We start from the raw sequence: 144,179 nt of genomic DNA, 5'->3' as shown, positions 1-144,179 counted from the left end.
AGGCACCATAGGTAACTCTACCTCTCCCATACATAATGTACTCTTTGTTGATGGCTTGTCCCATAATCTTATTAGCATTAGTCAATTATGTGATAATGGTTTTGAAGTTGTCTTCAATCCCGATAAATGCATTGTTAAAAATAAGATAGATGGAGAAGTAAAATTCATAGGTTCTAGAGACAATAACATTTACACAATTGGACTAGATGATCTTAGACTCCAAAATGTGACTTGTCTTAATGCCATTAGTGAGGATTCTTGGCTATGGCATAGGAGGTTGGGTCATGCCGGAATGGATCTCATTTCGACCCTCTCCTCAAAAGAAATTGTTAGAGGATTGCCTAAGCTCAAATACACCAAAGATCACATTTGTAGAACTTGTCAATTAGGAAAACAATTAAAGAGCTCATTTGCACCTAAAAATATGATCTCAACTTCCTACCCCTTGGAGCTACTTCATATGGATCTTTTTGGACCAATGAAGACTAGTAGCCTAGGTGGAAAGAGGTACGTGTTTGTAGTTGTGGATGACTACTCACGATTTACTTGGGTCATATTTCTAGCACACAAAGATGAAACTTATGAAAACTTCCTTATATTGTTCAATCAAATACAAAATGAAAGAGGTATTGCTATCTCTTACATTAGAAGTGATCATGGAACGGAATTTGAAAATGTACATTTTGACACTTATTGTAATGAACATGGCATAAAACATAATTTTTCTGCACCTAGAACACCTCAACAAAATGGAGTAGTAGAAAGAAAGAATCGAACTCTCCAAGAAATGGCTAGAACAATGTTACATGAAAATGATTTCCCTAGATATTTTTGGGCGGAAGCGGTTAGCACCGCTTGCTATATCATAAACAGGGTATATTTAAGGCCAATTTCTAAGAAAACACCATATGAGCTTTGGAAAAACTTGAAACCAAATATAAGCTATTTTAGAGTGTTTGAATGTAAATGCTTCATTTTAAACATCAAAGATAATCTACACAAATTTGATAGGAAGTCCAATGATGGAATATTCTTAGGGTATTCTTCTCATAGCAAGGCATATAGAGTATTTAATAGGAGAACCCTAGTGGTAGAAGAATCCATGCATGTGACATTTGATGAAAGAGAGCCAACACCTCAAGAAATGCCACATGATGAGGATGAACCTAATGAACATCTCTTACCTAAGTTAAGCGCCCCTCCTCATGCATCTACAAGTCATACACTACCTAGTGAGGAAGTAGAAAATGAAAATGACAACTCATTACCTAGGGATAGGAGAACATTGGTAGATCATCCTGAATCCCAAATTTTAGGTGATGCCACATCGCCAGTGAGAACTAGATCATACTATCGTAGTGTGAGCAACAACTTGGCGTTCCTATCCGAATTAGAACCAAAATCCATCAAGGAAGCTGAAAAGGATGAATATTGGTTGATGGCCATGCAAGAAGAGTTAAGTCAATTCGAAAGGAACAAGGTGTGGAGGCTAGTGCCTAGACCTAGTGATCATCCAGTCATTGGCACGAGATGGGTGTATAGAAATAAATTGGATGAAAATGGAATTATCACTAGAAATAAAGCTAGGTTGGTAGCCCAAGGGTACAATCAGGAGGAGGGAATAGACTATGATGAGACATTTGCTCCTGTTGCCCGTATGGAGGCTATTAGGATACTCTTGGCATATGCATCTCATAAAGGATTTAAATTATATCAAATGGATGTCAAAAGTGCCTTCCTAAATGGCTATATCCAAGAGGAAGTGTATGTTGAGCAACCTCCAGGTTTTGAAGACTTCAAACATCCAAATCATGTCTTCAGACTTGATAAAGCCTTGTATGGGTTAAAGCAAGCTCCTAGAGCTTGGTATGAGAGGCTTTGCACTTTCTTGGTTGAAAAATGATTTGAGATGGGAAAGGTGGATAAAACATTATTTATCAAAAGAGAAAATCAAGATATCCTTCTTGTCCAGATATATGTAGATGATACCATATGTGGCTCAACCAATCAAAAATTATGTGATGAATTTGCAACTTTAATGAAAAATGAATTTGAAATGAGCATGATGGGCGAGTTAACCTATTTCTTAGGACTCCAAATTAAACAAAACAAAAATGAAATATTTTTAAATCAAGAAAAATATACAAATGAGTTATTAAAGAAGTATGGCATGGATAGCAGTAAGACATCAAGAATTCCCGTGAGTACTACTGCTAAGCTAGAAAATGATGAATTTGGCAAATCTGTGGATCAGAAATTGTATAGGGGTATGATAGGTAGTTTGCTCTATTTGACAGCCAGCAGACCAGACATTATGTTTACTTTCTGTCTCTGTGCTCGATTTCAATCGGATCCTAAAGAGTCTCACCTATTAGCAGTTAAGAAGATCTTCAAGTACTTAAGAGGAACCCAAAGTCTAGGACTGTGGTATGAAAGATCATCTTCCTTCACTCTCATCGGATATTCAGATGCAGACTTTGCTGGATGTAGAGTAGATAGGAAAAGCACTAGTGGGACTTGCCAATTCTTGGGTAAATCACTTGTTTCATGGTTTAGCAAGAAGGAAAATTCAGTAGCTCTGTCCACAACAGAAGCAGAATATGTGGCAGCTGGAACTTGCTGTGCTCCAGTCCTATGGATGAAAAGCACATTGATGGACTATGCAATCAAAATGGAAAATATTCTCATCCAATGTGACAATACTAGTGCTATAAGCTTAACAAAGAACCCCATACAACACTCAAGAACAAAACACATTGAGATTAGGCACCACTTCATCAGAGATCACTCACAAAAAGGGGATATTTGCTTAAAATATAGCAACACTGAAGATCAATTAGCGGATATCTTTACAAAATCCCTTAGTGATGATAGAATTTGTTATATCCGAAGTGCCTTAAACATTTGGAGTGCGGATCAAGTCAAAGAAATTGCCAAATAAATACTTTGTGCCTTTCACCAGCTTATCTATATAGTATTTATACATATCATCGTTGTTTGGTAGTATCTGCATGAATGAGATGTCAAATATTAAACTTAAAAATCACTCAATTGATACTCTTAGCCTTCTTAGTTTTCTAAGTTGGAGAGGTATCTTCACTTTAATTAAAAATACCTAACAATTTGACATTTGTCAACATCTTGATCATGAACACGTATATGTGCATTACTTGGCTATATATTTCTATACCATAAGCATTGATTTAGGGGGAGTTATCTACTCCTAATTTTTTTTTACACCCTTTCTGTCGATGACAAAAGGGGGAGAAGGTTTGAAATTGATTATATATTCAATTGACTATATGCACCACATGCTTATAACTTGTATCATTTATCTGTGTGCATATATTGAGGGGGAGTTCCAGTATTCACTTGCCTACTATGTCACTCCACACACACACCTCATAATCAATTTTGTTTGTCATCATCAAAAAGGGGGAGATTGTAAGCCCAAGGGTCTACTCTCCAATCTTGTTTTGATGATTCTAAACATAATTGATTGTGTTTTTGAATACTAATCAATTTGCTTTGAAGTGTTGTGTATAAGATAGGATTGATCATTGAAGAAACCAACACACAACATGGTCATGCTTGAAGATGTACCCAACAAGAGTCAAAGGAGCTAAGTGGAGCTCACATCATCACTCAAGCAAGCATACAAAGATGGAAGATCAATTGAAGACCAAAGCTAAAGAGGAATTGAAGGTTGCATAGGTATCATTGTACATCCCTTCTCTTTAGATTTTCAAGTCAAGGCAAAACATTTTCAAAGTGTTTTTCAAAATTGTTTTCACACAACACTTAAAGAACTTCAACGGTTTAGTGAATGATTATGTGGTGGACCAACATATTGGGACCCTCATAAACATTCCATAATTATCATAGGAGTTAAGTTCCAAAAGCCAAAAATCAAACAAGAAATAAAATCTCAAAATATACAGATTTTTAGGCTTCTCGGAACTCCGAGATTTTTCTCGGAGCTCCGAGCTCGGAACTCCGAGAGTTCTCTCGGAACTCCGAGAAATGGTCCAGTAGCTTCTGGCGATTTTCTCGGAACTCCGAGAAATGGTCCAGTAGAATATTTTGTTCTTCTGGCCATTTTCTCGGAACTCCGAGAACCTCGCGACAAGTAAGAATATAGCCGTTGGGATTTGAATTAATTTGTGAAACTTGATATTTCCACCCCCAAACGGTCATATTCTCTTGAGAGATTATAAATACAACATCTAGAGGATTTTTTCCTCTCTCTTGATCATTTTGAAAACATACTTGAGCATCAAAGAAAACTTGCAATCTATTTGTGCTTGATATTTTGTTTTCTTCAAAAACTTGCCTTGCACTTGCAAATTTCTTGAGTTGGGATACTTAGAGCTTTCACTTGCAACTACCATCATTGAAGAGCAATCAAAGATCTACAAAGAGCATCAAGCTTTCAAGAAGAAGCCAAGCTATTCAATCTTCACTTCTTGTATGGGTGGCTAGGGCATTCTTTTTTTAATTCCCTAGAGAGCAACCGCTTAGAACTCGGCGGAGAAGGAGAGTCTTTGTAAAGGTGTAAGGGCATCCTCATTTAATATCCCTTGGAAGTGTAACCGCCTCGGAGCCGGGCATCGTGGAGGTCTCCAATAGTGGAAATCCTTAAGGACGATCTTAAGAAGAGTGGAGTAGGGCTTTGCCCGAACCACTATACATCGGTGTGTTCTTTCTTGTCTTGCACTTTCATTATTGTTTTTGGTTTGGCATTTCATTTTGCTTTCAATTATTTTTGCACTAACCAAATATTTAATTAAGTGAAGAAAAATTCCAATTAGGGTTCATAGGTAATTTTTCAAAAGGGGTAATTTAGTGTTAAAATCAATTCACCCCCCCCCCTCTTGAGTATTTCACCTCTTCTTTACATCAGAAGCTCAAATTCATGAAAGGTAACAAAGTTATCACCATTCGAGGAGATGAAGTCTTAGAAGTAGGCGCTATCTTATCAGATCCTAATGGGAAGTTAGTAGGAGGCAGTGTCTACTTCAATGGTTTCCATCTTGATGTTACCACAATTAGCTTGGAACAAGCCAAGAAGGAATTAGTTCCACTTCCGTACGATATAAACCCTGCTGTATGTACAATACTCAAGATCAACGGTTACATCCCAGGAATGGGATTAGGTCAATATCAGCAAGGAGTAGTTCTGTTCGATGATCTACATTTTCCTTCCAATGTTGGTCCAACTGGACTGGGCTATCGCTACACGTACTAGGAAGAACAAGAGATGTATCGAAGTACAACCCGAAGAAGGTTGTACAAAGAAGTTGGAGAGGTTATGCCAATGCCAGAAATCAAGCTGACCCTCAATGGTCACTTCTGCAGGGAAGGAGAAGACTTCCCCTACTACGGTTTTCCAGAATGGTCCACACATCCTGTCACTGGAGAAAGGGTTCCTGGGTTCCAAATCTTCTTTGCTACGGGTTGGCCAGGTGAAGAAGATGACACTTGGTGGAGAAAGCAGTACAGACGTGCAGAGACTTTGAAATTTGATTGGGCAGACTACGTTGATCCGGTGCTAATGCGATCAATGTTCCAAGAAGCTTCTTTGGCTGTTTGTATGATCAGGGAATCCATTCAAATGTTCTCCCCTCAAAGTATGATTACAAATGCTGGCAATTCAGAACTCTTTAATTGGTCTAACACCTTCGTCCCACTCGTCACTATAATTATCCCTTCGGATACGGACTTCTCGTCCTCTGAATTAGAATCATTTTTTGATTCTGATTCATCGATTGAAAAAGTGTCAAATGTAACTGAGCCTGAAGAAGGAGCGTCAGTCAGTTCTTCCTCTAATGTATCTTTCGAATCAATCAAAAAACTTTCTTTGTACTCGCCTCTGTCTCTCGATTATTTTGAAACTAATATTTTAAATAACATCGAACAACCCTCCTCAAATGAGGATGCAGACGAAACTTCCCTTGAGATTAAAATTTTAATCAAACGAGGGGAGCAGCATCGAGCAAAACCTCTAGAAGATGAGTTTGAAACTATTAACATAGGCACTGAATCCTTGCTTCAGGAGATAAAGATTGGCAAAACCTTATCCCCTGAAGAGGGTGCAGAGTTAATCAAATTGTTAAAAGAATTCAAAGAAGTGAGGAAATTCGTCAGCACCATATCTCTCTCTACCTAGAAGCTAAGCCGAAGAAGCAGAAACTCAGAAGAATGAAACAAGAATGGTTCCTCAAAACCAAAGATGAAGTGATCAATCAATTGAAAGCAGGCTTTCTATAAGTTGTCGCATATCCCGAGTGGTTGGCGAACACCGTTCCAGTGCCTAAGAAGGATGGAAGAGTACGATGTTATATTGATTTCAAAGATCTGAACAAAGCCAGTCCAAAGGATGACTTCCCTTTGCCTCACATCGACATTTTGGTCGATAACACGGCAGGTCATGCCTTACTCTCCTTCATAGATGGTTTTTCTGGATATAATCAGATAAAGATGACTCTAGAAGATAAGACCAAGACAGCGTTCACTACACAGTGGGGAACCTACTGCTACAGGGTGACGCCATTCTGTCTCAAGAACACCGGTGCAAATTATCAAAGGGCTGCAACTACCCTCTTACATGACTTGGTCCACAAGGAAGTAGAGGTATACGTTGATGACATGATTTTCAAAGCCAAAACTTGAGCAGATCATGTTCAAGTCTTAAGAAGATTCTTCGAAAAAATTGCGAAATATAAGCTCCGGCTTAATCCAAACAAATGCATTTTTAGAGTTATCTTCCAAAAATTGCTAGGCTATCTGGTCAGCCACAGAGGAATCGAGGTAGACCCTGCCAAAGTCAAAGCAATCCAGGAGATGCCGTCTCCAAAAACAGAAAAAGAAATCAGAGGATTCTTGGAAAAAGTTCAGTTCTTTAATCGTTTCATAACACAGCTTACCAGTACATGCGAGCCAATTTTCAATCTTCTAAAGAAAAATCCTTCCAAATAATGGAACCCCGATATGTCAGCAAGCTTTTGAGAAAATCAAAGAGTGTTTGTCATCACCGCCAGTATTAACACCATCAGTCGCCGGATGACCCTTCCCTTTGTTTCTTTAAACCACGGAGACATCTCTCGGATGTATATTGGCAAAAGAAAATCTAGAAACAAGAAGAGAAATGCCAGTTTATTATCTCAACAAGAAGATGTTGGAATATGAATTGAATTACACTCAACTGGAAAATACCTATCTAGCACTAGTGTGGGCCACTCAAAGGCTCGAGAACTATTTGTTATCGTAGAAAATCTTTCTCATATCTCGGATGGATCCAATGAAGTGTCTGTTAGAAAAACCAGCCCTGGTCGACAGGACTGCTCGTTGGTTGCTGCTGTCATCAGAATTTGACAACAGATATGTCACCCAGAAGTCTGTCAAAGGCAGAATCATCGTAGAATAGTTAGCTGATGTACCTACTCAAGATACAGAGCAAAGCCGTGAATTTGCAGATGAAGCGATCATGACGATTAGAGATGCACCCAGTGACACTACATGGACTATGTACTTTGATGGAGCGTCAAACTCAAGGGGCAGAGGAGTTGGCATTGTTCTTGTCTCTCCTTGGGATGAGCACATACCAATTTCCATCAAATTAAAATTCGACTACACCAACAATATGGCTGAGTACGAAGCTTGCATAGCCGGTCTGGAGGCAGCCCTGTCATTAGAGGTACATGAAATACAAGTGTGGCAACCCAAGAGGGGGGTGAATTGGTCAATTAAAATTTTGGCTTAATTAGATGTGGTATTAAAATCAATTTATGACTTTAGGCAATTTATATCTAACCCTTGTTAATCAAGCAACATAATAGAAATGGGGTTAAGATATTACCAATCACCAAAGAGAGAAGAGGAGGAGAGAAGCACACCACAATGGACACCAAGAATTATAGTGGTTCGGTCTATCAACAAGACCTATTCCACTCTTCCAAGTTTTGCTCCTTAAGTACTCCACTAATGGTGAGATTTTATGCCTAATCTCCAAGATTTACAACTCCTTCTTCAACTCCAAGGGAACAAACCCTTTTCGCTCCAGATTCTCCTTTGTTATCAGGCCGAATCGAAGACCCTCTTACAAGCAAGCTTCTCCTTCAAGGCCGAAGCGAAAACCCTCTTTACAAAGTGATTCACCTTTCTTACCGGGCCGAGTCGGAGACCCTCTTACAAATATGGGACCCAATCCCGCGAGAGGGTAATGAGCACGCGAGGCGCTACACTATCTCTAGGTCTCTCGTACCCACGCGAATGACGTGTGCTTTTTATTATTGATTTTAATTACCCAACCAAGCAGGCAGCAACCAAGCCATAGGGTGCAAACAAACGTGCAATCCAGTACCCATAAGGGCAGGGGTAAGCCGCCGAGCCTAGCAAGGTGTGATTTAATTCATCTTTTCCGTGAACTTGGGATCACTAAGGCAATCCAAATTCCACGCAAAAGAGAGTAACAGAGTCGCCACCTAGATGAGGGATCTAGGACCCATAATTGACCAGAAATCTAGACTCGTTACCTGGTTACGAGAATTGAAGGTATGGGGAGTTACCACCACATGCACCATTGTTGCCCGATAATCGGTCTCCAATTCCAAAAGTTAACTCTTTTGAATTTTTTTTAAATGGCTCATTTAACTCTATATTAATGTGCGAACTACATGACATGCATCCTAAGATCTAATTTCAATGTAATTCCTAAATGTGTATCTTGATTTTCTTAATTTGTTTGAATTCAATCTAAATGAAAGTTTTCCTAAAATTCTAATTTCATGGAAAGTCATAAGTGATTTAATTACTTTTAATTTAAGGATTAATATACAAAACCCCACCACTTATGTGTGGAGCCGACTCGAGCTTGGTATGCTACTCAAGTATAAAAGTTGCCTACATATCACAGCCTCACTGGAATCAGAGTCGATCGTAGTTTGGTGCACCTAAACTAAGCTACTTATGCCTAGCTCATCTAGGACACCGATCTAGACTGGATTGACTGTTTTAACAATTTAAGATAAATTATTTAGTTCAAGTTGAACATTTTATTACTTCATCTAAGATGCTATATGGTTCTATCTGAGTGCATGACGTCCCTTAGACTAATGCAAGTTAACCTACATCCTAGGTAACTAGGTTTGTTCTAGGGAGAAATTGGGTAACTAGTGTAACTAGATCTATGGCACGGTTGCTATCCATAGCAATTAGTTGTGATAAGGTTAAAATCCCTGACTCTATGACACCCTAAAACCTAGGATACAACGCGAGGTAAGTGTTCCTAATTGGTTCTAAAAGTCCTTACGAAGAGATACCATTATCCAACGGTTCCAAAAGCATTGATCAAATGATCTTAATTTATTAAGTAAATAATTTTCAATTTTTCGAAGATTTTCGATTCCTAACATCTAAGGAATACCAAAGGCTCTATGGTTGGCAAATTTCAGCCTTGAGTTGCATCCATGGAAGGGCATCGTGCTCTCAATCCTTGTATAATTTAACACATAAATTATAGTATATTATTGCCTGGCATGATCCTCAGGATTTCCGTGGACAGTGGACCTCGGAGCCAAGAACATAGTATAATTTACATGCTCAAATTATGCAGGAACGATCACAATTAGTATACGATTATGAGTGCGATCTCGGCAGTTAAATCGTCACAGCATAGTCAATTTACAAAGGAAATCTATAATCTCTAAGGTTTCTGTTTCAAACAATTTTAAGGTTAAATATATGATGAAAATTTAGGATTTTTTGGAAGTTTTCACTGACTTTTGTGTTGATTTTCTATTAAGTTGTGATTTATTAACATTAAGACCAGATTGCTAGGATTACACAGTAACCCTAAGCAATCAAACTCCAAATTCATTGCAACTTTTTCAGTACCGCGATATCAATGATTTTAGACTACTGGAAGAGTTTCATGAATTTGGAATAAGTTTTGCTATCAATTTCTGAATTTCTAAAATTTAGGTCAGATTACAAATTAACAAATCAACTAATAGCATACGGATCTCAAATCAAGTAAACCTATTACAGAATAGATAGAATCATGGTATTAGACTAGTGTTAAAATTTCAAAGGTGTTTATCAAGATTTGATGCCAATTAAAATTCACGCAAAATTCAGATAAAATCAATGAATCAATTAAAAAGTTGATTAAATGGTATCCTAAAATCATGTACAAATTCCAGTAGATATAAAATAGGTTATATAATGTACTGTCAAAATTTCAAGACCTAATAATTAATGATCCTCCATAAAGTTGATTTTTGAATAAAAAGGGAATTTTGTTTCCTAGGAAATAAAACCCGTTTTTTAAAAGCAAATTGTGAAATCATATTAAACCTTTGTAAAATCTTTTTAAAAAATTTCACTAACCTTCTAATGGCCTAAACTACTGGTTTGTAGGAAAAAGATTCAAAATTTCATTATTTTAATATAAAAAAGAATTACGAGACGTAAAACGAAGAAGCGATTAGAAAAGAAATATAAAAAAACCTTTTTTCGAAAACAAAATTTCATGAGAAATTCAATTTATTATTGAACATTAATTCTGGAGAGTTTCATCAATTTTTAAAACCTTTTGATATTTATTAAAAATGGCCAAAATTTAAAATAATTTAAAACCAGATTAAACAAATTCAAAAAATTCCAAAAATTTTTGGGTGGTCTGGAAATCAAAACATTGGTTTGGAAACAAGATTTCACAAATTTTGGACATGGGTTGATATACTTTTGGATTCGTTCATCAAGAAATAACCTCATTCAGGGTTATTTTTGAAAAATAGAATGAAAATTAAAACGGCCAAACCGCGATTGAAAATTAAGTTTCCAGTAGTATTTTATTTTATAGAAATTCCAAAAAATATCATTTTTTAAAGAAACCCACGTTTTCAAACACTTGCTTTGATAATCCGATTTAAATCCATATTTAATAAAAACGAAAGAAAATCATTATTAAATGGAGAAAAATTAATTTTTTGGTGAAATTTTGGATTTTGAAAACTTATAATCTATATTATAATATACTGGTATTTCAAGAAAAAATTCATTGATTTGATCTATCAAAAGCAAAACCCTAGCATGTTTTTCTACTTTTGATATTACAAAGATAAAGATCATACCGTTGATCGCGCTCCTTGTCTCTAGGGTGCGTAGATCCGAGGTATACGCTTTGTCGCACCCTTTTATATGATGAAGAAGACCCAAAGAACACCCCAAAGATCCTTGATGTGTGATTTGTTGAAGAAGAAAAGAGAATTCAAGAATCCCTTTTGTGAAGAACCCTTGAGAGAGATGAACACACTTCAAGAGAGAAGAGGTTTCTTTCTCTTCTTTTTTTTCTTTTTTTTTCTTGGGAGGAGAGAGAAAAAGGACGAATTTGGATTTTTTTGAATCCTTCCTATGATTATTTGCTTTGATTTTTATACAAAAAAGCTAGGGTTAAGAAAGAAATAGTAGTTTCCAATGTGAGAGCTCCCATTTTTGGCTTGTTTCCAATTTTTCCCTCTTTCTTTCTTTCTTTCTTGTTTCCAAATTGGATTTGATTCCAATCTTAATTTCTTGTCAATCAAGATATGCTATTCTCATTCCACATTGCTTCTTTAGAAGAAAACCTTTTTAAGCAATCATTCATCTTTTCCTTCTTTTCTTCTTTTCTTTTTTTATTCTTTTTATTTTTCTTTTAACAAATATGATGTCACCATTGTGACATCATCAAGGTTGGGTGCTCAACTCATGTGGGTCAGCCATGTGGGGCGCCCACCATGGTGGTCGACCCATACGGGTGAACCCACATGAGCTCCATCTTTGCGGGCTTTAGCCCAAGGGGCCATTTCATATGGGTTTCAGGTTTTTTCCGTAAAAAATTTAATAAAATCTTTCTAAATTCAATATTCTATATATGGACCCAACCCATTTGACATTTATGGTGCATCCCTCACACATAATCGGACCATCTTTTCTGGAAAATAACTTTTCAGACCAAAATGCCCCTATTTGACTGTTAGACATCCAAATGCGACCAAAATACCCTCAAATTGGTTCACCCATAAAGGGAAAAATTAAAAATGGAAAGTCTTTATGGTCAAACTTCAAAAATAGAAACTTTTAAAATTGAGTCATTTCGGTGAGCAATATTAAACAGGATTATTTGGTATCCCCTGAAAATACCCAAAATGCCCTCAACACTTAGAATTTCCAAATTAAGTGAAACCCCTGAGAAATTCTAAATTTACCAGGTTTTCCAAAATTCAGGAAATCATTCATAATCTCTCAGACATATTTCGGGGATCAAAAGAATTACACAGGAAAATACCAAATTACCCCGAGGTGCTAGAATTTGGCGAGACTAGGGAAAACCCTGAGAAATTTCAAAAATAGCAGATTTTCAAAAATTTATGAACGGACTCAAGATTTCTCAGACACAACTTAGGGACCAAATATGATATGTTGGAAATGTCTAAAATACCCCTGAAGTGCGAGACTAAGAGAAAATCTTGAGAGATCTAAATTTAGCAGGTTTTCCAAATCTTGCGAAATTACTCCAAATCCATCAACCGTACCCTCAAGATGATTTTGGATATATGAGAAATGATTGAAATATCCATAAGATGATTAAAATGTGGAAGCCCCATGAGTTTCTAAAAATAACAGCTTTTTCAAAATTTGTAAAATCACTCAAGATTTCTCAAATATAACTTGGGGGTCAAACGAGACACATCGGGAATGACCAAAATACCCCTGTACTGTAAAAATGGGCAAAAATGAGGGAAATCCTGAAAATTCTATAAATAGCAGTTTTTTTCACTTGATTGTAATATTGATTTTACATCTTCTAGATACCATTGGAACACCCTAGAAACCTTTAGGATCGCGAATTAACTTCAAAATTCCTTCAACGAGGTGAAATCTACCCTAAAATGCACAGATGCCTAATCCTAGGTGGAATACGAACTCGAAACTTGACAAACTACCAAATCTTTTGCTTTTCAAAATATAGGAAAATGGGGGTGTCTACAACAAATGAAGAATAAAAATATAAGAAAAACTCTCAAGCCTCTTAACAGGTGGATTACAAAGATGATAGCTCTCACAATCTCTCCAAAAGATAGCAAAAATAAAGCCTATGGAGATCCTCTTGTTGAATGTAGATTCACAAATCAAAGCATAGAAGAGGAAAACTAAAAACCTTTATATTTGAAAGTGTTAGGCTCAAATAAATGTGAAATGATTTGCCAAAAGGTTGTTTACAAAGGTTTCGATAGTATATATATAGCCCATTTGAAAATATGACCGTTTGAGGGTATTTTGGTAAAAAACTGGATTGAAAAAGTCAACCTGCACAAGCCCCAATGGCTAGTTTTTCAGGCCGCGGCGGTCGACTGGGGTAGGGCGATCACCCGGGGGAGGGCTGCTGGAATTCTAAAAAACGGCATTTTTAGTGCCCCGGTCGACCGGGGTGCCGCAGTCGACCGCGGATGCCGCGATCTTATAAAATTCATATCTCACTCGTTTCTCGTCGGATTTTAAAGTTCTTGCACTCTACGGATACGAAAAAAATGCGAGCTAACTGTTAAAAATATTTTCAAAAATATTTGAAAATATTTTGGACCAATAAAAGTGGAGATAAGCTGCTGTCCACTATTTAAGTGCTAATTTTGATGTCATTCACTTTTCAACTTAACTTAGCACTTAAGATTTAAATCCTTGGGCTATGACCTTTTGTTTTAAGAATGTTTAGGACCTTTGAAAATAAATTTTCATGAAATATAATTTGGTCTCAATGGTGGTTTTGAAAAAGATATGAAAAACACTTTGAAATACAAAACCACGTGAACAAGATCTCCAATACAATCTAGAAATGTAAAACTATTTAGCACCTTGATCGTATTGGCTTCAAAGGTCTGCCTTGGGCTCTTGGGCTTGGAAGTGAATACTTGAATTGCTTTGGTCCATGTGACTCTCTCTCTCTCTCTCTTGAATGGATCTTCACTTTGAATGCATGAGTAGGTCACCAATGCTTGTTCATCTTCAAGCTCCTCTTGGCATATGCTAGGCTTGCTTGTGGGATCGTCAACTTGAGCTCTATGCTTAGACATCTTCCAAGGATGATGCCTCTAATATGTGCAAGCTCACTTAGTTCATTTGTGCATGTTGATCCTCAAGCCATGTGTTGTGTTGTATTGTGTAATGGCGATATGATATGTAAAGTTCATGTCTAAGGCACAACACTACAAAGCAACACATTAGTCCATAAAGACTAATCAATTTAGGTTTGCTAGCATCGAAACAACAAGGAAAAGGTGATTAGTTGAACCCATGGGAACCCTTGGGCTAACAATCTCCCCCTTTTTTATGATGCCAAACCAAATTGATTGGGAGGTAGGAGATATCAAAAGAATTGACAAGTAAGTCTCAAATGATGATATAGACAATAAAATATTACTCCCCGTCACTATATGCACAAGTGTAATATTACAATATAAATCAAGCAATGCATATCGGATATGGGCTACCCAATCAATTTCAAAATTCTTCCTCTTTTGGCAGCAGTAAAAAGGGAGGTTTTACCAGTGAAATCTCAAAATATAATGCCAAGCAATGCAATAATCACTCCCCCTACCTACTTATCATGTTTATAAGATGCTCAAAGTGAAAAATTCATGAAAGGAGTGAAGTAACATAAAAAACTAGGTAATCCGCTATTTTTTTTTGTCAAGGCAAAAGATATACAGTTTATGCACAACTTAAGGGTGTTTATCACTATAGGCACTTCTAACACAACCCTGTAAAGAATATGAACATAAAAGATTTGACAGTTAAGCACTCCTAATGCTTATCATAGAGTTTTAGCAAGTACAGGGCATGATAAGCAACAAATTTTTTTTTTATTCTAATGATTTGAATGTAAAGCACAACTATAGGGGCAATAGACCTTATGAGCACATCATAATGATCTATATAAACATGAGTATATAACCATTTAGTTCTCCCCCTATGTATTTGTCATTGGCCTTAGATAAAACCGGGGTTCTCCGTGAACTTTGAGATTGCATCAATTTTAGGGATACTTACACCCCTATTCTTTCTTTTTCCCCTAGGGGGACTTGTTTAGTCCCATTAATATATCATCATCCATTAATTTTTCTCTCTTATTTTCGTTTAAGATTGACTTAGTCTCATTAGTCACACCCCTATAGTTTCCCCTTGTTACTATTAGAGACTAATTTAGTCTTTCTAGATAATTCCTTACCTATTCATTGCAAGGGCGATGATAAGGTCACTTGAAGCCCACCCCTGTGTCTTTTCATTTTCTTTTAGGGGACTTACTTAGTTTCATTATCACTACATTCTATACCTCTCATCTTTCCAAGATTAACTAAGTCTCACTGATGATATTCCCTATCATTGCAGGGGCAAGGATAAGGTTACTTGGAGCCCATCCTATTCTTTCTCCCCTATCTTTTCTGAGACTTAGTCTTCCTGTTATGATCTCTTCTATTCTTTGCCTATCCTTAAGATCATTATCAAGGGCAATGATGAAGATACTCAGAGCCTACCATTGTCTCCTCTTTCTTTAGAGACTAGCTCAGACTTATAAGAATTTTGTTATATTCACTTCTTGGGATCATTCTTAGTATCATTTTGGGACTCTCTTATTTGTTCATTTTGTGATTTCCGTTAAATTTTGGGATTCTATCATTCTGTATCGACATTCTACCAGGCTATGGTGAGTATGAATTGTCTCTTGTATGTCCCATTTAGCTAAAAGGGTGAAAACACATAAAAAATACAAAAACACTTAAAAAATGCTAAAAATCACAGACTTAAAAAATACTAAAAATATATTTCAAAAATGTTATTTCCGAACTATGTTGGCTTGATCCCTTTCCACAGGATACGTAGGCAGCTTGGGTCCACCCAAGTCAAGTCAAACTTTTCAAAATTAATAAAACGGTTTTAAAAAACCAAAGAAAAAACAGTTTTCAACCAACAATAAAAAAGTAAAGCCTTTCCTCCCCTGGTCGACAGCACGATGAGATCGACTTGATTTTATTGGACCTAGGCGATAGGTAATGATGATTGCCCTCTCTAGCCTATCATGCCTTTACGCCTTTCCTTTTGCTCCCTATTTCTCCATTGATTTTTTGACTCATTGATTGATTACTTCATTACTATTGCCTGCTTATTTATCTCTAGCATTTGATAGATATCACTCTTTTACAGAGTTATATTTAGATCACATGCTTACTCTTACTTCCTTGCTAGCACATGACGCTTGCTATTACTTTCATAACATTATCTCTTGATATCTACTCATTATCTGTTTACTTAGGTCACATGCCTATTCATGCTTAGCTGTAGCATTATGTGTTTTCTCTACATTATCTCTTGATATCTGTTCAATTATCTGCTTAGCTATAGCATGTGGATGTTTATTGCATTTCTTAGATGATATCTACTAAGCAGTAGTAGAGACAGGTATTAGGGTCACGGAACGTTGGAGTTGCACTAGTCTTTCCCGCCTCCCCATGAGAGATGTGAGGTTTATTGATTCATATTTGTATCAGATGGTCTGTATATTTCAGAGGGGGAGACGGCGGACTCTAGTGTTCCCTCCTAGGTTGGATGAAACTTATATCAACCCTCCTTAGGTTGTGGCTGGTTTTTCTTTCTTTTGTGGATGTGATTGCTCATCCCCGAGCTATGTATGCCGTAGATAGGTTGTCTACTCGGGGATGCTGGTTCCCATTTCATATTTTTGCCCAAAATTCTCTAAAATTAACAAAAAATGCATTAGAGACCGAGTTTCTTGGGCGAGTGGGGTGCCTAACACCTTCCCCATTCGTAAGCAGGCACGGACCTTTTCTTCTGGGACTTGCTTTATTCATACACAGAGTTCATTTATGGGTTCTAGGCCTTCATCCTAGATGGCTACTCTAGTCTTTATTTCCCATCTGACCTTTGGATTTTTGTCGGGACATTATTTAGGTATGACTTGGTTTCGGGTCCTTTGATCCCAAATCAAGTGGTATCGTACGCCATTACTCATACTGTGATGGCAGCATCGAAAGCCACATGGAGCTCTCCATAATGTGGAGATCAAGGAGCGGGGTCTCATTCTCGCATCCGCCTTGAGGGTCCCACAGACTGGAGACTCTGCTAGGGACTAGTTGATTTGCCTAACTCTGAAAAATGCAAATTTATTAACTTTAAAGAAATTTGGCAAAATTTTCTAAAATGGGAACCTTATAGGTTAGAATTACAAGGGCACCAATAGGTGCGTAAAACTAAATGCACACACAGGTTAGAATTACATGGGCACCAATAGGTGTGCAAAACTAAATGCACACACAAAAGTCACTTGCATCCACTGCATATTATTATCTGTTTTATTTCTGTTATGGATATTGTATGAGATTTATTTATCCGCCTTTTCGAGGTACATCCATCCAAGATAGACTATTCGGATGACGCGCCAGTCGTGACACCGCTTGTGATGTGTACTCAACTCTTAACAGCCTTCGGGCTAATGGGACATAGTTCGTACATCACCTAGATACTCGTGGTGTACACTTGAGCTATGGACCAGCTAAGGGACCTATGGCCTTACCCGACCTTTACATTATTTCAATATGTATGCGTATAGGACAAACATGTGTACCTCACACATATGAGCCTAAGTTAGAGCCTTGACCCATTTGTAGATAGGGTAGTTCACCATGTGTGTCTACAAAATGTAGTCTTAGTACATGAACAAAGTCATGAGTCGAGAACTTCTTCACTCCTCTAGATTAGAAACTAGGGATGGTGCCCCTGGTTAGGATATACATATATATTGATTATTAGATTTACAGCTTAATTCCTAGTTAAGATTATCCTTAGTTAGGGTTCTCTATCTAATTCAATTAATTTATCCATTATCCGATCTTGATCCAATCATTGGTTTCTAATCATCACCATCATGGCCATGATCTATCTTCTGATCAATTGATCATGAATCTGATCCATATCCTCTACTGGTGATTTACCTCTCTTGGATCATACTAAGATCACTGATGGAAGAGTTAATCTTTCCTGTAGATCTTTAGGAGTGCATGATTTATTGCTAAGATTATCCTCATAGTTCCATATTTAGGGTCGACCTATTTCTCACCATCTTTCCCTTATTTGAATAACAGGAGAATAATCATGTCGAATGGACAGTTGAAGAGTTGGATTGATCTGGTTCCCAGGTCTGATAGGCATTGTCCTTTGGACCCCGTCAAGAAGATCTTCGATATGTTTCACTATCTAGATTACTCAGGGATCGAATGGAATCTGCTCCACGCAGCCGCTCAGTGTTGGGACCCTAACCTTCATGTCTTCCGTTTTTGTCTCCATGAGGTTTGTCCAGTCTTTGAGGAGTGGTGTGCTCTGCTTGAATTACCTCATTCAGGACCTTTGATTCAGCCTATGTTTAGGGGCACCCGGGGTTCTGTATTCAACAAGTTGATGGCAAACCCTTTTGTTGAGACCTATCATCCTTTTAAGGATGAAGAGGTATATGTCACCAAGATGATCCAGGCATTTGCCAAGTCCAACAAAATTACTGATCCACACTTTGTGACCTCTTGACATAACTCCCTCATGCTATGTGCCATTGCTCATTTCCTTGTGTTTCAGCAAACCAATACAGCATCCCGAGTCCTTATTGATTTAGTGGACCAAGTCAACCATGGGGGAAACCTTGTTCCTACCATGTTAACTGAGACCTTTGACAGATTGGACCGTAAAGAGAATAAATTGTTTACCGTGTGCTCAAAGTTGTTGTATGTGTGGCTTTGTGAAAAACTCAAAATCCTCAAGCCTCCTACTAACAATTCCATTACTTTGCGTAGGCTTTCCCAATGGAAACATCTAGTCGACCCTAAAAGTGTTTCAGAATGGTATGACTGGTTGCAGTCTCGTGACTGTGACCAAATCAATTGGAGGTACTCGCTTTTTACCTATGCTACCCTTAACACTCTCAAATACCAATATGTTTGTTTCCTGGGTTTAGAAAAAACGTCCTTCTATATAACTGTCCTTCTATATAACTGATCGAGTCATTCGGCAATTCAGAGGTCTTTAGATTCAGCCTAATGTCACACCACTCCACCCCTCTGAAGCCTTTAATCCCACCATTGTCCAGGACATAGCGGCTGCGTGGAATAAAAGGTCCATTATGAAACTGAGTCATATCTCTATGCGTACCATTGGAGAAGCATCACCAGATTATTACCCATGGTTGGTTGACAACTTGGACGAGTGGAAATCCAAGAAGGCTAGGGTGGAGGAAGAGGATGTATGAGAGTCTCATTCTTGTAGACACATGTTGATATTCACATATGAAATTCCAAGGGTGGTCCCGAGTACGGCAACTATGAGGAGTGAAAATTAATTAGGTTTCTAACAAGTTTTAATCTTTTGAAAACTCAAACCTAAATTGGAAATTAAGAGATCAAAATGAAATTCAAGCACACAAGTTAAATCTAGAGGTGCAATGCAAAATAAAGAGCTAGAGTTCAAGAGAGAGTGCACCCGAGATTTAAAGTGGTTCTGTCCTCAAAACGCGAGGCCTACTCCACTCCACCAACAAAGACCCGTTGATGGCTTCACTAAGTGATCTTCTTAACTTCGGCGAAGATCGGTGCCGATTACAAATTCTGATTACCTTTAACCTTGGTGGCAATCTTCACCACGGAGAGTGGGCTACGCTTCTCCGAACACTCGCCAGATACAACGTTCTTGATAAGAAAGAAAGAACAAAAAATCCCTCACAAGGGTTTACAAGAATTGCAGAAGATGTACAAATTGAGCCTATAGATCCGAATCCTAATCTTTAGAGGATGAGAGGCATAATCAAGTTTGGTTCACTCTTTGGATGTTCAAATGAAGTTTTAGAGTGTTAGGATTGATCATTTGAATGTTTGGAATGCCCATATATATAGGAAAAACCAAATATGACCGTTCAATGGCATTGTGGTAATTCCAGCAAAATTCCAAACGGCTCTTTTTCCGACCGTTGTAGTGTTCTCGGAGTTCCGAGAAAAAATCTCGGAGTTCCGGGAATACTAACAGAACTTGAAAAAATGTCTACTGGACCATTTCTCGGAGTTCCGAGAATAATTCTCAGAGTTCCGAGAAAAACTCTCGGAGTTCCGAGAAGCCTATGTTGAGCAGATTTTCATTTCTGTTTTTAGGCTTCCAACTTAACACCAAGTTGGGATTGCTATGAGGGTTCCAAGGTGTTGGAACTCCACAAATACAATCACTTATATATTTAGGGTGTTTGTTTACTTGCTTAATTATGCCTTTCAAAATCCTAAACTAGGATTGGATCTTAATACAATCTAATATAACTTGATCTTCAATGGATTATTCAAGTCTTCATTTGTCTTGAACTTCGAGGTCTTTGGCCTTCATGATGTGGTTTAATGAGAGCTTCTTGGCCTCAATCCAAGCAATGTTGTCTTAGCACTAATGTGATCTACAACTTAGATAATCAAACACATTAGTGATCATAAATCACTTGTGTATTGGAATCATCAAAATAAGATGGGAATGCCAAGGTGAAAACCATTGGGCTTACAATCTCCCCTTTTTTTATGATGACAAGCACAAGAGATTTTCCAATAAAAAGCACATATATTTTTCCTAATACTAAATTCTCTCCCCCTTTGGCATCAATCAAAAAGATTAGGGTAAAAGAGAAACAAAGGGAAGAAATATTCAATTTAATGCTCCCCCTTTTTCAAGGAAAAAGACAAACCTAGAACTCCCCCTATTTAGAATTTTTATTCAACATAAGAGGGGATATTTTAATTATCCATAGAAAGATATTCAATTTTAGAGCATGCCCCTAATCTAAGCACATATGATGAAAATCATATGGGGGCTTTGGGAACCAAAGATTTCTTGGTTCCACCATAATCCCTAATCTTAGATGCACATTGGAATTGGTAATGACCATTTATTCCACAATAATGGCATCTAACATGAGGGTTAGATACGCTAGTCCTATCATATGCATGTTTAGGTCTTTGACTAGTCTTCTTTAAGATTATGTCAATAATTTTGTCACCATTTAAGAATCCATGGAGACATAATCTTAACCTTTCATTTTCATTATGAAGATGGGTTATTTGATTTAGAAAATCATTAAATTCATCTTCATAAGATTTGGAAGAGCTTGCCACATCTTGGAGTTTTGCAATTTGGCAAGATTTCTCATCCAAACAACCCTTAAGGGTTTCAATCTCAAGTTTAAAATTTTCAAGTTGTATTTGAGATCTGGAAGAAAATTCATTTTTCAAAAAATTAAGTTCATTTTCAAATTTTGAAATGGATTTCTTTTGAACTTTATTTTTAGAAATTTGAGAGTGCAAGGTTGAGCACAATTCATCATATGATATTTTTTCACTATCACTACTAGATGAATAACATGAAGGGTTAGAGTTTACCTCGTCTTCATGGGTGAGTGCCATGAAGCAAAAATCGTCTTTCTTTTCTTCCCCTTCGCTTGAACTCTTTCCTGAGGTGCTAGTAGCATCCCATCCGGCGGCAAGAGCTTTATGTTTCTTCCATTCCTTCTTTCCCTTGTATTTTGAGGAAGATGACTTGAGAAGTGGACAATCCGGTCTTTTGTGTTCGGCCTTCTTGCAATTATAGCACCTTATTCCTCCTTCTACTTCACTTTCGTCTTTCTTCTTCATTTTATCCTTTTTATGTTTCTTTCTCCATAAGCTTTTAAATTTCCTTAAAGCTTCTTCTTCATCGCTATCCGCCTCGCTAGAGGATGATGAGTTTGCTTTGAAGGCTTTTAGAGCTAGAGATCGACTCTCTTTCTCTTTCTCTTTCGGCTTCTTCTCCTCTTATCGGCTAGTGAGGAGCATCTCATGGGTGATAGAGATCCTATAAGCTCCTCCATGGTTAGCTTCTTGAGATTCTTTGATTCTTGTATGGCGGTTACCTTTGGATCCCAATATGGAGGAAGAAACCTAAGCAACTTACTCACAAGCTCATCAGTAGGATAAGATTTACCAAGATTAGCTAGTTCATTAGAAATTTTAGAAAAACGTGTGTACATTTCGGAAATGATTTCGTTTTGATCCATTCTAAACATTTCATATTTGCTCTTTAACAAGTTTATTTTGGAATCCTTAACTTGAGATGTTCCCTCATGGATAACGGCAAGTGTATCCCAAATAACCTTGGCGGAATCAAAAAGAGCAACTCGATTAAACTCCTCCGTAGATAAGGCGCAAAACAAAGAATTTATAGCTTTGTAATTTAAATTTGCATGCCTTTTTTCTACGACATTCAATTCTTCAAATGGTTTGGAAGGCAACATGTATCCATTTTCAACAATGTGCCAAAGTTCCACATCTATCGAAAGGAGATAGATGCGCATCCTTGTCTTCCAATGTCCATAGTTGGACCCATTAAAGAAGGGAGGTCTAGTTGTGGAATGGCCCTCCGGAAGTCCGATTCCATTTCTATCCGCCATTTCACAATTAGAAAGTTGCCAAAGATCTTATGATCTTTCCCTTGTTTGAAATTTTTAAAGAAAAATTTACCAAAGATTTATATAAAAAAAAGAAAATCTTTTAAGAGCCTTCGCTCTGATACCAAGTGAAATTCCAAGGGTGGTCCCGAGTACGGCAACTATGAGGAGTGAAAATTAATTAGGTTTCTAACAAGTTTAATCTTTTGAAAACTCAAACCTAAATTCGAAATTAAGAGATCAAAATGAAATTCAAGCACACAAGTTAAATCTAGAGGTGCAATACAAAATAAAGAGCTAGAGTTCAAGAGAGAGTGCACCCGAGATTTAAAGTGGTTCGGTCCTCAAAACGCGAGGCCTACTCCACTCCACTAACAAAGACCCGTTGATGGCTTCACTAAGTGATCTTCTTAACTTCGGCGAAGATCGGTGCCGATTACAAATTCCGATTACCTTTAACCTTGGTGGCAATCTTCACCACAGAGAGTGGGCTACGCTTCTCCGAACACTCGCTCGATACAACGTTCTTGATAAGAAAGAAAGAACAAAAAATCCCTCACAAGGGTTTACAAGAATTACAGAAGATGTACAAATTGAGCCTATAGATCCGAATCCTAATCTTTAGAGGATGAGAGGCATAATCAAGTTTGGTTCACTCTTTAGATGTTCAAATGAAGTTTTAGAGTGTTATGATTGATCATTTGAATGTTTGGAATGCCCATATATATAGGAAAAACCAAATATGACCGTTCAATGGCATTGTGGTAATTCCAGCAAAATTCCAACCGGCTCTTTTTCCGACTGTTGTAGTGTTCTCGGAGTTCCAAGAATATTTCTCGGAGTTCCAAGAATTCTCGGAGTTCCGAGAAAAAATTTCGGAGTTCCGGGAATACTAACAGAACTTGAAAAAATGTCTACTGGACCATTTCTCGGAGTTCCGAGAATAATTCTCGGAGTTCCGAGAATTCTCGGAGTTTCGAGAAAAACTCTCGGAGTTCCGAGAAGCCTATGTTGAGCAGATTTTCATTTCTGTTTTTAGGCTTCCAACTTAACACCAAGTTGGGATTGCTATGAGGGTTCCAAGGTGTTGGAACTCCACAAATACAATCACTTATATATTTAGGGTGTTTGTTTATTTGCTTAATTATGCCTTTCAAAATCCTAAACTAGGATTGGATCTTAATACAATCTAATATAACTTGATCTTCAATGGATTCTTCACGTCTTCATTTGTCTTGGACTTCGATGTCTTTGGCCTTCATGATGTGGTTTAATGAGAGCTTCTTGGCCTCAATCCAAGCAATGTTGTCTTAGCACCAATGTGATCTACAACTTAGACAATCAAACACATTAGTGATCATAAATCACTTGTGTATTGGAATCATCAAAATAAGATGGGAATGCCAAGGTGAAAACCATTGGGCTTACAACATATACGTTGATGTTCAGATATGTTCATATGAGAATAACGATTTACTTTCTTCTGTTCAGTTGTCATCTGTGCACATCTCTTTCGACCCAGTTATCAATAAAATGTGCTCATGATTGGTCTTGTTTCTATTTGTACAAATTATCTTATCCCATTATTATTGATTTAATCTACTGTTCTGACTTCCATCTCAGGAGTTTAAGCTGAGCAAGCAATCATCGCTCCCAAGAGAGTCACCTTACCCAAGTCTGCTTGGTCTAGACAATCTGCTACGTCTAGACTTAGTCGCCGTTCTGATTCACCTACTTCACCTACTTCACCTATACTACCTTCACCTACTTCACCTAATCCTGAACAAATGGCAGAGTATGCTGACATGCTGGTAGAGATGAGAGAGATGATAAGGAATCTCTCAGAGAGGTGTCGAGCATGAGAGAGGAAATAACCTACCTGAAAGCCCAGGTTAATGAAAAGTCATCAACCTCGAGAGAGCCTGCTCCCCAACGCCCTCCCACTGTGTCTCCTGGCATAGATCATCCTATTGTACTGCCAGTGGAGGTGATCACGCTGACGAGTAGTATGCCGTGGAAAACTATCTTCCTAATCTGTCCAGACCCAATAAGGAGAAAGAACTTTCTGATAAACTGGAGAAGCTGGCCTTAGATGTGGAAAACATGAAGTTCTAGGGTCCAAGAAAACTTGATATGACTGAGTTCACCATGTTTCCTGCGGTCACTTTGCCTCCAAAGTTCAAGATTCTGATTTTTGACAAGTATGATGGGATTGGATGTCCTAGGAGCCACCTAAAGTGGTATATTTCCCTGTTATAGCAGCATGGGCTCACTCCTGAGAAAATTGCTAGACTATTCTCTATGTCCTTAACCAGCGTAGCAAATAAATGGTTTCTACAATTGAAACTAGAAGAGGTTAGAACCCTGGAGGAAATTGCCACAAAGTTTAGTGAGCAATTCAGGGACCCCAGGAAACATTTACTTCCTTCATATGGAGATGGGGGAGGAAGTCAACCCAAATGACCCACCATCTGCCCGAAGAAGATCAAATCAAAATAGTGGTCAAGAGCTTATCTCCCCAATACTTTCACTTTATGGAGGCCCAATACTATACAGATTTTAACCATCTGATTAAGACGGGAGCTAACACAGAAGATGCACTGGCCAAGGGCTTACGTGCAAGACCTTCTTCTGATACAAGGGATGGAAAGAAACCGATGATAGCACCAAAAGAAGTTCACAACGTTAATTCTGTTGCTCCTGAGAGAAAGACAGTTCTAGAAGTAGGGCGTCAAGTGAAAAAGACCCCAAGATACTTCAAACCTCTTCCATACCCTCTCTCTATTGTCCTAAAGAAGTTGTTGAGGGAAAATAAGATCAATTGCTAGATCCCGAGCCTCCACCTAATCCTCTTCCTAAATACTGGAGAGAAGATCAATTCTGTGAATATCACCATTGCACCAGACACATAACTGACAAGTGTCTGGCATTAAAACACAAAATCCAAGATATGACAGAAGAGGGGGAGCTTGTCATCAAGAAACCAAACATCACCTGTAACCCTCTGGCAATTCATGCAGTGCCTCCTCCACCAACAACAAATGCCGTCTTTGTTGAGGAGCCTAATCTTGATTATTCTTACCTCATATGTGCTGTAATCTCAGATAAGCCATATGTTTTGAAATTTGACTAAGAGATTGAAGAGGTAGAGAGGAAGAAACCTTTTGTACTGTCTGGAGGGGACGGTGAACTTGCTGAGTCATCTACTCGATCCTACGTACTCTAGTGCGATGACGAAGAGAAAAAGAATAAGACTCCCTATGTCCTAAGATTTGATGAAGATGATCTTGTATTTCTGGATGACCAATGTGATCAAGTCCAGGCGGACACGGGAATGAGACCCCGCTCCTCGATCTCCACAAAAACGTACACAAAATATATTGGCTTCTGCTTTGGCATATGACCCTTGCATCTTTGCATACTTTCCTTATCCTTATAAGGAATCCATCAGTTGCTCTCGTTCAGATAAATAGGATCGGCTTCTGCTTTGGCATATGACCATCCTACCCTTTAAACTAGCCAACTGGTAGGTGGCTATGGAAGGCCACGAGATTGAACTTTTTCAATTCATATCACGTTAATCAACTTAATATTATTTAAGAGGGTATTTTATATGTGAGAATTATCCTATGCATGTAAAATAACCATCCCGTGGAAAAAATACATAAGGAAATAAACATGCAATCAACCATCACATGAAACCATGCATCCAGGCCATGGAAAAATAAATCAAACACATCCATGAACTTAATTTTGGCATATTGGATCATAGGAATTCTTCCACTAACCTTATTGGAATAAGGTAATCCCTACAACACCATATTACCAAAAATAAGTGTGAAATTTGGGCAACTATGTGCTTTCGCATAAGGAAAAATCTTGCTGACCTCAAGGAGGATTTTTCAAAGGATTAGGTATTTTTATGCCTCGTCAAATGAAGCATCTAAGATTTGGAATTATGATCTTGCACTCGTGAGTCCTCCATTGGATAAACAGGAATGATATTCGCCACCATCCATCAGTGTTCCTGAAACATTACCATGCTGCAGCTTCGTCGACCTCCAAGAGAGTAATCCCATGCTCACAAATATGTGAGATGAATATCAAAATCAAAATAACATAGTGTCCTACACTAGCCTATGCCATCTATATATCCAGAATTAACTCCATGGGAAACCAGTTGTCCGCCCAACTGCCCAGAGGGAGTATACAATAACATAATTAATCAAAATTATTACATTGCAGACTTCCGTTGCTTCTTTTTTTTGAAATGGCTACTACATTGCAGACTTCCGTTGCTAGACACCAACAACATAAAAATAACATAAAAATAACAAAAAAATAAATATAAATCATCCACAAATAATTTTCCATGCATCTTATGCATAACAAGAGCTCTACAGTCCTCTTTGCCCAATTTTCACCAATTGCGATTCAATCGCACAAAATTAAATCATACAAATTTCTAAGCAGGCCTCAAAACTACTGATATCCATAAAAACATAATAAAAACACTTTTTTAATATGTTAAAAATCAGTAGAAAAAAAATTCGTTCGAAAACGAAATCGTTTGATTAAGAAAATGGCAAAACAGTCCTGTACCGGGGACAAAACCAGATAGCATGAACATCTGGTTAATCTAAGTGGGAGACAATTAATCGAACGACCTAATAAGGTTCTGATCATGTTATATTCATCCAAAACCAATGTTTGATAGGTATGTACCTGGGCTACAAACTTTTCAAACAAGTTTGGGATCCAACGGAAAAACATCCGTTCATTCTTGAATTGAAAATCAGAAAAATCAGCAAAACATGCACAACTTGTAAAAATCATAACTCTCACTTCACTTGTCGGATTTCGACGATTCTTGATGTGTTGGACTTGTATTTGAGTCTACTATCCAACCATGTAAAGAAATAAAGTCAAAATTTTCAGCAAGCAAATCGATTCTGTTGATCTTTGCACAATAGTCCCTATGTCTATTAAATCACACAACACGCTAGGAACTTTGGATAGCCGGGATAAACGTCCGGACTCAGGGGATATACAACACGATCTATCTTTGGTTCGTTATCCCGCTAATATATATTCCCTAGTTAACTCTTATACTACTTGTTGGAAGGGTTTTCACCGCAGGAGAAATCACTACGCGCAGCGGAACTAGAAATACGTAGAATAAAGTTTTCTTCAATTTCGTCCATTAACCCAGGATCCTAGAGAACTAGATGATCATATGGTATTCAAATAAACATTCAAAGATCTGTACTTTACCTTTAGAATTCGAAGTTGTGAATTCTTCTGCTTGATCTACTCCTCGAATATCCGCGCACGTTCTCAATGCCGCGAATCCACAAGTTGAATCGATGGATTTCGGGTCTTTTGCACAATTGGAGAAGAAATAACTTTTATTCTAGCAAGCAACTGGTACAAATAAGTCCTTTAGGTTGAGAGAAATAATTTCTTTATTGAACCTTTGCCTAATTTTATCAAATAGAACTAGTTCCCTAGAGAGAGTGTAGAGAGAGAAACAAGTGAGAGACTAAAAGAGAGAGAGTGCAAGTGGAAATTCAAAATTCATCTTATGCCAAAACTACCCCCAAGGGGTTAACAAATTAATTTGAATTCCCCAAAGGGGAATCCAAAAGGAATTGGGAGTGAAGGTGGTCGGCCAAGTATGGGGGACTACCCCATGGCCGAATTACACAGGATAATTCACCCCCTATGCATATTGTCACCTGCAAACAGGATAAATCACTCCCCTTCCGCATTACTCTCACTTATTAACGTAATTAATGTATTAAATCCCATCCAATGGGAATGAAAAGGCTCCAATGGATTTCTAAAATCCTTTCAAACATATCCAATGTTTCTTCTCCATCAGATCAAATTCGTAAGTGCTTATAGATAAAATGCGGGACGCTCATTCATAAGAATGTACTCGGGTCATTCGAGTTATAAGTCTCGGGTCATTCGAGTTATAAGTGGGATCATTGTAGGGATCCGACGGTCGATCCTGCAAAACTCAATGGTGGGCTCCATTGCGATCTTGCTCCATAGTTATAACTACAATAACATTTAGTCAGTGACCTCCATCTAGACGTAATCCTAAAGATGACCGTCAAATCATCTTACCCCTAACCACATCTAGTATGTGCAAGTCCCTTCTCTGATCTACATCTACCGAGTTGAGTCCTACGGGGGGTGGACACCTCATACCCCCTGGGCCCACTCATGGTATACTATTCTAGTCAAGTGATGTAAGCCTCGCAAATGCATTGACAAAACTATTAAAACTTCTTAATGCTTCAAAACCTTTTTCATAAATCTTTTATCAAATCCACCTGGCCAGGTATTTTAATAGGCGTACCGCTATGACTGAAATCGTACATGTCTTCACTAATGTTTAGGGCAAAGAATTCTGTGTTGGATATCCCTATTGATCTCGAGGGTTTGTCCTAGGATTCAGTACTATCTGAATGTGGCTCTAAACAAGAACCACTGTAAGATAGACCAAAACCCTAGAACGGGCCCACATACCAATATGACCCCTAGGTCAAAGGACATGTAAAGGGTCCTGTCTGGTAGAACAACCTTATAATCTCCTATCCAAAGGTTGTTCCAATGTGATCATGTTCAGTGCGTGATCCAATCGTCGCACCCACTCTTCTTGCTTAGGGTCTACTACCCAGATGACCGAGATAAGTCATCTCACGAAACGTGCATGTAGGCAAGGATGGTGCTTGTTTTATACAGGAAGAGATGTCCAATCTCAGCCCCAACTAGGAACTATTAAGGTCTTCAAAGAACCAGAATGCCATATCTCCTTGCTCCCTTGGATCTGTGAATCCTTGAGCATTGCATTCCTACTTTGCTACCTAAGGACGAATATGTGTCACTAGGTAAGCACATCACACATATTCATATATTTAATACCCATAATATGTCATGAAATGAAACTTTATTGACACTTTAATTGATAAGAAATATAAAATGCACTGACTTTTAGGGCACTAACTCTAACATGATTTTCATGGCTCCACTTGCAGTTGAGTACCTCAACCCATGGAGTCCAACCGGCCAAGAAACACTGGATTCTTCTATATCTTTGGGACATACACCACACCCCCAAAGTTCAAACCACTCGTCAAAGATCTTGATCATCACCATCCCAATTCCTGTGAGTCACAAGAAGACCCCTCTCCCAAGGACACTACAATTTCCCTTATCTCCTGAATTGTATCAAAATCTACTTTCATAGAGCATACATGAACAATGCACCCTGAATCTAAAATCTACTCAACACAAGGAGAAGTGTAATAACCTATGGAGACTGTGAGAACGTCTCCAATAATTTTACTGTGCTCATCCATTATGGCCACCATCGTATTTGTAGAGCCATTGTCCGACTGGTCAGCCCGCTTAGGACAATCCCGCTTGACGTAGCCATATTCCTCATAACTATAACATTGCAGGCCCTTTCCTTTGACTCTTAATCTTGACATATCTTTTCCTAATATCCTATCAAACCACCTTCCTTTTTTATCCCCCCCCCCACAAACAATCAGCTCATGCTCTTGACCAACATCTTGATTAGGCCTCATTCCGGTCTCATTTGATAAGAGTACCGTTGTGACTTCTTCCATCTTCACGGTATCCCTACCAAATAACAACAGTCACCCGATTATTGTGTGAATTAGGAAGTGAAGTAAGAAGTAAAAGGGCCATCTCTTTATCCTTCATCTTTTCTTTAACCTTGTGGAGGTGATCCACAAGCTCATTGAACACAGTAATATGTTCAAGAAGATCTTCGCCTTCTTGGATCTTCAGTTTGTACAATTGTCGCTTCAGATGCAATCAGTCGACTAAACTTATGGCAGGTAAATCTTTTCCATCTTCTCCCACAATTTAGGCACTTCTTCAATAATGTTAAATGACGTTATCTGTCACGCATAGCTGAATTCTATTGACTGCCTTCGACTCAATGTCTTCTTACTAAGCATCTACCATCTTCTTAGGCTTCCCATCATTTCCCTTCAAGGACGTAGCTAGGCACCATTGAACAAGGATGTCCTTCACCCTCATCTATCATAGAATGAAACTGCACTTTTTGTTGAACCTGCCGATATTGAACTAGCTAAGACTCAATTTTATCGCCATTTCAGACACTGCACTTCTCATTGTAGGACTCTACTGCAAATGAGAATCTCTCGAATAATCTTTCTGCCATTCGACGATCACTGTAGACGAAGATTAATGGTGTCTTAAGTATATAAGGAGTGAAATGCCCATTTTATAGAGATTAAGGCAAAACTAGCGGTTAGAGAATCCAAAATTAGCCGTTTGATTGTCCAGCGACTATCTTAGTAGGTCTTTGGGTTGCCAACCAACTTGCCGTTGGATCATTTAAGAAAGCACCAAAACACAGTATGGTAGGCTTCGGTAGCTGAAACAATGTTATTATTTTTCTTCTCAAAGTCATTGGTAGGTTTCGGCAGCCTGAAGCAAATGTTACTATTTTGCTTTTCAAATTCTTTCGGCAGGCTTCTGTTGGCTGAACCTCCCCAATTTCCATTCTTCAATTAAAGCTTGCTTTATCGCTAATGCTAATTGGACTTCATTAAAGCCTCCATAATGCCGCTTAAAAGATCTCCTAAGAATTGGGTTATACAATCTAATTTGTCTTAAGATGCACTTAATTTTCAACTTTAACTTCTCAACTTCAAGTCCTTTGCATACTTGGATCATCCAAGGCTTCTTGTGCTCTTGGATAATACTTCATGAAAGCTCCACCATCTTGATCCAAGCTTCCTTGATTTGATCAATTTGAACATAAAATCTACAACTCATGCAAACAAGATGGAAATTAGCTAAGATTAAACCATTGGAGTTACATCATGTCGTATCATCTTCCAAAATCGTAAGCGCATGCACTGCCATGCCGACATCTCCAGCGATATATGTGATCCATCTCACCAGCACATTGCGACAAGGAAACCAAAACACCAGTCTATAAATGGGGAACCCCCTACTCAAAGGATCCACCATACGCCAAAGAGAGACCTTTGGCATTCCCACTTGAGGAGTATACATCAAGAATCCACCCCTTTGGTAGGATATGTTGGAAGGATTGTAACCCTAGGGCGAAATCATTACACGCAGCGGAACTACAAATCGCGTAGAACGAAAAATTTCTCATCAATTTCGTCCTTAAACCCAGGATCCTAGGGTTTGGATGATCTGATGGTGATTTAAATAAAACAAAAAATTAGAATTATTACCTTTGTGGCTATTCACAATAATAGCCTATGCTTGATCCACTCTTCAAACGGCCACGATCGATCTCATCGCCGCCGACCCACAAGTTGAACCAATGGATTCCTTCAAGTTGAGCGAAGGGAAATTGAATAACTTTTATGCAATTATGTATGCTGATCATATCAGCACCTTTGGATGAGAAATATGAATTTTCTTGATCGAGCTTTAATGGTTTTTCCAAAAACTACAATTAGAAGTGGAGAAACTAGAAGAGCAAGAAGAGAGAGAAGAGAGGAGAAATTTTGGACGTTCTCCCAAAGAAGGGAGAACTTTTTTCCAAGCCAAAAATCTGTAGAAAACCTTCCTATATGTGTTTATGTAGTTTTTGCTCTCCTCCTTTAAAGTTTTCAATTTATTCTCCTTAAAACTAGCTAAGTCAGAAAACTATCTTTTTCACTAAGTAGAAACAAGATTTAATTGGAAATCTTTAATACTAATTTAGACGTGTTTTCCACAAGTGAAAACACCTTTTTCCCCTTTGAAAAAAGTTCCGAATTGGCTCAAATCAAATTCAAAAAAAAAAAAAAAAAAAACTCCTTAAATTTCTCCTACCTTCTCTCTTTTTCCACTTTCCTGCTACAACTCTACTGGCCATTTTTCAACTTCATGTGTTGGACTATTAGATGGCCGAATCAAGAAAAGTCGTAAAGTACAAAGTTGTAGCCCTTTCAAAATTATTCGAAACGAGTACTTGCACACTCATTTTGGCCAAGAGGTTAGAACGTTATGACTGTTTAAGTATAACGAGTCTATAAGCAAAATACACACTTACTACTTAATTTTTCTAATTAAATAAATGTATTTCCTCCCATCTAATGGGATAAAAGCTCCATCCATAATATTCTAGGGGTGTCAACGGATCCACTTCGGATCGGATCCACCTATATCTTAGTCACGATCCATTCAAATCCCTTATCGGTCGGATCGGATTCGGAGTGTTCTTCGGATCCTACTTCTTGTGTCCCGGTCACGATCCATTTCAAATCGGACCGTCCATCGGAGTGTCCTAGTAGGTCCTACTTACAAAACAACAAAAAGTCTCAGCCTTCTTCATTTGAAACAAACTCCAAAACTTCCTCAATTTAGAAAAGAATTAGTCACTATATCTAATAATAACCCATGATTTCGGTGAAGAATATGATTTATTGTTGAAAAGAACTCCATTATTTGAGGGTGCGCGACGATAAAACTTTTGAGTAACTAATCCTTGTTGAAGGTGAGTCACAAGTTTACAGGAAGAAACACCGACAGAGGATATGAATAGAAAAAGATGCCTGCAAAAGGGGGGAAGTGGAAAGTTGTAAGCTAAGTAATATTTAGTTCAATTTTATGAAAATACCCCTCCTTTAAGTATTAATATAAGATATATTTTGAGGGTATTTTAGTAAAAGGATTTCGGATTGTGACTATCCATCGGATTTTTTTGCCATGTCTTGATAACGATCCGAAATTTTTCGGATCTTATGATCCATAATATGTCCATGGATCCTTCTCATTTGCCTAGATCTTGTTTATTGAGGTTCGGATTCGGACTGTCCATCAGACCGTCTGGGTCCATTGACACCCCTACAATATTCTATAGGGAAAACTACAAGAAACCCCCTAGCTCAAAACATATCTACAAGAATCCCCTCAGAATTTTCATAATTACCGATGGTATAATTTTGTGCCTTAAATAGCTTTTAATTTTCTCTTTTTCCTATTTTACTCTTCATTAAATTAGCCTTAGAAATCACTAAAATCTCTCCGTCAACATTAAATCCTTTGAAAATCTCACTCTCTCTAAAAAAAAGCAACATCTATCACTAATGAGATTTTTATATGGTGTAAGCCGGTATAGTCCATTATTTTTTCAAAAAATATTTTACGGGAGACCTTAGTATGATCCAAACCGTCCATTTGATGGGCACACCGTAGGATGATCCAAAGCGTCCATTTGATGGGCACACCGTAAGATGATCCAAACTGCCCATTTGATGGGCACACCGTAGGATGATTCAAATTGTTGATTTGATGGGCCATACCGTAAATTGATTGTGGCCAAAAACTCATTTTCATAGGATCATCCGAACCCTCCGATCTATATAGGTTTACATAATATGAAGATCCTATTGTGTGCCCATCAAATGGACGGTTTGGACATTACTAAGGTGTGGCACGCAGAGTACTTTTTGAAAAATAATGGACCATACCTGATGACACCATATAAAATCTCATACTATAGAGATGTTGCCTTTATAATAGATATACTTTTACACGAATTAACGTTGCCTTTATTGTTGAAGTGAGTGATTTTAGGGATTTCTAAGTTATCTACAACTAATACGGGTAAAATGGGCAAACGAAATAAATAAAAGCTGTTACTGTACTGTCGGTAATTATGACAATTTTGGAGGGATTATAGTTGATAAGTTTTAATCTAGGGGGCTTTTAACAGTTTTCCTTATTCTATAATTTCCAAAATACCACTAAATTAACAATTACCTGTTTGTACAGTACATCCCAACCCATTGGGGCTGTTCTCCGAGATGATAGCAAGCCTATCCAAGGATTAAACAAAATACAGATTGCTATCCCCATGGAGCATAGACTAATGGAGTCCTCCTAGCACATGTCATGATCCTTATCCATTACATGATCTTAGTTTTACTAAATCAATGGCATGTGTTTTATATAAACCACAGTAATTAAAACAAGAATTCGACCAAACGTATTGCTTAAGTACATCCAGTGAAGAAAAAAAGAAGACCATGGCCCATGGGCGACACAACGTGTGAGAGATAGAGAGGATTTGTCCTATTTGGCATTGTTTAATCTCCCTCAAAAGAGAGAAGGAATAAAGGTGACGTGGGAAAAGAAAGAGAGTCGTCCTCCCAAACATGTGTCTCTATTAAACAAAAGAATTCTTCTCCTGGGCCAAAAAAAAATCGAATCTTTCCACGCCCACCAATACCTTCGCTTTCGCTCTCCTATAAATTTGCTATCTTAAAACACAATGGGGTCTTGAACTGCTTGCCACACTCTAAGCGATTAAACAAAGGTACGTCAATTTATTTATTTGTACATAGTTTGTAGTTAATTGATGTTTTTGGAGTTTTAGATTTGTGCTTTGTGGGTGAAATCCCTGTGTGAGTGTTTTAGCTGGAGTGGAAGAAAGGGAAATCGGAGCCTTTAGTTAAGAGAATAAGGGCACGATTGCGTCCGAAACAACAGCAGATGCCGTTGAATATCGTACATAATGCCAATGGTTTGCCCAGGATTATATTGACGGAGCCCGGTGGTTCCTCGGCCGAGGTGAGTGGGGCCCTCGTTTCTCATTTAGATTTTCACTTCATGGGTTGTTTTTTATTTATTTTGTGTTTGATGGGAAAGACCGAATTTAGATTTTCAGTGTTTCACTTCATGGATTGTTTTTTTAATTTTGTGTTTGATGGGAAAAACTGAATTTAGATTTTCAGTGTTTCACTTCATGGGTTGTTTTTTATGTTGTTTTTGTTGGGAAAGTCTGATTTAGATTTTCAGTGCTTCATTTCATGGGTTGGTTTTTTAATGTTGTGTTTGTTGGGAAAGTCTGATTTAGATTTTCAGTGCTTCACTTTATGGGTTGTTTTTTAATGTTGTGTTTGATGGGAAATTTGGTATCTTGACGCAATTGAGTTATTTGTTCTATATTTATTTTTGGTGGGGGTGAAGGTTGTAAGAAAACTAATTAGGGAAGGAGAACTGCTATAGATTATCGTTAGGGTTGTAACTCGGGTCGGCGGATCGGGTTTTCCATAACTCTATCCTATGGATGGGGTCGAGTCTTTGTTGGAAAGCCCGAGATTCATAAACTCGACACTACCCAAGATTGTTTCTGGGGTTGGTCGGACCAGGTTGGGTTTTTAACGTTTAGCTTACTATAGTGATTAATTTCAAATATTGTAGTAAACAACAAATCTACACCAAAAATCTCTAAATTTAAGTTGTCAAGTGCATAACATTAAGAAGGAAACTACTTTTTCACATCACAAACCCAATCACCTTAATGAAAACAAGTATATCAATATATTTGAAAATAATTTGCCGAGTTATTTAACAAAATCATAGCACACCTACAAGAGTCGGGTCGTGTTTCAGATTTATTTTTCTTTAAACCCGACTTGACCCGAGATTGGGTCGGGTTTTTCAACCTGAAACCCCACCCATCCAAAGACACATGATATCTAAACCCGACCCATGTTATTTTCGAGTCAAGGTCGATGTGGGTTGGGTAAAGCCCAACCCAAGTTGCAACCTTAATTATCATGAGAAACATCACAATTATCAAGCTGCTCTATCCATAAAAACATTAGTTATCAAGCCACCTTGATAAAAAAAAAGGAAAAAAATGAAATTGAGGGAATGATCATAAAATTTAAGGACTTAAGGTACGTAAGCATGTACAACAATCAGGATTAGCCGTTGGATCCTAATTTATTTAAACTTTCTTGTGCAGTTTGTAGTTACCTCTCAGAACTTTTATGAGGCCACTCTTGTTTTCTGTTTATTGTTTGATTGTGACCCATAATGTTTTCTACGACCCTTCTCCTTGTGCTAGAGTTCTCTCGTTTTGTTCAGGCAATATGTGGATCTACTTGGTAACATCAATGCAATGCCATGCTTTAGTCGAAGTAGCCTTGCTACTCTTCTCATGTTTCTTCAAATGAGATGAGTTTCATGTAGATCTTAGTGTGTGGCTTTGAATGGATGCATCAAGAATTCAAGATAATAAATGAGACGTAATTCTTAAGGGAACTAATATTGTGAGAGACTAAGATTGATTTTGTTTTGGTAGGTAAGCTGGTATCAAGGTTTTAAATCTCGGTTTCGATCATCAGCAAAACCGAAACGTTTCGGTTTCGGTACGAAATTTCGGATGAAATCTTGTAAAAATTTCAGCAAAATTTCCGAAACGTTTCACCGAAATTTCGGATGAAATTTTGTACTTGACCGAAACGTTTCACCGAAATTTCTGAAATTTCACCGAAACGAAACGTTTTGGCCGAAATTTCTGAAACGTTTCGGCGAAGTTTGGTACTTTTCCGACTCAATGCGAATTTCGTTTCGGCCGAAATTTAAAACCATGGCTGGTATTGAGCCCATGACCTCAAGGTTGAGATACAAAGCCTCAACCATTGAGCTATAGGCCTAACCCAACTAAGTTTGATATTGTTATACATAACTGAATATTCTGTTTTGATTATTTTGAACCCATTATATATGGCTTTTGTGAAAACCCCAATGGAACAGCATGCATTATGGGGTCTTGATTTTTTATTCTTAGGTATGTCGAAAATTGTTAATGTATATGGGCCCTCATTATATTATGTTGGATTTTAAGTTGATCTTTCTTCAGTATGGGCGTAGTTTTTGGATATTTGTTAAAGTGTTAATTCACTTAATTACAATGGATCATATGTACTTAAATTTGTTGTATCATTGTTGCCTTTTTTTTGGCATGGGGTGAGGGAAATGTGCATGTGGGGATCCAATCTACTTATTATAGTTCTTGTTATTGTTGCTTTCCTTTTCTTGGCATGGGGTGGGGTGGGGAATAAATTCATGTGGATTAAAGACTCAATCTAAGCCGCGCATGTTAAATATGATATTTAAGTCAATTTTAAATATTTTTAAGTTGATTTTGCAAAACAGTGATGATGTAGAATCTTACATTTCAACAGATTACATTTTCTTACTAACACAAACTGAAAATTTCTGCAACATATATCTATTAAAAATCAAGAATTTTCTCCTTCTAAACAATTTCCGGCAATTAAACTAAATAATCAGTTTATATTGAGTAAACAACTGTAAAGTAACATAGCAGTCCATTTCAAAAATAAAAATATAAAATAACAAAGAAGTCAAGAAACTTCGTAGATTATGACTAAAATAGCATCACACTACTCCATTTGTGGCTGTATACTACTGAATGCTTTAGAGTCACTATCAAAGTGAAAAGAAGTACCTTTTCAGTAAAATCAAAAGCTACAACAAATACAGTAAAAAGAAGCTCTGGCATTTAGTACTTCCCTCAAAACACTAACCTAAACTCAAACTGATCTTAGGCCTAAATGACCTATCCGACATAGTAGGAAAGTGTCAACACCCTCTTCACTTTCTAATTCTGTAACCCCCCAAATCACTCCTCCACCCCTTTCTTTTGTTTTTTTTCTCTTTTTTCTTTCCCGTTCAGGTTTTGTTTTTTACTGTATATTCTTACATCAAAAGGGGGGCCCACTGCACAACTTATACCACGTGATCAAACCATTAAGAATCGGCATATCGAAGATTGGATGGTTCAGATTGATGATCGAGCTGAGGAAATTGCCAAAAGCTATAATCAAAAGATGGGTCATTCTAAGGCTCTCAGGTGATCCAAATGCATTCAAGATTGATGGCTCAATTCGATAGAATTGAATTGAGTAGCAGAGAGAAGATCAAAGCACATGGGTGTCATCATCTTCGACATCACCTGATGACATCATTTGATCACATCATGGTGATCTTTCCAATTTTCAAAAATCATCCTGTGGAAAGTTACCAAATTTTGTTTAACATGGTTTAGAAAGACTTTCCATAAACATCTACCTAGTAAAACTCATTTCCATAATTTCAATTTTCTTTTACTGTTCATACTCTAGATTGGGCTCATCCCTATAGTCTTGCAAACCTCTTTCTACCTTACCAGATGAAAATTGCCTTCAAAGTCATTCCATAAAAAGTTTCTCTACAAATTCTCCAGTCTTTTAGTAACTGGAACGAAGGGTGGAGGATGATCCATAAAATGTGATTGCTTAGGTAACCATAGTGATTCGAGACTGTGGTGGCTAACGAACGTGATATTTGATTTATGTAGAGGGCAATCACCTTCATTGAAGCATGTTTCAAAGAGTATTTATCTTATTGGGTATTTTCTTTTTAAGGATGGTATCAATAAGACACATTGTGTACTGGGCACGGGATCCCTCTTTATATTATTTCTGTGAGTGTTTTTTTTTCTTTTCTGGTAGATTCCTTTCACCTTCTTCATGAAATTTTTTTAAAGGATTCATTTAGCCGACCCCAACTAGTTTGGGATGAAGGCTATGTTGAGTTGAGTTGAGTTGAGTTGAGACTTTTGTCCTGCTGGGGTATTACCTTGTCCTACTCTCTTTTCTGTACCAGTACTTCTATTCAAGCTTTCTCGTTTTTAGTGCTCAAAAATAAAATAAAAAAGAAAAGGGAAATGCCTGTTTTTTTGGAAGTTTAATTCCTCGATTTGATTGTACTGTTACTGGTATTTAGAAAGCCGTATTTTTTACTCATGTCCAAGAATCATAGATAAGGTTTAAGAATGGTCTGGATGATTCTTAGGTCTGGAACTAGTAACCAGAGTAGGCTGTCATGTATATATTGTATCACACCTTTTATCGATTCTTTTAGAAATCAATTTTATCAAGTTCACATGTTCTCTCCAGTTAAAAGAGTTCATCTCTTGTGGGGATCGTTTCATTGCTTACAAGCTTGTTGAGAGTTTCTGCACCAAAAGCTCATTGGAATACCATAAATTGACTCCTAGAATGAGCCTTTCCACCTAAGTCACCTATCTCTAATCTCGTTTCATTTATCTCATTCCAAACCCGCAATATGATGGTGCAAACGATGATTCATTGTAGAGTCTCTAATGCGAAATGGTCCATTCGCGCTTTACCAACTACGGTGCAAATATACCACTCAACCTTTGTAGGAGATCTAATTGATATGAAGATTTTTAGTGATTGAACAAGTAACTTATCTAGCATTGATGAGGGGCTTCAGGTAGAAAAATGGACTTAATTTGCCCTTCAACAACAATCCCCTACTTTCTAACTAGCATATAATGGCTCAAATATTGTAACACATTGCTTAGGGGTGCAAATTGTGCCGGATCAGGTTGGGTTGAGCCCAACCCGAAGGAGGATTACTTCAACCCTAACTCGACCCGACCAGAAACCCAACCTGAGGATGGTCCCGAACCCAACCCAAACCCAAACTGACCTGAGCCCCAACCTGCATAGCTTCAGTAGGACACAACCTGAAATCACTCCGATTTTCTTCCGGAAAAAATCCATAAAAAAGAGGAAAAAGAAGAAGAAAAACTCAGCTATATTTTGCAAGGGTGCACCTTTGAAAGTTCCGGATTTACATCATATCACTATAGGAACTTGGAGTAACTCTCGAATACCTTCGCAAACCAACTTGATTTGGGTTTTGAAGCTTGCAATAAGATGGGTATACTCCTCAACCTGCACATTGGCTTGTATGTACATTTCAGAACCCAGATTGACCAATGAATGGATGCATTTCACCCCATTTTTCTCCAAGATTTCATTGTTAAGAATAAAGGGGATATTCAGAGCTGCACCAATTACAGGGGAATTAAGCTAATGAGGCATACCATGAAGCTTTGGGAGAGGGTAATTGAGCATAGATTAAGAAAAGAGACTAAGGTGTCAGAGAATCAGTTTGGCTTTATGCCCGAATGATCGACTATGGAAGCTATCTTCTTGATTAGGCAGTTGATGAAGAGATTTAGAGGAAATAAAAAGGACTTTCATATGGTTTTCATTGATTTGGAGAAAGCGTATGATAGGGTTCCCATGATTGTTATGTGATGGGTCCTTGAAAGAAAAAAAGTGCCTACTAAATATGTTGATGTGATTAAGAATATGTACGATGGAGCAGTAACTAGTGTCAAAACCACGGATGGCACGTCCAGTGAGTTGCCAATTACAATAGGACTACACCAAGGATCAGCTCTAAGCCCTTATCTTTTTACGCTGGTTATGCATGGGCTTACGGAGGGTATCCAGGATCATGGTTTCAAATTTCGGTTTGGGTAACCATTTCGGACCCCACCAAAAACCGAAATTTCGGTCCGGAATTTGGTAATTTGGTTCGAAATTCGGGACCGAATTTTCGAATTTCGGACCGAAATTCCGAAATGTCGGCCGAAATTTTGTAACACTTTTCTTTTTAAATAGATAATGGCATTTAATCAAAATTTCAGACCGAAATTACCGAAATTTCGAACCGAAATTTGGTAAATGGCGAAAAATGAAATTTCGATAAATTTTGGTTTCGGTCCCCACCGAAATCCGAAATTCCGAAATTTCGGATTTCGGTCGAAATTTAAAACCATGTCCAGGATAAGGTGCCGTGGTGTATGTTATTTGTAGACGACATAATATTAATCGACGAAACCAAAACAGGAGTAAATGCTAAGTTAGAGTTATGGAGAGCAACTTTGGAATCCATGGGTTTTAGACTAAGCAGGACTAAGACAGAGTATATGGAGTGCAACTTTAGTAATGTACGGAGGCGGGATAAGGATGTAGTAAATATGACTAGACAGGGGGTACCTAAGAGGGATATCTTTCACTATCTAGGTTCAATTCTACGTAAGAAAGGAGAGATTGAAGAGGATGTTAACCATAGAATAAGAGCAGGTTGGTTGTTGAAGTGGAAGCTTGCCTTCTATGACTCTTTCTCAACTCAATCAGAAGGAGAATGTCCCAACTAAGTTGAAGGGAAAGTTTTATAAGACAGATGTGAGGCCAGCCATGATGTACAACTCAGAATGTTGGGCCACAAAGAAGCAGCATGTGCATAAGACAAGTGTAGCGGAGATGCGAATGCTTAGATGGATGTGCGGCCACACAAGGTTAGATAGAATTAAAAATGAAGACATTCGTAAAAAGGTGGGGGTGGTACCAATGGAGGAGAAGATGAGAGAGCACCGCTTAAGATGGTTTGGGACAAAGGCTTTGTTGAGTTAAGTTGAGTTGAAAGACATTGTGCCTTTCGTCAATGGCTCGGAGAAGATCTAACTGCAAGCTATGATCAACGAATTCCTCAAAGTTCTGCACCTCTTCGTGTCTAAGGCTGTCCATCTCAGCCTATAAGATCTTGCTCCTTTAGGGTTTCTTAGAGAGGAGCGCCCTCCTGCCGATTCGCCTTAGAGGGTAAAAGAAGGGAGTAGGTTGGGAGAGAGGGTTTCTTAGAAAGATTTTATATAGGAGTGAATCAGGAGAGAGGAAGAGATTTAGGAGACATTTTATACTTGGAAGGAATAAGTTGGGAGAGAGACAAATTTAGGGTTTCCCTTTTCTTTTAAAAGTTTTAACTAAGTTTTAAAATGCGATATAAAACAGAGTTTGGGTTTTATTATGGGCCGGGTTGAGCGAGACCGCAACCCCAACCCAACCTGAAAATACTTCAGGTTCAATTCTCCCTACCCGAACCCAACCCAATTTGTGAAGTTCAAACCCAACTCGTGAAATTTTCATATTGAACCCGACAGGTTCAGGTTTAGCCTGGCCCCACGCCTAACATTGCTACATTTGCCATCACACATCCCCCTAAGTCCAACCTGATAGCCTGCCTCTACCTATATTTGATACCTCTTTGATTCATCCATTATAACATTTTTGTTGCACTTCTAAATACCTCCCAACCTATCCCAACCCAAGCTCACACTCCTATACTTTCCCAAGATTATTTTTCTCCAAAGAACAATCTCATCTTTAAAAACCCCTTAACATTTCCCTTAAAGAACCATGTTTTCTCTTTACGGATTATCAATTACTAATCCTCCATTATTTTCCAAGGGAGACACCATATAGGAGTTTGTATAGGTGGCAGAACTCCTTATACTAAAACAATCTCCAAAGACCAGGCTTCTACGATTTTTTCGAGGTTGGAGGCTGCAGAGATAGCTGGAGGTATGGATGGCATGGAGGGTGACACGACAACTAGGGAACACCTGCAAGGGCATTGAAAAATAGTTATTATCAAGGGACTTAATTGTACTAGCAACATATAATTGAGGGTGATAATTCAATATGGAAACAAACTTTGTTTAATAACTCAATTCCATGTAATCCTTAGATATGCTTATCATGTATTCTGCTTTTATGCTACGAATTGCATTGATGGCTATCTCTAACGTATTTCAGGATTTGAACTTAATGTTCTCAGCCTAAATGCAACTTATCGCATTGTAAGACTTCCTTATTTTCTTTTTCATTTAATCATTAATTAATTTTCTTTGGATACCTTTTTGTTATTGAAATTCTTTGTTTATTAAGATACTAGCTAAATGTTTCCAATTTTTTGATGGTACATTACCCTTTAGCAGCTTTGTTATCCAAAAGCTTAGGATCATTAAGACTTTCCTTGGATGTCTTGAAGCTATGTGGGGGTGTAGAGGGTGAACTTCACCAAATCCATAGTCATCACCATGAGGTTGAACGATATAGTGATGAAGGTGTTTGTTAAAACTTTGGGATGTTAGAAAGGCCACTTTCCAAATTCCTACCTTGGCCTGTAGATCCGATGCTTGAGAGGATAGAAAGGAAACTTTCCCCTCTGGAAAAAAAAAAACTGCTTTCTCTAGATGGCACAATCACCTTGGATGGAGCAATTGAAAAGAAACTTTCAGCGGAACTACACAGAAGACAACAGGAAATACCACCTAGTAAACTAGAACGACATGCACAAGCCCGCTAAAAGGGAGGTTTAGGAGTTCAGAAGGTGAGATCAATGAACAAAACCTTGTTGGAAAGAAAGGGTGTACCTCTAGAGAAACGGGATGGATGCCAAATACGGATCTAACTTTGGAGGTTGGGATCCCATAGATATAGGAATAAAGGGATAACGTTATGGATATATGTTCTAAAATTTGAGCCAGTTATCTCAAATGGGATTGTATTCAGAGTGGGAGTGGGGATAAGATTAGATTATGGCTAGATATTGGTGCAACAATAAAATGCAAAAGGATGACTTCCCCATACTCTATAGTGCGCCTTCCCACAGAAATAGTAGTGTGACAAACTATCTCCATAGAATTGACGATTTTGTGGATTGGAACAAGGTTTTTTTTATCTAATGTCAAGGAACCAACACTCTAGCAGTGCTGATTGAGACCATTTAAAGCCAAGGCTAGACCATTTTTAGTGCAACCATGACCTCCTTGCCATTTGAATGCTTGGCATGGCAATTTCGAATATCATTGAATTGTCATGTTCGTAATTTTTTGATTTTGAAGCTTTCTTCAACCTTAATAATTGACAATTTTCAAGATTATGATCTTTTGATATTTCTTAAAATATGTATTTATATAGTATTCTGTAACTCAAATTCTTTCTTGTTTGCTATTTCGGTAGATCTGACATTGATTATACTTTTTCTGTTTTCCTATCTATGTGATATGCATAAATCGATTGATGGCGGTTGTCTCCTATTCTTGGCATTATCTGTTTGTCATTCCTTTAGAATGTGTTAAGTATCATTATTTGTAGAAGTTTTTCATCTCTAGACAATTTTTGTCTTTTTGTTTGTTCTTATTGAAATGTTTATTGAATCCTCATTTTTGTATCATCTGATTGTTGTCTTAAAATTTCCAGGTGCTCCTATATGGTGGGCAAGTTGTGTCGTGGAAAAATAATCGTCGAGAGGAACTTCTGTTTATGAGTAGTAAGGTAAAAATTTCAACAAATTTCATTATGTTTAACTTCTGCGTGATGTGACATCTATTGGAATTGAGTTCATTAAATTTCTTTGGTACTCATATAAGTTATGGAACTACAATTTTAAGGTGGATGTGTATGAGTATGCTAGAATTTTTCTCTGTAGAGCTTATGTTTGTTTACAACCAATAACTTATCTACAAGCATAGTTTTAAATTCCCACCGAAATCGAAATGAAATGACCGAAATGTTTTCGTTTCTTTCCCCATTGAAACTGTTGAAGAGTGTGGAAGGGTATTTAGGTCATTACGTGTATGTTGAGGGACATTATAGTCTTTGTACCATGTAACCCTATTTGGGCTACTATATATACATCATATTACATGGGAGCTCCTTAGTGGAGACTCTCCCTCTTCTCCCTCACTCGTCTTCTTCCTCTTTTCTCTTATCCAAAATAACATGGTATCAGAGCAAGGTGTGATCCACTGATAACAACAACTCAAGTAAGCCTTTGTCCCAAACTAGTTGGGGTCGTCTAATGAATTCTTTAGAAAACTTACATGAAGAACGAAAGAAGAAGAGTCCCCTCTCTCATGCATCTCTCTCTCTCTCTCTCTCTCTCTCTCTCTCTCTCTCATCATGAAGGAGTTGCGAGCAAAAAAAAAGAGCTGTGTGTGGTTTGGATTGAGTGACTAGATCACTCCAGTCACAACGCCTATAAACTGTTTGAGGAACGGCTTGCCGCTAGATCTCTATCTCTCATCAGGAATAGGAAAGATATTGGTTGATTTCACTACTGCTTGTGTCTCTTCTTTCTGAGTGGAATCAGTTGGCTTCTATCAGCTACTCACAGTTGTTCCCGGCGTTGTTACTAGGATTGATCTGATCGTTTTTGAGTTTAGGGTCGCCTAAGAAGTAGATTACTGTACTGTGGACCGGTTGGACCAGGAAGTCAAAGTCATGGAATTGGTTCGTTCTCCAGAAGACGTAATGAAACACTCGTCCCACCCACTACGTAGTGATGCCTCTACCTGATCTGAAGCCGTGGACGAACTCAATTGAAAGACTTGTTCTTGCTTTCTCATTGCCCCGCGCTCTTCTTCCAGAGGGCCCCCCTATATAAGGAGGAATTTGTTCATGTTCACATAGACCTGGCAAGAAGTGACCCGGACCCGCGGGTCGACCCGATCCACCCGTATCTTCCGGGGTCCGGGTCACTCATTTCTGACCCGTTTTAAAATGACCTGCGGGTCCACCCGACCCCTAAAAACTGGGTCAGTCCGGGTGGACCCACGGGTGCCCTTAAAAGATAGGTTTTACACGTTTTAAAATAAAGTACCTGATTTCTTTCTCCGGAAGTTTCCTGGTAATTTCTCGGGCCTTATCACCGAGGCATCAGAAATGATGTCACATCACTTTTATTTTTATTTTATGTTTCCACGTGTCACATCTTGGCTCTTCATATGCTACATGATCGACGGTTACGAAGATGTCTTCTACTTCTCGACCCTTTTCGAGCTATTTTCGAGCTAGGGTTCCATGTATTTTTTGGCCTCAAATTCTCATTCTATCCCCTTAACGATCATATCAGATGCTCACGAGTCATGAGGCTATCCAAAAATCTCATTGATATCGTGGCAGTTTTTATCCTTCTTTATTAAAAATCTAGCTGTTAAAGGAGACCTTAATGTGGGCTCTAGTTAACGGTAGTAAATGTACCAGCGCGACACTAAAAAAAAAACAACAAAAAAATGTTAAAAAAACCGGGTGACCTGCAGGTCGACCCGGCCCATATGGGTGGGGTCCTCATAGAACACCGTTCTATCAGAAAAGAAATTAGGGAAGAAGATGATGGGGAAAGGGAAAATAATGAGTTAATTCGAGGGAACTCAGGCCTCCAATGAGTTAATTCGAGGAAACTCGACCTCCAAGATGCAAATTGCACTTAATTTGATTATTCCTTCCTCAAAAGCCATACGGCATCTACATTATATAGAAATTAGGGAAAGCAAAATATGGAAATAGAAATCAGCAGAATAGAAAACAAGAAATAAGGAAAGCTAATATAAGACAGCAATAACATAAATGAGAAAAGCATCTAAATAGGAAAATCTATTCCTAACATTCCCCCGCCCTTAATTTCAACCTTGTCCTCAAGGTTGATTATCCTCATCATCGTCGTCGGAATAACTAGCTGGCTCAATCATCAACAATCGTTTTTGTCCGCAACGATGACCCTTATGCCATTTCTCATCACAGTGCCAACATAGCCCCTTAGTCGTTCGGTCCTTGAGTTCCTCTTCTGTCAGTCGCTTCACATGCATGTTACAACCCGTGGATTCTATGGGACCTTCTTGAAGAAGATCGGGGGGTCGGCCAGTAAAGCCATCATACGAACGTCGACTATCTTCATGTAGTCTTTCCTCCTGCAATCGCGCATAAGAGATAGCTGCGTCATCGTGCGATGACAATACATCTTGACTTCCCGCCGAATTTCTGGGCGAAGTCCTTCAATAAATGTTCCCACTAACTGAGGTTCCAACCAATCTTGTGCACGATTGGCGAGTCGTTCGAAACGGCTTTGATACTCTAAGACTGTCGTACTTTGTCGTATCTTTGCTAACTCGCCGTGAACGTTCTCATACTGGGAGGGGCCAAAACGTACTAACAATCCATCTACAAACTCTCTCCAGTTTGGCGATCCGTGATAGATCCCCTCAAACCACTTGAACCATTGGATGGCATCACCTTCTAAATTAATGGAGGTGATGGTAACCCGTTGGTCGATGGGAGTTTGATAGGATCGGAAAAAACGTTCCGCTCGTGTTACCCATCCCTCTGGATCACTACCATCCCATCGTGGGAAGTCTATCTTCATACGGGGACAGTATTGCTCTCGTTCAACGCCGGAGTCACCTTCCTGACGAACACGATCCTCGTCCCGTCGATCCGGTGTGTTGACAAGCCCTGCACCCGAATTGTCATGAGTAATGGTTGGCTCAGGTGACGGACGGGTTTGGAGAAGAAGATCCGTGATCTTTCGTAACTGTGTCTCAATGTTGTTGAATTGTGCCTGATAAACTGCATCAAGTTCTTTTATGATTTCAGCTTTCAACTTCGCTTCCAAGGCTTGTTCGTCTGATGACGAACCATTCTTGTTCCCGGCAGCCATGGAATAAGCTTTCAAATCTTTGATACCGAGCTCATTCTTTTGAAGGCGCGTCAGAGGCATCCACCAGGAAGTGCTCTGATACCAAGTTGATAGAACACCGTTCTATCAGAAGAAAAATTAGGGAAGAAGATGATGGGGAAAGGGAAAATAATGAGTTAATTCGAGGAAACTCAGGCCTCCAATGAGTTAATTCGAGGAAACTCAGGCCCACTTAATTTGATTATTTCTTCCTCAAAAGCCATACGGCATCTACATTATATAGAAATTAGGGAAAGCAAAATAAGGAAATAAAAATCAGTAGAATAGAAAACAGGAAATAAGGAAAGCTAATATAAGATAGCAATAACATAAATAAGGAAAGCATCTAAATAGGAAAATCTATTCCTAACAGGTCCGGGTCCACGATTAGTGACCCGTAAATTTTACGGGTCATTTTTTACTCGGCCCGTTTGACCTGGACCCGTACGGGTCGGGTCAAACCCGGCCCGGTCCACCCATTTGCCAGGTCTACGTTCACATAAGGAAGCTTAAACAAGAGAACTTGGTTTTGGCCAGTTTTGGGTTGTATAAACGCCCATCCAACGACGCCGTCATAGTGTTTGACAGAATGAGCCCGTAGGACCGGGTATTATTTGTTGCAAAAGCATCCAATTGTGACACCCCCTAAGTGTTTGAGAAAAGTCCCAAGTGCAGGGAACGGTTTTGGGCAGTTTAGAACCGAGCCCAACCTGGTAAGCTTTGTGTTGCTGCAGTCCATGCCCAACGACGAACCCCAAATGTTTGAAAAATGCGCTAGTGAGGCTGCCAAAACGTAGATTGCAGAAACTTCAAGTCATGCGCTCCCCAGGTGCTTGAGGAAAGGCCGCAGTACATGACACCGTTCTGGCTATTTTTAGGTTGCCAAAACGCCCTGCTAATGACACCCACTTGATGCTTGACGCAATGTCCCAGTGAGATTGGTCCACCATTAGGTAGTGAAAGTTTGCAGTCAAGATACCCAAGATGTTTGACAGGATGTGCAAGTGAGTTTGGCAAACTTTTGGTTGCAAGAGCTTCAAGCGGTGATGCCAAATATGTTTGAAAAAAATGTGCTAGTGACAATGGCCATTTGTTAGTTGCAAGGACGTCCAGTCATGGTACCCCCATATATTTGCAGAAAAGACTGCATGAAGAATACTAAAAATTTACCTAGCTCTAACTTGAACACCTCAAGCAACAACACTTCCGGATCAAACCTACACTTTCACCATCTGTTGGGTGTTATGTGGATAGGGGACCAGCCACTAAGTCTAAAGTACTCACGCATCCATAGACTTGCTATAAACTGCAATGCAAAAGTATCTGAATATCTGATTAGGGCGGGGGATCAAGGCAGCGGGTTCTGGAATATAAACCTGCATAGGAATCTGAAAGAGGAGGAAATTGAGGAGTTTACGGAATTGTTTCAATTTATTCAATCAAGGTATTGCCCCCCATCCATCCCAGATGACAGGATCGGGACTTCTGATCCGGAAGGCTGTTTTTCGGTAAGATCTTTTTTCAATGCTCTTAATAATGGAAATAGGACCAGATGAAGGGCGAAGATATGGAATTCACTGGCTCCACCGAGAGTAGCGGCTTTCGCGTGGACTGTTGTGTTTAAAAGCATTAATACTTGTGAGAGGCTACAAATGAGAAAATTCCATCTGGCGAGCTGGTGTGTTCTTTGCAAACATGAGGAGAAACTTGATCACTTGATGCTACATTGCCCATATGCTTTTTCCCTATGGACAAATCTCTTAAGAAGCTTTGGAGTGGCTTGGGTATTTCAGAAGGGAATCAGATCAGTAATCCTGAATTGGGGTAGTAGTAGTTTTGGAAGCACGGGTCAAGAACTGTGGAAACTACTCCCATATGCAATAATATGGAATTTATGGAAGGAGAGGAATAGGAGGGTTTTCGAAAATAAAGCCAACTCTGCGGCGTGGGTACAATTGCTGATAAAACTTGATGTAATATCTTGGATTAAAGCAAAGAACGGGATTCATTATAACACCGGAGAGATACTGTCGAACTAGTGCTAGATTATTTGGGAAAGGAGAACGAGAGTGAAGATGAAACCGTCGTGGCAACCTCCACCTAGCGGATGGTTGAAGCTGAACTTCGATGGAAGCTCTGTGGGAAACCCCGGAAGGGCGGGGATTGGCGGAGTAATCCGGGATTCAACCGAAAGAGTTATAATGTCTTACTCGGGACCGATCGATAATTGCGACGCCAATGAAGCTGAAGTTAAGGCATTGTTGTTTGGACTTCGATGGTTTGCAGAGAACAAAGGCGGCCCGTTGATAGTTGAGGGTGATTCTACCAATACAATCTGTTGGGCCTCGAATCGTGCAAAAGGACCATGGAGAATCAGGCACCTCATATCGGAGATCAGGGATCTGGTAGATCGTGTTAAGCCCTTAATTGTACATCGCAGGAGATCGGCAAACGTATTGGCTAACCAACTCGCTAAGAATGGTGTTCTCAGAGAATCCGTCCTTATCGAGATGATGCCAACGGAAGGGGTAAATGGGACATGACACACGGTTTCTCTGTACTTTTACTTGGGCGTTTTGTAATTATGGGACATGGGGACATTTTGTCCCCATTGTAATGTCTTCTGCAATCAATGAAGGTTTCTTTCATCTTTCAAAAAAAAAAAAAAAATTCTTGTTGGTTTGTCAGTGAGGAACTCTGGTCTATTAGAAAGACCACAGACATCATGTTGTTAGGTAGTCTGTGTTGCATCAAGGTCTTGCCATGAGGGTGCACACCATTTGTTTGTTGGCTAGTTTGTGAAGCATCCCAAGTTGAAGCACAAGCATTGGTTAGTGAAGCATATTTCAAGGGGGTTGTACAACCATTGCTTGTTGGGTGGGTAGTGAATCATCAAGCATTGGTCCTTGAAGCGGTGATTGTTTGGGTTGGATACTACAAACGCGGGTGTTGTATAGGCTACTACAAGGAGGTATTAAGGTCTTTAAATATACACGCCAACTGTTCGTCGAGTGGTTTGTGGGGGACTGCACAACCAATTTGAAAATTGAACGCCAACTGTCCGAGAGAGATTTGGTGCCTTGGAATTATTCTTTTTGGGTGCAAGTCGAAGGCATTATGCCAAATGAATTTACAGTAGATGTATTGTTGTGTCGCTTGCGACTCCGGGTTGATGTAGGTGCGCCCCCCTCTTGTTGGTAGTTTGTTGGTCGCTCGGTTGCTTTTATGTTGGGTTGCTGGTGGAAAAAGTGTTATTTGGTTGGTTGTTGGTTTGTTTGCTCAGGGTTGTGATCCTCGTTGTTGTGGTTGGTTGTTGGTGGACTCACTTTGCGGTTCGTGTTTGTTTATGCTTTTACATGGTGAGTGGAGTTGCTTGGCGTAGTTTTATGTCTTTGTTGTGGTTGTAGTGGGTTGCGTTGCAATCCACTTTGTTGATGGCTATATGCCCGGTCATTAGCATTGCTTTCGGCCTTGTTCTTGTTTGTGGATATATGCTCGGTCATTTGCATTGCTTTCGGCCTTGTTGTTTCCCCAGGCGACATGCTATTTGGTCGTCGTTGGCTGGTTGTTGTGCGGCCCTTTGTTGAGCGCCTTGTTGGTTGGTTGGTGATCGTTGTTGTGATGGGCTGATTTTCTATCACCCAGTTTATTGGTTGGTTGTTGGCTCCTCTCACCGTTCTGGTGGTTGAGGTTCTTCTTCTATTGGCGATGTGATGTTCACATGATCTTTGCTCGTCGTGTAAGGCTACTGGTATTCGCACTGCCATGTTTTGATAATTGCACCAACCCACCTAGTCTTTTACTACTTAACCATCAGTCAAAGGTTATCACAATTTCCAAAAAAGCTCTAAGAAGCAACTTAAAAAAGAAAGACAAGTGAGTTAGTGCAATTGTCAAAGTTTTGTAGTGCCAATATCAGTAGCCTATATAAATTGCACCTGAAATGTGGTTTATATATTATCTATAAATACTCAACTCAACTCAACTCAACAAAGCCTTTGTCCCAAACTAGTTGGGGTCGGCTAAATGAATCCTTTAGAAAAATTTCATGAAGAAGGTGAAATGAATCTACCCGGCTCGAATCCTAGCTCTAGTTGGGTTCTTCTACGTGGATCATTTTCTTCCATTCTATCATATTCAAGGTCATATTCTCTGTTATGTCCCTATCTATGAAGTCTTTCCTCACCGTTTCTACCCAAATTGTTTTCGGTTTTCCCCTACCTCTTTTTACTCCATCAATTTGGCACGAGTCGCCTCTTCATCCAAAGGCCTACGTTGGATATGTCCAAACCATCTTAAGTGGTGCTCTCTCATCTTCTCCTCAATTGGTGCCATTTATATATTATCTATAAATATTTATTTTAATTACATGTGATGTGGTATGTACTGAATTATCAGACATGCCCAACATGCCCGACAATAGCCTATATAAATTGCACGTGAAATGCGGTTTATATATTATCTATAAATATTTATTTTAATTACATGTGAAATGTTGTATGTACTGAACTATCAGACATGCCCGACATGCCCGATAGTGCATGTCCCCAGGTGTTCGATGTTTTTAAACCATTATGGATAGCTATCTAACTTATGTGATGATTTCCAAGTGTGTATTTATTCGTATTCTAGCATTTTATGAAGTTTAATCTTAAATTTTTATCATTTTCATATGTTTCCATGCATTTTCGTGATTTTACAAGATTTCTACCAAAATTGCGACATCTCTATTTCTGTGGCAACTGAAACCGAAATTTAAAACCTTGTACACAGCCACAATGGGCTACCATACATGTCATTGCTATGACAAAGGGTGGATAAGGTTGCCATATTTCTTCAACAAATCAGCTGATATCTTTCACATGACCCTGTGCATCAATTTGAAGGGGAGTGTGGACTTATATGCACCATAATTGTGTCTTAAACTCTAAATAATTAAAAGGGAATTATAAAGATATATACCTTTACTTAGGTGTATATAATGTAACAAGAGTTTACTGTTATGCCCCTCATAACTTCAAGGTGGCTACATTTGTAATTGTCATTCGTTTTAATTATTATATATATCAGAGGAGGGACAAGTCATGGATTGCATCTCTCATTTTTCTCCAAATTGGTGTGGTTGCTTCCATCGTTCATTAGCTAGAGCTGAAGTTGTCAGTTGATTTGGAACAATCCTGAGAAAAAGTTCCAAGTTGGTCCCCAGTTAGGATCTTTCTAAGCATATAACACCATAATATAGCTGCCTCCCTAGACGATATTGCAGAATTCCAAATTTAGGAAAAGGCAGAGGAGGTGTCAAACTGATTGGGTTGCTAGAGAAGCTCATCAAAGTAGTTCTGGGCGTGGGGTGGTCATGGTGGCTTGGTGGGGGGAGGGGGTCTGCACAACTTTCTATTAACATCTAGGAACTTCCGAAAGGTTCGAGAGGAGTCCCCATGTCTAAGGATATAGGTGAAATGGAGAGGGAGTTCCCATATTTTTTTCAAGTAGTTTGCTATTGAAGCCGATGGATTAGCAGCCATGTCCAAAAGATTTGGTAATTCCACAAATAAAGTGAAATTGACGCACCATTTATCCAACCAGAAAGGGGTCTCCTCCCCATTGCCTACAGATCATGATATGTTCTCGAAAAAGAAGAGAACTTCTTTTCGAAAATTTCCAAATTTGGGACCTTCCCATCTTTCAATCGCCCACCCAACGATTACCTCCATCCAGTTGATATTCGAAGTAGATCACCCAAGCCCATAATTCGTCTTAGCAGTGGAACTACCGTCACCACAATTTAGCTAGAAGAGCCCAATTTTGTGCCTAGATGTTTTTAGTTCCCAAAACCTTCGCCCATTTTGGTTGGAAAACTTGCTACCTATTGATAAGATGGACCCTCCTAACAGGAGGAACGTCATTCCATTGAAAATTCTTTTGGATTTTTTTCAATATAGTCCACAACCAGGGTGGTATACGATACATCGAAAGACAATAGGTTGGGATACATGCAAATGTGGATTTAAGAAGCGTGTTCCTATCCGTTTGAGAAAGGTATCTAGGTTGGGATATATGCAAAGGTGGATTGAAGAAGCATGATCCTATCTGGTAGAGAAAGGTATCTACCTTGCCAGGATTCCAGCCTAAATTGGAGTTTTTCCACCACTGGGTTGCAATCATGGGGAAAAATGTTGTCTTCCTTGAGGGAATGACCAAGTTACTTAATAGGGTGGAAGGCTGGGAAGAAACCAAGGTCATTTGGAAATGTCCTTTGTCAAAGATTGCCCAAAATTAATGCCACGAATTAAAGATTTGTGTCTATTGATAACCAAGTCAGAGGTTTACTTGTCGCAGAATAACTTGATATTACGATTGACATCATGAGATTTAAAGGCTTTAGCCTTGATGATGGTCTGATCAACATATTGGAGGTGAGCCACCACAATGGTGTCATGTCATGCTTCAAGACCATTAAGAAAACTATTCTCTATTGTTTTATGTAAGATATATCCAATATTTTCTGCAACAAGAAGGAATAGGAAGGAGGATAAAGGATAGCCTTGTTGAAAAGACCCTAGAGGGAAAGAAGTAGCCAAAGTTGTCCTCCGTTGAAAAGAATGGAGAAATGGACAGTTGATATGCACCAAGCTATCCATTTTCTCCATTCGGCTCTGAATCCCAATTTTTCAAGAGTCCATAGGGTCAGAACCATTCAATTTTTTCATAAGCCTTCTCTAGGTCCAATGTAAGAATAACATTGCTTTGGCCACTATCTTTGGTGAAATAATCACCTCATTAGCCATTACGATACTATACTGAGTCGGTCTTCCCTCAAAAAAGCCAAATTGATTTTGGCCAACCAACAAGGGCATTACCCTCTTAACCCTAACAAATGGGACATTGGGAATGATCTGATAATTTCCATTCATAAAAGTAATCGGGCTTATGTCTATAATGTCCTCACCATTATTTGATTTAGGGATTAACGCAATGAGGCATGAAGGTTGCACAAGTTTCATGGCAAAAGAATAATGCTTCGAGAAGACGAGAACGTGATGATGTTATCAATAATATTTTACAAGAATTTTTGGAAGAAACGGGTAGAAACCCATCTCTCCCCAGGTCTTTATCCCTGTGCAGGCTAATAATAGCTGCCAAGACCACCTCTTTGGTAAAGATACAGTCCAAGCATACCTTTATATCATCGTGTAGTAAAGGCATGTCACTATAAATCCATAGTCTCTGACACCGATCTATCTTTAAAAGCATGACTGAAAATATTAACTACTTCTTTTTCTTTTTTGGAAAGATAACAAATTTTCATTGATACTATGAAGAATACAAAGGGGGACCAGAGGTCCCATCAAACATTACATAGTATCAGTATTGCCTGGCCCGGAGCATACTCCTGAGCCAGGAAGGTAAAAGCAAGTAAAATAGAAATCTTCAGGTTCCACCATTTAGCCTCACCCCCTCTTCACTAACTGGCACTGCCTTTCAAAAAACTTTTTCAACATCCTACTGATCTAACCTTCTCTAATACAAATTTGACTAACCATCTGTTTCTCACCCCACACATTCACACTTCTTGTTTTAAAACTACTAACCTCCATCACCTCAGAAGATAAGAAAGCAACCAGGCTAATGTGCCACACCAAGCGAAAGACCAAGGTCTCTCTAGCCATTGAGGGTCTACTTCATTTGATTTCCCCACCTGGAACACTTTAGAGCACATCATCTAGGATTATGATGGGGTGAGCATACAGACAACCCACCTAAGAAAATACACCAAATTAACAACTTCCTCTCAAGGCCGTTTCTAGCATCACCGTTGGCCAGAGACATCTAATGCAGGTGGACCGATGAAAGTAACTAGAATATCTCTGTCTGCCAACCAAAGGACTCTGGATCTTTGCCTCCAGTAGATTTCCTCTTTAACATTAATTCTGATCTATTCATTTTTACGGCAGATCTCTGATGCACAATCGTCTTGTCTTTAGAGAGAGGAAGTTTTTTCCAATCTATCAAGGGCCTCAATCTCGATTTTAATGGCCACTTTGCTGGCAGAAAGGTTGCTTAATTGTTCATTGTGCCATTTACACATAACAGCCTTAGTAGCTTTAAACTTCCTAAACAGGCGCAGCACGGGGCTCCCCTCTAAGTGGTGAGAGAGCCACCACTCTGTAACATGGGTCTAAAATCTTTATGGGAAAGTGTGTTTTTCCTAATATAAAGTTATTTTTGTAGGCTTAAATCTCTGGCTATTTTACGTTTGAACAATTACGTTTTCCCTGATATGAAGTTTCCTTTGTAGGCCTTAGTCCTGCCCTAGAACTATTTTGGATCAGATTGATATAGAATATGAGCGTGTTACGTTGGATAGTTAGTTTGGCCATATCACCCTTAGATACATGAATTTTGCCTTAGAGATTGCTTTCTGTATCAATTTTTTTTCGAATTTTCCAGTCTAAACTGGGGCTGCATGTCTTCATGGTGTAACTATTTCTTCCAGAAAAAAAAATGAAAGCTACTGTTGCTGGGACATTTGTGATTAACTAAACTTCTTTAAAATAAATAGTACTTATATACGGTTCAGAATTTTCCTAGGTTGCAGACTATTACATTTTGAAGAGAAGCTCCGTCCCTTAATTCTAACAGAATATGATAGCTACTCTTTTGTTCCACAGGCTATTTTGAAGCCACCCAAAGCCATCAGGGGAGGAATCCCTATCTGCTTTCCCCAGGTTGTCTTACTGAGTATTATTTAGATGCCTCTTTAGGTTCATGAGCTGCGTGGTTTGGACATATTTAACTGGACATTGCCCTGCAGTTTGGAAATCTTGGGTCACTTGAACAACATGGGTTTGCAAGGAACAGATTATGGGCTTTAGATAGCAACCCTTCTCCACTTCCACCAGCTAACAACCAATCATCAGTGGATCTTATTTTGAAGTCCACGGATGAGGATTTAAAGGCATGGCCTCGCAGGTACGCCTCCCAAAAATTGTATCATTACAGAATGCCAAAATGAAAAGAATAGTCTCGCCCTAAAATTTGGGGTGGGGATGCCCTATGTCATAAAAAAAAATGAAAAAAATATTGCCAGGAATGATAATGTTTCCTCTGATGGTTTATTGCAGCTTTGAGTTGCGGCTTCGTGTATCGCTGAGTGCTGGTAAGCTGACTCTGATACCTCGAGTGAGGAATACCGATGGCAAAGCCTTCTCATTCATGTTTGCACTGCGTAATTACTTTTCCGTTTCAGACATCAGGTTTGCCTAGTAACGAGCAGTTGTTCCCTACTTTTATAATAATGGTAGTTTGTTATTTCTTGTTGCGCAATGCTGAAGCCAGAATTCTTAATTTTCTTCATTTTCATAAGGGAGATGATATTTTCAAAACAACCCCCCCCCCCCCGGCAGCAGTACGCATGCACCGCCCTTATAACGTGATTTGATGTGAACAGTGGGCAGCTTTAATGCTTTTTGACATCAAATCACGTTAGAAGGGGGGCACATGCATACTGCAGGGGGGGGTGGGGTGCAAATATCATCACCCTTTTCATAAATATACTGCTATTAGTTTTTTCATTCCTATTTTGAGTTAGCTAGCTGAATCAATTGATTATTATCATTTTATATTTGGGAGATGATAAATCATCCTCCTTTCCATGCTTCCGCCCCCTTTTATTGATTGTGAAGCGCACCAACTGGTAAACTAATTTAATACACCATGTTACATCTTCTTCTCTTCTTAAGATAACAGCCACCGAACTGGCGAGGATCGTCTAGCCTATCAAAGCGCTTAGCGACCTGTGAAAATCCAACATCTTTGTGAATTGTGAGTACTGTAAATGAAAAAACATATAGAAGTTGCTGTTGAATCTCCTTCCCATCCTATCATTGAACTGCTCGACATTTTTTTTGACCGCATTCACAAGGTGATCCAGCACCGAGCCAATCCTCGATGGTGTTCGAGGTTCTAACGTCCATCTCTGAAATATACCAGAAAATATTCCTGAGGATTTCTCTCTGTACCCAATTGTAGGCATGGTTTTAAATTTTCCTAAAACGACTGAAATGTTTCCGTTTCCTTCCCCACTGAAACGAAATCTCAATGAATTCCTTCCACGTCATTATTTCCTCCCGAAATTCGACGGAAATTCCATAAATTCGACCAAAATAGTATGAATGACAAAAATGGAAACTTTTATGAATTGCATTTCATTTCATTAATGTAGGGAATGATATTTGGTAGGCAACATCATTGAACTGCACAACAAAGTAACCGTAACTTATGCATGGGATGTTTGATCAGCATAGGACCAATAATACCTCGTAACTCTGTGGTATTGACATAGAGTTAGGTTCCTTGCAAGGGAGACTGTTCATTGTACTTATACTTCATTACATTGTACTTCTTTATTGACTTTACTGTTCCAGACATGTGCAACAATGCATGTCACTAAGTTTTCGATGTGATTAAACCATATAGATGGCTTTCTTGCTTATGTGATGGTTCCTAAGTATGTGTGCTTATTCTAGCATTTCCCAAAGTTTCATCTTAAAATTATATTGTTTGCATATGTTTCCTTAAATTTCCGTGATTTTATAGAATTTCCACCAAAACCAAAATGTTTCCATGCCGAACGAAACCAAAACTGAAACCGAAATTCAAAACCTTGATTGTAAGTAGGCAACCACCCCACCATTGAATTGTCTACTCGCAGTCGTCGTGGTGTTCCCCATACGAATGCAATTTCGCAAAGGTGATCTCCCTAGGATTCCACATCTCGCAGAGAATGAGAGGGAGAAAGGGTGAGAAATGGAATGAACTTTAGGCATTCTACGAAGGGGCAAGTTTTTCTGATCCAATGACTTGGAAGGTGGAGAGAAGTGTTGTTGGGCAGCGCATTTAATGTTCAAAACAAAGCTTACTGTAACTTTCTTTTTCTCTCTCTTTTGTTTTCTCTTTTTCTTGATGAAGAGGCGTTTTTTATTTAGGGAAATTGGAACTAGTTGAACTGATCATGAGAAACCCCACTCAGATTTGTATTTTGTTGTGCTGAGAGGATGAGTTGCGCAGTTAATAGGCGCATATGGCTTTGTTATTAATATCTGTCCCCTTAGTTGGTTTGGTGAAGAAGCTGGAGAAGGAGTGCGTCTAGAGAAGGGAAGGAAGCAAGGGTTTCCTCTTAAAAAGGAATTGATTACTGCCCCCAACCAGTAATAGGGGGTGGATGTGTAAAAGCAAAGGGGCATATTTATCCGCTCCCTTTACATGTAAATAGAGGCTGGGTTTGGAAGATATATTACATCTATTTTTTAGAGGAGTTGCATGATGCAGTTTTATTTGCAGCGAAGTGCGTGTTGAGGGTTTGGAGACACTTGACTACTTCGACAATCTGATGCAAAGAGAAAGGTTTACAGAGCAGGCTGATGCAATCACTTTTGATGGCGAGGTATTTTCAGGCATTTTAACAGTTTTTCCATCTCTAATTTCTGAGCCCTACACTACCTTTAGAAGGTGCATGATGCAAATTGAATATGTTCTTATCTGGAATTTCTTATGGAGGTGGTTCATATATATATATATATATGAGGAAAATGATTGTGAGCTTGAAGCTCATATAGCTTATATGAGCTTGAGGGCCCAAACACATGTGGGCCCACATTGTTAGGATGATCCAAAGCATTCATTTAAAAGGCCCTTACATAGATAGGGTGTGTACAAAAAATCAGCTCCATAGGATCATCCTAACCCATCCAAAAGTGGAGGGCAAAATGGACAAACACCGTTTGCCACAAATCTGCCCATTTTTGCCCTCCGCTTTTGGAGGGGTTAGGATGATCCAATGGAGCTGATTTTTGGTACACACTCTATCTATGATGAGGCCTTGCAAATAAATGATTTGGATCACCACAAAAAATGTGGGACCCATGTGTTTGGGCCCTCAAGCTCATATAAGCTATATGAGCTTCAAGCTCACAATCATTTTCCTCTATATATATATATATATATATATATATATTTTATCACAAGATAACATATTTTGGATTGGAAGGTCATGAATTCGCTGCAATAAACCTATGTACCATTGATACTTGTAGTAGCTTTTTATGAAAATTTTGATTGATTGTTATTGGGGTTTCTATGTTTTGATGAACTGGTTCATATTCATGCACTTGAGAGCTTTCTTGATGTCTAAAGTTCCTTCGATACATTTCTCCATTAACAGGTAGACCGAGTGTATTTGAGCACACCAACAAAGATTGCCATCATCGACCATGAGAAAAAACGAACATTTGTTCTTCAGAAAGAAGGTCTACCAGATGCAGGTTCATATCATAATCCAATTTGAAATATTTTTAAGCTGTTTGACAAATGCCCAAAGGGCGGCCCAGTGCACAAAGCTCCCGCCATTGTGGATTCTGGGGAGGACTAGATGTATGCAGCTTTACCCCTTGTTTGCTGAGAGGCTGTTTCCATGACTCAAACCCGTGACCATCAGGTCACAATGGAGCAACCTTATCATTGCTCCAAGGCTCGCCTTCTTTTGACAAATGCCCAAAACTTCAAGAAATTGTTGTGGATGACCTATCTCTACATGGTTTAAATCATTGAATTTCCATCTATTAAAATCATTTTGTGCTGTGTGCAGTTGTGTGGAACCCATGGGATAGGAAGGCAAAGGCTCTGCCCGATTTCGGGTATGAGGATTACAAGACCATGTTGTGTGTGGACTCGGCTGCCATCGAAAACCCAATCATACTGAAACCCTTTGAAGAATGGAAGTGCCGCCAAGAGCTGTCAACTGTCTCATCCAGCTATTGCAGTGGGCAGTTGGACCCTCGAAAGGTTCTTCTTGGCTAACTAGTCTTCACTAATTAGAAATCTAAGCTATTATGTAATGTATGCTCTTTTTTGTCTTTAATGTGAAATATAGTAATAATGATATTGAGTTGCTAGCGGCAGATGCAAAGTCTCAAATCTATCCTAAACACCGTAAACGTATCATCAGCGCAAAAAAACTGAGATTCTGTTTATCCATAAAGGATAGACTTGGCTGATGATGTATGTGCGTGTTTAGAATTGTGTTTGCCGCTAGCATTTCTCGATAAAAAAAAAAGTTTGCACTTGCTTCACTGGTTGTAGATATGTTGCAGTAATCAGCATTGTACCAACTGGGCTTCTAATAGATAATTCTGTTTTTTTTTTTTTTTTGAATGGCCAAATCTGTTTATCTATAATCATTGGGTGCAATGGAAAATATGCTGTAGAAGATGTTCAGCATTACACATGAAACTGAGAGGATTAACAAGTGTAGAAAGTCTATTCTGGATTGCAAATATTCATCCTCGTGAATCTTTTTATTACACCATTTTTCAACCACCACTACAGAGGTGGGCTAAAGGTCAGACATCATTATTATCATTTCCCTGGAAGACAGATATACTTAAAGAAGTGAAAGCATGGATACTCCAAATCTCTCTTTGGCCTCCTTGTCAAATGGATCATCTCCCAAGTACATGTGAAAATAGGCTCTGCAAAGCAGCTCACTCTCGACCTTGCTTACAACCTCACCTTTCACTGCACCCACCATCAAACACATGCCTGAAAATTAGTGCCTTCCTTCCAAATGCTACTCAATGTTTCTAATTAGTTTTTTCAAATGAAGTCCAAAAGATCGAAATGCATTCTTAGTAATCCATAATGGTTTTCTCACTCACCCTTTGTCTGCAGAATAAATCCAGGAAGCCTGGCTATCTCAATCACTGAACCACTAGTTAGCTTGATGCTATCACTTGCAGCACCCATGACCCTAGCGTACAGATGAACAAGCAATCTTAGCATTTATGGTAGAAGCCATAGGAGTAGGCGCACAACTCGATACATAATCTCATGTTAAGGGAAAGAAAACAACCAATAATGATTTGCTCATATCGACGTTGTAGTGTCATGCTATTATTACTTATTATTGAGGTACAATATTCTGTTTTTTTTTTTCTTAATCTCAGGATTCAGCCAATTGTCTCGATCATGGGATATCATTGAGAAGTAGAAATCAATTTTTGGGAGTTCGGGTTGAGCTTTTGCCATAAAATTGGGTTGGTTCCAATTTATTTTTTAACAAAAAGCTCAACCCGACCCGACACAAGTTGCACTATAGGAAGCAGCATAAGAGTAACACGAAAAGTGTACCTGTTAACGAGCTCCTCGTTCTTTTGACCTCCGGTGAGCTTCTTAAGAGATGCTCCGAGGCCTTCATCAAAGTTCTTTCTGACCATGCTCATGGAGAGGCCACCAAAGACGATGACCAACCTCACCATCGCCCCCACATCACTGTCAATGACCAACTGATACATCTCCTTTGTGGGTTTCTCAGGAATTTTTGAGATCTTTGATTTTAGGAGCTCCTTCAGTTTCAGATTGTCTGCATACATCCCTGCATTTCCATCAACAAACCGTTAAATATTACCTCCATTTAAAACATGGTAATTCAAAATAAGCAAGTATAGTCCAATGGCTTACCCTATAGGATGATTCAAACTGTCCATTTTCTGGGCTGCAATGTAAATAGGTCGTGCCCAAAAAAATCATTTCCATAGGATGATCCTAGCCTTCCGATCTACAGAGGAAATGCTTAATAAGGTAACCTCTATAGATCAGACAGTTGGGGTCACCCTATGGAAATGATTTTTGGGGCACAACCTATGTACTATGTTTCCCATCAAATGGACAGTTTGGATCAATCTATGGTGTAAACCGTGCAATACTTTTTGAAAATTACTGGACTATACGGGCTTACACAAACACCAGTTTAGTATATATATACCGAAGCCGTAGATCTTGACACCGATGCCAAGAACACTCTTCTTCCTCAATCCAGTTGAATTCAGCTCCTTCCCGTCGGCGAGTTTAACAGGGAAGGAGACGCCCGTCTTGGGTTCAATTTGGACTGCTACATTCTCTTCTTTCACATCATCCTTAATCTTCATCTCCTCTATTTTCTTCTCTATTTTCTCTGCCACCTTATCTTTCACCTCCTCCACCTTTCCCTCTGTTTTCTTTTCCTGTGGTTCCACATTGAGCTCCTCCTTCATCACAACTCCTTCTACAATGGTAGCCATCGAAAAATGGAGAAAAAGATAGGCAGATGAGCTGGTTCACAAGGTATTTGTTGTTGGTTGTGGTTGATGTGTACACCTAGAATTGCTTTATAAAGTTTCAAGGGAAAAAGAGAAGCGGTTGGGAAAGGATGTGAGCATTGAATTGCCTATACAACTCATTCCATGTGGACTCACTTGATTGGCCCACGTTGCATTCTTATGGTATGAGAAATTAATTCGCATCGATATTGTTGACTCTGTTAATGCATCTCAACATGGATGCTGGTGAGAGAGATTGAATCTCTCTTAATGACTTGGATATGGTTCACACATCTCAAGGATCAGGACTTGAAAATGTTTTTACGTGTTTGATGCGAGAGTCCGATGCCATTAATCCTGACCATTGATTTTTTATTTTTGGGTCTCATGTTTTACCACTAGTTATAGAGCTCATCATATTTATAAAGTTGGGATTTGCTAGGCAATTTTGCGGAAAGCCATTTCGCGGCCGACTTTTGCATGAGAGAACAGCTACACAGGCTCACTTTTCAACAGATTTTGTTTTATTCATTTAATTCATCTGAGGTGGATGTTGGCCCATGCAAAGGTCAGCCCTGAAATGGCTTTCCACCAAATTGCCTTGCAAGTCTCTTACAAGTTTTGTTTTAGCTTGAGTGGCAGATGTGCAAAGTAAAGAAATTATGTAGTGCAGGCTGGTGCATGCGCGTGCAACCCAAAAATAACTGGCGCCCACATTATTTGGGTGATCGAAACCATTCATTTGTTCGGCGGTGCCCAGAGAATCTTCTTCATAGGATGATCCTGACCCTCCGGTTTGTGGAGGATTAAAGTGGATGGCACATTATAGAACCTCCACGGATCAGGGTTAAGATCATCCAATGGAGAAGATTTTCTGGGCATGCCCAACAAATGAATGGTTTGGATCACCCAAACACTGTGGGCCCCACTATTTTAAATCTCTATTGTTTCAATTAAGTCATTTCTACAAAAAAAATAAAAAAAAATCCATTTTAAATAAGTTGCATCCTGTCATCTAAACAAGTAAAAATGGAATCAAAGATTGAAAAATCACTCTTGTCAGCCTGTTTGGTGTTAGAAGCCATTGCCAATGCTTTTTGAATATTTTTCAAACTCCCTACTAAATTATGCCAAAAAAAAAAAAAAAAAACTTGCATCAAAATGCATATCAACTAGTTAAATTATCATCAATAGACCTTTTTGTTCTAATTGCTTTATAAATATAAGAATAGATTGTCAAGCCAAGTTTGCAAAAAACGATTTCGCAGTTCACTTTTTGCAGGAGAGAACAGCCACCTCAGATGAATAAAATGAACATATAAGAGTTATATACTGAAGCTGCTATTGGATATAAAATATCAAAAGATCTACTTTTGTTACTAAGTGTCGTGTGGAGATGCTCAATGGGAACGAACTGAATATACTAATTTACCATATTTAGGTAGTAGTAACTAGTAAGGAAAAAATTATTTCTTAAGCGTTTTATAGGTCAAAAGTTGCATGCGAGATTATATTATTTGGTAATGTTTTTCATTGTTTTAAACTTTAAGAAATTAAGGCCCTCTTTGGATAATCGCAAGAAAAACTTTTTTTGACGGAAAAGATTTTCTCCAAAAAAAATTTCTTTCCATAAATCCGAGGAAAGTAATATGATTATGGTTAATTTAGAAGGATATAATCATAAATTGAACGTCCCTCGAAATAAAAATTCATTAGGGTTGCTTCAAAAATTTTTTTTCCTTTTGTGTAAAAAAATAGGAACTTAAAGAAAAAGCTTTCCTTTCAAAACTTTTCTAGAAAATTCTTGCAATCCAAAATCCAAACGTGGCCTAAGAGAAAGAATCCCAGATTTAAGGGGATTAAGATCCGCACCACCACGTTTTGATAATGGGACGAATCACCTTGTTTCACACCTTTTAACCAGCTGTCAATTGTAATTCTCTCAGCTGCCGGCTAGAAAGGTGTAGAACAAGGTGAGTTGTCCCATTGTCAAAATATGGTCTCGGCCCACCAGGGTCCAATGCAAGGTGACGCACTGGGTCAAGTGGAATGGATATCTCAGTCTCAAGATTAAGACATGAAAAAAATATTTTGTTCTCCAATGTCCAAAAAAGGGGTTGAGCCTCTAGCTCAACGGTAAAGATTAAGACATGAAAAAAATATTTTGTTCTCCAATGTCCAAAAAAGGGGTTGAGCCTCTAGCTCAATGGTAAAGACTTTGTTCTTCAACCCTGAGGCCGGAGTTTCAAACCCAGCTAACCTAAGTCCCAAAAAAAATCAATAGTTTAAAGGCATCTTTAGGATATGCTTTTCAATATGTTTAGGTAAATGATTTTTGCGCTCCAGTGTTTTGATAAACATGCGCTCCACTTGTTTGTCGTGTAGTATTTAAAGGGATGTCAGAGGATATTACGGTTCTCAAAAAGCTCTTAAAACCCCTAACTCGTTAAGGAGCATTTAAAACACCTATTTTCATGTACCCACACTTTTATCCTCAAAACACATTTATTATTAGAGAACCGCTTCCCACAATTTCATTTCTATTACGAGAAAATAACAAGAATACCCTTATGTCATAAAAGATAATAGTCAAAGCACCTTAACCCATTTTCCATGAGATTGAAATATTTTATTATTTTATATGAGATAAGTTTATTTTTGTCATTTTCATGAGATAGTGTATTCTGTCATTTTTATGAGATAGTGTATTTTGTTCATAGGATCGATGATCCTAACCTTCCAATCTATGCATTTTTTTTTATTCCTCAAATCAAAGGGTTAAGATCATTCTTTGGAGAAGAAGATTTTACAGGCCCACACTATCTACATTAGGGCCCAACAAATGAATGTTTGGATCACCCACCCAAACAATGTCGGCACACGTATTTTTTTCATTTGTTGGGGGTGTGCCCAGAAAATATTTTTCAATCCTAACCCCGATCTATGTAGTTTTTTTATATTGCGGTATCCATTTTAAACCTTCTCAAATCAAAGGGTTAAGATCATTCTATGGAGAAGATTTTATTAAAGAATAAAATAGATCTGAATTAGAGAATAAAATCCGGACCCAACAAAATGAATGGTTGGATCACCAAAAAAATGCGGCCACCAGTATTTTTTTCGGGTTGCACGTAAGTGCAGAGCCGTCCACCATGTAAATTGTCTTGCATTAGATAGGTCTTTTTTTTTATTTTCTATGAGATATAAGTGTATTGGTCATTTTTTATGAGTGAGTGGTACTTTGATCATTTTCTATGAGATAGGGTCTTTTTATTTTCCATGATATGAGTTTTTTTTTTTTTCCAAAGAGATAGGTGTATTTAACACTTTCTATGAGATATAAGTATTTTTGTCATTTTTCATGAGAATTAAGTAGGTTTTCGTTATCTTTTATGAGATAAGGGTATTCTTGTTATATTGTCATGGTGGGGTTATTTTTTGTAAAAACCAAACCCAAGCCTCTTCTGTTGAAATTGTAATATATGCGTGGGGTTGCATGAAAATAGGTGCTTTAAATGCTCCTTAGCAAAACCCTATCATCATATGGGAGGAATCAGCCCCAATGGGATGGACTCGTGATGGCCAAGAATAATTGATCTGTTAATCATAGGGCAGTGGGTCCAAGTTGTATTTACGACTACTCTTGTACACCAGATGGGGCTGTCTAGTTAAAAAAAAGGAGAGATGAATTATATCATTCCCCTGTTTTTCCTTTTTTTCCTTCACAAAACGTTGCTAGGCAAATCCCATGCTATATTATATGAATGTTTCCCTTTCACATGATAAAATTGCTTGATGATGATGGATGTATAAATCAACTTACTAATTTTAAACAGGAGTGTGGATATCATCATACTACTAAACATAGCAAGGAAACCCATTTGATCCAGCAATCCTTCTTAGGGTTCTAAATTGTTTATTTTTCTAGTATTTATCTTATGGATGTTGAGAAATTTGTCTGACAAAACCCGATTGGATCATTCACAAGATATGGAATAATGAAATAAAAAAACAAAAAGATGCATACCGAGTTTTACGTGGTTCGGCCAAGATGCCTGCATGGAACAGGCCTAGGAAAAAGAGAAAACGGAATCATTAAACCTATAGAACGGTCACAAATACCTAGGAAGCAAGGAAACGGATATGATGGCAACACTTCACAAGAAAACACGGAATAGACAAACGCTAAACGATTCAAATCTTCAGGGGCCGTTTGGATATGCAGATTTTAGAATTTGAGATTTCTTCAAAATTGTAGATGAGAGACAAAAGAAGAAGCGGACCAGCCGTCGTTTTCTGATTTCTCGCCCTTCTCTCCGTCAGCAAGAGCGTTAGCGGATCATCCCATGTTTCTAGGTTTTAGAAATCGATTATTTAGATCTGGATAGTCTCGCTCAGGAAGGAGAGTTGTAGATTCGTCGGATTCGTTAGATCATGATAGAGTCTCCGCGCGTTGCGCGCTAAATCTCAGGATGTGGGAGGGATATTTAAAACCTGGATTTCTTACTTAAAATCCAAGAAATGCTATCAGGACAGCATGCATCAGCTAAATTGTGTAGACAAAATAATTTTCCTAGGAAAGAAATTTTTTTAGGAAGTATTTTTCTTGCAATCAAAACACAGTCCACGAGAAATCAAAATTACAAGGATTACAACGGATTAACCCGAAACTTGCAAATTGAAGGTATCTGTAGGTAAAAATTGAACTGCAATGGTCTAAGTTTCTTCTTCTTTTCTCATGCATAATCAAATAATTGAAAAGCATGAAATTCTTAAAAAAAATCTTTTTCAAACTTTTCAAGAAATTCTTGCAATCCAAACAGGGCATTGGCATTACATTTTTCTCTAAACCCAAGACCCCTTGTTCTTATGGTTTTAGAAACCATGTTATTATATCTTTCATTCTCTACTAGTCATAATAGTAGCTAATAGTCCAGCTAGGAAACAACATGAAAGAGAGTCCTATTTCCAAAGGGAACAAGACACATGTACCATCAGATGTGATGAATAATTGGCAGAAGATTAGGATAATGAGGTCGCCTCAGGATGGTCTAAAGATCAACAGTGTAGACTACTCATACATGTCCCACTATAGCACCAAAAAAATTGATTATAAGGATTTTGAGAGAGAGAGAGAGAGAGAGAGAGATTTTGCATAGGGAAATGTGAGAAACAAGAATGAGATGGTGTTTTTACAAGGAATTAGACATTTGAAATCTAAATAAGGAAAAGAGTGTGAAATGACGAATTGAGATTAGTAGGAGAATGCTTTAAAAGCTTATATTTTATGGGTCATTTCTATGAAATGAAAATTTTATGGGTCATTTATTGGAAATTTGATGAGTGGACATTTGGTATAGAGAATGGAGAGACTTAACCTGAGACTGAAAGAGAGTAGGAAATTTCATGAAGGAGAAGAAACTAATTGTCCCAGAGAATTTTTCGAAGCGAGAGAGATAGAAAGAAAAGGGCACGATATTTTTTAAGAGAACCTTTTTAGCGGAAGAGGGAGGGGATGAGAAAGGACAGAGGAAGATTGGATACGGAGGGGGGAAAGATAGATAAAGATAGGGGAAGAGAGGAGTTTTTCCAAATATCTTCATAGAATTTTCATTTGACGTCCAATTGAGTTATGATTTTCTATTTTGATTAGTTTTTTATTTTTTTAAATGTGGGTTGATCAGTCCATATTTCAAAATTTTCTTTGAAATTCGATTTTAATAACACCTTAGAAGCAGGAGGGTCGTTTCTCTTTATTTATAGTATAGATCTACATGGAAAAAAAAAATTATAAGCTTTTCAATAATGTGACTTACCTGCCCAACTCTAGTCTTCTATATTTAGGAGAATGATATTTGCATGCAGAAAACAATAATTGCACCCCTTGTTTGTCATTTTTTCAACATCCAAACGGCTGCGTGGTTCACCAATAACACACCAGACGAGAGAAATAATGGAAGGAGAAAGTGGTTAGAGAACCAATCCAACCTAACTCAACGATCGACAAATATATTGACTTATAAGATTTCTTGGTTAACAAATTCATAGGTCTATTGAATATAGGTTTAATTTGATTATAAAAGTGAAACAGATGATAATAGTCTGTAAGTTGCTGCATAAGGCATTATTTCTCAGATATCATATTTACATAAGAGGTTCACGCTATATTAGCCATGGAATAAGAATAGCTATTAATATGATGTCAGTTCCATGTAACAAGTCTCGGAACTATTTATTATGATCCTAATTTGATTATCTACACCCAGTTACCTGCAACGAGATCGTCGATGACTCCCTGAACATTTCCCCCGTTCCTTATCAGTAGTTCCCTGTTCATCTCCTTATCATAGAAGCCCTGCAGTCACATCTACATTTTCAGAACAAAATTCCACCAAAAGATTACTAATAATTTCATTTGCACTTTTTGATTACTAATAACTTACCATCTCTCGCAGATGTAAGAGAATTGGACTCAATTCAGCATCACTGCAGAGATCCTCCAACGAAGCCTCGAGGTTATAGTCATTCATCTTCAGAACTTGCTTGTTCAGTTCAACCCCCCTGAAACCCATCTCTTCCAGCTCCCTGAGAAGGGCTCGCTCAACGATGTTCTCCTCCGTGGCTACAGTAGGTGACGCTGGCACATCAGAGATCGGACGTGGGGGTGGTTCTGAGAAATCGATAAATGGAAATGACACAAGAGCAGGTGCTTCAGGGAAAGGCAGATCAGATGCTTTAGGGATAGGTTGTGCAACACTGTTGCCAGCAAACACGCCACCGCCCCCCTGCTGAAATTCAAGCTCTTGGCTCTTGCTCGACCCTTCAATAACTAATGGCTTTACATGTTTGAGGGCCACTTTGGAGTGGTCAGATTGAACAAGATCACTGTCCATGAGCTCAGCATTCATATCTATGATCCCATCCCCTTTCTGTCCAATACTTTCAGGGGGCAGGTTCAAGTTGAGGAAAGTATGGGAGCTACCAGGTAAAGAATCACATTGAGAATCATCCACCTGCAGAGGAAAATGAATCAAACTGAGAATTATGAAAAATTATGTGGTGTACGACCAGTACCAAAAAACAGTGGGGAGCAGATTTCTTGTGTGATCCAAACCGCTCATTTGTTGGGCCCTGATGTAGATAAGAGTGTGCCCAGAAATCTTCTCCATAGGATGTTCCTAACCCTTGAATTTGTGGAGGGTTAAAATGAACACCACAATCTAAAAACCTCAACGGATCGGAGTGTTGGGGTCATCCTAGGGAGAAGATTTTCTGGGCACACCCTATCTACATCAGGGCCCAACAAATGAGTGGTTTTGATCAAACAAAAAAAATGTGGGACCCATTGTTTTTTGGGGCTGCATGTGCATGCACGGTTGTCCACCATATAATTTCTTGAGAATTATATAACAAAATGCTTTTGCAATAAAATAAGATCAAATTGTCTCGCGTTATGACCTGGATAAGGACCCAAACATGCTGCCCGAATTTCTGGCCAGAGGGTGTCGCCATTCTCCAGTACGAAACGTATCTGCCAGGCTGTGACGGTGCTATAAAATCAACAGCAATGTCAAGTTCCTCGTTTACAGGGCAATCATTCCCAGGAATCTGCATACGTCAAAAACACTTGTTTCACAATCTCAAACAATAAGGCCCAGTTCGTTTCAGATTATGACAACCGATTGTCAGCCCTAAACCGATTATTGGACTCAAATTTAAATGTAATTTTCATTCCAATAATAGGTTTCGGACTTGCAATCGGTTGTCATAATCTGAAACGAACAGGGCATAAGTAACCATAGACTTCTTCAACAAGAAACAAGAAATAAGTTTCAGGTACATTTATATGGACGAACTAAAAATTTTTAGGACTATTGACATGCCCACCTCTAACTCAGCTGAAAATTTATCACATAATTTATCTCCACCAATCCACACAAGTTGTGTGCCAGAGGGCCATGCAACAGTGCCATTGTTTCGCATCCGCCATATTTTAGTAAAAGGAGTAGCTGGAGCCATCATAGTTCCATCTAACACGGTCACGTCTTGAATAAAGCAACTCTCAAGCTTTGCTCTACCTGGTCTCTGTCCACAAGCTCAAATGCCTTGTAAGAATGGGCTTTCAAATTGAGGATGCCGAAATTGAGAAAAGACATACAACATTAGATTAAAAAATGGACATAAATTAGGTAAAATGGTGAAAAAGTTCCAATACATGATTGTACGTCTCCTTGAATAATTGTGGGGAACCATAATTCGCACTGTCGATTTTTGTATAGTCCGCCTCATTACCCATCTCTGAGAAGCAGAGGTTGCATAAATCATAGTCTTCTTTACTGCATTAAATGTTTCCTCCGCAAAAATCAGTAGCGGTTAATGTTTCCCCCAGAAGATATCACAACAATAAATGAAGAAAAATAAACTGCTACTATTCTTACACTTTAGATTTGAAGCGAGGCCCCATTATTGGATGCATTCCACAACCATCACACTGGATAGATGGATGACTATGAGAGAAGCCACCAGAAAGCATAACATCAGCAAGATCTCCACCCATCTGGTCATTGGCAGGACAATTACTCTGAAGACTAGAAACCACCACTTCTGACACAGAGGGTCCCACACTGTTAGAATGTTCCTTATTATTATCACCATCCAACGCATCTGAACCACCAGAAAATGGGGGAGCAGATGGATTATGCGCTTCTGACGCTTCGGAGGGATAATGTTTAAGATCCATAGGATTACTGGCAGAAGGAATAGATTTTCCATCATGAAGACCCTCAGAATCCTTTTGAAGTTTTGCCTTATCCTTGGATTTTAAAACTGATGGATCTGAAAAACTTGATGCATGTTGATGTGTGCCAAAATCCATATTAAGATCGATAGAATCACCGGCTTGGGGAGACGAAGACCCAACACCTCTGGTAATGGTACCGCCATCATGGCCCTTTAGCTTGTTTTCTGTAGTTTGATCAACAAGAGTAGCATTTTCTAACACCCGTGGTTTGATAATTTGGTCACCTGAATATTCTTGGCCCACATCAACATTAAGATCCATGGTATCACTAGACACATTGCTAGGTTTGATAATTTGGTCACCTTGGGAGTCTTGGCCCACATTAACATTAAGATCCACAGGATGACGAGACACATTGCTAGGTTCCCTTGAAGCCCCATCTCCCTTGGAAAGGGGACTAGGGTGAGGCTGTCCCAAGCTTGAGAAATATTCCACAATGTCACCGAGGGCTGGTGTTGATGCGGCTTTTGATATCAAATCATCGGAGAGCTTCAGAAGTGTGCTCTGTAATGGCTCTGGTATGGACTTCAAGGCTTCTTCAACACTAGAACTAATGCGAGGCAGTTGAGTCCGGATTTGTGGTGATCTGATGGGAGTTGAACTCACAATCAGCGACCTCTCAAATGTCCCAATTCTATTAGTATTCAACATCACATTTATTCTCAAGGGATTAAGATGCTGAATCACAACAGCATCATGCAGATCATCACGATCAATAAGTGAGACAACATCATTGTCTTCATCGGTATATGTAAGAGTAAAATCAGCATCTGGGCTCCACTTGAAAAGATTAATAATCTTCTGTCTCAGTCCACTGATGTCGAGTTCCATGTGATTTCCTTTGACATAGGAATTAAAGCGTCTGAGTGTGTCCTCATATTTGACCTGAAAAAACAGCTCATAGAATGGTTGATAAGAGCAATAGAAATATTGAAAACCGATACCCATATGCTAATAAATACTCAGGAGCACAAATACATCTGCAATCACGTAGACATCAACACGATTTGAAGTACTTCATATAAGAAAAAATTGCCCAAGCTTACACTTGGTTATGGTAAGGCATAACACAAATTTCATAATAGAGAACAAGAACTTTGTAATGATCATTTGTTGCTAGTATTTTTTTCAAAACTCAAGCTCGGACGAGACCTTGACCATGGTGGTCAAAGGAGTCAACTAAAGCAAGTCGATGATTGACGCGGAAGTTCTTTATCAGCGAGTACTTTTATTTTTTTTAATGGGTTAATGATGCAAATTGTAGGCCAATAAGTGGCACATTTGCCCATTAGGATTTTTAGGCATTTATTTTCCATGTTATTTAGTTTCTAGGCTTTTATTTTCCATGTTATTTAGAATTAGGAAGTTCAGTCTTTTAGGAATTCTATCTTTTAGGTTGTTAATTGCCTCTTTATAGGCCTCTTTACAGCTTTATTGAAAACTTTGATGATTATTGAATTGAATTGAGAGCTTCTCCCCCAGATTTCTATTCTTCCCTGTCTTCTTCTACTTCTCTTCTCCTATTCTTCCCTCTCTTCTCCTCTTCTCCTATTCTTCTTCTACTTCTCCCTAATTTCGTCTCTTCTTCTCTACTTATTCTTCTTCTCTCTTCTTCTTCTTCCGCTATTCTTCTCTTCTTTTCTCATCTATTCTCTTCTTCTTCTCTTTTATCCCCATCTTCTATTTCCTTTCCCGGTCCTACATCAAATTTGGTATCAAAGCCCATACCCATCATCCCTAACCTTTATTCTCAGTCGAACATCATCCAAAACCAGTCCCTATATCCCCTAAAGCCCTTTATTTTCCACCTGTATAACAGCCCCAAACCTGCAGAAAAATTTACACCCTCAGTCCACCTCGGTTCCATCTTTCCTTCAGCCCAAGACCAGTCCACACCTCTCCCCAATCGTGACCAGCAGCCCAGAATTCTCCCCATAACCCTCAGCCAACTCTCTACCCAAAGCCCTTCCCTGCATACTCTAATCCAAGAAACCTAATTCCTTAGCTTCCCCACGAACCCTAAATCCATATTAAAAAAAGAAAAGAAGAAAGAAAAACCTGTTGACTCTATCTTCATCCTCAAGCCAGTGCATGCAATATCTTCACACAGGAATTGCAGCCACTAGAAGTGTCGTGTGCAACTAATCCTCGAGCCAACATCCAAAGTTTCTGGCCATGGTTTTGCCGTATGCAACTCATCCTCTGAAAGAAATTTTTTCGCCCTAAAAGAAATTTTTTCCGGCCGTGGGTTTGACGTGCATCAGAAGGAAAACTCAGAGTTTCTACTTTTGACAAGGAACTGAGAAAGGCAAGTAACCATAGAAAAGGGTTTCTTTCCTAGTATACATGTCATTCAAAGATATTTTAAATTAAAAAAAAAAAAGGCATCTGATGACTTGCACAAGGGTCAAGATGGTACCTTGGTAGAGAAGCTAGAATAAAAAAGGTAAGTTATATTTATTTTCCTTCCCAATAAAGTAATTGACTTGGTGAAAGGGCTATTTTCATTCTCATGTGGGACCCAACCTATATTGCTCTTTCGCCCATTTAATACAAGCATACAGTCCGTGAGTTGTTTTCCTTTCCCAGCATAATCATGTGTCGGAGATTGATCAGGAGGATTGCCCGCCTGATATCATTATGCTAGATACGATTCTAGCAGATGACTTCGTTGTTGAATCCATTGCGCCAGATGTGATACCAGTGGATGATGACCTTATTGAGGCTAGTCATGGATTGGTACTGCCCATAGCTATCATGCCGGTACCACCGACTCAAGAGGAGTACGTTGCTATCTTTCTAGCCAGTTTGCTTCTTCGGTGTAGGTTGCGTTATTATGATTTTACATGGACGATTTCTGCTCAATATTTGGTTTCGTCATTAACACGAAAGTTGTTCGTGACAACTTTTCGCGTACATCAAGTCTACTTTCAGCAGTCAATAATTAGTGTAAGCACTAGAGTGACCAACTTTGGCTGTCCATCCGTTTTGGTCCGATCGCAGATCCGAGCCATCTGACAGTCCGATTTGAGATCTGAGACAGCCATTGTATTCCATTCGACATGACAGACAGATCAGACGGTTGATTTCAGTTTTCGACACCGATCCTTATGGCTCCACCATTTGTTCCATATTTCTATGGTTATGATGAACACCACTATCCCTATAGAGATGTCGATGATGCGTTTCAAGAATAGATCGAGGCACTTAATGCATATCATTAGTATTATGGTTATAATCATGAAATAACCATTCGTTATGTCAAGGATCCAGTTTGCAGAGACGCAGGATTCAGTTTGCAGAGACGCCAAGTCAAAATGGCAATTCTTCGTGCTAGAGCGCCATGACTTAGGCAAGCCACGATTCCGTCTATGGGAAGAAGTTCGTTATGAATTTATGAACATTTATGGATATCATTATCAGAAAAGATTGAAACGTGAGCGAGCAGAGTATAAACAAAGATTGATGCGTGAAGAAGCCGCTCGACGAGAAGAAGTTGCTCGACTTGCACAAGAAGCTGAATTTCAGGCAATTTGGAAAGTACAGTGCGTTACTTGGATGAGAGGAAATCGGTATGCGAAAGTGAAGCCGCAGCCCGCCGCGAAGAACATGAAGCCTTGGCTCGCCTTGAACGAAACATCGCAGCGCGTCGTGCACGAGAGGCCGAAATTGAATCAGCGAAGGAATTTCCTAACACTATTGACAAGCCAAACATAGATGATGCTATTGATCCGACAGATGATATTGTGGATGAGATCATTATAGTTAAGTCATTGGTTATGTCAGATACTGAGTCCAATAAGGCAGATACTGAGTCAGAGATATCCGATGTAGAGCCAGAGAGTCCAGTGAATGGGCAACCTGAATGCGAGAGAGATACCTCTAGTAGAATGGGCAACCTCAATGCTGAGAAAGTATCTAAGACGTCCCAGATCTTTAGTTGAGAACTCTTTCTGCAAGAATGTCTTCAGTTTGTGTATCTCCGCTAAATCACTGCCTATAATGACATTGCCATCAACATACACTATCAATAGAACACAACCAGCACCCGATTGATAACTGAACACAGAGTGATCAACAGCACATTGCTTCATGCCAAAGTGCATGATAGCATCGCTAAAACAGCCAAACCAAGCTCTAGGGGACTACTTCAGGCCATATATAGATCGCTGCAACCGACACACTGATGACGACATCTCCCTCTGAGCAACATACCCAGGAGGTTGCCCCATATACACCTCCTCAATAAGCTCACCATGTAAGAAGGCATTCTTCACATCTAACTGATGTAGGGGCCAGCCGTTGTTAACTGCAAGTGAGAGGAGAATCCTGACAGATGGTATTTTGGCAACTGGGAAAAATGTCTCCTGGTAATCAACTCCAAAAGTTTAAGTATAACCTTTGACAACTAAGTGCGCCTTAAGGCGCTCAACTGTCCCGTCAGGTAAGTGTTTGACGGCATAAACTCAGTGGCAACCGACGGGCCAAGCTCCAGGTAGAAGGGGAACCAAATCCCATGTATGATTGGCCTGAAGGGCCTCCATCTCAAGGTCCATAGCCGCACGCCAACCAGGATGATCAAGAGCTGCTGGCAAGGACTGTGACACAGAAATAGAAGACAAAGAAGATACAAAACTCCGAAACATAGGGGTTAGAGAGCCATAGGAAACAACTGAGGAATATGATGAGTAGTACTATGAGAACGAGTACGCGAGGCAATGAGAGAATCTTCAGGTACCTAAGAAGAGGTAGTCGTGATCTCCGGCTGAGATGTTGTTGGCGCAGGAGGAGACTGATGGGCTGTAGACTTCGACTTGCGTTGATATGTATTCGTAGGAGCTGGAGGAGGAGAGATGGGAGAGGAGATGGGCGGAGGAAGGGGGCTTGCAAGGTGGTCCCTAGGGCCTCAAACCCTAGGGCTCTGATACCATGTTATAAGCCACCAAAGAGGGAGAAAGAAAGAGGAAGAGGAAGAGTGAGTTAGGGATCCTCCCCCTCACTTATGTATTTATAGGAAAGAGAACATACAAAAGACTATTATGCCCTTATGGCTACAATACACACCCACACACACTTCTAACAGAATCCATAGAGGACCCAGGTAGGGCATCAATATGTCTCTCATCTTCGTTGGATACGATTGGAAAACTAGTGCTGTGACAATATCATGATTTTAAATTTCTCTGAAATTTTTCCAAAACAACCGAAATGTTTACCATTTTCGTCCTCACTGAAACAAAATCTACATGAATTCCTTCCACGTCATTATTTCCCCGAAATTTAAACCAAAATTCTTGAAGTTAGACCAAAATGGTCAGAACAACAAAGAAAAGGAAAGATGTTATGATTTTCATTTCATTAATGTAGAGAATGATATTTGGTAAGCAACATCAATGAACTGCACAATAAAGTAACCGCATCGTATGCATAGGGAGTCAGACCGACATGGGAGCAATAATACCTCGTAACTCTGTCGTATTGACATAGAGTTGTAGTCCCTAGAGGAGTCTTGTCATTGTACTTTCTTATACTTCATTATATAGTACCTGTTTGTTACCTTTACTATTCCAGACATGTGCGACAATACAAGTCGCTAGGTGTTTGATATGATTAAGCTATTATGGATGACTTTTATGCTTATGCGACGGTTTCTAAATATGTATTTGGGATTATTCTAGCATTTCCCAAAGTTTCATCTTAAAACATCATTTGCATATGTTTCATATGTTTTCGTAATTTTACAAGATCTCCACTGAAATTTCCACCGAAACCGAAATTTAAAAACTTGATTACTATTGCATGAGGTTATATTACTCATTTTGTTAGATAACATAATCTAGGCACAGTAGAGTTTGACAATGATGAAGTTAAGATCCGTGTATCAAGCCTTATTACAATTACTTATTCAAAAATCTTTTGTGCCTAACCATACATCTATGAAGCCCTATGCCCTAGGCGTCTTACATCTAGAAAGTCCTCTTGTGTACACCATCAAAACCAGACTTGTGACCATAGCTACCGGAAACTCCTCGGGCGGGCGAGAAACTTGTTTCCTCTAAAACATGTTTCCCACGTTTCGGAAATGTTTTCGAAACATGATACAAATTGGAGAAATGTTTCCGTAACGCATGCGAAACATATGAGAAACTTATGTCAAACATGTAAAAGGCGTGATAAACATATGCAAAACTCTTAGAAAACGCATGTGAAATGTGTGGGACACGTGTGGAACTTACAGAAATCATTTTGGGAAAAACACATCAAAGATTGTGGAATAAATATTCAAAAAGAAGCCTATATTGTAATAAAATATAAAAAATTCAAATAAAAATTTAAAATTAACAAAATTTAAATCTACAAAACCACATATTTCGTGTTTTCCTTGTGTTTCGTGTGCGTTTTCGTTTTTGAAACGCTTCTAATGTGTTTCCTAAGACGTTTCTCATATGATTTTCTATTGTTTTCTCATTTCTTGTTTCCCCTATATTTTTTTCATGTGCTTTCCGTTTCCGTTTCACTTTTCGTTTCCCAAATTCATTTCCCGGTAAACTATGTTTGTGACAGAGTATGAAAACAACAAGAACAAAGAAGGCTCGTCCTATGACAATTGAATTTATGAGGAGCCTTAAACAACTTAACGCCTTGGTCCAAGCATTGATGTTGACATCAGATGCCGTTTGCTAGGATTTTCAATCCCACAAAATAACACGGGTCATATTGCGAACTGCTTTTTGGCTTTGCAACGTAAAGAAAAGTCTAATCTTCATGTGGAAAGCCCAAAGTTCTAAGCTGAATTTTTCGATTTGGAACTACTTAAAAATATTCTATGTTTTCCCGAGCGTATTGTTTGATAGATCATGCAAAGATAAGTACCTCATGTTTGCATTGCGATTTTGTAAGGCTTTACCAAAAGGTCGAAAGATAAGGAAGAATCGGTAGCTAGAAACCCACAAGCATGAAATATATCATCACCAAAATCTTCAACGAAAACTCATTGAATCCATTAAATAAGAGATTGCTGGGTTATTTTTCTTTGAGGCCATTTTCTTTTAACCTGTGGCCTTCCAAATCTCACCAAGACGTAGATTAAGAGGCTTGTGGTTTGTTACAACTGACATAATGATATTTTTTAAAAAGTTTTATTTGCTCGTTTTGTAGAGATTTTCCAACGACATAGGCTTGAAAAAATTGAAAAGCAACCAACAAGATTATATTGGAAACTTGAAACGTTCCACAACCCTGAAAAGACAAAGTCAGCCATTTGGGTTTAACATTGTACACTGGACGTTTGATGTTAACATGCTATTTGGGTCTGCAAATTGTTGTACGGTATGCTCCTTTTTTAACCGAATTATTGTATGCTACTTTTTATGTGGATGTTGAGAATATGAACATATATGTATGTGTTCTTTCATTAGTTAAAATAACTTTGAACTGTGACATCAGTTAGGGGATGGATTCACCGCAACAACCACCAAAAGCGAAGAATTCTGTGTGGATCACAAAGATAGTAGGGCATTGTTATATGCTCTACTACATCAAGCATCAGAGGGCAATAAAATCCTCAATGGCTTCAAGGATATAGCATATACCTATGCGGGATTTGCTAGCGTCCATTGCAGAAGGCATTTCACGGATGGCCTGTTGCATGTGAGAGCAGCCACACAGGCTCACTTTTCAGCAGATTTTGTCTTTTTTCACGAGGTGGCTGCTGTCACATGCAACAGACCATCCGTGAAATACATTCTGCGATGGACGCTAGCAAATCCCTACTTATGCACAAATATTTGTGAATGAGAGGTGTGGGTTGCAGCTCAACAAGCACAAGTGAGGCGTCGTGTTAAGATGCATGTTCCATTGACAGTAAGCGAGTTGATACGTCACAAGCACCCCCTGTAGAGGGTAAATTGATTAGACATAAAACATCCCCGTTGACGGAGGGTATGCGAGTTGATACTTCACAGACTAATGTAGAGGCTAACATGGGTTGAAGTATAGCATCTACAATGGAAATGGACATACGAAGGGAGGGTAACAGGGTTGGCAGTTCAACGCACAACAAGAAGCATCCTAATGGTGAATTAACAAATACCATGAAGTCGCAAGCAACATCAACAACAAGGCGTCTGTGCCATTGAACATGCTAGCGCTCCATGTAATGGAATCTTCGCAACTCTAGAAGAAGTGGCTGGTCCAAAATGTCACAAACCGAAAAAGAAAGGGTCGATGGTTTAATTGGCGTCCCTATAGTCTAGTAATAATTTTCATTTTATAGTGATTAATTTTGAAAGGTAAATAAAAAATAATATAGTTATTGTTATGTAGGATCACCTGCAATTATTTATTATGTTTGATCTGTATTTTTCAGAAACATAAATAGTGTCAAAATGTGACAGTGATTATAAGAATTAATTCAGGATTGCACAACAAATTGTAATTTCGCATATGGAACATACAGTTGCACATGCCTGTGTTTTCATGTAGGTTGCTATTCATTTCAATGGATATAACGTGGTCTATTAATCAGTAATTGTGCGTAGAGGATATTTTTGGACCAAATTTTGCTTTCGTGGCCTCATTCGTGCACTATCATCTATTTACCTTGAACCCTACAAGCAACCAAATGCAACATGTTCTACTTTTTCAGCATTCTACTAGCCCATTACTTGCAAACAAGCAATTCAAAGTTCTACCAATTGAGCAATTTTAAAATTAAAAGAGAGAGAGCAAATATTGCGCCATAATTTAACAAAAATTTACTGCGAATAGAACCCCTAAAATTCATCACAATACATATAAAGGCTAGCCATAAGAACATCATTTTCCTCTGTTGAATTATACTCAAGAATCAACGTTGTACAGCACTATTCATCCATATATCTAACGAAATAAATCTGAAAAAAAAAAAAAAAAAAAAAAAAAAAAACCAAAACATCCATATATATCTGACAAAAGATTTCTTGAAGAAGAACAGAACTCTAAAACAACTATATTCCTTAATCACATGCAACAAAACCCATAAAATAGAAAGATAAAAGGGAAATTTAATCGAGCACGAAAGATGAAAGAAAACCGACCTTGATCACAAAATGGAATGTTTCTGACATAATGAAATAGAAGTTGGAAAGATCGAGCGGAAAACCCTAACAAAAGAAGCGAGAAAATGGAGACGAAGCGTGTAACAGAGATCGCAGCGAGAGAATTGGAGAAATCAAGGAGAATAAAACAAAGAGATTTGGAGAAATCGAGGGGGATTTTATAGAGAGAGAGAAAATAGAGCAGGGGTCATCGGAAGCCGAGGTCTTTGAGGGTCACAGCAATTATAACTACGACTGTGGATTCCTTCTACTAGAAGAAAGAAGATAAAAATATCTCAAAGTGAAATTACGGAAATGTCCCCTAGTTAATCGGGTGACATGAGCACATCCGTTTAGACTTCGGACTTATCAATATTGTGGAATGGCACGGCTCAATCCGTTCGTTGAAGGGCCCGCAAAGGCTAATAAGATCTAATTCAAATGAATCAATTCAAGCTAATCAAGATTCAACTGCGCTCGTTGAACCCTAAAGCCCTGAAAAAATCTAATTCGAAAGAATTATGAATCTAATGAACCAAGTTTTATCTCCTCTCATTGAACCCTAAAATGCATTCTCCCATCCCGGTTGGATGTGCTCCATCTCTCCATTTGAAGTTGTGTGATTCAGTTCACCAAATCACTGCTACAAGCACATACAAAAAATTCTAACTCTGTATAAAATTTTAAGTGCCTGAAATAATAGTAAGACCTAGAACATGCAAATGGTTCGTGATAGTGATACGGACATAAGAGGATCTGGTCAAAATTAGGTAAGCATTCTTATCTCTCGTGAGCAGGACTGCTGATCTAGCCGCCCATCACGATCAAGTGCATGGGCCCATAGTGTAATTGATATATTGCAGCTGTAAGACGATCTGAATCATCATGCTGATAGAGAATTGAGGTGGGTCCACTCCATCCGGATACAATTTCCATCCTTCCACGACAGAGACACTCCACAGTCACTGCAGTAACATAAACTATGCACCATGTATGTTTTCAATTGAGAATATGACAAAATGGATTGTTGACCCAAAAATTCAGAGAGCAGTGATCCTTTCTCCTTGCGGCCAAGGCCAAAAACTGCATTGGGCTGTTTTGGATAGACCTGGCAAAAAGTGACCCAGACTCACAAGTCCACCCGGCCCTCCTGCGGGTGCCCATAAAAACCCAAATAATATGCAATTCCTCCATAGATCAGAGGGCCAGGATCATCCTATGGAAATGATTTTTTGGGCACAACCTATTTACGTTATGGCCCATCACATGGACGATTTGGATCATCCTATTATAGTGTGAGAATAAAAACAGTAAAAAAAAAAACCCAAGTGACGTGCAGGTCCACGGTCCACCTGGCCCGTATGGGTGGGGTCTGGGTTCACCAAATTGTGACCCGTAAAATTCCAGGTCATTTATGACCCGTCCCGTACCATCCAAACCCATACGGGCTGGGTGGACCGGCCCACCTGTTTAGTTTCGAACCTTTCTAGGGCATCGTTTGGCTACCATGAATTTTGTTTCGATAAATAGGTGTCTACAGGAGGAGATGTGGGTGAAGTTGCCATAAATCTGGAAATAGTTTGAGTAGAGGTTTTTGTTTCCTGATTTTTAGCCCTTCTCACCACTTGGAGATGCTAGTTTCATGTATTTTGTTTCTTGATATTTAGCTACTTCACCCGCACAACCCCTCCCTAGTTTATCATGAAGAAACATTCACGGCAACCAAACATGCCCTAAAAGGGCTAAGCTGAGTTGCTAAGCTTGAGACCTAGCTCAAGTCATGTGCATTTTGTTCCAACCCATGTTCATGAGTTTGATCAAGTTGAGGTTTTGCTAATGGGCCGGATTGGTTGTACATTTGGATGCCTTTACTAGTAGTTTACTGGTAAGGTTGGGCGTCATGTTACATTTAATTGCAAAAAGGAGCCAAAAACTACTTACGCACTACTTTACCCGTCCCTTGTTTGGTTGTAGGTATTTATCTCATAGAGTACTGGTTTAAGTAGTCAACAAGGAGGAAACAAGTGTTGCATTTCCTGGAACTTTCCTCTTAGAATAGTGCTAGGTAATGTTTGGTTGTCAACCTTGTAGAGCAATTATAGGGAGTGTCATTACCAATAGAGAGAGGGAGAGAGGGAGGGAAGGAGGGAAAGGAAAAACATTGTTCTCAAGAAATCCGAGCAAAAAACGACCTTTATAGTGTTTTTGGTTGGGATTTTATTAGGAGGAGACAAAAGTGACACATCAATAGATAAGAAATGATTAACCAAGAGACATTCTTGGTAGTCTCCGGGAATTTCAATCCTATATTGGCAACCAAAAAAGAGTTTTGCTGATGTGGCACCCAAATGCCAGGTAAAACCCTTAAGCCACCTTGGCCTTTGTGCAATCAAAGAGACCCACATTGAGAACATGATTTATTAGAAAAATGGGACTAAATTATATGTTGGCTATTGCTATTTGCACGGTCATATTTTAATAATGGGAAATGATATATCCACCCCTTTTGATCACCGGGAAAACCCCCTGTCAGTGTATCAATGAGTAAAGAGGGGCTGTTGTACTTATGTCAGAAGAATTTAATGCCCCTAGGTGTAGGGGTGTAAACAGATCGAATTCGGAGCGGATATGGCTATATCCGAATTCGATTACAATATACACTATCTGAATTTGGATTCGGATTCGCCGGATATTTAATATTTATTACCGAATTCGTATCCGCCGGATATTGTTCGAATTCGGATATTATCCGTATCCGTTTATCCGGTAAATTTGAACATTTTATTGCAGCACTTTATATTTTTTCTCCTTCTTACTCGAATGAATTTTCCAAACCCTAAAACTAGACCTCTACATTCTCTTCACAAAATTAACTCTCAAACCCTAAAATATATGAGATCTTCTTCTTCCTTTTAAAACAAAGGCAGAGAGAGAGAGGGAGGCGGTGGGGATGGATGATAGTGTTGGTAGTGGTCTTTGGGTTTTTCCTTTTTTTTTTTGTATACGATGAAATGGGTTTGGGCTATTTTTGTTTTTTTTTCTTAAAAAGAAAATTCACTTTTCTTTTAGAAACAAAATATAGTGTGTCATTACTAAATATAAATATTAATGATATTATTAATAATAATTAAAAAGGATTTACTTCTCGGATTCGGATGTTAAACGGATCGGATATACCATTTACCAGATTCGCATCCGTTATGAGCTGGATATCTCATAAACGGATTCGGATAATATCCGCTTGAAACGGATTCGGATAATATTCACTTTAAATGGATTCGGATGCGGACGGTAATCGAATTTCCGAATATCCATTTACACCCCTACCTGGGTGTTCCTGGTGATCAAAAGGGGCGGATATATCACTTCCCTTTAATAATTTAAAGGACGATTGTTTCGGTCAGAGCACTAAGCCTATAAAATAGCTTGGCCAAGTGGATTTGTTAAATGTTTTATCAAAGATTTTACTAAAACACTTGATTATTTTTTAAATGATTTTGCAAATGCATTTACGGGCTTTAATTGCTTGACTGGAAGGTATATCATGAGTGGGCCCAAGGGTAGCAGTCCATGAGTGGGCCCAGGGGTAGCAGTTGTCCATCACTCAAACAATTGAATCACCCAATTAATGGGTTGTGCAATCCGATCTAGACCATTCCCCATGTATTTGACTCATATTTTTTACATGGCTTCTAGATATAATGATATGTGGTTGAGCACATTTTATTTTCAACCATCAATTTGGAACGGTTGAATGATCCATATCAATAGTCAAAATCTGTTGAAAAATTCTCTTTTTATTCACACAAGAAAATGGGTGTATTGGAGCCTACTCCCATTTCTCTATAAGGGCAGTCCTCACTTCAATAAACACTTCTTTGATTGACTGTGGATGGCTTGTAAGTTATAGAACTACATAATTTACAATCCCCATGTATTCCCCTACACCATCAATCACTTCTCTTCTACTTCATAATTTGGGATGAAGATGTGCAGAACAATGTCTAAAAAGTTGAACTCTAATAACAAGCCAAAAGTAAATTTTGGCAGCTTAATGTTTGAAGTGGTCAATTTATCTATAACTCGGGCTGGTCGTCTAAAGCTGAGTCCAATCGGTGGGGTGAATAGTTTACTAGGGGAATTTGTAAACAGAGGTTTATACTATATAGTTTCTAATACCCAACTGCATAAAAGAATAGAACACATTAAGACAGACTTGTCAACATGGCATCCCAGAAGGTAGACAATTATTTTTGTAATGAATCCTTAACAGAAATATTATTTGAAGGGTATAAAAGACCTGACCATTTAGAACTTTCATCAACACCTTCAATTAGTAATAATCAACATAACCAAGAAAGAGTCTGTCTCAATTAAAGCACTAATTGCTGAAACTATAGCAAATGGTGTAGGCTCCTTATATATGCAGGCAGTCTAAATTGTGTGAACATTTATAGAAACAGTCCAGCAGAGATATGTGGTGGTATTAGTGACAAGATGTCCTGTGACATGCTCCAAACTGATGATATAACCCCCCAATGCCTGGAATGTTCATGTCTATCAAATAAGAAACAAGAATGCTGGAGCTAATTTTCTCATCTAAATTTGATATTGCATAGAAACATAAGAGCATATCTAGGTAAGAACATAGATATGAATGCCATTTTTAAAAAAAGAATAATGCATAGATATGTCAGCATTGTTCAAAGATGTCTTACGATAAAAATAAAAGATGACGGGCTGAAATAAGAGAGAAGGAAATATTCCTAATCTCCTCAGCCATTATAGGATATGATCACCACTGATTATATGTTATGCGGGTCGTAAGGCACATAGATGGCTACAACAACTAAACTCAACTCAACTAAGCCTCTGTCCCAAAACTAGTTGGGGTCGGCTACATAGATGGCTACAAGTGTAGGTAATATCAACTGAACATGTTCAAACAAAAATTGTTCTGAATTTTCTATCTCCACTGCAATTGAGAATCAGTAGTAGCTTCTAACAGTCACAAATGAAGTAACCACTAATTGCTTCAGATTTTTATGAAATATCTCATCATAAACCATGTGGGTATTGGTTCAAAGAGCTACCACGATAACCGCTTTGAAAACTTATAGCGAATACAAAAAGGACCTACAAAAAATGTGTTGCGGCAACATTCTGTGGTTAACTTCAATGTACATCCATATAACAACTGTAACCTCTGTAAATAATTGAATTTCTCTCTGAAAATTCTACAATTTGATTGATGCATGCCATTTCCATGCTGTAAGTAAGATAATCAAGAAACACAACAAAATGTAACCTTCTGCAGAACCATTACAATCAAAGATAGAAGAAAGATTAGCTATCAGAATGTAATATCCAAACAACATTCAGCAGATATATGATACTTTGATTGGCTGACTAACAAATTCATGTAAACTGACAGAACAACCAAAGGGAGTCAATGAGTGGCAATACACACAAGAGTTCGACATCATAGATTCTAAAAAACTACAACCCATTGGGAGTCAATGAATGGCAATACACAGAAGAGTTCGACATCATAGATTCTAAAAAACTAGAGAGCTAGTGATTTATTGGCTAAGGGCAGAATTACAAGAACTCCAACTTTGAATTTGTCAACGCTTATCTTAATTAAGTAGTACCAATGAGTTCTTCATTGAGAATTTCACTCTAATTACAGAGGAAGCTTTCAGATATCCCCACAATGTAATGAACATGAGCTTTTCAGAACCCCTCAATAGGAAATCTATTCCAAAAGAAAACAAAAAATGCAACTAGAGAACCCCTCAATAGGAAATCTATTCCAAAAGGCATAACAAATTACACAAAAAACAAACACAGACAAGAAACCACCCTTACTGTCATCTAAATCAAGAAAAAGGGGGAGATCTCGAAGCTCATATATTTCCATATTTATTACTTCTAAGAAAGAAAATTTACATGGAAGACTAAGATCACCCACAGGGTTGCCATGGAATTCATCACTCAAAAACAGAAAAGTAAACAAACCCAACACTCAAAACCAAAATTCAGATAAACATAGTAAACCAACCAACCAACCAACCAACCATTCACAACTGCTCTCAACCCAACTCTCTCCTTAAATCTCAGAAAGTACAGAACAGAAAGCTCTCCCAATAAAAGGAAACAACGAGAAATTATCTAAAATTAGCTGCTCTTTTCTTTTCCTCATTACCCAATTCGCGCTTACTGCTCGTTCAATTTCCAGTATCATTAACAACTAAGCACGCAATGCAAAGTAGCAACTCAGTATTTGTCTCGAAATCAAAACTAATCATACTTCTCTCTCCAGGAGTAGACAAGGTAGAAAACCCAAGAGAGACTCAAGCAGAGATCTCCCACAAGCTGCCTAGGCCAATCTCGAGCAAGATCTTCAACGCGGCGTTCGAAATATAGCCTCCATAGGGCCATAGAGAGGTGGAGAAGGATACAACCCTTAGCAAAGAATGCCTGAAAATCGCGATCCTTGACAAAGGCCACCATAAAGAGCAAAAACCCAATCACAAATAACAACATTCCAGCAAATGAATCTGAGATCTGGATGAGGAGCTGATCATGCGGCGTAGATCCAAGGATCTTGCTCGCCGTCTCGCTCCCATGCCCAATGGCTGATATCTCTCTCAAATAGAACATAATCAGTGCTCCACAAGTGATCGCGCTTAGAGAATGGAGAAGGCAGATGAAAAAGAACCCAGATGCCATTGAAGAATTAAAAAAAAAAAACCCTAACCCTACATTCTTGGGGAGAAAACCCTTGTTACACAATCACTTTAGAAATTTCTTTCAAAGGGAAAAACAGAGAGGGGATTGGAGTTGATAGAGAAGGTTGGGATGGGCGTGTGTACCGATAAGGATGATATGGGTTTTTCGTGATTGTTGTTTTGGGTGATTGGTTTAGACTCCCGTTTTTTAATATTTTAGTATTATTAGTTTTGATCTATGGATTGAGGAGCGCTTACCGAGAGAGGGAGAGAAAGAGGGGAAAAAACTCCAGAGAAGAGTGACAGCCATGCCTCTTGTCCTGGCTGGCGCTGGCCTTCTTTTTTTTCTCACAGTTACCGTCTAGTTCTTTTCTCTCTTATCTTCTCATTTTCTTCGGAAGCTTTTATAAGGTGAAATGGGAATTGGATATTTGTATGTCTTCTTATCTCTCTTATTGGACTAGGATATTTAGGGGGGGTCTAAATCATCATTTTTAGATATTTAGGGGATCTGATTTATCTGAATCTTTCATTTTTAGGCCATAGAGGGTGCCCAAAAATCTTCCTTGATTCTAACCCTTCTAGACGTGGAGGCTTAAAATATAGGTTAGGGATAAGAACTTACTCAAATTGGAGGGTTAAGATCATCTTATGATGAAGATTTTTGGGGACATTAATTGAAGCAAGCCAAGATCAAACCTCCCCTTCTCTTGGTGGCAATATCAAAGTAACTAGTTGGAAACCCGTGCGTTGCACGAGGCCGGGAGAAAAAACTTATTGTTTATAAAAAGTAGTTCAACCTGTAAATGCGAAAAGAGCAGGAAAAAATTCCAAGATAGAGACTGAAGTTAGAGTGAATACAAATCCTTTACTACTAAAAGGGAAAATCCCTTAAAGTTCGTCTGCTGCTTTTGTTTAAATACCGTTCGCATCCCAGTTTTGTTTTTCTTGAATTCCCTCATATGTCCTCATTCATTCTGGCATTTCCGTCATTTCACGCTATGCTTTGCCCTTGCCAAAACGCCAAAATAACCTCCACAAGTGACACGTAGCTTTTTCCGGCATTTATAGTCAGGGATATTTCTTCTTCCTTCCAACAGAGACGTCTACTTTCTTCTTCTTTCATTACGTCCCTCCAAAAAACGAACGCCTTCTGTTTGGGTCTCTCCATCAAGTTTTTTTCTCCCTTTTTCACATGTTTTTATTTCTTTTCTTAGTGTTTTTCTTCTCCAGTAGAAATCCCCCATCTAAGAAGCAATCTTAGAGAAAAATATATCTGCAAATTTTAGGCCTTTTATTGCTTTTGGATTTCAAATCATGCCTGCAAATTAGGGTTTATTGGGACGGGACTTTGGAGAGGTGGATTTTTTTCTGTTCTTTTTCTGGGTTTTTTCTACGAACAAGATTTTGAAAAACCTATCCGAGGTTTGGGTTCACATCATATTTGCAAAATAGGGTTTTGGTGGGTTGCAATTTTTTTTCCTGGGTTTTTTCGTTTGGGTAGCCTACCCTTGTCTAACTTGGGGTTTGGGCTCAAATCATGGCTGCCAAAGAGGGTTTTGTGGGTGGGGCTTTTTTATTTTCCTTCAAAATGGAAGAGGGTTTTGAAGGGGTGGGTTTTTTTTTTGGTAACCTACCCTGTCTGACTTGGGGTTTGGGCTAAAATCATGGCTGAAAAGAGGGTTTTGTGAGAAGGGTCTAGAAAGAAATGGAAGAGGGTTTTAGGAGGGGTGCGTTTTCTTTTTATGTGTGTCTTTTTCTCTTATTCTTTTAAGAAAATATAAAATAGTATACATTAAAGTAAATAAATGGGTTAAATCTGAACTTGTGGAGAATTAGAATAAGGGGTTTTCAGTTACTTAAAGCTGAAGAAGGGAGGTTGTTGCAGAGAATCTAATTTTCTCAGGAAGAGATGACAGTATTTGACCATTAGTGTTTTCAAATGGTGATTTTCTTACTATTTTGAGAGTTTCAGGGTTATATGATTTGGCGCTTGAGGCTTTGAACCCAATGAAAACGTGATTGCTATTGGGATTTGGGGAGTGGAATTTGGTTGTTTCGGTGGTAAAGTTCAAGAAAATTTGAAATTCTGTCTGCTTGCCAGCTAACGGAAACATTCTTATTCATTCCCTCAATAACAATGGTCGGAGAAAAGCAGGAGGGTAAAAGACAGTTGAAAAAAATCGAAAGTTCATCTGTGCCTTCTGTCTAAATTCCATACCCTTGCTTCTTTTATCTTCCCACAATGTCCGATTTCTCGAGGGCATATTAGCCATTTTCTAATCATATATGGTTTTTTACCTCCTTTGTTTCTTATTTTTCCTCACAAAAGGACTGAAAGTTGGGGTTAAAGTGTACATTGGCTGCCTCAGGGGAATGGGTTTTCAAGGTTTTATGTTGGACAAAAGGATTGCTTAATAACTGGATTTTGGGCTATTTTTCCATTGTATGATTAGAAATTACTTGTTTTGTAATATTTTCTAATCATATATGGTTTTTTACCTCCTTTGTTTCTTATTTCTTATTTTTCCTCACAAAAGGACTGAAAGTTGGGGTTAAAGGGTACATTGGATGCCTCAGGGGAATCAGTTTTCAAGGTTTGATGTTGGGCAATCTCTTTTGAGGGGTTAAAGATACCCTTTGCTCTCCTCTATTGTAAAGGGTGTTCTTTCCATTGTATGATTAAAAAAGAGTTTTCTTTCCATTGTATGATTAAAAAAGAGTTTTCAAGGCAGGTTTACAATAGCTTTAATATATGGTATACATATTACTCTGAATCTATCCATTCTTATAAACTTGCATGGCAAGTTCCTCTTTTATTACCATATATAATTAATTGATTTTTTTAGCAGGATGGAAGGCTGTTCTTATCCACCATTCGCATTTATAAATCCCTCTCAGACCAACTGGAATATTAAATGTCGTGTCAAGCATATCTACGACATTTACAATTTTGATAATCCTCGCAGCAAGGGCCATTTTGTGAAAATAGTTTTAACTGATGAAAGAGTGCGATTCATTTCCTCAGCAATGAATGTGTACTTTTTATTATTCAATTATATATTTCCTTTATTCATTATTACTTCAATTTATAGTAATCGATATTTCTTTATTCTACCAGGAAGAGGAGATCCTGCTACTTCTTTTTGATGAAAATATTGAAAGGTACAGAGGAGTGTTTAGTGAAGGTGGTGGTTACTATATAAACAATGTGGTTGTTAATCCTAACACTCAGTATTGCCCAATCACCAATCATCAATACCATTTGCGACCAATGAGATTTACTATCGTTCTTCGATTTGATGGAGACATGATGCCCATCAGTTGGAAATTCCCTTCCTTGAAAAGTTTGTGTCAAACCACATCTTCAACAACTGACTTATGTGGTATGTATTATAATTTCATTCTTATGTATATTTAAATAACATAATCTCTATACTCATTTATTTATAAATATTGCTTCCTGTGTGCTTTTAGGCAATGCACACAAATTTTCTTATTATATTTGACTTTTGTTGCTTTGTGGAAGATATTCTCGGCATTTTAGTTTCCGTCTCCAATATTCAGACCATTAAGACAAACAACAATTTCACTTTCAAGAAAGAATTGGTCTTGTTAGATGACACGTACTTTTTTTTGGCTTCCTATATTCATATTATGATCATACTATTTCATTCAAATTAACAATCTTAACCCCAATTGCCATATTCATACCAGTAATCATCCGGTCCTTTTGACCTTATGGGCTCTTAAGGCTCATTCCGTGGTAGAAGACATAGTTCACCTACCCATATTCCATACCGTATTGATGGTCAAGGCTGTCAAAGTTGTTCAATATCAAGGTATATCTAGACTTGCTATCACATTTCCTTTTCCTTTCTAACATATAACGATAAACCAATAATAATTTCTTATAGGTGGCTCTTTATCAAGCACAAGATACACAACTATAACAGTCAATCCAATCAATGTTGGTGCAGAGAGGCTACTAGCTTGGTATCCGATTTCCACATTCCTTTAGATTTTATACAATCCTTTTTTCACATATATTTTAGTCATACATTTGTTCTACTTAGGTTGGAAGGAAATGCAAGTGATCGCTCATTACTTATGAGAATACAATCATCTTGTTCACCATCAAACGTTGCTTCTGTCTTACCGCTGGCCAAAAGAGTCAACATCATTGAGTTCTATCAGCATTTGCAACGTGATGCATTAATGGTGACCCAAATAAACACACTCATTTCTAAGAAATATACAATTTCTTGATCTTTTTTATGAACTTAACTGTGATATAAAATTGTAGCCTACATATTATCGGATCACCGCAACATTAGCTCAAATTCGAATTGGTCAGTTGCATTGCTACAATGCATGTGCAACATGCAAACACAAAATCGTACCCTCAGATAATACAAATAAGTGTGAACTTAACTGTGATATAAAATTGTAGCCTACATATTATCGGATCACCGCAACATTAGCTCAAATTCGAATTGGTCAGTTGCATTGCTACAATGCATGTGCAACATGCAAACACAAAATCGTACCCTCAGATAATACAAATAAGTGTACCTTTTGTGGGTATGCTTATGATCCACCAATCTTGAGGTATGTTAAACATTACTTACCCGATTCAAATGTCTTCTTACTTACTGTCCATTTATACATGGTTTTGGTACATACATATATATATATATATATATATATATATATTATCGTATAGTTGAATGTCTACATTAACATTTTTACATATTATTCAGCTACACAATTAAGGCAGAGGTTGTCGATGAGACATGTATATATATATATATATATATATATATATATATATATATATATATATATATATATATATATATATTATCGTATAGTTGAATGTTTACATTAACATTTTTACATATTATTCAGCTACACAATTAAGGCAGAGGTTGTCGATGAGACATGAAGCATGGATTTGAGATTATTTACTGATGAAGCAGAGCATGTATTAGGCCTCACAGCAATGGAGTTTAGAACACAGGTTATTGAGGTAAATTCTGATTATAATGTCCGATTATTTTATAATCAAATCTTTTGAAGGAAATACATTTCTAAATCATTTACTAATTTACCCACTTACGTGTAATTTTTCTTAAAGGGTGATGATATAGGCCGTTTCAATCGGATATTCTCTCCACGATTATGGAAAAAATATGTCTTCATTCTATCAAATCTGAAAGACAAATTAATGATTTCTGATACTTCAGACGTCATAGTGCATTCGATCATTGACGTAGATTACTCAGAAGAGAGTCATGCACTCCTTCACTTAATTGATGGTATTATCAATGCAGTTAACATTTCATTATTGCGTAAGGTTTTTTACCTACACATTATATGCTAATAGAATAATTTCACTTATTTTTAGCTACAGCACCTGAAGTGGGAACTGGTCCATTCTCCAATTCAATCGGTCATGGAATCAGTCACAATGCATTCCTCACTACCAAGTTCTTATTCTCCTGGGATTTTAGTTCATTTTGGGTGTGCGCTCTGACGATCTACAAGGTTGGGTTTCTTCCACTACTCTTCAAATTTGCTATTTTCCTCCTTTTGTTTAAGTGTATTTGTTAAGAATGTTTACGTATTTTTTCTTTCGGTTCATTAATCATTTATTTTCGTTGTTTCAAGAGTTAGGGGTTTGAGGAGTGAATCAGCCACTTGGTTTCTTGATTATTAGGGATTTGAAGACTGTTCCATCAGAACGTACCTTGAGAGAACCTTTTTTAAATCACAATCCAGGTATTGATTTTTTGGCTTTTTAAAGTACAATTAATATTTTTATCTGTAATTTTTTTATATTATTTTCTTTTTATAGTTTTTCCCATCTGTGAAAAAATTATCATTAGGTCCATCATGATTGTCAAGTTCTTAGATTTTATTTTTTTGTAACCGTTTCCCTTTGTTTTGTGTTAAACATTGTTTCTCCATTCCATTTTGATGGAAAGATTTTGTTTTGCAGAAATTTGGCACAAACATCATGTTTAACTGAATGCAAATATTTTTAAACTATCTTTTTTTATGAATTATTTATTCCCTCCCCCGTGCATCGCACGGGTTGTTCACTAGTTTTATTCCAAAGTCAAAACTACTCCTCATGTCCTCGTTTACACCTTACAATGGAAGAGAGATTCCACAAAAGGAATCTCATAAAAAAGGAAAGCTTACAAAATAGTTGTAATAGAAATAAAGGCAATCAAAAGAAAAGAGAAAGTAGGCTATATTTAGCTATGCATGGAAAAGGTATGTGCCATATTTGGCCATGTATGAGAATGGAAATGAACCATGCATGAAAGATGGCATGGGCCTTATTTAGGATGCATTTTATTTGGAAGATGGAATGTGCCTTATTTAGAAGTGGAAAGCAATCCAACGGATGATACGCGATCTAGGCATGGGCGTGATCTACGTCTATCATCCGTTGGAGATGGAACAATCTATGGGCAGATGGGGGCAGCTATGCATGTGGGCCCGCTTGGGCGCCCCTAGCCTTGACCTTCTCTAATCGTCGCACGACCTTTGGATGGGCCCGCTTCTCATAATTTGCGGCTATACACTGGGCCACATCATCCTCCCCGGGTTGGGAAGAATCCGTCCTCGGATTTGAGTCCTCCGATGAGCTATCGCCAACATAGGGTATCAAGTGCTTGACGTTGAATACATCATGGGTCCTGATGTGGCTTGGTAGCTTAAGCAGATATGTGTGTCATTGATCTTTTCGAGCACCTTGCATGGTCTGATCTTCCTTTGGCTTAGCTTGTTGCACTCCCATGCCGGAATGCGATCCTTGGTAAGGACGGCCGATACATAATCGCCCACGTCATATATGATCCTGCATCTGTGTTGATCTGCTTGGGCCTAATACTTCTGATTAGATTCAAGTTGACCACGTGCCTGCTCGTGTAAGTCATTCAATTTAGCCACCATGTCTTCCGCCTTCACATAGATCCTACTCTCATACGGTAAAGGTGCTAAATCCAAAGCACAACGAGGATTGTAGCCGTACAATATTTCAAAAAGACTTAATCCAGTGGAGCGATTCTTTGACCGATTGAATTGCTTTGGAGTAGAGCCTGCCAAACTCCTTAGCATGTTTCCGAGGCTCTTGTTCACTACTTCAGTCTGTCCGTCAGTTTGGGGATGATAGGCACTACTGAAATTAAGCTTAGTCCCCATCAACCTCCATAAGCTTCACCAAAAATGCCGACAAACTTGGAGTCCCTATCAGAAGTAATGGACATCGGCACTCCATGCAATCATACCATGTCTCTGAAGAATAAACTAGCAATGTTAGAGGCATCCATCATCTTCCTGCAAGCAACAAAATGAGCTATCTTGGTGAACCTGTTGACAATGACGTATATCGAATCATGTGCTCATTGAGTCCTTGGCAATCCCAATACGAAGTCCATTAAGATGTCCGTCCATGGACCTCAGGGATCGGTAAGGGAGTGTACAACCCGGCATCTGTCATTGTCGCCTTAGCCACTAGACATATATGGCACCTGTCAACATACCGACATATGTCCTTCTTCATTTTAGGCTAGTAATAGGTATTTGCAACTAATGCTAGTGTCTTATCACGCCTAAAGTGGCCTTCGTTATGTAACTCATGGATGATCTTAAATCGCCAACTACAATCCAGGACGCATATTTTGTTTCCCTTAAAAAGAAAATCATCATGCATGAGAAAGTCCGTCTGTTGACCTGCTTGGATTTATACCCATGAAAAAGGGGGATCCGCCCCGCCCCATCCCGAACGGGGCGGGTATTCCCCGATCTAAGCGGGGACGATGACGGGGACGGGGCGGGGATGGGGATTGCTTTGGCCCCGCCCCGCCCCATAATTCTTGCACAAAATTGAATTTTTTGTTATTAAATTAGATTTTTCGCTTTTAATTTGGGTAGCCATACTTATCATAACCCAAATTCCATTTAGTATTCCTAAATTTTACCTAATATCATTCTCAAATGTATTTTTTGTAGAATTTTCTAATAAAAAATCCATTAAACACATTTCCTCGTAGTGCGTGAGGCGGGGACGGGGTGGGGCCGGGGATTCCCCACCATCCTCGAAGCGGGGACGGGGAATGCAACATCTGGCCCTGCCCCGCCCCGCCCCGTTGCCACCCCTACCTGGATCGCCTCTAAGATGCCACCAAAAAATGGGTCTGTACTCAACATGTCTTTAAAATAGTCGAAACCTGCCACTTCAGCACGCAAGGTGGAGAGGAGTGTGTCGGTTAAGGGCATCTGTGACCCTGTTCTGCTTGCCCGATTTGTGTCTAAGCACAAAAGTAAACTCTTGCAGGTAGCTGGCCCACTTGGCGTGTCTGGCGCTCAACTTCTGCTGGCTACTAAGGTGCTTGAGGGCCTCATGGTCAGAGAACAGAACGAACTCTCTGTGCACCAGGTAGTGCCTCCAATGCCTCAATGTCTGGACCACCGCATAGAACTCAATGTCATAAGTGGAGTAGTTGAGTTTAGGCCCGCTAAGCTTCTACCTGAAATACGCCACTGGCCTCCCTCCTTGGCTCAACACTGCTCCAATACCAACCTTAGAAGCATCACAATCAACTTCGAAGGGCTGTTCAAAGTCAGGTAAGGCCAGAACAGGGGTTGATGATAGCCTAGCCTTAATCTCCAAAAAGCTCCTCTCTGCCTCTGGCGTGAATCTAAAGTGACCCTTCACTTTCATGCAATCTATGAATGGAGCCATTGCCGCACTGAAGTTGGGTATGAATCTCCTGTAAAAGGAAGCAAGGCCATGGAAACTCCTTGCCTCGTGCAGCGTCTTGGGGGTTGGCCACTCAACTATGGCACGTACCTTGGATTGGTCCATTGCAATGCCATCACCAGAGATAATGTATCCAATAAAGAGCACATGATCAGCCATTAAGATGCATTTCTTCATAGTTGCAAACAACTTTTCCTTGTGAAGAGTACATAATACATCTCGCAAATGCATCAGATGGGCATCAATATCAACACTGTAAATGAGAATATCGTCAAAATAAACTACAACTCATTTTCCTTTAAAGGGTTGAAGAACATGATTCATCACCCTCATGAATGTGCTGGGAGCGTTGGAGAGCCCAAATGGCATCACAAGCCACTCGTATAGTCCATCTTGCGTCTTGAAAGCCATCTTCCATTCGTCTCCAGGTTGGATACGGATCTTGTGATAACTCGACTTTAAGTCAAGTTTGGAGAAGATTCGAGCCCTAACCAACTGGTCTAACATGTCGTCTAACCTAGGTATGGGAAAACGGTATTTCACTGTGATCTTGTTAATAGCTCTGCTATCAACACACATAAGCAAGCTCCCGTCCTTCTTCGGAGTAAGCAAGGCTGGTACTACACAAGGACTCATGTTGTCCCTGATAAACCCCTTCTCTAGAAGCTCACCCTCCTGTCGTTGGAGCTCCTCATGCTCTGTGGGACTCATCCTGTAATGCGCCAGATTCGGTAAACTGGCACTAGGTACTAAGTCAATGCAATGTTGTATGTCCCTCATAGGTGGCAATCCATGTGGCAAATTGAAATTCCAAGGGTGGTCCCGAGTACGGCAACTGATGAGGAGGGAAGAATTAGGTTTCTAACAAGTTTTAACTCTTTTGAAAAACTCAAACCCAATTTTGGAAATTAAGAGATCAAAAAGAAATTCAAGCACACAAGTTAAATCTAAAGTACAAATGCAAAATAAAGAGCAAGAGTAAGAGAGATTGCACCGGAGATTTTAAAGTGGTTCGGTCCTCCAAACGCGAGGCCTACTCCACTCCACCAACCAAACCTGTTGATGGCTTCATTATGTGATCTTCTTAACTTCGGCGAAGATCGGTGCCGATTGCAAATTCCGATTACCTTTAACCTTGGTGGCAATCTTCACCACGGAGAGTGGGCTGCGCTTCTCCGAACACTCGCCCGATACAAGTTCTCTGAGTAAGAAAGAAAGAACAAAAAATCCCTCACAAGGGTTTACAAGAATTGTAGAAGATGTACAAATTTAGCCTATGATCCAAATCCTAAGCTTTAGAGGATGAGAGGCATAATCAAGTTTGATTCACTCTTTGGATGTTCAAATGGAGTTTTAGAGTGTTAGGATTGATGATGTGAATGTTTGGAATGCCCATATATATAGGAAAAACCAAATATGACCATTCAATGGCATTGTTGTAATTCCAGGAAAAAAAATCCGACCGTTGTAGTGTTCTCGGAGTTCCGAGAATATTTCTCGGAGTTCCGGAAATACAAACAGATGTTGGAAAAAGTCTACTGGACCATTTCTCGGAGTTCCGAGAATTTCTCTCGGAGTTCCGAGAAGCCTATTTCATGTTGATTTTCATTTCTTGTTTTTAGGCTTCCAACTTAACACCAAGTTGGGATTGCTATGAGGGTTCCAAGGTGTTGGAACTCCACAAAGACAATCACTTATATATTTAGGGTGTTTGTTTATTTACTTAATTATGCCTCTAAAATCTAAAACTAAGATTGGATCTTTTACAATCTAAATGTGACTTTGATCTTCAATGGATTCTTCAAGTCTTCATTTGTCTTAGACTTCGATGTCTTTGGCCTTCATGATGTGGTCCAATAAGATCTTCTTGGCCTCAATCCAAGCAATGTTGTCTTAGCACCAATGTGATCTACAACTTAGACAATCAAACACATTAGTGATCATAAATCACTTGTGTATTGGAATCATCAAAATAAGATGGGAATGCCAAGGTGGAAACCATTGGGCTTACAATCTCCTCATTTTTGATGATGACAAGCACAAGAGATTTTCCAATAAAAGCATTCATATTTTCCTTACACTAGAATTCTCTCCCCCTTTGGCATCAATCAAAAAGATTGGGGTAAAAGAGAAACAAAGGGATGAAATATTCAATTAAAAGCTCCCCATTTTTCAAGGAAAAAGACAAACCTAGAACTCCCCCTATTTAGAATTTTTATTCAATATAAGAGGGGATATTTAATTAACTTTGAAAAAGATATTCAATTTTAAGCATTAGCCCCTAATCTAAGCACATATGATGAAAATCATATGGGGGCTTTGGGAATCCAAGCTTTCTTGGATCCACCACTATCCCTAATCTTTGATGCACATTGGAATTGGTAATGACCATTTATTCCACAATAATGACATCTAACAAGAGGGTTAGATAAGCTAGTTATATCATAAAAAGCATGATTAGGTCTATGACTAGCTTTCCTCAAGATTATGTCAATAATTTTGTCACCGTTTAGAAAGCCATGGAGACATAATCTTAATCTTTCATTATGAAGATGTGTTATTTGATTTAGAAAATCATTTGTATTATCTTCATAAGATTTGGAAGAGCTTGCTACATTTTGAATTTGGCAAGTTTTCTCATCCAAACAACCCGTAAGGGTTTTAATCTCAAGTTTAAAATTTTCAATTTGTGCTTGAGATTTTGATATGGAAGAGGATGATTTATTTTTCAAAAAGTCAAGTTCATTTTCTAATTTTGAAATAGATTTTTTAAGAACTTTATTTTTTGAAATTTGACAATGCAAGGTATTGCACAATTCATCATAAGATATTTTTTCACTATCACTACTTGATGAATTACAAGAGGGGTTTGAACTTACCTCATCTTCATGGGTGAGTGCCATGAACCAAAGATCATCCTTTTATTTTCTTCCCCTTCGCTTGAGCTTTTGCCCGAGGTACTTAAAGCATCCCAACCGGCGGCAAGAGCCTTGTGCTTCTTCCATTCTTTCTTTCCCTTGTATTTTGAGGAAGATGACTTGAGAAGTGGACAATTCGGTCTTTTGTGTCCAATCTTCTTGCAATTGAAGCATCTTAAGGCTCCCTCAACATCACTTTCTTCTTCTTTTTATCCTTTTTATGCTTCTTTCTCCATAAGCTTTTGAATTTCCTTAAAGCTTCTTCTTCATCGCTATCCGCCTCACTAGAGGATGATGAGTTCGCTTTGGAGGCTTTTAGAGCTAGAGATCGACTCTCTTTTTCTTTCTCTTTCGGCTTCTTCTCCTCTTGTCGGCTAGTGAGGAGCATCTCATGGGTGATGAGAGATCCTACGAGCTCCTCCATGGTTAGCGTCTTGAGATTCTTTGATTCTTGTATGGCGGTTACCTTTGGATCCCAATATGGAGGAAGAGACCTAAGCAACTTACTCATAAGCTCATCAGTAGGATAAGATTTACCAAGATTAGCTAGTTCATTTGAAATTTTAGAAAAACGGGTATACATTTCGGAAATGCTTTCGTTTTGATCCATTCTAAACATTTCATATTTGCTCTTTAACAAGTTTATTTTGGAATCCTTAACTTGAGATGTTCCCTCATGGGTAACGGCAAGTGTATCCCAAATAACCTTGGCGGAATCAAAAAGAGCAACTCGATTAAACTCCTTCGTAGATAGGGCGCAAAACAAAGAATTTATGGCTTTGTAATATAAATTTGCATGCCTTTTTTCTACGACATTCCATTCTTCAAATGGTTTGGAAGGCAACATGTATCCATTTTCAACAATGTGCCAAAGTTCCACATCTATCGAAAGAAGATAGATGCGCATCCTTGTCTTCCAATGTCCATAGTTGGACCCATTAAAGAAGGGAGGTCTAGTTGTGGAATGGCCCTCCGGAAATCCGGTTCCATTTCTATCCGCCATTTCACAATTAGAAAGTTGCCAAAGATCTTATGATTTTTCCCTTGTTGAAATTTTTTAAAGAAATTTTTTCCAAAGATTTATAGAAAAGAAAATCTTTTAAGAGCCTTTGCTCTGATACCAAGTGAAATTCCAAGGGTGGTCCCGAGTACGGCAACTGATGAGGAGGGAAGAATTAGGTTTCTAACAAGTTTTAACTCTTTTGAAAAACTCAAACCCAATTTTGGAAATTAAGAGATAAAAAAGAAATTCAAGCACACAAGTTAAATCTAAAGTGCAAATGCAAAATAAAGAGCAAGAGTAAGAGAGATTGCACCCGAGATTTTAAAGTGGTTTGGTCCTCCAAACGCGAGGCCTACTCCACTCCACCAACCAAACCTATTGATGGCTTCACTATGTGATCTTCTTAACTTCGGCGAAGATCGGTGCCGATTACAAATTCCGATTATCTTTAACCTTGGTGGCAATCTTCACCACGGAGAGTGGGCTACGCTTCTTCGAACACTCGCCCGATACAAGTTCTTTGAATAAGAAAAATAACAAAAAATCTCTCACAAGGGTTTACAAGAATTGTAGAAGATGTACAAATTTAGCCTATGATCCAAATCCTAAGCTTTAGAGGATGAGAGGCATAATCAAGTTTGATTCACTCTTTGGATGTTCAAATGGAGTTTTAGAGTGTTAGGATTGATGATGTGAATGTTTGGAATGCCCATATATATAGGAAAAACCAAATATGACCGTTCAATGGCATCGTTGTAATTCCAGGAAAAATCGCAACGGCTAAAAATCCGACCGTTGTAGTGTTCTCGGAGTTCCGAGAATATTTCTCGGAGTTCCGAGAAAAAATCTCGGAGTTCCGGGAATACAAACAGAAGTTGGAAAAAAGTCTACTGGACCATTTCTCGGAGTTCCGAGAATTCTTGGAGTTCCGAGAATTTCTCTCGGAGTTCCGAGAAGCCTATTTCATGCAGATTTTCATTTCTTGTTTTTAGACTTCCAACTTAACACCAAGTTGGGATTGCTATGAGGGTTCCAAGGTGTTGGAACTCCACAAAGACAATCACTTATATATTTAGGGTGTTTGTTTATTTACTTAATTATGCCGATAAAATCTAAAACTAAGATTGGATCTTTTACAATCTAAATGTGACTTTGATCTTCAATGGATTCTTCAAGTCTTCATTTGTCTTAGACTTCGATGTCTTTGGCCTTCATGATGTGGTCCAATAAGATCTTCTTGGCCTCAATCCAAGCAATGTTGTCTTAGCACTAGGGCTGGCAACGGGGCGGGTCGGGGCCGGATGTTGGGGTCCCCTACCCCTTCCCCTTTGCGGGGAATTTCCCCCCTCCCCTTCCCCTCCCCTCTGCGGGGATGGTGGGGAATCCCCCTCCCCTCCCCGCGGGGAATATCTAATCCCCTTCCCTTCCCCTTCCCCTCCCCGCATCCTTCGGGGACAAAATCCCCACCCCGCCCCGCCCCACTCCAACATCACCCCCTCTTTAGTCATTGATACACTGATGATGGGTGTCCCTAATCAACTTGATGCAATTTCAATATAAAAATGTTATAAACTAACATACTTGTAGACGAAGGAGATATATTTCTTACTCTTCAGAAGATAGCAAAATCCCTTGAAGTACTGACTTGACTCTTGAGTGCCCTCGCAGCAGTCGCACCAACAGTCGTTATAAACCCAAATAGATGCCTGAGCAATGTTCAGAGGCTTGGGAATCACCAAAATGCAAAAAGTGAACTGTGTCCCTAACCTGAGCAATGTTTCTTTCGTGGGAAGGAATTAAGGAAACCCTAAGTCCCTAACCAAAATAAAAATGCAATTTATTATTTTATTTTCGCCACCGATGTTGGCACTACGATTTTTTGATAATGGCATACACTCAGCTTGTCTTTATTATTTCAACATCTGTCAAAAGGTTATTATAGTTCCCAAAATGCTCTCAGAAGCTAATTAAAAGGAAAAGACAAGCTAAGTTTATGTTTGAGGGAATCTTGTAGCCGATCCACAGAGTTTCTAGTAGTTTTCCTAAAAAACAAACACTTAAAAATATACAAAAAAATGGCATTGATTAACGGGACGAGCGGGGCGGGGCGGGGCGGGGCGGGGAGGGGACAACTACATCCCCTTCCCCTTCCCCTCCCCGCACCGGGGAATTTTTAAATTCCCCTTCCCCTTCCCCTTCCCCTATCAAATCGGGGAATCCCCGCCCCAAACGGGGCGGGGCGGGGCGGATCCCCTCTTTTTCGGGTGAAATTGCCAGCCCTACTTAGCACCAATGTGATCTACAACTTAGACAATCAAACACATTAGTGATCATAAATCACTTGTGTATTGGAATCATCAAAATAAGATTGGAATGCTGTAAGCCAAATGGTTTTTACCTTGGCATTCCCATCTTGTTTTGATGATTCCAATACACAAGTGATCATTTATCACTAATGTGTTTGAATGTCTAAGTTGTAGATTATGATAAAGTAAGATCAAGGATGCTTGGATTGAAGGCCAAGAAGCTCACATTGGACCACCAATTGGAAGGCCAAAGTCATCAAGCAAGAAGTCATGAAGACTTGAAGACATGAAGAAATTCATATTGAAGACCATTTTTTATCTTTTAGAATGTATTTGATCCAAACCTAGATTAGGCTTTTAGAGGCATAATTAAGTTAATCTCACACACCCTAAATAAACAAGTGATTGTATTTGTGGAGTTCCAACACCTTGGAACCCTCATAGCAATCCCATCTTGGTTAAGAATTGGAAGCCCAAAACAGAATTGAAAATCTGCTCTGCATAGGCTTCTCGGAACTCCGAGAGTTTTTCTCGGAACTCCGAGAATTCTCGGAACTCCGAGAATTATTCTCGGAACTCCGAGAAATGGTCCAGTAGATCATTTTCCAATTCTGTGTGTATTCTCGGAACTCCGAGAATTATTCTCGGAACTCCGAGAACAGTCCAACGGTCTGAAAAAGAGCCGTTTGGAATTTTGCTGGAATTACCTCAATGCCATTGAACGGTCATATTTTGGTTTTCCTATAAATATGGGTGTTCTAAACATACAAACCATCAATCCTAACACTCTAAAACTTCATTTGAATATCCAAGAGTGAATCAAACTTCAATTGTGCCTCTCATCACCATCTTTAGGATTTGGATCATAGGCTCAAATTTGTACATCCATTTTGTAACCCTTGTGAGGGATTTTTCATTTCTTTCTTTCAACCTTCGAGTGTTGTATTCGGGCGAGTATTCGGAGAAGCGTAGCCTATTCTCCGTGGTGTGGATAGCCACCAAGGTTAAAGCTATTGGGGTGAGGATAGCCACCAAAGTTAAAGCTATTGTAATTGGCATTCGATCTTCGCCAAGGTTAAGAAGATCAAATAGTGAAGCCATCAACGGGTTTGGTTGGTGGAGTGGAGTAGGCCTCGGATTTGAGAACCGAACCACTTTAAATCTCGGGTGCACTCTTTCTATCTCTTTGCTCTTTTATTTGCATTACACCATTAGATTTAACTTGTATGCTTAAATCTTAATTCTTGATCTCTTAATCTTAAAATCGGTTTAAAGGTTTTAAATTGGTAGATTCTATTTCTTAAAACAACCATATTCTCCCTCCTCATTGTGTTGCCAATCTAGTATAACTTGGGACCCCCCTACATCGGATTTTCACTTGGTATCAGAGCCTTGGCTCTTAAAAGATTTTAAAATTTTTGTGAAAGTTATTTCAAAAATCTAACTAGGGAAAGATTTTATTTGGCAACTTCAAATTGTGAAATGGCACACCAAATTGGAACCGGACTTTCGGAAGGCCATTCCACAACTAGACCTCCTTTCTTCAATGGGTCAAACTATGGACATTGGAAAACAAGGATGCGCATCTATCTTCTTTCGATAGATGTGGAACTTTGGTACTGTAGACACCCCATTTTGACCGTACCTTAAACCTCCCATGTTTGATTGAAACCCCTTCAAATGAATGATTTAGGGTCCCAAACTTCGCTCTAAGCTAGGTTAGGGTTTCGTCTAGGTCCTTGCAAAATTTCGTTGGAATCCGAGCTCGTTCGATCAGCAAACGGATTGAATCAGTGTCGTAGTTTAAAGCTGTAAAGGGGGTGGATTATCTGCAGAGGGGGTGCGCCTTTGAGGTGCAAAATTTCGAATTTGTCTTCTGCCAATAGGACAAAGCGGCGGGAGTGCGCTTAGCGAACCGCGCGCTTTATCCATAATTGGAGTGCCAATATCAAAAAAATTTCTTTTATATATATAAAAATTCGAGGTTACTGTAAAAAAAAAAAAAAAAAAAAAAATCTGAAAAGAGAGAAATCGCAGAGAGAAGAAAAGAGAAGAAGAGAAAGAGGAAATTTGGGTTTTCCATTTTCGATCAGACTTTCCGATCGAATCTCCCGCAGATCCGGTCATAACCTCCACCATTCCGATCACGTTCGGATCGCCACCTCCTTCTTCTTCTCCGATCTTGCCCCGGTCAAAATCCGGCAAGAATCCGATCGGATCTGGCTGAGATCCACCTTTTCTCCGATCCTCTTCTTCGGCAGCTTGCTAGTTTTGATTTCTTACAGATCCGGTCATTCCTCTTCTCCTCCGATCAATCCTTCATCTCCGGCCCGGACTCCGGTGAAATTACATCTTCTCCGGCGAGTTATGCCGGAATCTGGTCAAAAGCTTGGACGGCTCATTTCTTTTGTCAAAAATTGAGAGAGAGATCTGAGAGAGAAATGTCCCCAAATTCTCAAAACCATAACATTTTGTGCCTTTTCTTCTCCGATTGAATCTGCTAAATTCCAGTTAAAGCTTCGGTAAGCTCCGATCATTTCTTCATTTGCAATTGTTCTTGTCTGTTTCTTCACTTCTTCTTCACTTAGTCTATTTTCATCAAGATCTGTTTTCTAAGCTAGAAACCCTAATTTTTCTTTTTCTTTCCTAACTCCGATCTATTAGTTCTTAAACCTGAGCGTCTTAGTTCCTTCTTCATACTTTCTTCTCTGATCGGATCTGGTTCAGATCTGATTTTCTCGTTCAAGCATCCAATCCTCTGTCCAACATATTTCATTTCTTTTCTAGGTTTTATTGCCGTTATTTTCTCTTTTTACTCCTCTTAAACCCTAAGTAGCTTGATTTTATCCTCAAAAGGCCTTTTAGGAAGCTTCAGCTCAAATTCGAAGTATGACAAAGCAGATCTGTTCGAGAATTAGAGGAAAATAGAAGCTCGGCAAGCTTATAAGTTCTTTTTTTTTAGGATTCTTCATATCAGTTGGTTTAAAAAAAGATATTAGTAAAGAGTTCTGTTGGGGAAAAGGAGAGAAAAGAGAAGATTCAATATTTTTAACAAGATCGTGAGTTCAGGTGATCTCTTCGTTCTAAAAAGAGTTAGATCTTGAAGAAATCAAGCAGTTGAGGTAGTCAAAGAGGTATTGTCCTTAAATTTTCTTTAAAATACGGTTCGTTTAAGTCTTAATTTTATAATTGAATTTCCTGTACCTGTTTTAGTTTAGAAAAATCTGAGATTTGAACTCTAATCGATTATAATTTTTTATAGGTTTCAAAATTGCATGTTATAATTTTAGATTGGCTCATTATACTCATTTTCAGGTCTGTTTTGGTATCGATACTTGTATTAGAATTTGTGATTGATTATTCCTTAAATAAGCATGTAAAGAGATTATTGTAAGATAAGATTTTTGTTAATTAATGAAAAATAATTATGTTCAGTTATCAAGTAATTTTCTGATTAGTTATACATGATTTGATCATTTGTCATTTGTTGAAAAATGATTTTTTATCCAAAGCTTTTCCTTGTTGTAACAGGTTTAACCCCCATTAATTTTTTTTTTTACACAAGTTAACCCTCATTGCAACCTCTGTTTTGGCATAATTCAGCCCTGTTTTGCATTAAATTCAGTCCATAGGTCAGCCTTTGTTTTACACCAATTCAGCCCTCTTTGAATAAGTTCAAGTCATAATTCAGCCCCTATTTTAGCCTTTGGTTACTCCTGTCTTAAATTTTCTTTAAGTATAACTTGTTTGTAATGTCTCATGTTTTAAAACTTTCTTCCTTGTTATATTCATTATTCTATTACTACATCTCGATAGAAGAAGATCATTTAGATTTGTGGCTGTGGTTATGAGCTTTCATGTTAATGTGTATATGGGTAAGCTGGGCTGTTCGGTTTCGATTATTACCCAATGATTTATTCATAAGACCTGATGTTTAAGTTTCATTTATCTACACCGGTTGTACCTTTGGTGGTTTAATTCAAGAGGCTAAGATAGATAGATCTTCTTTTTTTTCTTATTGGATTGATTTTGCTTATTTTAAAGCTTTCATCCATTGATTTAGAGTTGTATGTTATTTCTTTGTATTTTAAATCATCATTTATGAATCATTCTGTCAATTTGATCAACCCTTATAATATTGTTTTGGTGATCTTCAGGATATGATGATTGCAAAAGTAATAATTTTCTCTTAAGTTTTGGTTGTGATAAAAAATAATTCATTCATGTTATTTTTGTCCAAATTATTCTCTAAGAACTCGAATTTCTATGCCTAATTATTTGATCACAATTGCTAGTTATGGGAGTCTGATTTTTTAAAATTTTCATTTTTCTATATACTTTGGGCACATGGTCTGTTGAGTATCTTCATGGGGTAGGTTCAAGTAATTTCGAACTCTTATAAAATAATCTGGATCTGGATTTCCTTTGTTATGTTCCAATGATAATATGGTTCATGGGGTATTTTTCCCCTGGGTGCATGTGAGTTCAGTCATTAGGTTCTTTGCATGTTTGGTATGAACGCTTCAACTACCCTCTGTATCATTAGCTTCAACAGTTCAGCACATAAATCTGTCCCATTTTTAAACATGAATTTGTCCCATTTTTAAGCATGAACCTGTCCCAGTTTTGAGCATGAAATCTGTCCCAGTTTTGAGTACAAACCTGTCCATGTTTCACCTGTGAATCTGTCACAGATTCTGCCCACAAATCTGCCCCTGTTTTACCATAACTTCAACACAGAATTTGTCTATATTTGAGGCACAATTTTCGCTCAGAATCTGTCCACATTCGAGCACAGTTTTCACACAATTTAGCCCCCATTTTTAAGCACATTTCTGCCCCTGTTCGAGGCGTGATTCTGTCCACATTCTGTACCCAAATTTTACACAAATCTGTCCAGGTTTCGTACCCATTTATGCACATAAATCTGCCCAGTTTTTACACAAGATTTGCTCATTCTTTGTGTGGTTTTTAGTCAGCAAATCTGCTTTGTTTAGCACCAATTCTACTCATTTTCTGTAATAGCTCAGCTCTGTTTTTAGCACAGTCTCATTCCATGGTTTATAATCTGTCATCTTATATTTGCATGCGGGCCACATATCTTACTTAGGTTTGAGTATTTGTGCATAGTTCACTTCTGGTCTACATTGCAATGTTTTTTTGTTCATCTTCTTAGGCGCGAATTAGAGCTATGTTTATATTTAATCATAGAACAGTTAGCTAACTCAATTATATATATATATATTTTATCTATCTCTTGTGTATTTTAAATTTGGATAACAGATATTGTAGTTTAATGGATAGTTGGGTAGTTTTATAGTTGAATTTTGATGAAAAATTTTAGATAGTAAATAACTCTACTGATATCATATACATGTGTATAGGAAATTTAAGCAAGTGTTTCTTTGGTGGTCTCATTGAAAAGTGTTATAATCTGCTTAAATCTCTGTATCACAGATGCATTTGGGTTGATTAATTTTCAGTTTTATACTAGGTGTACAGAATGATTCGTTTGTAAAATGTTAGAATGTGTTCATTATATTTAATTGAATCTATTGTTTAGATGTATCGATTGGTTTGACCCATATTATTAACAAATCCTATAATTATTCAGCTTATCATGTCTTTAGTAATGTTCCATCTCATTTCAATTTCTCATCTTTTATAAATCCATTTTCTATTTTAGCTTAGCTTAAACAGGAAGTTCAATCCTATAGATGTTCAAGTTATAGCTTATCATATTTATTTATTTTTTTTATTTCAATAAATTGTTTAATTGAAGGAGGAAATCAGATGACTACTCTATTCGATATTATCGACATGAGTACTGTCTGATTTCAAGGCGGTTTGTAGGAATATTATATGTGTATTGAAATCAGATGATTACTTTGGCATCATCTGATTTCGTTGAGTCCCCATATTGGGGTGGTGTTTGTGGTTGGGCATAAAAGTATTTGATATTGTTTTTTTTTGCTTTATTAGGCTATCCAGCGGCTGGTCTGGACTAATTTATGCTGTTTATCATTTTATGATTGCTATAGGTTGTGTATTTTTTAATTGAAAATTCTTCTTTGCTTAACACTTGTTTCATTTTTATAAGAATAGAATGGGTTTGCGATTATCTTTTTCCTCTCTCTTTGATTAGACTAGCACAGTCTTTTGAATTTTTGATTAGATTTCTTTAGATACTAGAACCTATACTAGAAGACATACTTTGTCTCTTTAGGCGATCCTCTTTTGGAGGCATGCCTCTTTTTTTAGCTTAAAGGAGTTTGCTTTGATTTTGATGAAAGGTGTACCTCATAGGAGGCATGCCTTGCCTCATTTAGAAAGCCTTTGAATCATTCGTTTGAGTGATGATGTTATCAGGGGAGTCTTTGACTCATTTGATCTTTATTAATGTTATTAGGGAGTCATCTCTCTGGGCATTTTAAGTAATTAGCCTTTAGAAGGTCTGCTTGGTCTTATTTGTAGAATCCTCTCAATTAATTGTCTTAGCCTTGCTTCCCCCTTTGCAAGGTCAATGATAAGATTACTTGGAGCCCATCTTTGTATGTGTTTGGGAGACCCGCCCGGTCTCATTCTCTCGTTAGTCCTCCTCTCTGTGCATCGTCTAGTTTTGGGAGAACACCTTACTCGGCTTGGCAACATACCCCTATCCTTATGGGTATTGGGTTGCACATTTGTTGCAACCTATGGCTAGGTAGCTGTCCGGCCCGGTGGGGTGTTTTACCTCTGCCAAATGTGCAAATTCGTGTTTCCTCTTCTCTTTTAGAGAGTCTTTGACTCATCTACCCTTTAGTTGTTGTCAGTGGAGTCTTTGACTCGTGTGTTCTTCTCTCTTAGAGAGTCTTCGAATCGTGTTTCCATTTCTTTTAGAGAGTCTTTGACTCATTTATCCTCTAGTTGCTTTTATTAGAGAGTCTTTGAATCGGTTGCTCCCTTTGTGCTCTTATTAGAGAGTCTTTGACTCATTTGCTCTTATAACGGTGTTATTAGAGCATAGTTTCCTTTATTCGCCCTAGGGTTTGTCCCTAAGGTGTTATTTTGTATATTCCCTCCGGTCTTTGGCCAAAAGGGTGAAAGCATCAGAAATTTTAAAATCCATAAACATTGAAATCATTAAAAATCTCAAAAAACATTAGAAACTTAAAGCATAAAAAATAGTTGATTTGCTGTAAGTGTTTGTTAGGTAGAGAGTTCGTTTCGAACTACGTTGGCTTGATCCTCTTCCACGAGGTACGTAGTGCAGCTTGGGAACTTCATCCCAAGTCCAGCCAAACTTTGTAAATAAAAAAAAAATGCTTTAACCCTTCAACTTTAAAACCTTGTTTTTAACAAAAATCTTCCTCTAGAGTTAGGAGTTTGTCCTAGATAGAGAGTTTTAGAGTTAGGAGTTCGTCTTTGATTTGTTGTGTGCTTGTTTGTGTTTGTTTTAGAGTTAGGGGTTTGTCCTAGCTAGGAGCGCCTCCGTCCGGTCAGTTGGCGATTCACATTGCCGACTGATGACTAGGTCTTGGATACGTTAGCAATCCTATTGTTTTCCTTAGGGCACAGCCTAGTTACACATAGGTTGTAGGAACCACCTGCATTAGCCTAGGGCTAATCTGCATTTAGTTAGGGCATATAGGGTGTCCTAAAATTCACAATTCACTGGAATTTAAATAATCGTACAATAAACTTTAATAATTGGTCCGGTCTTTTAGATCGAGTTTAGGATAGAGGGCTAGGTGTCTTAGGCATCATAGCTTAGAATAGGCGTGAAGAACTACGTTGCCTTGATTCTCGTGGAGGCGGGGATACGTAGGCTTCTTTGGATGAATACCAGACCATCCGAGGACTCGGGCTAATAATTTAGAGTCTTAGGATTTATTATGTTGTTATTATATGTTTTGATGTGTTTTCTTACTTTCTCTTACTGATCCTATACCTTTTGCTGTAGCTTGCATGTGTTTGCACATCAGAACTTAGACACCCATTAGGTTTGTCACTCATAACCTAGCTATGCTTAGGTGGCACATCTTTCATTTTATTTTATATGTGTTTATTATTTTTATCCTCAGGAAATGCATGCTTAGGTAGACGAGTCCTGAGGATTGTTCCCATTTCACATGATTTTTATTCAAACTTCTTTGGAGTTACTAAAAATGGCATAAGAGACCAAGTGCTTGCACTCGGACGAATTGGGGGTGCTCTCAGACCTTCCCCATTCGTAACCAGGCACGAACCCATATATATTTCTGGTTATCCATTGCACAGAGGATTTGATTTTAGGGTTCCATGGCATATCCATGGATGGCGACTCTGAGTTTATTTCAGGTATGTCTTGGTTTCGAGCCTTGGCTCCGGATCGAGACATATCTCTTTCTTTTATATATCGCCACTCGTGCTATGCTATGAGGGTGGCATCCGTTTTGAGAGTTCCTTGGTAGAGCTCTCCACACACGTGGATGATCCAGAGGGTGTTAGGGACCAGTTCCCTCGCCGCCTATCTCGGATCGGGGTCCACAGGCTGGCGACTCTGCTGGGGATTTCTTGGAACATTGCCTAACTCTATAAAAATGCCATTTGTTACTAACTTTGAAGAATTTTGGGCTAAAATCATTATAAAGGGGAATTTAATCGATTAGAATCCAGGGGCGCCAATTAAATGCGTAAATAAAACAAGGGTTCACACATCACTTTCATCCATGCATATATTATCTGTTTTGTGGTTATTTTCTGCTATGGTTTGCTTTGGATATACTATCAGATGACCTATTCGAGATACTATGAGTAGGAGCCGTGAGGGCTATACCCGCCTTCTAGTGCCACCGCACCAGTAGTATACTCAGCACCTGGACACTTCGTGTGTAAAACGGACATAGTTCGTACACTGGACTCTATGTCACAGTGTACAAGTAACTATGCACCCGGCCAGGTGGACCTCACATCGGTACCCCTTCTATATATTGCATTGTCCTCTTGTTTGCATATAAGGACGAACATGTGTTACTTACACTTGTGGAGCCTAGAGTTAGGGGCCTTGTCCCATCTATAGATTAGGGTAGCTCACTTCATGTGGTTACAGACGCAGTCGTAATACACTCATTAGTCTGTCAAGAGTCAAGATTTTCTTGACTCTGCTAAATTAGACTAGTGATGGTGCCCCTGGTTAGGGTGTATGCATGTGTATATATATTTATATTTATTGATTATTAGATTAGGGCCTACTTATTTAGTGAGGTTCCTTATTTAATCCAATCAATCATATCAATCATTTTTTTTTTTTCAGATTTAGACCTAGCCATGTGGTTCTTTCTTTGTTACCCTTGTGGCTATGGTCTATCTTTTGATTCTTTCATGGTAAAGTCGATCCTATTAGACTCGAGCCTACTCTTCTTGTGAGGTTTCCTTGTCTAAGTTTATCATTAGTATCAGTTCATCTTTCGGATTTGGACCTGGTCAGTGGATTCTATTTTGACACTATTATGGCTATGGCCTCCATCTTGTTTCGTTGATGATAAATTCAATCTTGGTATTTCTTGATTCTTAGACCAGGACCTACTTCTTAGTAAGAGCTTCTTATCTAAGTTGATCAAATATATCCATCCATCACGTAGATTTTAGATCTGGTCCTTGACCTTACTTTGTCATTCTTATGACCATGATCTATCATCCAGTGACTATCCGTTTGATCCATATTTTACCCTTGGATCCTATCGAGATCATTGATGGAAAAGTTTGATCCTGTTTGTATCCTACCTGTATCCTTTGAGCATGTGATTTTTGTCAATACCTTTCCTTTTGTATCTCAATATTTAGAGTCGACCTCATTCTCATTTTATTTACCTTCCTTGATTATCAGGTGATTTATCATGTCTAATGAAGTGTTGAAAGAGTGGATTTCTGATCGTAGAGGTGGTCGCCTTAGTTTCTCTGGTCATGACTTTTCCCATTTCTACCGTCTGGCTACCCATAAGATTGACTGGAACCTCCTTAAGGCTGCTGCCACTTTTTGGCAGCCGGATGTCCATGTGTTTCGATTCGGCATGCAAGAGGTCTGCCCCATTTTTGACGAGTGGTGTTATTTGATGGACCGTGATCGCTCTGGCCCCTTGGTCAAAATTGATACCAAGTTAGGTTATAATCATATCTTTGAGCAGCTTATCTCCTCTCAAGTTGTTCCAGTTAAATCCATCTTAGGGGAGAAAGGTGTATGCATTAAGCAATTGGTCAAATTTTTTGCTCAGCCTGGTAAGCTAACCAAGGAATTCCAAACCAGCCGTAGTCATGCCCTGGTTTTGTGTGTTTACGCCAAATGGTTACTTTCCCAAGATATCCATTATGCTTCCCCTAAACTTTTGGACTTTGTATATCAAATTTCCAAAGGGAGTAATCCAATCCCCACCATGCTTGCAGAAACCCTAAATGGATTTGATGACATTGTCAATGGAGTCCGTACCACTTTTGCTGGATCCCCAGTCCTTCTGTACATTTGGCTCTGTTTAAAACTCCAAATTTATGTACCTTTGCAAAATAAAGACTTTACCTTGTCCAAGTTTGACCAATGGGAACAGAAAACTTTTTCTTATTCTAAGGCTGAATGGATTGAGTGGTTAGCTTCCCGTCAAGCTGATCAAATTGCTTGGTGGTTCCCTGTTTATCATCAGTTCGTGACCCAGACCCGAGCTAGTAGAATTGTTCAATTTCTTGGTCTGGAGAGAACCTCATTCTATATCCCAGACCGTATCTTCCGTCAGCTCGGAGGATTTCAAACTGAATGTTCGCATGGGGATTTTCGAACTGAGTTTTATATTCCAGCACCTGATCGTCCTCTTGTGCAATTCAATCGTCATATTGCCGAAGAAATCTGTAGAGATTGGGATCATAAAGTAATGCGATTATCGTGGGGCTTGCGAGGCAAGACTTATTGTGGAGTATCCGAGGGGTATTATCAGTGGTTATTGGAGAACATCGAAAATCGTAAACCTAAGAGGGCTAGGTTGGAAGAAAAAGACGATTGAGAATCTTCATCTATCTTGTCCTGAGCATCTTATTGTTCAGAATTTCACTGTTTTGGCCATGCTATCCTTTCTTTTACCAGTTCAACTGTTGTAATCACAGTTCAAATTTTATCAATGAAAGTTTGTTTGTTGTCTCTTATTTTTATTTGCTCAAAATATCTTATTTCATTCATCACTCATTTAATCTAATATGTTAATTTCCAATCAGGATTCTGAAAGAGAGCAACCATCGCTCCATCAAAAGAAAACCAGTCCAAACCTACCTGGTCTAGATCTTCCTCTGTTTCTAGACTTGTCCGTCATTTTGACTCACCTATATCATCCAGAGAATCTTTATCCCCTACCTTTGAGTTATCTAACTCATCTGAGTCTGACCAAATGGCTGATATAACTGATCCCATGATGGTCATTCAAGAAATGTTGAGAGACATGTCTCGAGATATCTCGGGATTGAAAGAAGAAATGGCCGTGCTGAAATCTCAGAATACTGACAAGACCTCTACTTCTAGAGCGCCTGTCATCCAGCCTACTCCTTCTGCATTTCCTGCTCCCAATAGACCTCATCTTCCTGCTGAGGAGATTGACCTCGACGAGGGCCAATACGCTGAAGAGTATTGCGCTCCGCAGACAAATAGGGAGAATGAGTTATTCAATATGTGTCAGAAGATGGCCAAGGACATTGAAAACATGAAGTTCCAAGGGCCGAAGAGGTTTGATATTTCGGAGTACTTTGAAACTCCGAGTGTTACTTTGCCGCCAAAGTTCAAGGCGCCGGATTATGATAGGTATGATGGCACTGGATGCCCGAGGAACCATGTCAGATGGTTCATTACCCTTTCTCAGCAACACGGGTTGAGCCATGAACAAATGGCTCAGCTATTTCCCATGTCTCTCATAGGAATAGCTAAGAAGTGGTTTCTGAGGTTAAAGCCTGAAGAAACCAGATCTTTGGATGATATATCGAACCTGTTTGTTGAACAGTTTTCGATGGAGGAAGGGATCGAGATAACAAAGAGAGACCTGAAGCAGCTAAAGCAAGGTCCTCAGGAAACTTTCACGTTGTTTATCAGGCGCTGGAGGCGCAAGTCTGCACAGTTGAGTCAGAGGATGCCAGAAGAAGATCAGATCAAGTTAGTGATCAAAAGCTTGTCTCCGCAGTACTTTCATTTCATCGCACCCCAGCATTATCCCAGTTTTGATCATTTGATAAAAACTGGCACCCAGACAGAGGACGCTATAGCCAAAGGGCTTAGAGCGAAGGCGTTGTCCGATGTGCGGGAAGGCAAGAGGCCTATGGCCCCACCTAAAGAGATTCATGCAGTGAACTATTTCAAGCCAGCATTCAGACCAGAGGTCAAAGCTGTTGCTGAGGTGGCTAGACCAGTAAGGAAAAATGTTTTCAGGCAATTCGATCCCCTCCCTTATCCTTTACCAATGATATTGAAAAAGCTGGTGAGGGACAAAAAGATAAAGCTTCCGGATCTGAAACCTGTGCCAAATCCATTACCACCATACTGGAGGCTAGATCAGCATTGTGAGTATCACAGGAATTCTGGTCATCTAACTGAAAATTGCCTCGCCTTGAAGCATGCAATTCAAAATCTGATTGATAAAGATGAGCTCTCAGTTAAAGGGCCGAATATTACTCAGAATCCTCTCCCAAATCATCGTGCTGCTCCTCCTCCTACAGTAAATGCCATCTTTCGTGATGAGCCCATTCTTGATCCATCCACCCTTATATGTGCTATCATGACAGATAACACATATGTTTTGGAGTTTGATGAGGAAGAACTTCAGGATGTGAAAGGGAAGCAGCCCTATGTTTTGTCATTCAGTGACATAGAGATTGCGGAGTCTTCTTCATCTCAATCGTATCTTTCTCATAATGATGACACGAGGAAAGGAAGAAAGACCGCATATGTTTTAGAAATGGATGACTTTGAGCAGGAAGATGTCAGAGTTCCTTATGTTTTGAGTATGGATGATGATGAATTACTGTTGCTGGATGATCAATGTGACGAGATGCGTCATATGACCAGAGGAGGGAGAGTCTTTAAACCTCCTGAGTTGAGCGCTGACAATCCGGCAGAGATTGCAAGAGCTGCTGATGGTCAGAGGCAGAATCGGTTCGTGGTGAATGAAGAAGATGATAATCTTCTGAAGCAGTTGAAGAAAACCCAAGCAAATATCTCTGTTTGGGGTCTATTGATGTCATCTTCGAAACACCGGAAAGTGGTGTTGAAAGAGTTGAATTCTGCCCAGGTGTCTGTTGAGATAACTCCTGACGAGCTTGTCAGCGTAGTTTCCGTGGCCAGAACAGCAAAGACTCTTTCGTTCACAGACAGTGATTTGCCCCCAGAGGGGAAAGACCATACGAAGCCGCTTCGAATTACTGTCGTTTGTAATAAAAAGAAAGTGCCCGAAGTCCTTATTGATAATGGGTCTGCACTGAATGTATGCCCTCTTAGTACAGCGACTACTCTTGGTTTCGGACCTGAGAGCTTTGTTCCTTCTGACCAGGGTATTCTGGCTTATGATGGGACCAGAAGAGATGTGATCGGGACTCTAGTCACAGAGGTATTGATAGGAGGAGAAGAATTTGATATCGAATTCCAAGTGTTAGATATTAAAGCCTCCTTTTTGTTGCTCTTGGGGCGTCCTTGGTTACATAAAGTTGGAGCTGTCCCATCCACCTTGCATCAGAAATTGAAATTTATTTTGAACCATAAGATGGTCACTGTTAAAGGAGACCCGGATTTGGAAGTGGGTCAAATTTCGCAGGAATTGACCCTGGGAAGGGAGGGAGATATTAGTTTGACTGGTTTCTCCTTAGAAGTGGCAACTATAACTATTAAAGAGGCAATGAATGAAGAGATTTTCTTCTTGAGCAGTACAAATTCCAAAGTTGTCAGAATGATCCGTATGCAGGGTTACATCCCAGGGGCAGGACTTGGCAGATACCATCAGGGTATGACTGAGTGGCCAGTGTTCAAAACCTTTAATGGTTTGTTTGGGCTTGGGTATGAACCAACCGGGGCAGAGGTTAAAGAGATGAAGCGGTACATGATGAAATGGGCAGAGTGTCGCCGCAGAGGTTTGGATTTGCCGATGGGACCATTTGATTTAAGAATGAATGGGCGTTTCCGTAAGGAAGGAGCAAATTTCCCTTTCTGTGGCTTTACAGAAACCTGGATAGATGAGTCTACTGGGCAGAGACTTCCTGGGTTGGAGATTTTCTTTGACTGTGATTTAGAGGATGAGCCGGTAAGCTTACAAACCGTTGAAATAGACTGGGCAGATACAGTAGGGTCGAATGCACTGAGCTCCCTTTTCCATGAGAGTTCGCAGACTGTAGCCGTGATCAGCAAGAGCCCGCTCATACTGAATCCTACTCACCTTATCACCCCGGCTGATGGACCTTTGACTAATTGGACCTCTCAGGTCCTACCTCAGGTTACTTTTCAGTCCTGTCATTCTCCCTCAAAAGAGTCAGTTGTTTATAAGTATGTGTCATTCTCTGAGTCTAATTCAGAGTCTTCCATTTCTAATGATTCTTTTAATGCAGGTACCGTAGAGGTCAAGTCTAGTTCTGAGGTCGGTGATGAGTCCATCTCACCTAGTGAAGTCAAGTTGGAGGCTGTTTCTGCTGATGAGCCTGGCGTTTCTTCTTTACATTTGTTTGAATCGGTTGATGCTGATGTCAACCTATCATTTGAGTCTGTAAATACATTTCATGAGTCCATTGTAAAGCCTGATGTGGGCCATTCGTTATTGGATGTATTCAATTCTACTTTCAATGAAATAAAGGAGTTTTCTTCTGTGTATATTCCTGTCTCTGTTTCATCTACTGAATCTGCTTTAAAATCTGATAATAATAATGATAATCAAGACTCCCCCTCTGATGAGGATGCCGACGAAACTTCCCCTGAAATCAAACACATGATTCAACAGGAGGAAAGTCGCCGAGCAAAACCACTAGAAGAGGAAATTGAAATTGTGAATATTGGTGATGAAACCTTAATTCGGGAAATAAGGATTGGCAAAACTTTATCTCCTGAGGAACGCAAGGAATTAATCTCTTTACTTAAGGAGTTCAAGGAGGTCTTTGCTTGGTCTTATGATGACATGCCGGGATTGAGTGAGGAAATTGTTCAGCACAAATTACCCTTGATCCCTGGCATTAATCCAAAGAAGCAAAAACTCCGAAAACTCAAAACTGAATGGGAGTTGAAAGTTTATGAAGAAGTCAAGAAGCTCCTAGAGGTGAAATTCATCCAAGTGGTTGAATACCCTGAATGGCTCGCTAATGTAGTACCAGTGCCCAAGAAGGATGGGAAGGTTCGAATGTGTGTTGATTTTCGAGACCTGAACAAAGCAAGTCCAAAGGACGATTTTCCATTGCCAAACATTGATCTCCTGGTGGATAATACTGCCGGACATGCTCTGTTATCCTTTATGGATGGGTTCTCGGGATATAACCAGATCAAGATGGCACCCGAAGACATGATGAAAACAGCGTTTATCACTCAGTGGGGTACTTACTGCTACAGAGTAATGCCATTTGGTTTAAAGAATGCTGGTGCAACTTATCAGAGGGCAGCAACTACTCTTCTTCATGATATGATTCACAAAGAAGTTGAAGTCTATGTAGATGACATGATCGTTAAAGCAAAGACTAGACCGGAGCATACAGTTGCTTTGAGAAAATTCTTTGAGAGAATCAAGAAATATCAGCTTCGCCTGAATCCGAACAAATGTGTATTTGGAGTTACATCAGGGAAACTCCTTGGATTTATGGTCAGTGAAAGAGGAATTGAGGTAGATCCTCAAAAGATCAAGGCAATCCAAGAAATGGAACCGCCAAGAACAGAAAGGCAGATCAGAGGTTTCCTCGGGAAAGTTCAATACTTGAGAAGGTTCATATCTCATTTAACTATGACATGTGAACCAATTTTCAAGCTTTTAAAGAAGAGCTCCTCGAAGAAGTGGAATGATGAATGCCAGGAAGCATTTGAAAAAGTTAAACAATGTTTATCTTTGCCTCCTGTCTTATCACCTGTCATTCATGGCCAACCCTTGTTGATGTATTTGTCAATTACAAACACTGCAATGGGTTGTATGCTTGCTCAGAAAGATCCAGAGTCTAAGCGAGAAAAGCCTATCTATTATATCAGTAAGAAGATGCTAGAATATGAGTTAAAGTACACTATTTTGGAAAAGACTTGTCTAGCATTAGTTTGGGCTACCCAAAGGCTTAGGCACTATCTGTTATCAAACAAAGTATTCTTACTGTCACGGATGGATCCGTTGAAGTACTTGTTTGAAAAACCCGCTCTTACTGGAAGAACCGCAAGGTGGTTGTTACTGTTATCTGAGTTTGACATCACTTATATCACTCAGAAGTCCATTAAAGGACGGATTATAGCAGAGCAGTTAGCTGATTCTCCTGTTGAGGAGAATGCTTTTCTGAAGGCTGAATTCCCTGATGAAGAGATCATGGATATTGAAGAAGAAACTCCGAGTACCAGATGGTCGATGTATTTTGATGGAGCGGTTAATAACCGGGGTCAAGGAGTGGGTGCTGTTTTGATATCTCCAAAGAAAGAATATATCCCTATATCCATCAAACTGCAGTTTGAGTGCACGAACAACATGGCAGAGTATGAAGCTTGTATTGCAGGGCTTGAGGCAGCTTTAGCTCTTCAAATTCAGGACATAGATGTGTTTGGGGACTCAATGCTCATTATTTGTCAGATCAATGGGAAATGGAAAACTCGAGAGGATAAATTGATTCCTTATAATACATATTTGGAATTTCTGGTTAAAAAATTTAAGAATATCATTTTTACTCACCTGTCGAGAACCAGGAACCACTTTGCTGATGCTTTGGCTACTTTGGCTTCGATGCTTGACATCTCTGCAACTATGGAAGTCCAACCATTAGCTGTGAGATTACAGTGGGCTCCTACGCATGTGAATGCGATTGAAATATCAGCCAGGTGTCCAGATGGGAAGCCGTGGTTTATTGATATCAAGAATCTCATTTCTGGTAAAGGACATCCTCCTGAAGCTTCGAGCAAAGAGAGAAAGACTCTTCAAAGATTAGCCGCCAACTTCATCATTTGTGGTGAAGAGCTGTACCGGCGATCTTTTGATGGTATTCAACTTTTGTGTGTGGATGAGGACAAAGCTGCAGAGCTTATTGAACAGACCCATGAAGGAGTCTGTGGCCCTCATATGAATGGGAAGATGTTATCTAGAAAGATTTTGAGACTTGGTTTTTATTGGCCCACAATGGAAGCAGACTGCTTTGCTTTTGTGAAGAAATGTCACAAGTGCCAGGTCTATGCAAATCTCATTCATATTCCTCCTTCAGAGTTGCATTCTTTGTCTTCGCCATGGCCATTCTCAGTATGGGGAATAGACATAATTGGGAAGATTTATCCGAAGTCTTCAAGCGGGCATGAGTACATTTTGGTAGCTATCGATTATTTTACAAAGTGGATTGAGGCTGCATCCTATGCTTCCATAACTTCGAACACAGTTGCGAAGTTCATTCGTGCGAATATTATTTGCAGATACGGAGTACCTCACGAGTTGATTTCAGATAATGGGTCACATTTCAAAAAGGAGGTTTTACACCTGTGTGAAGAGTTCAAGATCAGACATCATAAGTCGTCTCCTTACAGACCTCAAACAAATGGGGCTGCAGAGGCAGCGAATAAGAATATCAAAGTCATTATCAGTAAGATGACTGAGACTTATAAAGACTGGTCGAACAAACTTCCATATGCTTTGTGGGCTTATCGGACATCGATCAGATCTTCGACAGGTATGACTCCGTATTCTTTGGTGTACGGAATGGAAGCGGTTTTGCCGGTTGAGCTGAGAATTCCCTCTTTGAGAGTGATGATAGAGGCTAGCTTACCAGAGTCTGAGTGGGCAAGAGCCAGACATGATGAGCTGCAGATGATAGATGAGAAGAGGCTGAGAGCTTTATATCACATTCAGGGATATCAAAGGCGGATTGAAAGAGCTTTCAACAAGAAAGTTCGCGTCCGAGATTTGAAGCCTGGAGATCTTGTTTTGAAGTCCAATAGGGCACCAATATTTGACCCGAGAGGTAAATTCAGGCCAAACTGGTCTGGTCCTTACATCATTGATGAAGTCCTGCCTGGAAAAGCCGTAAGACTCCTCAATGAAAATGGAGAAAAATTAAATGAACCTACAAACCTGGATCAGCTAAAAAAATATTACGCCTGATACACCAGGAGGCCATTTTTGATCGATTTGAGCTTTGAGCCAACAACCTATATGTTTAAAACCATTTGCAAACCCTTTGAGCCAATAAAAAAAAATGTATTTCCTTTCTTTGACAAACTCAAAACCAGGGGCATCTTTTATGACTTGTGTCATAAAAGATATTGAACCTGAACTACGTTATGACCTGATCCCTTTTTAAGGGTACGTAGGTAGCCTGATTAATTCAGGTTCGGTCAAATCTTTCGTAACATTTTAAAAATAGAAATCTTTGAAACCCCAAATGAGGCGAACTACGCAGACCTGATTCCCATTTTCTTCAGGGATACGTAGGCAGTCTGGAAGGTCCAGATTCGGTTTTAAAAACATTCAAACACACAAATGTTTACCCTGCTTGAACCTAAGCCTACCTGAAAGTCCTTTTAGTATATTTTAGGCCCAGGTTTGTAGAGAAACAGAAAAAAAAATGATGGAGTCTTAGACCCGCTAAGCTGAAAACCCGAAAGGGCGGCTTAGGCAAAAATTAGGGTACAGAGCCTGCTGGATGGAAAATCTGCAAGGGCAGACAGTCCAAGCAAAAATTAAGGCATGCGGTCCGCTAAATCGAAAACCTGAAAAGGCGACTTGGTCTTGGCAATGACTTCATGCAGAAAGGGCAATTTCCAAGAGCCGGCTAAACTTTCTTTTTCTTTGGCATTACTTCAATGTCTGAGTAAGCGCCAGCAAGGTTTTCTTTGATATTTTTTAAGTTAGAGAGGTTGAGACTAAGCAATCCAAAAGGATAATAACCATAACTAAAATACTGAAAAGAGGAATGAAACACCTTTAAACGCGGTATTCAAAGGATTCTAAGAGTGGTTGACTTTTACCATTTTAAAACATTTATCATTCTAAGAAGCAGATTCAGTCTTTCTTAGTATAAAAGTCAAATGTTTGTCAGAGTCCTCGTCTTATTACTTGTCAAAGTCTTTCCTTTGTCGAGTCGAGTTCAAATTTCGAGGTCTTTTTAGTCAAAGTTCTCCCAAAACTGGGGTGATAAAAAAAACCTCAGAAAAACAGAGAATTCATGGCTCCTGTGGATGATGTGAAACCGAGCAAAGTTCAGAAAGTGACAGACTCTTAAAATCCTTTGCGGTATCAGCAGATGAAAGAAATGAAGAGAATTTTGAGCAGAGCAAGTTTCTTGTACCTGTGAAAAGCCTTGTAAATTCAATTGTTCCTGAGATAATTTTTTTTGTAAACCCCAAGTGTTTGATAATGAAAAGCCTTTGGCCTGTTTTTCTTGTTTTGCTCTATAATGAATCTTGTTATGGAAATAATCATACTAGGGGCATCTTTTATAACTTACGTCATAAAAGATGTCAAGCAAGCGATGATGCTTGAGATGGATATTTTCATTAGATATCGACTAAAGAAGTTCGAGCATGCTCTTTTGAGTCGAGCTCCTCAGTCTAGTTGATCTCCTTTGGAGTCAGGTCTTTTGGAAATTCTTTACCCCAATGGAGTCTAAAATTTATTCTAGCAATTTTCAAACTTCTGTTGAATGTTTTTCATTTTGAAAAAGGATTGATACCTGAAAATTTCTTCAAGTTACTTGAGTTCGGTCTTTGATTGGAATCATGCTTTTAGTCACTCTTTGTGAAAGATGATTGGTTCATCAATGAAATCTATAAGAGTCGATCTTTTGCTTCATTTGTTTTCAGATATTTTGGAAAGTTATCAGAATCTATATTTCATGGTCTGATCCTTTTTCTTTTATCAATTTGAAAGTTTATAATATCTTTTCTTTCAATCATCCATTGTTTTAAGTTTCTAATAAGATTAGAAATTAAATGCTTCGTGTTTCACGGTCTTGATTTTCATTTAGCGTTTTGAGAAGTTTCCAATGAAGTTGGAAATTACCGGAGTTTGTGATATGCGGTTTGGTCTTTTTCTTTAGTTTTTAAAAATGAGACTCTTTGAGTGTTTGGTTTTATAATCGTTTTGGTGAAGTTTTTCATACTCTTTGAGTGTTTGGTTTTGTATCTGTATGGAGCTGGTTTATGCGGCACCATACAATCAGGTTTGATCCGTAATGTGTCGCTACCTAACTGGTTAGGAGTCAAGCATATCTGCGAAGAGATTCATATGGATCTGGTTTCTGCAGAATCATATGAATCTGGATTTACATGGAGCTGGTTTATGCGGCACCATATAAATCTTAGGTGATTCGCTACCTTGAAAGAGAGGAGTCAGAGTTACCTTGATAACTAAACAGATGGATTTTCAGCAATGGTCTGTATAGTTATCGCCCTGGTTTTAAACTCTTTGAGTGTTTGGTTTCATGCTTATTATCGTATATCTGTGAAAGTCTCGCATGGAGCTGGTTTATGCAGCACCGCATTTATTTTGAAAAAAATTGCCTGGAGTTGGTATATGCAGCATCATATATATAAAAAAAAAACTCTTTGAGTGTTTGATTTTATGTTTGTTTTAATATGTCTAAGAGGAGGTTCATATGAATCTGGTTTATGCAGAACCATATGAATTTGGATTTCTATGGAGCAGCTGGTTTATGCGGCACCATGTAAAAATTTTCTCTGAGTGTTTGTGATTTCAAAAATAAAAAAAATAAAAAAATAAAAAAATGAAGGAGTGTTTGTATTTTCTGTTTGTTGATTTGAGTCATTAGCATTAGAAAAAGGCTATCTCTTTGAGATGTCATGGTTAATTTTTTTTTAGGGGTTAGTGAGAGATCACTTCCCTATTTGCTTTGAGTCCTATAATGTCTTTTTCTTGTTTTAGTTTTGTGAATATCATTTTCAAACCAAAAACCTCAAAATTTACTTTGTTTTGTTTTCGGGTCGATCAAAATGAGTTGTCGGTTCGGCTTTGGCATTCACGCGACAAGCACGCTCTGCCAAAGAGGGGCATCTGTAGACACCCCATTTTGACCGTACCTTAAACCTCCCATGTTTGATTGAAACCCCTTCAAATGAATGATTTAGGGTCCCAAACTTCGCTCTAAGCTAGGTTAGGGTTTCGTCTAGGTCCTTGCAATATTTCGTTGGAATCCGAGCTCGTTCGATCAGCAAACGGATTGAATCAGTGTCGTAGTTTAAAGCTGTAAAGGGGGTGGATTATCTGCAGAGGGGGTGCGCCTTTGAGGTGCAAAATTTCGAATTTGTCTTCTGCCAATAGGACAAAGCGGCGGGAGTGCGCTTAGCGAACCGCGCGCTTTATCCATAATTGGAGTGCCAATATCAAAAAAATTTCTTTTATATATATAAAAATTCGAGGTTACTGTAAAAAAAAAAAAAAAAAAAAAAATCTGAAAAGAGAGAAATCGCAGAGAGAAGAAAAGAGAAGAAGAGAAAGAGGAAATTTGGGTTTTCCATTTTCGATCAGACTTTCCGATCGAATCTCCCGCAGATCCGGTCATAACCTCCACCATTCCGATCACGTTCGGATCGCCACCTCCTTCTTCTTCTCCGATCTTGCCCCGGTCAAAATCCGGCAAGAATCCGATCGGATCTGGCTGAGATCCACCTTTTCTCCGATCCTCTTCTCCGGCAGCTTGCTAGTTTTGATTTCTTACAGATCCGGTCATTCCTCTTCTCCTCCGATCAATCCTTCATCTCCGGCCCGGACTCCGGTGAAATTACATCTTCTCCGGCGAGTTATGCCGGAATCTGGTCAAAAGCTTGGACGGCTCATTTCTTTTGTCAAAAATTGAGAGAGAGATCTGAGAGAGAAATGTCCCCAAATTCTCAAAACCATAACATTTTGTGCCTTTTCTTCTCCGATTGAATCTGCTAAATTCCAGTTAAAGCTTCGGTAAGCTCCGATCATTTCTTCATTTGCAATTGTTCTTGTCTGTTTCTTCACTTCTTCTTCACTTAGTCTATTTTCATCAAGATCTGTTTTCTAAGCTAGAAACCCTAATTTTTCTTTTTCTTTCCTAACTCCGATCTATTAGTTCTTAAACCTGAGCGTCTTAGTTCCTTCTTCATACTTTCTTCTCTGATCGGATCTGGTTCAGATCTGATTTTCTCGTTCAAGCATCCAATCCTCTGTCCAACATATTTCATTTCTTTTCTAGGTTTTATTGCCGTTATTTTCTCTTTTTACTCCTCTTAAACCCTAAGTAGCTTGATTTTATCCTCAAAAGGCCTTTTAGGAAGCTTCAGCTCAAATTCGAAGTATGACAAAGCAGATCTGTTCGAGAATTAGAGGAAAATAGAAGCTCGGCAAGCTTATAAGTTCTTTTTTTTTAGGATTCTTCATATCAGTTGGTTTAAAAAAAGATATTAGTAAAGAGTTCTGTTGGGGAAAAGGAGAGAAAAGAGAAGATTCAATATTTTTAACAAGATCGTGAGTTCAGGTGATCTCTTCGTTCTAAAAAGAGTTAGATCTTGAAGAAATCAAGCAGTTGAGGTAGTCAAAGAGGTATTGTCCTTAAATTTTCTTTAAAATACGGTTCGTTTAAGTCTTAATTTTATAATTGAATTTCCTGTACCTGTTTTAGTTTAGAAAAATCTGAGATTTGAACTCTAATCGATTATAATTTTTTATAGGTTTCAAAATTGCATGTTATAATTTTAGATTGGCTCATTATACTCATTTTCAGGTCTGTTTTGGTATCGATACTTGTATTAGAATTTGTGATTGATTATTCCTTAAATAAGCATGTAAAGAGATTATTGTAAGATAAGATTTTTGTTAATTAATGAAAAATAATTATGTTCAGTTATCAAGTAATTTTCTGATTAGTTATACATGATTTGATCATTTGTCATTTGTTGAAAAATGATTTTTTATCCAAAGCTTTTCCTTGTTGTAACAGGTTTAACCCCCATTAATTTTTTTTTTTACACAAGTTAACCCTCATTGCAACCTCTGTTTTGGCATAATTCAGCCCTGTTTTGCATTAAATTCAGTCCATAGGTCAGCCTTTGTTTTACACCAATTCAGCCCTCTTTGAATAAGTTCAAGTCATAATTCAGCCCCTATTTTAGCCTTTGGTTACTCCTGTCTTAAATTTTCTTTAAGTATAACTTGTTTGTAATGTCTCATGTTTTAAAACTTTCTTCCTTGTTATATTCATTATTCTATTACTACATCTCGATAGAAGAAGATCATTTAGATTTGTGGCTGTGGTTATGAGCTTTCATGTTAATGTGTATATGGGTAAGCTGGGCTGTTCGGTTTCGATTATTACCCAATGATTTATTCATAAGACCTGATGTTTAAGTTTCATTTATCTACACCGGTTGTACCTTTGGTGGTTTAATTCAAGAGGCTAAGATAGATAGATCTTCTTTTTTTTCTTATTGGATTGATTTTGCTTATTTTAAAGCTTTCATCCATTGATTTAGAGTTGTATGTTATTTCTTTGTATTTTAAATCATCATTTATGAATCATTCTGTCAATTTGATCAACCCTTATAATATTGTTTTGGTGATCTTCAGGATATGATGATTGCAAAAGTAATAATTTTCTCTTAAGTTTTGGTTGTGATAAAAAATAATTCATTCATGTTATTTTTGTCCAAATTATTCTCTAAGAACTCGAATTTCTATGCCTAATTATTTGATCACAATTGCTAGTTATGGGAGTCTGATTTTTTAAAATTTTCATTTTTCTATATACTTTGGGCACATGGTCTGTTGAGTATCTTCATGGGGTAGGTTCAAGTAATTTCGAACTCTTATAAAATAATCTGGATCTGGATTTCCTTTGTTATGTTCCAATGATAATATGGTTCATGGGGTATTTTTCCCCTGGGTGCATGTGAGTTCAGTCATTAGGTTCTTTGCATGTTTGGTATGAACGCTTCAACTACCCTCTGTATCATTAGCTTCAACAGTTCAGCACATAAATCTGTCCCATTTTTAAACATGAATTTGTCCCATTTTTAAGCATGAACCTGTCCCAGTTTTGAGCATGAAATCTGTCCCAGTTTTGAGTACAAACCTGTCCATGTTTCACCTGTGAATCTGTCACAGATTCTGCCCACAAATCTGCCCCTGTTTTACCATAACTTCAACACAGAATTTGTCTATATTTGAGGCACAATTTTCGCTCAGAATCTGTCCACATTCGAGCACAGTTTTCACACAATTTAGCCCCCATTCTTAAGCACATTTCTGCCCCTGTTCGAGGCGTGATTCTGTCCACATTCTGTACCCAATTTTTACACAAATCTGTCCAGGTTTCGTACCCATTTATGCACATAAATCTGCCCAGTTTTTACACAAGATTTGCTCATTCTTTGTGTGGTTTTTAGTCAGCAAATCTGCTTTGTTTAGCACCAATTCTACTCATTTTCTGTAATAGCTCAGCTCTGTTTTTAGCACAGTCTCATTCCATGGTTTATAATCTGTCATCTTATATTTGCATGCGGGCCACATATCTTACTTAGGTTTGAGTATTTGTGCATAGTTCACTTCTGGTCTACATTGCAATGTTTTTTTGTTCATCTTCTTAGGCGCGAATTAGAGCTATGTTTATATTTAATCATAGAACAGTTAGCTAACTCAATTATATATATATATATTTTATCTATCTCTTGTGTATTTTAAATTTGGATAACAGATATTGTAGTTTAATGGATAGTTGGGTAGTTTTATAGTTGAATTTTGATGAAAAATTTTAGATAGTAAATAACTCTACTGATATCATATACATGTGTATAGGAAATTTAAGCAAGTGTTTCTTTGGTGGTCTCATTGAAAAGTGTTATAATCTGCTTAAATCTCTGTATCACAGATGCATTTGGGTTGATTAATTTTCAGTTTTATACTAGGTGTACAGAATGATTCGTTTGTAAAATGTTAGAATGTGTTCATTATATTTAATTGAATCTATTGTTTAGATGTATCGATTGGTTTGACCCATATTATTAACAAATCCTATAATTATTCAGCTTATCATGTCTTTAGTAATGTTCCATCTCATTTCAATTTCTCATCTTTTATAAATCCATTTTCTATTTTAGCTTAGCTTAAACAGGAAGTTCAATCCTATAGATGTTCAAGTTATAGCTTATCATATTTATTTATTTTTTTTATTTCAATAAATTGTTTAATTGAAGGAGGAAATCAGATGACTACTCTATTCGATATTATCGACATGAGTACTGTCTGATTTCAAGGCGGTTTGTAGGAATATTATATGTGTATTGAAATCAGATGATTACTTTGGCATCATCTGATTTCGTTGAGTCCCCATATTGGGGTGGTGTTTGTGGTTGGGCATAAAAGTATTTGATATTGTTTTTTTTTGCTTTATTAGGCTATCCAGCGGCTGGTCTGGACTAATTTATGCTGTTTATCATTTTATGATTGCTATAGGTTGTGTATTTTTTAATTGAAAATTCTTCTTTGCTTAACACTTGTTTCATTTTTATAAGAATAGAATGGGTTTGCGATTATCTTTTTCCTCTCTCTTTGATTAGACTAGCACAGTCTTTTGAATTTTTGATTAGATTTCTTTAGATACTAGAACCTATACTAGAAGACATACTTTGTCTCTTTAGGCGATCCTCTTTTGGAGGCATGCCTCTTTTTTTAGCTTAAAGGAGTTTGCTTTGATTTTGATGAAAGGTGTACCTCATAGGAGGCATGCCTTGCCTCATTTAGAAAGCCTTTGAATCATTCGTTTGAGTGATGATGTTATCAGGGGAGTCTTTGACTCATTTGATCTTTATTAATGTTATTAGGGAGTCATCTCTCTGGGCATTTTAAGTAATTAGCCTTTAGAAGGTCTGCTTGGTCTTATTTGTAGAATCCTCTCAATTAATTGTCTTAGCCTTGCTTCCCCCTTTGCAAGGTCAATGATAAGATTACTTGGAGCCCATCTTTGTATGTGTTTGGGAGACCCGCCCGGTCTCATTCTCTCGTTAGTCCTCCTCTCTGTGCATCGTCTGGTTTTGGGAGAACACCTTACTCGGCTTGGCAACATACCCCTATCCTTATGGGTATTGGGTTGCACATTTGTTGCAACCTATGGCTAGGTAGCTGTCCGGCCCGGTGGGGTGTTTTACCTCTGCCAAATGTGCAAATTCGTGTTTCCTCTTCTCTTTTAGAGAGTCTTTGACTCATCTACCCTTTAGTTGTTGTCAGTGGAGTCTTTGACTCGTGTGTTCTTCTCTCTTAGAGAGTCTTCGAATCGTGTTTCCATTTCTTTTAGAGAGTCTTTGACTCATTTATCCTCTAGTTGCTTTTATTAGAGAGTCTTTGAATCGGTTGCTCCCTTTGTGCTCTTATTAGAGAGTCTTTGACTCATTTGCTCTTATAACGGTGTTATTAGAGCATAGTTTCCTTTATTCGCCCTAGGGTTTGTCCCTAAGGTGTTATTTTGTATATTCCCTCCGGTCTTTGGCCAAAAGGGTGAAAGCATCAGAAATTTTAAAATCCATAAACATTGAAATCATTAAAAATCTCAAAAAACATTAGAAACTTAAAGCATAAAAAATAGTTGATTTGCTGTAAGTGTTTGTTAGGTAGAGAGTTCGTTTCGAACTACGTTGGCTTGATCCTCTTCCACGAGGTACGTAGTGCAGCTTGGGAACTTCATCCCAAGTCCAGCCAAACTTTGTAAATAAAAAAAAAATGCTTTAACCCTTCAACTTTAAAACCTTGTTTTTAACAAAAATCTTCCTCTAGAGTTAGGAGTTTGTCCTAGATAGAGAGTTTTAGAGTTAGGAGTTCGTCTTTGATTTGTTGTGTGCTTGTTTGTGTTTGTTTTAGAGTTAGGGGTTTGTCCTAGCTAGGAGCGCCTCCGTCCGGTCAGTTGGCGATTCACATTGCCGACTGATGACTAGGTCTTGGATACGTTAGCAATCCTATTGTTTTCCTTAGGGCACAGCCTAGTTACACATAGGTTGTAGGAACCACCTGCATTAGCCTAGGGCTAATCTGCATTTAGTTAGGGCATATAGGGTGTCCTAAAATTCACAATTCACTGGAATTTAAATAATCGTACAATAAACTTTAATAATTGGTCCGGTCTTTTAGATCGAGTTTAGGATAGAGGGCTAGGTGTCTTAGGCATCATAGCTTAGAATAGGCGTGAAGAACTACGTTGCCTTGATTCTCGTGGAGGCGGGGATACGTAGGCTTCTTTGGATGAATACCAGACCATCCGAGGACTCGGGCTAATAATTTAGAGTCTTAGGATTTATTATGTTGTTATTATATGTTTTGATGTGTTTTCTTACTTTCTCTTACTGATCCTATACCTTTTGCTGTAGCTTGCATGTGTTTGCACATCAGAACTTAGACACCCATTAGGTTTGTCACTCATAACCTAGCTATGCTTAGGTGGCACATCTTTCATTTTATTTTATATGTGTTTATTATTTTTATCCTCAGGAAATGCATGCTTAGGTAGACGAGTCCTGAGGATTGTTCCCATTTCACATGATTTTTATTCAAACTTCTTTGGAGTTACTAAAAATGGCATAAGAGACCAAGTGCTTGCACTCGGACGAATTGGGGGTGCTCTCAGACCTTCCCCATTCGTAACCAGGCACGAACCCATATATATTTCTGGTTATCCATTGCACAGAGGATTTGATTTTAGGGTTCCATGGCATATCCATGGATGGCGACTCTGAGTTTATTTCAGGTATGTCTTGGTTTCGAGCCTTGGCTCCGGATCGAGACATATCTCTTTCTTTTATATATCGCCACTCGTGCTATGCTATGAGGGTGGCATCCGTTTTGAGAGTTCCTTGGTAGAGCTCTCCACACACGTGGATGATCCAGAGGGTGTTAGGGACCAGTTCCCTCGCCGCCTATCTCGGATCGGGGTCCACAGGTACATTGTTGAAAATGGATACAATGTACCTTCCAAACCATTTGAAGAATGGAATGTGGTAGAGAAAAGGCAAGCTAATTTGAACTACAAAGCAATAAATTCCTTGTTTTGTGCCTTAGCTACCGAGGAGTTTAATAGAGTTGCTCTTTTTGATTCCGCCAAAACTATTTGGGATACCCTTGCGACTACCCATGAGGGAACATCACAAGTCAATGATTCCAAAATAAACTTGTTAAAGAGCAAGTATGAAATGTTTAGAATGAGTCCAAACGAGAGTATTTTGGAAATGTATACTCGTTTTTCTATTATTTCTAACGAACTAGCTAATCTTGGTAAATCTTATCCTAACGATGAGCTTGTGAGTAAGTTACTTAGGTCTCTTCCTCTCCATTGGGATCCAAAGGTGACCGCGATTCAAGAGTCAAAAAATCTCAAGACGCTAACCATAGAGGAGCTTGTAGGATCTCTCATCACCAATGAGATGCTCCTTACTAGCCGACAAGAGGAAAAGAAGCCAAAGGAGAAGGAGAGGGAATTTAGATCCCTAGCACTTAAGGCTTCCAAGGAAGACTCATCAAGTGAAGCGGATAGTGACGAAGAAGAAGCTTTACGAAGATTCAAGAGCTTGTGGAGAAAGAAGCATAAGAAAGATAAGAAGAAGAAAGAAGAAAGTGATGTTGATGGAGCCTTAAGATGCTTCAATTGCAAGAAGAATGGACACAAAAGACCGGATTGTCCACTTCTAAAATCAACTTCCTCTAAGTACAAGGGTAAGAAGGATTGGAAGAAGCATAAGGCTCTTGCCGCCGGTTGGGATGCGTTAAGCACATCGGGCAAAAGCTCAAGTGAAGGGGAAGAAAATAAAAAAGATGATCTTTGCTTCATGACATTCACCCATGAAGTTGAGGTAAACTCTAACCCCTCATATTCTTCATCTAGTAGTAAAAGTGATAGCATACCTTATGATGAATTGTGTGAAACCTTGCATACCCAAATTTCCAAAAACAAAGTTCTTAAAAAATCCATTTTAAAGTTAGAAAAAGAACTTGAATTTTTGAAAATTGATTTATCTTCTTCCATATCTCAAGAACAAGTTACACTTGAAAATCATAAACTTGAGATTAATACCCTTAAGGGTAGTTTGGATGAGAAAACTTGCCAACTTTTAAAATTTCAAAATATGGCAAGCTCCTCCAATTCTTATGAAGATGAAAGAAATGAGCTTTTAGTTCAAACATCCCATCTTCATAATGAAAATGAGAGACTTAGATTATGTTTACATGGCTTTTTAAATGGAAATAAAATTATTGACATAATCCTAAGTAAAACTAGTTTTAGACCTCAACATGCTTATCATGATAGGACTAGTATATCTAACCCTCTTGTTAGATGCCATTTTTGTGGAATGAATGGTCATTACCAATTCCAATGTGCATCCAAGAGTAGGGCTAGATGTGGGACCAAGAAATCTTGGGTTCCCAAAACCCCCATATGATGTTATTCATATTGTGTAGATTAGGGGTTTTTTAACTTAAAATTGAATATATTTCATTTGTATGGTTTTTTGATAACCCCTCTTGTATTGTAAAATTATTTTAACTAGGGGGAGTTAAAATTGAATTTTTCTTTGAAAAAGGGGGAGCTTTAAAATTGTAAATTTTAAACCCTTTGTTTTTCTTACCCCTTCTTTTTGTTGATGACAAAGGGGGAGAAGAATCTAGAGTAAAGACTCTAGAGTAAGAAAAATGTGAAAAGAGTATATGCTTTGATTTGTAAATCTCTTATGCTTGTCATCATCAAAAAGGGGGAGATTGTAAGCCCAATGGTTTTTACCTTGGCATTCCCATCTTGTTTTGATGATTCCAATACACAAGTGATCATTTATCACTAATGTGTTTGAATGTCTAAGTTGTAGATTATGATAAAGTAAGATCAAGGATGCTTGGATTGAAGGCCAAGAAGCTCACATTGGACCACCAATTGGAAGGCCAAAGTCATCAAGCAAGAAGTCATGAAGACTTGAAGACATGAAGAAATTCATATTGAAGACCATTTTTTATATTTTAGAATGTATTTGATCCAAACCTAGATTAGGCTTTTAGAGGCATAATTAAGTTAATCTCACACACCCTAAATAAACAAGTGATTGTATTTGTGGAGTTCCAACACCTTGGAACCCTCATAGCAATCCCATCTTGGTTGAGAATTGGAAGCCCAAAACAGAATTGAAAATCTGCTCTGCATAGGCTTCTCGGAACTCCGAGAGTTTTTCTCGGAACTCCGAGAAATGGTCCAGTAGATCATTTTCCAATTCTGTGTGTATTCTCGGAACTCCGAGATTTATTCTCGGAACTCCGAGAATTCTCGGAACTCCGAGAATTATTCTCGGAACTCCGAGAACACTCCAACGGTCTGAAAAAGAGCCGTTTTGAATTTTGCTGGAATTACCTCAATGCATTGAACGGTCATATTTTGGTTTTCCTATAAATATGGGTGTTCTAAACCTACAAACCATCAATCCTAACACTCTAAAACTTCATTTGAATATCCAAGAGTGAATCAAACTTCAATTGTGCCTCTCATCACCATCTTTAGGATTTGGATCATAGGCTCAAATTTGTACATCCATTTTGTAACCCTTGTGAGGGATTTTTCATTTCTTTCTTTCAACCTTCGAGTGTTGTATTCGGGCGAGTATTCGGAGAAGCGTAGCCTATTCTCCGTGGTGTGGATAGCCACCGAGGTTAAAGCTATTGGGGTGAGGATAGCCACCAAAGTTAAAGCTATTGTAATTGGCATTCGATCTTCGCCAAGGTTAAGAAGATCAAATAGTGAAGCCATCAACGGGTTTGGTTGGTGGAGTGGAGTAGGCCTCGGATTTGAGGACCGAACCACTTTAAATCTCGGGTGCACTCTTTCTATCTCTTTGCTCTTTTATTTGCATTGCACCATTAGATTTAACTTGTATGCTTGAATATTAATTCTTGATCTCTTAATCTTAAAATCGGTTTAAAGGTTTTAAATTGGTAGATTCTATTTCTTAAAATAACCATATTCTCCCTCCTCATTGTGTTGCCAATCTAGTATAACTTGGGACCCCCCTACATCGGATTTTCAAATGCCAAGGTGGAAACCATTGGGCTTACACAAATCCTCTAGGAAGACGTCTGTGAATTCCTTGATTAGAGGTTGTGCCATCTTTGGTATGCCTATCATGCCTTCCGCCATCTTCACAATCAGTGCATAGACCACACCTGTCTCCTCTACGACACTAGCAAAAGTGGTGGCAGTAAGGAGATTAATACCCTCCCCAGCCTTTGGCTTGGGTTCATTACTCCTGGATGGGGATAGGACGGTCTTCACTCCATTAAAAAGAAACGAATAAGTGTTGCATTTCCCATCATGAGTCAAGTCACGATCATACTCCACGGTCGAACCAATAATGGATGACACGCATCCATATGAACAACATCGCACCATGCTCAATCCTTATAGCGGCTACCTATGAAAAATTGAACCAGGCATCGGTGCGTAACGACGACTTCATTTCCTTTCTTCAACCATGCCAGCTTATAGGGATTGGGATGCTTCTAGGTTTTGAGGCTTAATTTGGTGACGGCTTCCTCAGAAATCACATTCTCGCATGAGCTACTGTCAATCACCATCTGACACACCTTCCCTCCAATTGTACATGCAATACAAAATATGTTGTTACGGAGCCAATCGTCATCAGAATCACCTCTAGGAGTCATAAGTATCTTCCTGGTAACCAACGATTCTCCCACGTCGTCATATTGAACATCTTCCTCAACATCTTCATATGAGTTAAATGTCGGCGGTACAGATGTAGACACCCCCATTTTGCTAAGCTTTAAAAAGCAAAAGATTCGGTAGTATCATCGAGTTTTGAATCCGTATTCAGCATTAGATTAGGCATCCATGCATTTTAGGGTAGATTTCATTTCATTATGAGAGTTTTGAAGTTGATTTGCATTCCTGAAGGTCTCTAGGGGGTTCCTTTGGCCTCTGAAAGATGAAAGTTCAAGTTTCCAAGCAAATGAAAAAACCTGCTATTTTTAGAATTTTCAGGGTTTCCCTCATTTTTGCCTATTTTGTATTGCTGGGGTATTTTGGTCATTCCCGATGTGTCTCGTTTGACCCCCGAGTTATATTTGAAAAATCTTGAGTGATTTTATAAATTTTTGAAAAAGCTGCTATTTTTAGAAACTCATGGGGCTTCCACATTTTCATCATCTTATGGATATTTCAATTATTTCTCATATGTCCAAAACCATCTCGAGGGTACGGCTGATGGATTATGAGTAATTTCGTAAGTTTTGAAAAACCTGCTAAATTTAGATTTCTCAAGATTTTCTCTTAGTCTTGCACTTCGGGGGTATTTTAGACATTTCCAAATATATCATATTTGGTCCCTAAGTTGTGTCTAAGAAATCTTGAGTCCGTTCATAAATTCTCGAAAATCTGCTATTTTTAGAATTTCTCAGGGTTTTCCCTAGTCTCGCCAAATTCTAGCACCTCGGGGTAATTTGGTCTTTTCCTGTGTATTTCTTTTGATCCCCGAAATATTTCTGAGAGATTATGAATGATTTCCTGAATTTTGGAAAACCTGCTAAATTTAGAATTTCTCATGAGTTTCGCTTAATTTGGAAATTCTAAGTGTTGAGGGCATTTTGGGTATTTTAGGGGATACCAAATGATTCTGTTTAATATTGCTCACCGAAAGGACCCAATTTTAAAAGTTTCTATTTTTGAAGTTTGACCACAAAGACTTTCCATTTTTAATTTTTCCCTTTAGGGGTGAACCAATCTGAGGGTATTTTGGTCGCATTTGGATGTGTAATTGTCAAATAGGGGCATTTTGGTCCGAAAAATTATTTTCCCAAAAAAAGATGGTTCGATCATGTGTGAGGGAGCACATAAATGTCAAATGGGTTGGGTCCATATATAGAATACTGAATTTAGAAAGATTTTATTGAATTTTTACGAAAAAACCCGAAACCCGTGTGAAATGGCCCATTGGGCTAAAGCCCGTAAGGATGGAGCTCATGTGGGTTCACCCATATGGGTCGACCACCATGGTGGGCGCCCCACATGGCTGACCCACATGAATTGAGCATCCAACCTTGATGATGTCACAATGGTGACATCATATTTGTTAAAAGAAAAATAAAAAGAATAAAAAACGAAAAGAAGGAAAAGATGAATGATTGCTTAAAAAATGTTTTCTTCCAAAGAAGCAATGTGGAATAAAGAATAGCATGTCTTGATTGACAATAAATTAAGATTGGAATCAAATCCAATTTGGAAACAAGAAAGAAAGCAAGCAAGAGGGAAAAATTGGAAACAAGCCAAAAATGAGACCTCTCACATTGGGAACTACTATTTCTCTCTTAATCCTAGCTTTTTTGTATAAAAATCAAAACAAACAATCCTAAAAAAGATTGGAAAAAGATCAAAATTCATTTTTTTTCTCTCCTCCGAAGAAGAAAAAAAAATCTCTTTTCTCTTGAAGTGTGATCTCTCTCAAGGGTTCTTCACAAAAGGAATTCTTGAATTCCTTCTTCTTCTCCAAGGCATCACACAATCAAGAATTATTGGAGTGTTTTTTGGGTCTTCTTCATCATATAAAAGGGTGCGACAAAGCGTATACCTCAGATCTACGCACCTTAGAGACAAGGAGCGCGATCAACGGTAGGATCTTTATCTTTGTAATTTCAAAAGTAGAAAAACATGCTAGGGTTTTACTTTTGATAGATCAAATCAATGAATTTTTTCTTGAAATTCCAGTATGTTAAATATAGATTATGAATTTTCAAAATCCAAAATTTGATCCAAAAATTAAATTTCCTCCATTTAATAATGATTTTCTTTCGTTTTTTATTCAATATGGATTTAAATAGGATTATCAAAGCAAGTGTTAGAAAACGTGGGTTTCTTTAAAAACTGATATTTTTTTGGATTTTTATAAAATAAAATACCACTGGAAACTTAATTTCCAATCCCGGTTTGGCCGCTTTAATTTTCATTCTAATTTTCAAACAATAACCTTGAAAGGGGTTATTTCTTGATAAACGAATCCAAAAGTATATCAAACCATGTCCAAAATTTATAAAATCTTATTTCCAAACTAATGTTTTGATTTCCAGAATACCCAAACATTTTCAGATTTTTTTGAATTTGTTTAATCCGGTTTTAAATTATTTTAAATTTCGGCAATTTTTAATAAATATCAAAATAGTTTAGAAATTAATGAAACTCTCCAGAATTAATTTTCAATAATAAATTGAATTTTTCATGAGATTTTGTTTTATGAAAAAAGTTTTTTTTATTTGTTTTCTAATTGCTTTTTCGTTTTACGTGCCGTAATTTTTTTTCGTATTAAATTAGTAAATTTTTGAAATTTTTCTTTACAAACCAATAACTTATGTTACTGGAATGTTAGATAAAAATTTTAAATTGGTTTTGCAAAGTTTTAATATGGTTTTGTAATTTATTTTAATAAATGGGTTTCAATTTCTAGGAAACAAATTCCCCTTTTCTATTTTCAAATCGATTTTATGGAGGAGATTTAATTTTTAAGTTTTGAAATTTTGATAGAAAATTTTATATTCTATTATATATCTACTGGAATTTTTTATTTGATATTAGGATACTATTAGGTTTGCTTTTTAAGTAATTCTTTGGTTTCATCCGATTTTTGTGTGAATTTCAATTGGCATCAAATCGTAATAAAAGTTCATGAAAGTCATACAGTAGTCTAATCTCATGATTATATTTATTCTGTGAAAGTTTGGATTAATTAAAAATTAATATGCTACAAGTTGATGTGTTAATTTATAATCTGATTTAAATTTTAGAAAATCGGAAATTGATATCAAATCTTAATGATAATTCATGAAATATTTCCAGTAAGCTAAAATTATCCATATCTTGTTACTGGAAAATTTATAACTGATTTGGAGTTCGATTTCTTAGGGTTACTGTGTATTCCTAACAATCTGGTCTTAATGATATTAAATCACAATTTAATAGCAAATCAATACAAAAGTCAGTAAAAATCTTCAAAAAATCTTAAATTTTCATAATAAATTCAATCTCTAACTTTTTGAAACAGAAACCTTAAGATTCATAGATTGCCTTTGTAAATTGGCTATGCTGTGACAATTTAACTGCCGAGATCGTAACCATAATCGTATACTAATTGTGATCGATCCAGCATAATTGGAGAGCGTAAATTATAGTATGATATTGGCTCCGAGGTCGACTGTCCATGAAAATCCTGAGAAATATGTCAGGCAATAAGATACTATAATTTACGTGCTAAATTATACAAGGGTTGAGAGCACGATTCCCTTCCATGGTTGTAATTCGAGGTCGAAACTTGTGAACCATAGAGCCTTTGGTATTCCTTAGATGTTTAGGAACTGAAAAATCCTTGAAATATGAAAATCATTAACTTCAGCAAATTGAATCAATTTACATCATGTCTTTCGGAACCGTTGGATTGCGGTTTCAATTGTAAGAACCATTAGAGCCCTATTTAAGAACATTTGCGTCATGTCGTGTCCTAGGTTTTAGGGAGTCCTAGAGTTAGGAGTCCAGCCTCATCACGGGCGTTTGCTATGGATAGCAACCGTGCCATAGATCTAGTTACACTAGTCACCTCACTTTTCTCATAGGACAAGCCTAGTTACCTAGGATGTAGGTTCACCTGCATTAGTTAAAGAGATGTCTTGCACTTAGATAGGACCATATAGCATCTTAGATGAAGTCCTAGGATAATAAAATCTTCAACTTGAATTAAATAATTTCTCTTAAAACTGTTGAAACAGTCAATCCAGTCTAGATCGGTGTCCTAGATGAGTTAGGCATAAGTAGCTTAGTTCAGGTGCACCGAACTACGTCGACTCTGATCCCAGTGAGGCTTGCGTACGTAGGCAGCTTGGATGTCTGATGGCATACCAATCACGAGTCGGCTCCACAACAAATGGTGGGGTTTTGTATATTAATTTTCTTGTAAAATTTAATCACTTAGGACTTTCCATGAAATTAGAATTTTAGGAAAACTTTCACTTAAATTGAATCCAGACAAATTAAGAAATCAAGATACACATTTAGGATTCATATTGAAATTAGATTTGAGGATGCATGTCACTTAGTTCGCACATTAACAGAGAGTTGAATGAGCCATTTAAAATAAATTTAAAAGAGTTAACTTTTGGAATTAAAGACCGATTATCGGGCAGGAATGGTGCATGTGGTGGATAATTCTCCATACATTCCATTCTTGTAACCAGGTAGCGAGTCTAGATTTCTGGTTAATTATGGGTCCTAGATCCCACATCTAGGTGGCGACTCTGTCAGTCTCTTTTGTGTGGAATTCGGATTGTCTTAGCGATCCCAAGTTCACATAAAAGATGAATTAAAATCAACAATAAAAATGCACACGCCAATCGCGTGGGTACGAGAGACCAAGAGAGAGCGTGGCGGCTCGCGCCCCACCCCTCTCGCGGGATCGGGTCCCACAACAGAGTAATAAACAGGATCCCCAATATCATCACCATAATCAGCCTCCTCAATAAGAAGTCGCTTTTCGTCTCGACCACTCTTTCTACATTCATTGGCTCGATGCCCTGGCTCACCACATTTGAAACAATGAGGCCCTGTCGCTCCTCCTTGGATGGGATTTGCAGCTTTGAATGGTGGTGTCGTCTGGGTTGGTTGTGGTGGAATCGGCTTGTACCTCGGGATGCCCACTTGCGTAGGTCGGGTAGAAGGTCGAGGGGTGGTGGCTGGGACAATCCTTCCATACTGCTTGTTGTGTCCCATTTGTTTCTCAAGGATGACAGCCCTCTGATGTGCTTCAGAAATACTACAACAATCAAACAGGTCTAGCGAATCCTGCTGATCCTTCCTCAAACCTCCAATATATCTAGAAACTAATTGCCCATCTGATTTTGCCAAATCGTTACTGGGAACTAGTTGATGGAATTTCTCGGTATACTCATCAACCAAATCACCCCCTTGTTTCAATTTCTGCAACTGTTTAAACAATAAACGAGTATAATTATAAGGAAGAAACTTTGGCATCATCTTCTTCTTCAGTTTATCCCAGGCAACGATCTTCTCCTTGCCTTGTCGTCGCCTAGTCAATTTCACCTGCTGCCACCATGCAGCGGCTCTTTATCGGAGTCGAGTACTGATCAAAGGAACTATCCGATCCTCTGGAAACTCCTTGAACTCAATTATCTCTTCTACTGTGAAAACCCAGTCCATGAAATCTTCGGGTGTTAACCCTCCATGGAAGTCTGGGATCTTAATCTTGAGACATGATTCCCAATGCCTGAAATCACCTCCGGTAGACTCAGATCTCTCTGGTCGCCGTGGTCGATATCCCTGACGCTGGATCATGGCGTCTACGTCAGATCCGTCATCTCTTGGTTGAGAAGAAGCACGCACCGATCTCAACTGTTCTGTGAGTTCCTCCACTTGCCTCCTCAGCGCTAGGATCTCTTCTTGGGATTCAACCATAGCACTATGGGCTGCTGCTTGAGCCATCTGCCTCCTTCTTGGTGCCATCGATGAGCGTCTCGATCGTGGAAACCAAGCTCTGATACCAAATTATGTAACCTCATACAACGGTAAGTGCAGAATTTAATCACAAATAAGAGAAGTATGTAGCCGTACTAGTGCAAATAGAGAGAGAAAGGGGAAAAAGTCTAAGGTTGGACGTTTCTTCTTCTTTTCATTAATATTTTATTCCAAAGTCAAAACTACTCCTCATGTCCTCTTTTACACCTTACAATGGAAGAGAGATTCCACAAAAGGAATCTCATAAAAAAGAAAGCTTACAAATAGTTGTAATTGAAATAAAAGGCAATCAAAAGAAAAGAGAAAGTAGGCTATATTTAGCCATGCATGGAAAAGGTATGTGCCATATTTGTCCATGTATGAGAATGGAAATGAACCATGCATGGGCCTTATTTAGGATGCATTTTATTTGGAAGATGGCATCTGCCTTATTTAGAAGTGGAAAGCAATCCAACGGATGATACGCGATTTAGGCATGGGCGTGATCTACGGTTATCATCCGTTGGAGATGGAACAATCAATGGTCAGATGGGGGCGGCTATGCATGTGGACCCACTTGGGTGCCCCTAGCCTTGACCTTCTCTGATCGTCTCACGACCTTTGGATGGGCCCTCTTCTCCTCATAATCTTCGGCTATACACTGGGCCACATCAACAATTCAGATGCGCCAACTTTTAGTGGATTAAAACATGTGTGGTATTTAAATACCTGGACAACGGGGCAAACCCCAAACACTTGAGCTAATTAGCCCGCAAGGCAATACGGTAACTGCGAGAGGACGAACAGTTACATGGCAGGTTATCAAAAACTACCAACACCGAAGCATATGAATAAATGAGAAGAAGAATTGAAAGAGGATCTCAACATCAATACACAACATGTTCTTCTTCATTTCTTAGGAGTATTCTTATAATTTAGCCTTCTCTTCCTTATCTATTGTTTCTGCAATTCGATTGTGTACTGCGTACATCAATGGGCAATACTTTGAAGAAGGTATTCTCTAGCCTTGTTCTTTGATGAATTTATTTTCTCTTTACACTAGACTAATTGTTATGTCCTTGTTCACAAGTCGACCGAACCGACCATCATTTGATTGTAGTTCACACATTACTTGGAATCGGGTTACAATTTTATTAAATAGAACTGCATTTGTAAGCCCAATGGTTCCCACCTTGGCATTCTCATCTTCTTTTGATGATTCCAATACACAAGTGATTTTATTTCACTAATGTATTTGATTGTCTTAAGTTGTAGATCATGAGTACGTTTTATCAAGGTTGCTTGGGTTGAGGCCAAGAAGCTCTCATTGGACCATATTCGGAAGGCCAAAGGCATTGGATGTCCAAGAAGCATGAAGACTTGAAGCAATGCAAGTGAAGTCCATTTTAAGTCTTTTTAGATTGTATTGATCCAATCCTAGTTTAGATTTTTAGAGGCATGAATAAAGTAATCACACACCTCTAAATGTTTAAGTGATTGTTCATGTGGTGTTCCAAGCATTTGGAACCCTCATAACAATTCCAACCTTGTATAAATTGTGGAAGTCTTGAAGCCCAAAACGAATAAGAAAACAGAATTGAAAAACCTGTTGGCAATAGGCTTCTCGGAACTCCGAGAATATTCTCGGAGCTCCGAGAAATGGTCCAGTAACTATTTTTCAACTTCTGTTTGTATTCCCGGAACTCCGAATTCCGAGAATTTCTCGGAACTCCGAGACCACTAAGTCGGGAAAAAATTATAGCTGTTGAGGTTTTCCCAGAATTACAACTATGCCCCCAAATGGTCATATTTTGTGTTTTCTATATATATGTGAGTTCTAAACTTCCCAACCATCAATGCTAACACTCTAAAACTCTATTTGAGCATCCTAAGAGTGAATCAAGCTTGTTTAGGCCTCTCATCATCTAGATTTAGGATTTGGATCGTAGGCTCTAATTTGTACATCCTCTTCAAGATTGTAACCCTTGTGAAGGGATTTTTATTTTCTTTCTTTCTTGACAATACCGTGTATTTGGGCAAGTGTTCGGAGAAGCGAAGCCATCTCTCCATGATGTGGATTGCCACCAAGGTTAAAGCGATTAGACATTGTAATTGGCACTGGTCTTCGCCAAGGTTAAGAAGATCATCATAGTGAAGCCATCAACGTGTTTGGTTGGTAGAGTGGAGTAGGCCTCGTGTATGAGGACCGAACCACTTTAAATCTCGGGTGCACTCTTTCTTGTCTCTTGCTCTGTTATTTGAATTTGCACTTAAGATTTAACTTAGTTGCTTAAATTGTGTTTTTGATCTCTTAATCTTTAATTAGGTAAAAAGTTTTCAAAAGGTTAAAATTTATTTTTATAAAACCTAATCTCCCTCCCCCTAAGTTGCCAATAAGAATACTTGGGCCTATCATTGGAATTTCAGCATTCAAAAACTTCGATCAAAGGAATCTTCTCTTGTATAATTAATGTATAGGATTTTTGCACTAACACCTCTTTTTGGCACGCTTAATGGGATGTTTAGTTATAAGAGAAAGAAAATGGCAGCAAAGGTCAGAAGTAGATCGGGGATGAAAATAAGATTAGTGGACAAGAACTTGAGGCCTCAAGGAAAGTTTCGAATTCATCCCCATCTAGAAGTTCTAAGAATGCTTCGGTAAACATACTAGTTGATGGCATTCCAAGTATTCAAACATTGACCAACACAATCGATAGACTATTGATTAAAAATGTTGAGATGCGAAACGACATCTTTAAACAAAATCATATTGTTTTAAAATCATTGATAGAGCATAGTCAAGTGGCTTTGGCTTCAATGACACAATAAACAATGAGGCAAAACAATTAGGCCAATCCCCAAATTTTGTAGAAGAAGCAAGAGGACAATGATGAACTCACAAGAATGAGTAAAGAGGATCACTCAAAGACACGGCTCATGTTAGAAAGCTTCATGGTTGTGTCCGATCAATCGATGAAAATAAGACATAAACCACCCCACCAATTTGACCATCGACTCTGTTTAGTGAGTTGATTCCTTATGAAGGTGAGATCAGTGGCCATGTGCAAGGATGGAACAATCAAAATCCTAGCCCCACTGGCAATTTAGCCCAGGGAAGAGATTCATCAGCTAATGATTTGTTCGGTCCAAATCCTTGGCAACGGCAGTATGCCAACCCCGTCTTCGAAAGAGGACCCATGGGGCAAGGAAGGCAGGTTATCTATCCTGGCTTATTTAATTTTTGACCACAACTACAACAAATGGCTGTAAGAAGAAATCTAATTCTCCTAATCGTTCAAGCATATTTTGGTCAAAATAACAAAAAGATAAACCTTCCAATATATACAGAAGGATAATCCTAGACCGGGGTCCCCATGACAACATCGTGCACCCATGACTCACCCACACGGGTATACAAGGCTAAGTAGTTCCACAACATCACCTGTATCAGAAAATAGATACACAGAGAAAACTAAATGTACTATATTCAATTAAAAACCATAAGGTCTTCCACCATTCTAATTAGTTTTTTCCTCAAACACAAGATCCACAAGTCTGTGTCGATCGGACACCTATCAATGCTATTATTATTAAATCAATATTTAAAACATCTCATAGGTTCAATCAGAACCCAAAATAATCCTAAAAATTAACCTGGAAATCGGATCCACAAAAACGACTAGAAGCACTCAAGGTCGACCGTCGGCCCCCACGGTTGGCCATGCCTTGCGATCTAGAAATTTTTTAGATCCGCAGATCTTGACAAATTTGACGGTTTTCTCCCCAAAACCTTCATCTTTCAGCATGAAAAATCCTCTTATAGTCCTTATATCTAAAACTAATAGTATTCCTAATCGAGGTAACCCTTAGACAATTGTTCATGAAAATCTTTGTGATCAAAGATCCCCATGAATCAAGAAAAACACTGGAAATACGTTCGAATCGAATCCGACAATAAAAGAAGGGTCACACATCGAAGATCTCATCTTGATGTTGCTGATCTTAATAGAGCTCAGGTAAAATCACCGTTAAACACCATTATTAATGATCGACCATAAGTATCTTACCTAAAAACTTAACTTCCTTTGCTAGAAATCTTCTTCCTCAGTCTCCACTCCTCTCTCTAGGGTTTCTTCTACAAATCTCTCTCTCTCTAGGGTTTTCTCTATATAAAAAGTGATGGATTGGGAGACCTAAAGTGTATTT

At 38.5% G+C, this 144,179-nt stretch overlaps 5 protein-coding genes and 1 long non-coding RNA gene across 6 annotated transcripts; 3 read left to right on the top strand and 3 right to left on the bottom strand.

The window, feature by feature from the left end:
* Positions 1–34,738: 34,738 nt before the first annotated feature.
* On the top strand, positions 34,739–60,772 carry LOC143860010 (putative glucose-6-phosphate 1-epimerase). The gene is made up of 9 exons (XM_077370517.1): positions 34,739–34,898; positions 35,000–35,152; positions 44,308–44,382; positions 56,233–56,289; positions 56,376–56,533; positions 56,686–56,817; positions 58,904–59,006; positions 59,784–59,883; positions 60,207–60,772. The coding sequence occupies exons 2-9, from the start codon at positions 35,075–35,077 to the stop codon at positions 60,416–60,418; spliced, it is 915 nt and encodes a 304-aa protein (XP_077226632.1). The 5' UTR covers positions 34,739–34,898; positions 35,000–35,074; the 3' UTR covers positions 60,419–60,772.
* A 95-nt stretch (positions 60,773–60,867) lies between these two features.
* On the bottom strand, positions 60,868–62,761 carry LOC143860011 (chalcone isomerase-like protein 1). The gene is made up of 4 exons (XM_077370519.1): positions 62,382–62,761; positions 61,748–61,991; positions 61,276–61,367; positions 60,868–61,135 (listed from the first exon to the last, which is right to left on the bottom strand). Exons 1-4 carry the CDS (start codon positions 62,674–62,676, stop codon positions 61,002–61,004), a joined length of 765 nt encoding a protein of 254 aa, XP_077226634.1. The 5' UTR covers positions 62,677–62,761; the 3' UTR covers positions 60,868–61,001.
* Positions 62,762–68,741: 5,980 nt separating this feature from the next.
* On the bottom strand, positions 68,742–80,831 carry LOC143859977 (protein JOKA2-like). Its single transcript, XM_077370464.1, has 7 exons — positions 80,572–80,831; positions 71,133–72,379; positions 70,910–71,030; positions 70,582–70,779; positions 70,153–70,302; positions 69,138–69,707; positions 68,742–69,049 (listed from the first exon to the last, which is right to left on the bottom strand). Exons 1-7 carry the CDS (start codon positions 80,599–80,601, stop codon positions 68,951–68,953), a joined length of 2,415 nt encoding a protein of 804 aa, XP_077226579.1. The 5' UTR covers positions 80,602–80,831; the 3' UTR covers positions 68,742–68,950.
* A 5,636-nt stretch (positions 80,832–86,467) lies between these two features.
* LOC143860696 (uncharacterized) lies at positions 86,468–87,735 on the bottom strand. Its single transcript, XM_077371476.1, has one exon. It carries the CDS (start codon positions 87,304–87,306, stop codon positions 86,875–86,877), a length of 432 nt encoding a protein of 143 aa, XP_077227591.1. The 5' UTR covers positions 87,307–87,735; the 3' UTR covers positions 86,468–86,874.
* Positions 87,736–90,158: 2,423 nt separating this feature from the next.
* LOC143861458 (replication factor A protein 1-like) lies at positions 90,159–92,266 on the top strand. Its single transcript, XM_077372388.1, has 10 exons — positions 90,159–90,314; positions 90,427–90,691; positions 90,835–90,931; positions 91,023–91,147; positions 91,223–91,301; positions 91,382–91,526; positions 91,612–91,677; positions 91,759–91,916; positions 92,069–92,103; positions 92,217–92,266. The coding sequence occupies exons 1-10, from the start codon at positions 90,159–90,161 to the stop codon at positions 92,264–92,266; spliced, it is 1,176 nt and encodes a 391-aa protein (XP_077228503.1).
* Positions 92,267–92,550: 284 nt separating this feature from the next.
* On the top strand, positions 92,551–93,094 carry LOC143862075 (uncharacterized). Its single transcript, XR_013240149.1, has 3 exons — positions 92,551–92,626; positions 92,716–92,855; positions 92,979–93,094. It is a non-coding gene; the product is annotated as an uncharacterized LOC143862075 (long non-coding RNA).
* The last annotated feature ends 51,085 nt before the right edge of the window (positions 93,095–144,179 follow it).

Source organism: Tasmannia lanceolata, unplaced genomic scaffold (assembly GCF_043159265.1).
Source record: "Tasmannia lanceolata isolate RefF3 unplaced genomic scaffold, GAP_Taslan_0.1 ptg000037l, whole genome shotgun sequence".
NCBI classification, from domain to species: Eukaryota; Viridiplantae; Streptophyta; class Magnoliopsida; order Canellales; family Winteraceae; genus Tasmannia; species Tasmannia lanceolata.
Note: the sequence above shows the minus strand (reverse complement) of the source record. Positions and strands in the feature narration are given on the sequence as shown.

Coding starts and splice junctions, on each gene's coding strand:
- LOC143860010 (XM_077370517.1), top strand. CDS start 35,075: ATGCCGTTGAATATCGTACATAATGCCAATGGTTTGCCCAGGATTATA. Junction 44,383..56,232: donor TTCTGTTTATGAGTAGTAAG/GTAAAAATTTCA, acceptor TTTGTTCCACAG/GCTATTTTGAAGCCACCCAA. Junction 59,884..60,206: donor AGAAGGTCTACCAGATGCAG/GTTCATATCATA, acceptor TGCTGTGTGCAG/TTGTGTGGAACCCATGGGAT.
- LOC143860011 (XM_077370519.1), bottom strand. CDS start 62,676: ATGGCTACCATTGTAGAAGGAGTTGTGATGAAGGAGGAGCTCAATGTG. Junction 61,368..61,747: donor AACGAGGAGCTCGTTAACAG/GTACACTTTTCG, acceptor TCTGTACGCTAG/GGTCATGGGTGCTGCAAGTG. Junction 61,136..61,275: donor ATTTATTCTGCAGACAAAGG/GTGAGTGAGAAA, acceptor TGGTGGGTGCAG/TGAAAGGTGAGGTTGTAAGC.
- LOC143859977 (XM_077370464.1), bottom strand. CDS start 80,601: ATGTCAGAAACATTCCATTTTGTGATCAAG. Junction 71,031..71,132: donor CCTCGCTTCAAATCTAAAGT/GTAAGAATAGTA, acceptor CATTTAATGCAG/TAAAGAAGACTATGATTTAT. Junction 70,303..70,581: donor AATTTTCAGCTGAGTTAGAG/GTGGGCATGTCA, acceptor TGACGTATGCAG/ATTCCTGGGAATGATTGCCC.
- LOC143860696 (XM_077371476.1), bottom strand. CDS start 87,306: ATGGCATCTGGGTTCTTTTTCATCTGCCTTCTCCATTCTCTAAGCGCG.
- LOC143861458 (XM_077372388.1), top strand. CDS start 90,159: ATGGAAGGCTGTTCTTATCCACCATTCGCATTTATAAATCCCTCTCAG. Junction 90,315..90,426: donor TAGTTTTAACTGATGAAAGA/GTGCGATTCATT, acceptor TTATTCTACCAG/GAAGAGGAGATCCTGCTACT. Junction 91,917..92,068: donor TATGATCCACCAATCTTGAG/GTATGTTAAACA, acceptor CATATTATTCAG/CTACACAATTAAGGCAGAGG.